Source organism: Argiope bruennichi, chromosome X2 (assembly GCF_947563725.1).
Source record: "Argiope bruennichi chromosome X2, qqArgBrue1.1, whole genome shotgun sequence".
NCBI lineage: Eukaryota > Metazoa > Arthropoda > Arachnida > Araneae > Araneidae > Argiope > Argiope bruennichi.
Window position 1 is genome coordinate 59,572,234 of NC_079163.1, and position 116,811 is coordinate 59,689,044.

Genomic DNA, 116,811 nt, shown 5'->3' on the forward strand with positions numbered 1-116,811 from the left:
ACAGAGTTTCATAAAATGCGTCAGTAACTCATAATTTCTCTTTAGTTGTTCGATGCAGAAGCTGCAGCGTTAGAAAAAGCAGTCACCGAACAAAAAAACAGTTTATTTTGGAGAGAGGAACATAATGGTTATCGAAACTCCGCGAGGTATAAAGCGTTAAAATGCATCTCCACTTTAAATTTTTAATTGTCCTTTTCATTCAAACAAGTGTTAAATCGGAAAAAAAAAGAGAAAGAAATCTTTAAAGGAAGCGATGTTTGCTCAACAAAATATTAAAGTCAGGGAAAATTTTGGCTGCCGAAATGCAGGAATTTCAAAGAAATTGGTGGTGTGGTGTGAAACTGGAAATTTTGTGGGATTCCGTTACGAATGCTTAGATAAAATATTTGTAAATTAAGCAAATAAATGAACAGTTGTGAACATTTTCAGAATTTTTCTAATTTAAGGATTATAGAGTCTTCAACAGAGAGCGAAATTAATCAATATAACTGTTTATAAGTTATATGTACGTGCGCAAGTTCAAGTCATAACTCGGTCCAGATTCCCCTCGATCGTGCTCAGATTCCTGCGTCTTTTGATCACTGGAAAATTCTCTAATACTTGATTAAATATGGTTCTTGGCTTCTTGCTAGAACTTGGAATAAATGGATCAAAAGCTGGTAATTGTAACAATGCATTGCAAATGTAAGGTAATCCCCCTCTCCCCCCCCCAAAAAAAAATCCAGGGACTTTTTTATATTATCCAAAACAAGTTTAATTTTTAGATCAATATGCTTGATTTTCCGTTATACATAAAAAGAAGTGTCAACGATTTTCATTAATTCTCTCTCTTAAAAGACTCCAAACATCAAGTTATCTTTTTTTTTTTTTTTTTTTTTTTTTTTTTAAGTTCAATAATTTATGCTACTTTGTTTGCGATCTTTTGTGAATGCTTTGTTTATATAATATTGTGTTTATATGATCTAATAAATAGGTTTACTATAGGTTAATAAATACTTTCGAATTTCTATATCTTCCAATAATTAAATATTATTATTTTCTTGATGAATCTCCACGTTCACAAAAAGGGGCAGAAAACAGAAAAAAATAGTTCGTAATCCAATGTTTTAGCAAAAAAAAAAAAAAAAAAAAAAAAAAAAGGAGGGTTTTTTTTTATTATTTAATTGACTGCTTATTGCAGACATCCTAGATCAATGAAAATTTGGGATCCTTCTGCGATTATAGAGGCCCAAAAGAAAAGGAAAAAAAAAAAAAAAAAAAAGAGAGAAAACACAATAAGAATGTTTCTGAAGCTTTTTTTCTCTGGATATTTTTATAACTATATTTTTTTATATATAATTCAGAAATAAATGCTATTTGATCTGCGTTTTTTGTAAATATTTTATTTATTTGATCTTGCATTTATGATATCTTGTACATACGTTTACCTTATTCACATATCTTGCAATAAATGATAACTAATTCTATTCGCAATAGAAAAGTAATCTTGTTTTTATCAGAAAAATAATTAGCGAAATTAAATTTATTTAAAGAGAAGTAAGATAAACGAAAATCTATATCCCCTTTTATTTACTAAAATTTGCATATTCTTCTTTCTCTAAATTAGTTTTTCAAAATCGCTATTATAAAAGGAAATGATAGTGTATTAAAAATTTGTAATTAAAAAAACGTGTAAAATCATTATTTTTTGCGTGTTAACGATTAATACGATAGCTATTATTTTTGTTTCTGGCTCTGATTTTGCTAGCATTCACCAAGTTACGGCAAACTCCGTGCAAGTTCTGCTAGTAATCTAAGTATATTAGTGGTTTGGAAGTTATTTTAAAATGCTTAAATAACGCTTTCAGAAAGATTTTCACGCATCGTTATTATTATATGAAAATTTCAATAGCAACATGACAACGAAGTAATGCTTTCAATCTATATTAGCATTTCTGTACCAATACATTTTGTTGATAATCTTTCCTCCTATTCGTGTATCTACATTGGTTACATTAGGATAATCAGAAAATAATTGTTTAATGGAAAAATGAAAAAATTAAAAGAAATACTCACAATGTCGATTCCAAGATTTTTTTTTAAAAAATAAATAAATAAATATATTAAAAGTATTAAAGCAAGATACAGATTAGACCGTTGAATCCAGAGTCACCAAACTCGGCACATATATTGTATATACATGCATATGCATTGAAGGGTGGAAATGCGCCCTTCCAAGTGATTTAAAAATGTTCATTTTAATTAATTAAAAATTAAGTGAAATTTTGTCGTTTTACTTGATAATTTCGGAAAATATTACAGCACAAAAAGTTTGTTACATCATTTTGAAATTCAAAGAATTATTTTATTAATAATTTCACTTTTTGCAGCATAATTTTTTCATATTTTTAATCTAATATTAAAAAATATTTTAAACGTATTTTACAACAATATATTTAATTGTTGAAATGAAATGCAATTCTCTTTCATTGTTGCTACCGATATTTCATCTTTGCTTTTTTTCTTTTGTTGAAGATGAAATTTGAAATTATGAAATTATTCTTTCATAATGAATAGATTTCTATATAAAAATATGCTTTTAATATGCTTTTTGAAACTTATACTTACAATTAAGATTTTTCATAAGTATGTAACAATGAAATTTTTATAAGGTGCATCCATTTTTAAATCCTGTTATTCTTTAATGTAATAAACTATTGGATACATAAGAATCAATATTAATGGAATTTATTAATATTAGATAAGAATATAAGCTGTAATACGCATAAGAAATGCTGAAAGATTCTCTATTTTCTGTTCTTTAAGAAAGTTTTTGTATTAGTTAAAGTTTAAACACTTTCGTTTTTCAAGTTCCCATTTTAGTGCAGATTACTGAAAATTAGAGATATGCATTGCACAAAATGCGGAATGGTATAAGTTTTTCAAATAGTAATGAATGTTGCATGTCTATCGAATTTAAATATACTCTTGTGAATAAGCAATCAAGAGCAAGATAAGTAAATTTTAGCATCATAAATCCAGATTAAAAAAATTAACTAAGTTGGTCACTGCTTTCATAAAGACGTTTTTTTTTTTATAGGATAGTGTTTTTCAATGGTATTAACATTTGCGTAACAAATTTTACAACTATTTTTCTTCCAATTCATGGTTATATAAGAGTAATCAGAATCTCTGTTTTGAACGAAGCAACATTCCTACCAAGTTATTTAATTGAATGTCGATAAACTTTAAAAAAAATTTTTAGTTACGTACAAATAAACAAAAATAGCTGATAAGCCTTCAGAAATGCAGAACTGTCTTGACTTATCCTGAATGTCAGAGAGAGAAAGGTTTGCCGTCAGTTTACTCTTTTCTTTGTTAAATATAAATGATCATATTATAAATATTGTAAAATATTGAAAAAGAATTTAATGGGAATTAGATTTAATTTTTAAAAAATGTAACTCCTTTTTATTATTTTCATATTATTTTTTTATATGTAAGTAAAAATTACTACAAATCTTAGATGAATTTTCAATCTGAAACATTTTAAAACTCTGATACGAAATATAAAATCCTGGCTAAGCAGATTAATGGTGGTATGACAAAATCTAATAAATAAATAAAACAAAATAAATTTAGAAATTACCTTTCAATTTATGGTTTAAAAATTTCAAAAACCAGGAGACTTTTATTCGAATATATGCATTTTACAATTTAATCCATAATCTTTTCTTCCAATTTATGCACATTATCATATTAAGTTGGCTATATATTCCATATTTAGAAAAGCCGAGGAATAGAATTAGTCCTAACATTATTTTCAAAATAACTATATTTATCTTTTCTTTTTAATGACATTTAATTTAAACTTAGGATGTTCGCTTTTTCGGGAAAATCAGGCAGAAATTAAGAACATGCCAGCTATACAGAAACATCAAGCCATTTTACACATATCAAATACGTAGCAAGAGTTGAAATATTCAACTTAATTTTGTTCGTTTTCTTTCTAAATTAAACCTATTATCCGAGGTCTTACAATTTCATAGGTACACAGACTTTACAGGATCATTTTGGATTGAAAAATTAATAAACGCTATTATTGTTAAAAATTAAAGTTGTGTCAAACAAAATACTATAAATACTAAATTATTAACGTACTCCTTCCGAATCACAGGTTTCTCTAATGTTAATCAACAGAATTATAAAGAGCAATTGAATGTCCAAAAATCGAAGTGCTTCAATAATTAATCAGTGATGAGTTCTATGTTCCAAGAGTCCATCTAACATTCACGCGGTGCTCAGTATGGTTTTCTGTGCAAGCAGAGAAAATCCAAAATATCTAACTCAAAGAGTATCTTTTCTAAACAAGTTAGGATTAAAGCCAGATCCTCCTGGATTGACAAATTAATAAGCTTAATTATTGTTAAAAATTAAAAGTTATGTCAAACAAAATACTATAAATACTGAATTATTTACTTACTCCTTCCGAATCACAGGATTCTCTAATGTTAATCAACAGAATTATAAAGAGTAATTAAATGTCCAAAAATCGAAGTGCATCAATAATTAATCAATGATGAGTTCTATGTTCTATGAGTCCATCTGACATTCACGCGGTGCTCAGTATGATTTTCTGTGCAAGCAGAGAAAATCTAAAATATCTAACTCAAAGAGTATCTTTTCTAAACAAGTTAGGATTACCCTCACCCCCTTCTCGTTATGTTCGAACTAACGACAGTGTAACTTACTCTTCAAAGAGTAAGGGTAAGTTTTATTTATTGGTTATATAGTTTCGGTTGTCCTTTCGAAGGTTGTCCTTGTTCCTCTCTCACAGCAATATCTTCGGGGGGCTAGGAGTTATTTTTTTGTTGGGTGTTATTCGGCTTGTCAATAAAACCTTTTAAGCCACTTCCTTCGATGATTTGGTCAACGCCTTAGAACTCACCAATCACTAGGAGACGCTTTCGTTGACATCGGGTTTTTTTTTCTCTGTAAATGGGGTTCTTAAAGGAATGAAGTGCAATGTCTCGGTATGTGACTTCACGGATGTTTACCTATATTGGGACTCATCCGTACTGACATTTTGGTACAGGTCACAAACGTCCAATAAATCATTCGTAGTTCATTGAAAAAAAAAGGGGGGTAAAGAGTAATGATTCTAGGTTTGCAAAAAACATATTAGCTGTTGGCAAGAATATTTGGAGAGAAAATGCATTGGTATTTTAACTGAATTTTGGTACTTAAACATTAGGAAAAAGCTTCTGTCTGTTTGTCTGTGCATGTATATGCTGTCTCTGTACAAACCAGACCGTTTGACATATACCTATCAAATTTGGCAAATATATAGTTTGGAGGGTTAAAAAAGTTCTTTTCAGAGCGAATTTTTGATTAAAATCTTAATTAATAAAAAATTAAGCAAAATTTGGCATTTATTCGCAATAACTTTCTAAAATTTTACGGTAGAAAAATAATTTTTACAACATCATAAAAGAAAAAAAATCTATTTTTATACCAACTTTTTTACAATGTAATTTTTCTTTCTATATTTAATAAATATGAAATATTTCAAACATATTTTGCATCAGTGTATTTCACCATTGAAAAGAAACTCAAAACCCTTCGCATTGTTGTTGCCAATGTTTCATCTTGGCTTTTTTTCTGTCGTTATGACCAAGATATGAGTATTAGGTTTATTTTTCCATGTCGAGTGGGTTTCAATATTAGGTATGTTTAAAGTAAATTTTTTGATATTTTTTTTTTGTATTTACAAATAAGATTTATCTTCAAAATCAAACAATATTGGAACATTTTTTAAAGTGCCTCCATTTTAAAATACGGCTGTTTTTCCTGTGATATAATTGTAAAAATAAATTTTATGCGTATAAAGTGCAAAGCACAATGAAAATAAAACACTGTAAGACTACTGTAATATATATATATATATATATATATATATATAAACCTAATATAGTTATAAAAATACAATAAATCTCATGCTTAAAAATCTAGCATTCACATTTATATTTATATATGAAAACTTTATTTTTTCATAAACGAATATAAATGGAAGATCTTGACTATAAAACGTATATGATATCTAAGATTTATACAGTATGATATCTAAGACCTTTTTTTGACAGTATAAAGACACGCATCTTAAAGACTGGTGAAACAATAAAATCAATTAAATTTTTTCTTGATAGTATGTTAATTTGCATTAGATATAACATTATTTTTGTGTGTTAATATTTTTGGATTGCACTGATTGCACATTTTTCTTCCCAATATATTTGTGCTAAATTTAGTAACTTTACGTACAATGATCTATTTTGCCATCAAAATCAATGAAGTTTCTGTGAAAAATTGTGGAAACAGAATTAGTTAAGAATTTTTTTTTTCCAAGTATGCCTGTTTCCAATATATCTAAGATTGCTGGAAAGGTCTTATTATAGTTAAAATAATATACACCTAAATACAATTTAAAATAATTTCTCAAATATATATCAAGCAAATTAAAATGTATTTGCTGATTAGCAATCAACATTAAACAAAAGATTATTTTATATTAAAAGAAATGCATTAAATACTAAATGATCTTTACGTGTAATTGCTTCTACATGTACTATAAACTGAGTTTATTTTGATTTGCTTCATTTTGTATTCTCACACAAAAATAAAAGAGGGAAATATTTCTTTACACAAATGATATTTAATATTAGTAATTTATTAATTTCATAATAAATGAACGCAGAACAATGATAACGGTATTTTTATACTTTAAGTATTTTGAACAATCTTTGTGAGAGGTTGCTTTTATAGTAATTTTAAAATAGAAATGTTATGTACAAAAATAATTTAACTTATTTTTTAAGGATAGTAACGTTTTGTTAAATATTACTTCAAATTTAATGCAAAGTCAGTAAAATTTTACCCTATGTTGAGAAAAATTACATAAGTATTTCAATACATTATTTTATTTAACAATCTTTTAATAGGAAATTATTCATTTCATGTTAATAAAACGATTACAAATATCTACAACGAAAATATACTGAAGATTTAATCAAGGTTTTATGTATTACGAATGAGAGTGTGTTACATAAAAAGAAGTTAATATTTATTCACATAATTATGAGAAGAGGAAATGTTTAAAAAAAATTTTCTTAATGCTACCGCAAGTGTTTCTTCTGCAATGCAATAACATAAGTCTGACTTTATTACTTTCAATAAAGAAACTAACGTTCTAAATTGCTCTTCTTGAAATTTTATATTGATCTCGATTGGAGTTCTGCAACCTGTGGGTTCATTTAGTAGCCAACTAGACATTTACCGTAGCAAAATGTCTGTAACAGCATTTACAGCATAACATTTACCGAAGCAAAATGTCTGTTTCACAAAAAAGAATTGCTAAAGAGCATCCGAATCAACGGACACATCGAAATGCGTCCGTAAATCCGTTTCTAATAAATATAATTAAATTCCTAAGAGTTTTGAATCTACAGTATGGGAGCTTTTATGTCACGAAGAAATTATTTAAATAATTCTAATGAAGAGGGAGAAAAGGTCCGATTTATTAAATAGGCAAAGTTGGCGATTACCAAGAGGCCCCTGAGCGCTCAAAAATTTTTATCGGTGTTTTGAAAATTATTTAATTTTATATTTTCATTTAATTATAGAGGCCGTGTAATCTAACTTATTCAAATCAAAATCAAATATTGTATAAATTAAATTTGGAACTTTATTCTAGAGATATTCCTAATTACCATTTCAAGTTATTTATTTCGCTATTTTATAACTCTAAAAAATTAGATGCTTTATAATTAAAAAAAATATATTCCCTGCTTTTATAATATTATTTAGAGTATGTTAAAACAACTTGTCTTTTTATTTACTATTTTGCTTAAAGTTACTTTCAGATTTTAGCTGCATCCTTTTTTTATACGTGAAATATTGAAATCGACATTTTAGAAAGGGACTTGCGATTACATTTTGTCAAAATTTGCTACATGAAACTTCTGAATAAAAATTAAATTAAAATCATTAAAAAATATTGGGTTTTAAAAATTTGAAGGGAAAAAGGGGCCAAGAGATTTGCATTGCCTGAGGGCCCCTGGAAGGTTTAATTAGGTCCTGAATTCTTCTGAAATTGGAAATAACCATTGTTTGAAATATGGAAAGCGAGTGATTAAATACAGGCTAAATTCCTCATATCTCTTGTTTTGTAAACCTTGTGGGAAAGAAAACATAGATTATGAACAAAAACTTTTAGTAAAAGTGTAGATATATGTTGTTGAAAAGTGCATTACTAAAGCTTCATTCATCACGAGTTTTGACAACTCATTTTACATTTACATGTTCTTACGAACGATCTTTAAAAAAATTTAAATAGTTTAGAAAACATAGAATTTAAATACTTAGAAAACATAGTTTATGAATAAAAACTTATAGTAAAAGTGTATATATAAGTTGTTGAAAAGTGCATTACTAAACCTTCATTCATCACGAGTTTTGACAACTCATTTTACATTTACATGTTCTTACGAACGATCTTTAAAAAAATTTAAATTGCTGAAGAATATATACTACATATATTAATGTATGAATTAATTTTTTTTATTCTGCTTTATTTTTAAGCACGAGATTTTGGTTATCGTTTAATAGTGCATTCAGAAGAAAATTAAATTTGAATTCAACTAACCTCTCTTATAGTAGCAAATGATCAGTTAGTGAAATATTGATATATTTCTGTGTCATTAGGCTCTCTCTTTTTATGCACTTTGTACTTACAATATTTCATATACAAAATAAAAAGTCATATAACGGAAAAATAATTTATCCTTATCAGAGTACATATTTAAAAAAAATGTCAGAACAATGAAATTAAATCTACGATGATAACCAGAAAGATTTAAATTTGTAATACCGCTTCTACTCTGGGCATTGATTTTTTGAAACTGATATAACACGCCATCTCATGGAAACCTAACATTCGTACTTGGATATTTTCTCACTTCTTATGGCATTTCAAGAATTGCTTTTGGAACTATTCTCTCCTTAGAAATCATTCTAATGCCAATTACCTCATTTAATTGTACTTCAAACGTAAGAAACAACTTTTTTTTAAGTGCCTCTATTTAAATAACATATAACTAAATAACATTGGAACTTGTTGAATTAAACAAACGAATCAAGACGAAATAAAGCAAAAACTGATTAAGCCAAAACTTTTTCGCTTAATGAAGATCGTTATATTTACGCAAAGTAAATTATTTTCTAAAATATAGAAGAAATGATTTTTGTTTCAAAGTAGATACAATAATTATATGAGAAGAAATATCAATGGTCCTTGATTTTTATCATACATTTTTGAATAAATTAATTGAAAAGCAATTTATCTTTCATAAAAGACAAATTGAAAAGTATTCGGAATGTATTAAAAAGCATGAAATTGTATTAAAGAACTTGTCATTAAGTATTTAAAATTGCATTAAACGTCATGTTAAATTTCGCCAAATCTGACACAGTTAGATAACGTTTAAAATGTTGTAACTTATTGTGGGACTGATTCTTAACTGTAAACAAGATCATTGATTGACAGCTTTAAGATCGGTACCGAAAAGACATGCAACCTTGTCTATCGGTGGTTGTGTCCGACCTACACTTCCAAAAGAAGGGATGTAAAGGAGGGAAAGAAGGGTGACCGCCGCAGACGGATGTTAAAAGCCAGAAGCAGACTTACAGCCTAAGGGTAGTAATTCTCCCATTTCCTATACGGCAACGTCGTGATGTTTCGGAGTTCCACGATGTGACAAAGTGGTCACGAGCACCTCCACATCATAATTTGGAATAAATACTTTAATTTGTTAATTTAGGGGAAAATTAGATTTAATTGAAACTAGTTTAGACGAGCGCAATAAAGCTCTAACGTCATGAAATTTGGTATTTAATTATTATTATTATTTATGATATAATTAATTGATTAAAAATAATATAAAGATTATTTATGGGGTAAAAAAGAACTTTAATGGATTTACGTTGCACGTGCCTTTTCTATGGGGGCTGGATTTAATTGGGCTGTTTAAAAAATTTCCAGAAAAATTTTTCGCGCGTGTAAAATTTTCGAAGAACTTAATTGACATTCTTTTGATAAATTCCGAAACAGGTTCAATTTTGAGGTCGTTATGGATTATTTTTCCTCTGACATTCCAGGGTGCGTCAACAATTTTCCTCAGTTGTCTGTTTTGAAAAACCAGCAACTTCTTAATGTTTCCGGCGGATGTGGCCCTACAAATTTAAGAGCCGTACATCAGAATTGGTCTTAAATAGCTTTGTAGAGCAGAAGCTTGAGCCTAATCGATAGCTTGCTCCACGGAGAAATTAAGCTATTGAGTTTAATACCTATTCTAGTAGCTTTGGAGAGGGCTGCTTTAATATGACTATTAAAGCTTAATTTTGCGTCTAAAACTAACCCTAGGTATTTATATTCTTTTACGAAGGGGACGGGTTGGCCGAAAATTTGGATGGGGGCTAGATCAGGCATTACCAATTTTTTAGAAAATAGGAGGCACGCGCATTTATTTGGGTTGACTTTTATTTTCCAGCTGATGAGCCAGCACTGTAAAGCGGTCATGTATTGTTGTATGTTTGCAATGATTGTGTGTGGATCCCTATGCTGTGTGAGAATGGTGGTATCGTCTGCAAAAATTGCTAAATGACAATTACTAGCTCTAGGTAGATCGTTAACATAAATGTTAAAACGAGTAGGAGAAAGTAAACTCCCTTGCGCACAGCCGCTCAGGATTGGTCTGGGGGATGAAATTACTTCGCTTACTCTTACCCGAAAATTACGAGAGAGTAGGTACGAGCGTAAACTTTTGACAAATTGCGCCGAAAATTCAAATCTCATGCATTTGAATAAAAGCCCTTTATGCCAAATTTTATCAAAGGCTTTGGCTACGTCCAGAAAAAGTGCAATTTTGGTTTGGGATTTCACAAAGCCGTTGTGAATCAATTCTGTAACACGAATTAGCTGATGATTCTTGATTTTCCGAAATCCAAATTGTTCGGAAATTATTATATTATTGTGGAATTGATTCAGGCGTTTGAGAATCACAGATTTGTACACTTTGCTCAAGCTACTGAGTAACGAGATGGGATGAAAATTTTGAGATAAAGTCAAATCAGAGTTTGGCTTTGGAATAGGGACAACCACAGCTGTTTTCCAGCAGTCAGGAAAATAACTAAGTTCCATTAGTTTGTTTATTAAAAAAGTTAAATATAAAATAAATCTAGGCGGAAGATTTTTAATCATGCGAATTGTAACTAGGTCCAATCCTGGCGATTTATTCGGCTTAACGTTTTTCATAAATTTTATGATCTCCGTCGGCTGAACGGGCTCGGGATTGTTTACATGTTCATGCGTCAAAAAATTCTCCAGTTGATCTGTGACGTATTTCGTCAGGGGAGGTTTTGACAGCCACGCTTCCGCGTGTGGCGCAAACTGGTCTTGTAGGCTGTCCGCTAAAACTTCCGCCTTTTCTATTGGAGCAAGGGGGGGGGATTGAAGAGAATGGTTTTCTGAGAAAGGAGGAGTGGCACCGAAGTCCGCGCGTGTCAAGGTTTTCTATATAACTGTTCAGCTCGCCGTTGCTCGAAGTGAGCTACTTTTAACCCTTTTATCTCATCCTGGGTTCTGCTAAGTTCCGTTCTCACTTGAGGGTCGCGAGAACGTTGCTAAAGTCTTCGCAGGTAATTTCGCAGCTTAATTTTGTTTTGGATTTCTAAAGGATGCTTCTCTGGAGATTTATTAAATTTTGGTTTTGAGGCTTCTGCGAGTGCCTCCGTTAGAGTTTTTCTTAGACTAGACTCCGTTAGAATTTTTCCTATAATTGAGGTTATAAAGGGATAGGAAGAAATCTATGAATAGGTTGAAAAGTGAACTGACCGGTTATTCTTAGAATTATAGAATCATTGAAATCCTTCGAAACCGCATATTACTGTGATTGGGGTTATTCATAGGAAATGTTTGTAAGTGAGAATTGCTGCTTGTTTGATAGTGACTTTACGACTTTCAAATATCGGTTACTTTGCATTTGACATTATCAGTTTCCCATAAAGATAATTTAATAGTAAGACTAATTGACTATAACGTGATTTTCTCTTGCCATTCATTCTCATAGCGTCATCTATTGGCAGAATATAGATATAAAGAGAAAATTTTAAAGAAATAATATTTTTTTCTTTATTTTAACTTTTGGAGAAAATACTTTATACCAATAAATAAATTAAATAAACAGTTTTGAAAAAATTAAATTAAAAATTTAGCTCAAATATATAAATTAAGTTAATCGCATTTTACTTAAATTAATAAATTAAGTATTAGTTACTATTATTACATTCTAGTACAATATACTCCCGAATATCCGGCCAAATGTGGCCGAAGGACAGGCCGGATAACAAAAAAACAAACAAAAACAACAACAACAACAACAAAAAAAAAAACGGATAGGGCCGGAGTTCTATGAAACCATTTCTTTGCCCGCCCATACCAGAAGACAAAGTTTTTACACCAAACGTATTACGTAATACGTTTTTTCTAGCTTCTTCTTTAGTACTAAGTCCTCCATTTATCTCAAACCACGTAGAATGTGAACACGGCCGTGGCCCGGTGAATGATAGAAGCAGCTGCCGGTAACGTGCCGAGTTAAAATAGAATTCTCTGTACTGGTGGTTTATATACTGCTGCACTGCACGTTTCAAGAATTTAATGGAGAAAAAGGAAGTTAAAGGATATAAAATATTCACATTTTAACATAAATTCCGTAATCTACACTATGTACACTCAAAAACATTAAGCATACCCCAAGAACAATTTACGAATACTGTGCGTACTGTGCAGTTATAATCATTGACAGTGGCAACAGTTGAAGTCCGTTACACACAGATGAAACAATGAACAACGAGCAGAACGCTGCTCTTTTTGTGTCACAACTTGTATTTTACGCACAACATGTAGGAGGATCGTAGCGGACGCCCTCTTCCAACGTCTTGGAAATGTTGCCTTACCTTCCTCATTTAATTACGATAAAAGAAAACAAGCCAGATAATAGTTAACCGGATACTCGGGAGTGTACTGTATTAATGATAATTAATAATTTTTAATTAAAAGTGTGATTGAAATAACAGTTATTTCGAAGTAATTTTTTAAAATAACAATAGCATAAATTTTTGTTATTCATAAAATCGTGGTTTATTCATCTCTAGAATGGACTGATCCACGGTTTGGGTTCGAGAATATAAAGAAAGCAGCTGTTTTAAATAGCGGGGATATTTTACGAACTGTTATTATATAACCAATATCAAAAAATCACAAATATCAGCGATCGAAACTATTTACGGAGATACCTGATTCAATCATTGATCGCTTAGTCAGCGATCAATGATTGAATCGATCAATATCGAATCGATTGAAGTAACAATCGATTCTATATGCTCATTTGTCCAATCCAGTTGAACCGATAACAAGAATTCATCCATGCATTGGGAAAGGACCTTACACACTGACGCAGTTCCAAGAAAAGACTACCAAAGCAGCTGTGACGAAACTTATTGATTGCATTCTGAGATCCTTCCATTTCTCAAACAGGTAGACAGAAGCTCCTCAGAAATCACCGTTTGATAATGATCATCGCTGGAAGCAATAAGCTATTAATTTCATCGTACGTAAACAAGATTTCTGTTGCTGTTGTTGTGACTTATGGCGCACAACATTATTATTATTCGATTGTCAGTCATGTGCACCCCCATGTGTAAACCCTACATATTATTTTATTTTTTCAGATAAATTTTCAACAAGAGAAACGTACACAGAGTGTATTAAAAGAATCATAAAATTCCATTTATTACAAAACATTTGTTAGCACAATAAGTGAATTTTCAAATTAGCATTTTTAAATGTTCAAATTAGTGTTACATTTTTTTTATTTCTGTTGTGAAGTACTTAGCCATGTTAGATAGAAAATTTTTAATAAATTGATATCGTATAGGGTATAGCTAAATGTAGTGTTTGCGGCTCTCAAAACTATATAGTTTTAGGAGTTAAAAAAACTTAACACAAAAGTTAATATATTGTTTCGATAATATAAATAATATTTATGTTTAATAGTAATAATTTCATATTTAAAAATAAATATTTAATTTCCAAATTTTGTTCAATAAATCATAAAGGGTTTTAAAGAAAGTAATATGGAATTGTACCCACCACCCCTTTAAATATTTTATCTTTTGACAAGTTAATTTAATAAAGATTCACATGTACACTCAGTACATTTAATAATTTGCGAAAAGATCTGTCTTCTATTGCTTAGCGTTTCAACTACATAATTTACAATTAAAAACACATTATGGTGGTACTTGTAAGAATTTTATGATTTATAGTTTATTTAATTCATTGGGGGAGGGGGGAATCTAGCTGAGCCTATGAGATGCTCTTATATAATCCGTATAGCACATAAAATTAATTTACCCGATGTTTTTAAAAATTTCATTATTATTATATAAGTTATATAATTTTGAGATTTGATTCTTGTATGATATTAAGAAAATTCCAATAAATCCGAGAACTTAAATGCAATAATAATGTCTATATTTGTTGTTACCATGCAAGTTATTAAAAATTGAAAGCCATTAAAAAACAATAAATCAGCTTTATTCCACTGAGAACATTTATCGAAGCATCCGAATCGCCTCAGACGTCAAACTGAGTCGAGGCACTGATACATTTTTATTATTGTTCTACCTTATGCAATAAAATTTGCTCGTTCTATCATTTTTTAAAATTTTATTTATAAGTTCCAATAAGAAATATGAATTTTCAAGCATATGAATTATTTCTGTTGCTCACATTGTTCATAAAAATGATTCTAAAAATAAAGAAAAATTTGAAATTCCTTATATACAGCACCGCATGAAAAAGCTTAGTAATTAATGGGAGATTTGAGAAATTTAAAACAAAACAATGGCTTTAACATTCTTTCATGCTAAGTTAGATTAATTGGATATTTGGAGATTATTTCCTGCAAATGAAATGTTTTGAAATGTTATATTCTGAATTTATAGACGGTAAAAATTTCTTAAAAATATTTCATAAAGGAAATACAATTTATAACGTAATGATTTAAAATGAGGCAATTTCTTACTGGCTTAAAAAAGTGTATACATGAAACACAATTAAGCAGCCAAGGGTAAATTTTTCTGAATATTTTTATTGAGAATTGAGTTTCTGAAAAAGAGAGGAAAAAAAGAAAACAAAGGGGAAAAAAAATGACTAATATCTTCCCAACATGGAATTGGTAATAATGGATGGTACTACTCTAAAAGAAGTAAAGGTCACCGATTTTGTTTATTCATAGATCTTGTGACTCCTACTTTTTTTCTTCATAAAAGTTTTAATATTTTTGAACTTTTCATAATTTATCTTAGAAATCTTTCAATATTAATTTGAGGCGTGTTAGAGGGAAAGTATTTTTTAAATACTTCTTCTGCTCCTAAAATTATTTACCAATTGTTAATTTAACAACGAAGAGATAAATTATAAGCAGATAAATGTTTTAACAACTAATTTAACGTTATTAATCTCACAATCAGATTAAGCTTATTGAAATGCCATGATTTTGAAAATGTGGATCGCTGAAAATATACAAGCTTTTTTTTCAAACTTGACAGCCACAATTTTTCAAAATTATTTTACATATTTTCTATCGTTGAGAATAACAAATTTCGAGTTAATGTGCAAATCAAGATAGGATCATGTTGTTGAATAAGGAAAAGTAACTGTAATTCAGTTTCAAATATTTGACTGAATTTCGTATATGCTTTATTTGTAATATTATCTTGGGAATAAACCAAATTTCTGTGTTAAGATGATTTATTGTGCAGTTGCATAGTTTTTGAAATTTGAAAGCAATCTAAAATCCCTCCCTCCCCCTTCCTAAAAAATATGCATTCGTAATTAGATTTCTATAATTCGCAAATGCTAATACCCATTGATAAACTTTTTTTCAATCCCATGCTAATTCTTTAACTATTTTATGCTTTGAAAGCTGTTTCAATCTAAGAGTTTGTTATTGAATGAGAATATTTGAAAAAAAAAAAAAAAGAATCAGATTTAGTGCAAAAAAAAAAAAAAAAAAAAAACTTTTTTTTAAAGTTTTTCAAGTATTAAAAAATATACATATGTGCAGAATTATTTTGTATTACTTTATACTATTTAATCTAAACGACCTTTAAAAAGTTGTTTAGCTTAAAACTTGCGTTTAGAAGAATGCCGTTCTATCTATCTATCTATCTATTTATATCTATATCTATCTATCTATCTATCTATATATATATATATATATATATATATATATATATATCAAATTACTAATCCAAAAACCTACTTTATAATGCTAATAATTTTGCGCTTTTATGCATGTGTGTGTAATTCTTAGCTTTATTATGTGTACAAACATTCTAGAGTTAAATTATTGTTTGGACATGAGAATTTTTCGGAGAAAAACTGAAATTACTTTCTAGATGGAAATTTCTTTTATTAGGAAGCAATTGTCATCTTATGGATTCAATATGGACAACTACACCTAAATACTTATAATTTACTATCTAAAATCGAATTTACGGCAATCCATAGCACAATTTACTTAACAGGGATAAATTAATTTCAGACAAATATATCATCCAATTTTTTTTTCTGTATAGTTTAGAGAAAACAACTATATCGTGTATTTTGTTATTTATTTCATAACGACGTCGAACTGGATTCATATAAACTATGTTTCTTCATTTGAAAATTATTGAAGCTCTTATACGTTATGTAATGGCATTTTATTTTATCGAGTTAAACGGGCTTATTATTTTTCATGCTTAATATGCTTGCTAACAATTTAATTAGCATTGCTTGAACCATAACAAAAATTTGGGCTACATTGTTATAGAATTCTACAGTCTCTGTGAATATGTTTTCCTGTTTCATTTGCCTCTAATCCTTCTTTTGTGCTTACTAAACTTTTATTAAAAATGTTACGGTTGTCAGAAATATAGGGACAAATAATGTTATCAAATAGCTGGGAAGAAATCCTTGAAATTTCACCAAGAAAGGCAATATAATTAAGCTTAAAAGATATTTTTTGTATAATCCTTGGCAACTCATAATGAGAGAAAATACCAAAGCACAAAAAATAAACTTCAAAGAAGTTTCAGCTTGAGTCAACCAAAAGGCCATTAATAAAATTATAGCAAAATATTTAAAATACGATTTTGTAATTAATGATTTTTTTGTTGATGTGATTTGTCCTCTAGATAGTGGAAAGCGAACTCTCTCTGGAGCAGTGAGAATTGCTTCTCTTGCTCCTTCCCATTTATGAGGACCTTCGAGTCTATACTGATATGGTAGAGATGGGCCAAAAATGAGTGCCCAAAATAATTTGGGATCAGTGACGAGTATTTTCCATATATTTGGCTTACAACGCATTTCGGTAGCTATTTCATCCATATATTCAATGTAATCGACTCTGATCGACATTTTATCTGACGGTGCATATCTCTGAAGGTTTCTTTCGTGGCGATTTTGAATGTCTTCTATCATCTTTTCCTTAGTCGGAAGTTTACATTTGCCACTGATCACTTGGGCAGCATAACGGCATTGCATTTCTCCAAGAGGAAAGCCTGGTCCAAATGGCAAAATGAATCCAAGGATAGCCAGCGTTGCATGCTTTAACTGGGGAGGAAATATGCATTTATATAAATGGATTACATTATTTTCGACAGCCAGTGTACCTTTCTCAAGAAATGGAAATTGCCACTGATATCCTGTGGCCATTATGACCGCATCTATCTCGGTGACATGCGTTTCGTTTTCAAAGATAACTCCCTTTTCGGTAAAGCATTTGATATCTTTACGTAAGACAACCGAACCTGATAATAGTTTCAATTGAATAATATCATTTATGGATGGATCTTTGGCTAAAGCTGGATAATGCGGGCGAAGATTATACAGAAAGTGACTAAATTTTTTGTTAATTTGACATGTTTCCAAATACCAGCTGAGCGCTTTGTAGCCAACCAAAGACCGAATGATACTGACGTATCTGCGAAGCACTGTGTAGTCGAATGGTAATCCGTATGATCCAATTCTTGGAAGAATCCAAGCTCCATTTCGTGTACTTAGATATACCTGAAATAAAAGGAATAATGTTTATTTCAAAATATCTAAACAAATCTCTTGAATATAAATGAAAAACTGTCTATTGAAAATACTCACATTTGTTGTAAAATAGTAAAACCACCATAATAAAGAGATATATCATCATTTTTGTATTTTGTTATTATTTTTCAAACAGATAAAATGATACCAATTTCTTTTATCTACTGACAAGTAAACTCTAATGCTTACCCTTCTGTATTTTTTTTGTAAAGAATAGCATCCTAAATTCATTTTCGCATTTAAAATACATGTGCACAATTTAATTCACATATTTCTCTGTATATTTTTAATATTATTGAGTGTCGTATTCTGAATCATTACTATTCATCTGCTATGCAAATTCTAGTTACTAATACATTTATAGTAATGGCCAAAGAAAACATTTCATCTCATAGTCTAAGACAGATTAATCTGACAATGCTAAAAAAACGGTGCGGCTACCTCATGCCAGAAAGACTAGTTCATGTTTCTACGTGTCTTATAATTACTCTCTATCTGATTTTGGCTATGATCAGCGGCAGATTTATTCTTTTAACTATGGACAAGTCAACTGATTTATATGATTTCGCTTTCAAAACAAAAAGGGGAAGTTGCTGGATGGAATAACTTTTTTTTTTTTTTTTTTTTGCATATTACATTTAAACCCAAATTCTTTCATTTTCAGTTTGATTATCAACCAAGTTTTCATTTTCGCTTTTAAATATACCCCCGGAGGGCACTTCAGACAAGAGGATGAAAAGCTTTTGGAATGGTTGTTGTTCTTCGCCCCCTCTGGTGGGTGCATAAATGGTGTGAGGTGGCTACATTCTTCCGATGTCTGGACGTGCCTCCTACAAAGGGGTTGTACCATGACCGGTGACCCTTAGGACTCAACCTTAGTTCCCGCCAATGTTGGTCCGATCCATCAGACTTTTCTGTGTACCTTCGGGCGGAGCGGAGTATTCAGCAATGATTTACTTTTTAAACTTGAAGAATACCGACTTAATCAAAAACGTGTTAAAATATTTAAATTTATAAATAAAAAGTAAAATGTGGAAAAAAAAAAAAGAATAATGAATTTATTACATCAATTATTTTTTCATATTGTTATATTGTGATCAAGAAAACGTGAAATTTCAATATTTAAAATTAATAATAATTAAAGTATCAACACTCAGTAATGATAAAATTTGAACTGTGTATATTATACACTAGCGTTAAATTACAATAAATATAGAAATGGACGATAAATTTAAAATTATGTATATAAAATTTTTCATTCACTATAGTCTTAAGTTGACCTATCTTGGAGTATAGTTTTTTCCTACACAATATATGAGGCTGACGTAGCTAGTTAAAGGATAACGCAATAGGAAAAGCGATGTTTCAATGATGTATTCCTTTTACAAACCGCTAAAAATAACCTTCTTTTCAAGCAATATTATATTTACAAAGTCATATTCATATGACGAATGTTTGTGATGCGGTTATAGTGGTCAATGTTGTTCTGTCAGATTACATAATTTATTGCTAGTTTGTACTATATCCTTTCAGGGTAAAATGTATCCTTTTCCAGAATTTTTTTTTTAAAAAAATTCTTATATAGTCTGATATTTATCATTACATTAATATTTCGGTTAAGAATAAAGGATTACTATTAGTATTTGCAGCTTACACTTCCAGGTTCATCTTCATTTACCATCATAATAAACACCATCTCTTTATCATCATCAAAATTTAACTTTAAAACTAATACAACTGTTTTAAATTCTCCAATTAAGAAAATCTAGCCTTTTCTATCGACTTTATTACCCTCCCCCGCGCCTACAATTATCTTTCAATCATTTTTGATTCTCTATCAGATGAATATAATAGAGTTTGATTTCCTTCTTTTACAGGGTGCGGCAGAAAAACTCGGACAAACAATTTTTAGTGTAACTTTATTAAATATATATATATATATATATATATATATATATATATATATATATATATAACAAATACTACTAATAATAGACTTTTACTAATAAATAAATTCAATCGGTATCAAAGTGGCCGCCTTTTGCAGCGATGCAGAGGCACAAACGCTTATTGAATTTATCAGCAATGGGCCGCAAGTCTTCTACCTTTTATCTACCCCATTCCTGTCGAAGCGATAGTTCTAGAGAGTCCAAACTTTTTTATGGTTTAATACAAGCCCTAGATTCCAAAATGGACCATACACGGTAAGTTCATAAGATTGAGATTCGACGAATTTTGTGCCAACTCCCCAGATGATATTACGTCCGAAAAATGCGCCTTGCACCACTCTTGTGTCTTTTTGGCCTTGTGAGCTGGTGCGGAATCTTGTAGAAACGTTCACTTTACTTTTCTGAAGAGCATTTTAGCTCTTGGAAGTACAAAAGCTTCTGGAATGTCCCACTGGTGCAATTTTTGATTTATTTGAAAGCCCTCATCCACAAAACCCCGAGGTATTTTGCCGCTTGCGCAAATTCGGCCCGATACAGTGAGCGGCTTAGGATGTCGGCGATGTTCAACAATTGCTGAAATGCTTGGAATGTCTACAGACCAGATCCAATCGTTTTGGGAGTTATGAGCTCTTTGAGCTATAAAGAGCTTCGCATTAATGAAGAATCTTCCCAGCTCTGACATGTGGCCGGCCTCGAAAAGTTTTCGGCATCGTTAGAGCTGCACGAGTTTATTTTCTTCAGTGAGAAGCTGAACTTTTTGGAACTTAGTCCAAGCTCTGTTTTTGCCTTTCGTCTCACTGATCGGTCACTTATTTCCATTTCACGAGCGATCTTTCTCAGGGAAACCATCGGATTTGCGTATACACATTAAGCAAACGAACGATCTCACTCTGTTGTTTTCATTGCTCTAAAATAGCAGATCTTTTGCTTGACATTGTAAAAAACCAAAAAATAATACGTAAACTAAAAGATACATTATAAAATATCTTGTAATTGAAGTGGCAGACAAAAAGAAATGAACACAAATTAGTTAACATCTATTCTATAACGCAATAACTTTGTCCGAGGGTTGTTTTTTTTTTTCCTCACCCTGTAACACCGAGGACATAGAATATTAAAAAAAATCACTTCATCTAAACTGGTTTATAATTTTTAGGGAATGGGTCCGAATGGGATGGATTAAGTTCAAATATTTCTTCTTTCACTCAAGAATCCATTTTCGTTAGAAAAATTTTCATCACTTGGAATATTTGAATAATAATGGGAATCACTGAACCATTAATAAAAAGGGAAATTCAAATGAAACTAGTCATTTGGAAAATTTTAATAAAATGCTTTTTGTCAAGAGTATTTTCTCAAATATTTTTGTACTAGTTGCCTTTGGCGACCAGCTGGTTAACCAGCTGTCTGAAATTTTTAGTTAAATATTTATGTACCTTAGTCTCTTAATTGTTTCTTCAGGAAAATATTTTTTAACTTCGAATTTTGATAGTCATATAATTCATATTATTATAGAAGCCTTACGATATTCACTGCATACTATTACTACATTGCATTACATATCTCTAATTTTCCGTTTGCTCCCGTAAGATTTAAATTTAAATTTGAAATGGAAGAGAAAAGGCTTCAATAAATGCGAAAACTTTTTATTTTTTTGTTCAAACCAAGCCTATTTTTGAAAGTATGACTACAGAAAATCGAATTCTTCAGCACTGTAATCTTATGTACACTACAGAAAATTTTTTAAATAATTTATGCAATATTTCCAATAATTTTCAATAAAAAAAATTTTCGGATTCATCATGAAGCTTAGTTTTACCTTCAAAAAGATTTAAATGCTGTAAATAATATTTTATTTTACTTCATTCAATAAATGTATTTCTAGAAACAATTATGAAGTCTAAATTTTATGCAGTCCTTCGATCCCATAAATCATATTCAGTGAAATTATCTTGATAGTCTAACGTTTCAGTCTTCTGAGATCAAGCCTGACTGAGTTATAAAGCTTTTAATATCATTATTTTAGGACAATCAACAATTACATAATTTTAGATAATCAGTATTGGGGTATGTCCAAGCGGAATGGAGCATTACCTTCAAAAGGTCGATGGAGGGGACTTATTTTTATGGAACAGAATTATTCAAAATTTCATAACTGCAATTTAATTGCAAAAAAGAGGAACTTCTTTCTTTATAATACTAATGTCTCAAGAATACTTTATTAAGTATGAATTACAGCAGAGGATCCCTATAGAAATTTAAAATTCGTTATTCATCAGAACTGATTCAATCTACCTAAAATATAATTATTTATTTCATTTAGGTCATGTTTATTAGATAATTTTAATTTTTAAAAATTTTAATTTGATGTAAAAATTATATTTGTGTGATAATATGTTCGGAAGTTATCGCGAAGGAACTCCGAAATTTCGCTTAATTTGTATTCAAATTATTTTTTAAAAATTAATTTTAATTAAAAAAAATCGTTCCTAGGAGCACATTCCCTGCCTCCGAGATATATGTGACAAATTTGGTAGCTGTAAATCAAAGAATCGGGCGGGTCAACACACACACACACATTTATTTTTATTATAAGCATTAGAAAGATAATTTATAAGTATTAGTCTATAGAAAGAAGGCACATTAAAATTTCGACCAGCCCCACCAGTGTTTAGCACCATTCTTTCATCCCGTCAATATCTTCAATGCAAGAAACTTCTTTAGAGGCCTGCACACCTTGTTATTTCTTTTGAACCATTATTTTGCACCTATCAAGAGTGGACAAAAATGCAGTGTTTACAGCGCGATATCGTTAGTTGCGCTTGCCAATGAAAATATTAATTAAATAATATTCTTTCTTAGTAAACAATGGGTGAGAGATCTCCGAATATCCACTTAAAAATGGTAAAAGAAAGTCGCAACAACCAGAAAATTATTTTTACATTGTTATTTACGTTGTTTATTACGTTACGGAAAATATTTTTACCTTGTTATTTTTTAGTTATCATATAGCTACACTTAATAGAATTTAAAGTAACTTTAAAATTATTACCTGTGAAGCAACATTGCTAATTTCCACAGCAGCATCCAACCCAGAACAGCCAATTCCAATGACTACTACCTTTTTGTCTTGGAATTTATCCACTCTCTTTAAACTATGAGAATGCATAATTGTTCCGCGAAACTTATCCATTCCAGGATAATGACCCATCTTAGGATAAGTTATATGACCGACGGCTAGCCAAACGACATCAAAAACTTCTTCCGTCACTTCTCCAGTTTCCGTATTTTTCACTGTAACTTCCCATCTCCCTGTTTCTTCGTAATCATTCGAGCGCTTCACTTGAGTGACTTCTCTGTTGAAAACCATGTGCTTCAAACAGTCGAATTTTTCTGCCATTTCTGTCATCAATTTGAGCAATTCATGATGCCTCAAGTAATTCGGATAATTTTTGTCAGGCACGTAGTTAGAGAGAGCCCCCATTTCTTTACTGTGATTTATGATTGTGGTTGGCATTATGGAAGGAATGCCCATTGGAGTTTCTTCTCTGTAATACCATGTGCCGCCAAAGTTGGAAGTTTTTTCATAGCATACGGGATCATACCCTTCTTCCTTCAAGCATTTTATAGAGCATAATCCACTGAAGCCTCCTCCAATAACGAGAATTTTCCTTTTGGATGCCATGTTCTTTACCTAAAAATATAAGTAAATGTTAAATGAAAGTTACATACATTTATGATTTGTCAAAACATCTTTCAAAATAGAAACAAAATATGCAGCTATTTATTTGGAAATGATGATATTGAATGGATTGAATAGTTTAATTACCATTCAAGAAATGATGTTCATTCCAAAGATATATCATAAACTGAATGATTGGACTGCCATGGAAAACATACTTCATTACGAACTTTCATCCAGGTTTTCTTCCAAAGAGGTAAATCCTATCGTCGGTAGCGGAGCTTTTAATCATAACGCCTCTATTACAGGGCCTTAAACAGAACCCAGAACCTGCTTAATTCAGCGATAACTTCTTTTCTTCGTTCTGGCTCAATGGTAATAAGGAAGATAATTTCCAGATGGTACGAAATATTATAGAAATTTTTAACTAAAGGAACATGCATATTTTACCAAATACCAAAATATCAAAATGAGCCCAAACACTTATATATTGCCTACATATTCTGGAATAAATTTAAAAAATTCACTTAAACTTCAAAATCGCGCCAAAGGAGTTGATTTACCCTTATACGCAGAAGAGAAAATTGGTATTTTAATGATTCATCTTATATTTCTCAACATAAAAGTTAACTAATTGATCACACGAGTTAAAAAATTACCGAGAATAAGAGTTATGAGATAATTACACTTAATTAATCGATTCTCATATTTCGATTTGAAGTGAAATATTTCAAACAGTTGTGTCACAGTTCGAAGTGAGCTGTGGTGTCAGTGTCGTTAAGTGTTTGTGAATCAGACTAGATACATTGAAATAATCAAGAAAAAGAGAAATTATAGGTAATTTAATATGGTTTGATTCAGAAGATAAGAATTATTAGTTAAGGGAAAGAGAAACAAAGGGAACTGTCGGTTTTGGATTAGATTAACTATGGATGTTTTTTTAATGCTAACACTGAATTATTTACTTTGAAATTATATTAAATATTAAGAGAAATGATCGGCAGCCTTTAAAACATTTTTCTAAATATAAATGTGTGCTATAAGGTAGTGAAAACGTGGTTTTTAATACTGTCTACTTTTCTGTATATTTTCGGAATATTGTTGGAATAATTAAAATTTTTTAATCATTCAATAAATGATATCGTAACAAAGATTAAGCATTTATCAACGCTTTATGAATATTAAGCTGAAATAGACATAACCAAATAAATTCACTTTATATTTTAAGAGATAATTTTCTGAGAAAGAAGGTTTTCTTTTACAAACATACTAATAAAGTTGGAAAGATAATGCCACTTAGGTTTAGCAGTACTTCTAACATAATCTTCAGTATTTGTTTATATATATCTCGCTGTTTGAAGTGATTATAATGAAAATTAAACTATTATTTATGTGGTGTTTAGAACTAATTTCATGGAAGATACTTTTACCTTTCTTTTTCAAATGGAAGTTAAAAAAATATATTTGCTGAGTCATAAAACTAGAAAACACAGACAATAATGACAGTCATTTTTTGGATAATATTTAGAAACGGAATCAAGATATTTTCAAAACATTGAATTATCATTTCTAAGAATGATATGGGAAAAAACGATAAATATGACGTAAAATATTATGAAAGTTTTATTTTCATGATGAGTGCGTTCCTGAAAAATAAGAGGCGTTATAGTTAACTTTATTTTTAATGCTTGTTCATTTTATTTAAGGGTTGATAGTTAAATTCATGTCCTCATTATTGGATCATTTTTAATTCAATAATTTGGAAAGAATTTCTCTTTAGATATAGTTTCTAGATCAAGAATATTATAAAAACGTGAACTTATTACCGAAGAGTTTTCTTTTTCTTTTATTGCCTGATTCAAAACAAGGCTAAGCCATATTTGATGCAAGCGCCTAAGGCTAGAAAATTATACTTGCGTTTTTATTCCAATAGTTCTTTACGAGATACCTAAATAAAGTGAATTTATTCAATTAGCTGTACATGAATTCATATTAATGTCGTGCAAATGATTCTAGTCGAATAGATGTGAATTTTCATTTTATTTAATACGCGTTTACACTAAATTGTGTATTTATTATAAATATATGGATATTTTAGCATGCCATAATTATGTTACAGAAATTCGAATATTTGAACTTATGATTGAATATAAAATTTTTTTAACGTAAAAAAAGAAAAAATCTGTCAGTGTAATGCTAGACTATTGGAAATTCTTTATGTTGTTAGAAAATCTATCTCACTTATTGCATTGAAATAACGGAAAACAATAAGTTTATAGGAACAAAAATGAAGTTTCGCTTATCAAAAATCTATTAATTATTATATTAATGATTACTGACTGACTTTTATTATATCTATTAATGACTGGCTTTTTGTGGTAGGTAAATGAAATCAAAGGCTATCTATTTTTTTTCTCATATATTTGTGTCTTTCAGAAAAAAAAAAAAAAAAATTTGAAAATCATATTTTCTTGCAAATGATAATACCGAACTTAGAATAGCAACTTTTAAAGGATTATTTGCAGGTATCGCGTACGAATTAATATGTTATTTGCAAGTACTATGAAATACAATATGTAAGAATTATAGAATTTATTTTTTGCACTTGAGGTTATAAAGTATAATATTCATTTACTAGATCTTAATCAGAAATTTTCGTTTCCATTTAATCTGATTTTTACGTTTCTCACTATTCTGATAAAAGCTAAGAATCGTCTAACAGACATCTTACTCAACACACAGGAATTTAACCATCTGCTTGCAGTGCTGTAGTCTTAAAATCAACAGTCTTCCTTTACAAATTTCAAACGTGCAATGAAAGCCTGTTGAATAAGTTGCCATTGGAATTTAAACCAACAATTGAGGTTAAGAATTTCCTTATATCTTTGTATGTAAGTGGCGTAATTGGCAAAGTGTCTATTTCTTTTGTACTCACAGGTTTGTAAAATATAACATTTTATTAGATTTTTATTTCATTTCTACGAGGCAAATTAGTTATTTTGAATAAACCTGATCCTAAAAATTCCCCTTGCAAGCCTCTAAAATAAAGAGGAAAATTACTTGTTTCGAGGACATTTAAGTTATTCCTATAAAAGAAATATTAGCTTAAACAGAATGCACAGTACTTATAAACATTTTTTTTTTCCATAGCTACAATATCATCAAACAACATTAGCCAGAAATAAAAATATCTTTATTGTTGACTAAAAACAAATGACAGATTTATTGAAGCTGTTTGAATTCAAGCAAAGTGATGAAAATTATGCTTAAAAAATCTTTTTTTATTTAAAAAAAATAGTGAGAAAATGTAAGACAGCTGAATTAGTCACTGTTCATCGGTAAATTATATTTTATTTGTAGTGTTTCAGTTGTAAATAAAGTTTTATTCGTAGTCTCAGTGCTTGCAAATAACATTATTCACTTTTAAAGTATGACATTTTTCACCGAGTAAACATTTTGCATTAATTGAATTTACAAAATTATCTACTTATATTATAAAGAATCTATGCTAAGCTTTATAAAGATGTTTTTTTTATAAAAGATTTTAAATAATTACAAAATATTATTTTTCATCCATGATGAAATTTCATAAAAATATATCATGAATTCCATTAAAGAAATGCAATGTTTGCGAAGTTTTATGATTTCTTTTATTGTATGACTTTAAGATCGAAACCATATTCTTAATTTTTTCATGAATCTCTTTTTGGAAGAATATTCCGATTAATAAAGAATATTCCGATTAATGAAGTAGAATATTCCTATTAATAAAATTCCGAAACCATATTCTCAATATTTTCATGAATCTCTTTTTGGAAGAATATTCCGATTAATAAAGAATATTCCGATTAATGAAGTAGGAAAATCGATTCGAGTACCTGTCTATCAAATAAACACATCTACTTGGCATTGAGTGATATGTTTGAGATCATCGATTCCATTCAATCTGGGTTTTGAGGGTCATTTTTCATGCGGTTTGGAAACTGGAGAATGGAATGCTAGTTCATGACCTGAGCACGATTCAAAATGAAGAGGGTTGTCCCCTTTATTGCATATTATATTAAGGAATTCAATTATAAATGGCATTCCTTTTGATCATCAAAAGCAATCAAACGCCAAAATGCCATTTTCTTAAAGTCATCTGTACTTCACTCGTCATAAATAATTAGGGAAACCGTCATACTTTGATTTCGAATTCCTCAAACACTGGAAGAAAATTTAAATGCAACTATAATTTCGACATTATCGATTGCATGAAAATAATAAAGTTTCAATTTTAACATACTTATTTATTTCTAAGATAATTTTAACATACTTATTTGCAACAGAACTTAAATATAGGAGCTCTGTGTATCAAACTGTCAACATCTCAGTTTAATGTTTGATTAACCTAAAAGTAAAATTTCTAGCATTTGTATGTTAGAATATAGTATTTTTAGACATTTTTCGCGACTGCAAATTTTAGTTAGCTGTTAGAAGGAAATCTAGACTGAAAAAAATTGACATACATAAATCTGTACTAATAATTAAAGATGATTGTGTGTGCGACTGTGTATGTGCTGGCGTTCTATAGGCCAGATTGTTTGACCTAGACATACCAAACTTGTTACATATATGCTTTGAAGGGTAACAATATGCACCTTGGAGTAACGTTTTGTAAATTTTAATTAATTAAATATTCAAAAAAATTTTGCGTTTTTTCGTGATAATTTCCCAAAATATTTCAGCACAAAAACATTTTTTATATCATCTAAAAATTCAAAAAATATCTTTTGTATGATACCAGTTTTATTACCATATATTTTTCAAATAATTTAAAAATAATTTAAGCATCTTTTGCGATAAAGTATATAATTGTAGAAGTGAAACTCAAATCGTTTTCATTGTTGCTACTAATATTTTATCCTTTTTTTTTCTATTATTTGTGATCCAGAAATAAAAATGTGGCTTATTTTTCCAAGCTGAGGAAGTTTGAAAGCATACTTTTAATAAAGTTTAGATGTTTTTACTGTTGAGGTTAAGCTTCATAATCAAGCAACGGTGAAAACATTTGAAAGTGCGCTTATTTTAAACACTTGGACACATTTTCTTGTGATATAATGTTTATTGGTTATATGTTTTTACTATTGAGGTTAAGCTTCATAATCAAGCAACGGTGAAAACATTTGAAAGTGCGCTTATTTTAAACACTTGGACACATTTTCTTGTGATATAATGTTTATTGGGTATATGTTTTTACTATTGAGGTTAAGCTTCATAATCAAGCAACGGTGAAAACATTTGAAAGTGCGCTTATTTTAAACATTTGGACAGATTTTCTTGTGATATAACTGGATGTATGGAAATGTGTAGCACAATGAAAAGAACGTTGTGTCTTCTAAGAGTACGAGTTATATGTCTATAAAAATTTGAATTAAAAAAAAACATTTTACTGAGGAAAACAGCAGGAATAAGTTACAAAAATATTTAATTGAACTTTATAACAACATTAATCTTAGAGAACTTATTAATCGTCAAAGGCAGCTAACAGTATTTCATGTTTCTAAAAAAAAAAGGAATGTTAAAAATTGATATAATAATTGCATTTTCTTTAGTCTTAACTTAATGGTGTGTTTGAAACAAAAGCTTTTATATGTCATATTTCAAAACCTTTTCATAATGAACTATGTGTATCAATAATAATAAAATGAAAAAAGCCAGTTGTTTGCTGAGCTATAACTTGTAAATCAATAGTTAAATAACTGGTGCACATTATTATTACTCCAATAAAAAATAAATAAAAAAAACTAGAAAGATATTAATAACAGCCTCATGGTTGCTGAAAAAATGAAAAATGTTTGAAAACAATAAAAAGATGAGACATAAACGATTTATGTAATTTATTTCGACACTTGGACATTAATTTTTAATTTGTTCCTTTATTTTAATATATGACAGCTATTACAGCAATCGATATTATTTGATGCCAATAAATTTCCAAACTATGAATACTTTGAAGCTGATTTTCCTTATGAATATGTACATTTTTAATAAGAAAAAATAAATATAAGAAATTTTCGACTCGCATAGAAATTTAAAACTAACAAAGGACAATAGGAAATCTGGTCAATGTCTTTGTTTTGGGAAACAGATTTATCCGGAAAAATATTTTATACGCTGAGCAAATTTTATTTTAATGTTTCCATTCTAAACACTTAGCATATCTTCTCTATTAGCATCATTCTTATACCGAGAAAAATATTATTTGAAGTGATACTTTCCAAAATTAAATCATGGTTATAAAGACTGCTGCCTTTATATAATATAAATAATTTTTAATAAAATAAAAATCATATCACAGCTTAAAAAGATTCAAATATGAAATTGTGTCGAATGTTTAGTTTCAGATGCTCCGAGAATCTTGCTATCAAATATTTTTCAGATAAATAATTATAAATTTCGAGCATCTCAAATTATATTTAAATTTCACCAAAAATTTTTATAAAATCTGCAAATGTTTTGGACCCAAAGAGTCCGAAAAAAGCGGGGAATTGACAAAATTTTATAAAAGATTTTTTTTTATTATTGAAATAGTTTCTCTTTGTATATATCATATACAAAAATAGTTAATCATAGTTTTATAGTTTTATATTTTAATACGCGGATTAATTTGAAGGTTTGCAATATTTTAATACATTTTATATACATCTTACCGAAAAGTGCAGAAATTACCAACAAACTTTTATTGCAATATGAAAAATAATATATTTAACTGCCAAACAAATTTTTAGTCTAATTACTGAGAAATTGAGAAATTTTATTTGAACGTACCATTAAACTATTAGATTTTAATAAGAACATTTTGCTGAATTTGTCGCTTCGATTTTCGTTGGTTTCGAGACACTGTCATTTTGAAAAAATGAGAATGAGAAAAAAAAAAAAAAAAAAAAAAAGAGTAAAGAATGAGAAAATTTGAAGGGGGGAAAAAAAAGAATGAGAGTTGAAATATGCAATTTTATTATATCTAAGACGTTTCGTCGCATTAAAATTAATGCTATATTTCAATATTTTTGTATGCTCATATACGACATTTTATAATTTCAAATTACTTACTTCTACATCATCAGATTTTACTGCAAATATTTAAAAATAATTCTTTATATATATATATAAAATTTGATAAAATTATGCTATTATTATTTTATTAATTTTCAGTATTATTATAATTTTGTGTTAATAATACTTTGTGTCTCTTATTTTATTACATTCGCGTGTTCTTACTGCTTGTATTTATTACTGCTTTGTGTTATAATTAAGATTTTACCTTTTTATTTATATATATATGCATGTATAAAGGAGTCGTAGTGAAAAAAAAAACTTTAGTTATTTTTGTTTTAATATATTACTGAAAACAGATTAAATTAAGAATTTCAAATCATGGTTAAAGTGATTATTTTTAAGAAATTCTAATTGAAACAGTAGTAATAGAGCTTCGAAAGTAAAATTACCCCAATTTTGATGAAACAGAAATCTTTTAGAGATATCAAAATTACTTGGTAAAAAAAAGGTGAAGGTAAAAGTTAACGATTAGATTTTGTGAGAGATTTTTTCGACATACAAGTTAAAATTGAAATGGGTTTATTTTAAGAAATTAATTGAAATAGCGATTTTTTTTGATAATAAAGCATTTAAAAAAAGCGTCAAAAAGGAAATAATGGGTTTATTCAGTATATTAAAAATCGTTTTTATTTATTTATTTGTGGTTATGCGCTACAGAAATTTTCGTTTATAGTGTCAAGTGACTCAAAATAACACAAATAAAAGAAAATAACAAGAAAAAAATGAATGAAATATGAATTAAATTAATCCAAAATATTACCAATAAGAGAAGTCACAAATCAAAGAGAAAGTATAAATTTTGTATCTTGGAAACGGTAAATTTTAAGCTCGCTTTGTTTCTTATATATTTCGAAATGTTAATTACTGTTAGAAACTAAAGATAAAGTTAAAGAATTAAATACAAGAAAAACTGTTATTAATATAGTTTGAGTGTTCATTCATTAATGCACTTTAAGTACTTACCGAAACAAAGTGAACCTTAAGAAAAGGAACAAGTGAACCTTAAGAAAAGGAATGAGCCAAGTGCAGTAGCAAGGAAAAAGTGAAGAGCATCGAAGTGATGCTTCTCATTTATATGAGGAAACTCTACCTACTATATCTTGTTCTCATTTTCACCCTCGAAGAAAACATGCTTCTCCGAAAATCTGATAGTGACATTTCATTTGAAGTTATTTTGGTGCGATTTCGTCATTTTGTCTAAACATAAAATAAGAAATTTCATAAAAATAATTATAAAAACTCATTTTTATTCTTGTACTCTTGATTTTTTTTAAAAAAATTGATTATTCGTTATTTCTGATACTTTATTTATAATTCATTTAAAAGAAAAGTTATGGAATCTAGATATTATTTTTTTTCTCAAATTCATTATGATAGTATCTCTGGAACATGTTCAAAATTTAATTAAATTATTTGATAATTAGATTCTGAAAATATTGGAATAGCGTATTCATATCGAGAATATACAAATGTGAAAAATTTCAAAATTCTAGGTCACTGAGAAATGAGTGGAAAATCAATTCATATTTCCCTCTTTAGAAACAAGAAACAAGCCAAATTAAATAAAAGAGAGTACCGAATAAATAAATCGAAGAAATTTCAATTTAGTTTTTTGCAAATATATTGAAAACTAGATGCTTGTTTACTTCTGTTCCTTACGTTCAATTGGATTTATAAAAATTACAAATTATCAATGGGAAAATTGAAAATTCATATTCTGTTATTTAACATGAGCATTTCATGAATTTCTTTGAAGAGGAAATTTAATAATCGACTGTTCACTCACGTTTTGATGTGTTTAAAATTTTAAATTTTGCATAATTGTTTGCTATCGATGATAACACACTGCTTTATTTTCAAAGTTTAATTATTAGTCAATTAATATAATTAAAAGAATTTAGATTTAATAACACCACCTGGTGGTGAAGTTGAAAAAAAATTGATTCCAAGGCTCTATTATATTTAAAACAATGAATTATAAATTCGAGATTAGAAAGTAGAAAAAAATTACTTTCTAGTAAACTAAAAAAGATAGGCTTTTGAAAATTTTTTTGGAATTCGTTATTCTCTTACTCTTTTTCGCTTTAACTTTTTTCTTGGTTTTACTTTCTTAGCGGTTTCATTTTGATATTTGAGTAAAGAAAATATTGCCGATTTGATATACATTATTTAATTTAATTCTTATTTTTTATTATGTATTAGATAAAGATAAATCATTATTCAATTCAAAAATACGTCTTTCTTAGGATGGGTTTTTAAATATCAAGGAATACTTTATCCTCATATAATGAAACACCGTGTTTTTTGTTCTTTCATATACAAAGTTTTGCAATTGCCAAAAATTTCAAACTCGAAATAACTATATTTTACACTTCCCTGAGTTTATTTTTATTATAATGTCTGCCTATTGGTTTTTGAACATGATAACAAGAAAATGAAATGAATTAGAAAGAGGAAATTAGTTATGCGACCTTTTCATTAAAATTGTAAATTCTAATCAAATTATGATCGGATTCCGTCAATGAGAAGACGGTCCTACCATTCCTAAAAGGGACCAGGGTACAAGAAATCTATGGTGACTTAAAATATTTTTATAGACAAAAGTAAAAGGATTCAAAATAAGAATTAAACAAATTTGATGCAAAATGTACTGATTTAAATATGCTTATTTCATATTGAATGTGACGTACAACTCTTGCAATAACTGTAGTGAGTAGCATCATAATTAGAAAAAATTAACAATGTATTGCTTTTAAAGCAATCGACCACGCGGCTTCAGAGGAAGATAGCTGTTTTCACACATGGCTCCGTTTTTTCTTATTGTATAATCCTTAAGAACTTTCAGTAGAAGCACAGTGGAATGGTAATTCAGCATGGTCATTTCCAAATGTGTGAAGAAAATGGTGGCTATTTTTCACGGGAATGAAAAATCAGGATCAGCATGCTAACCATTTGTGAAGTTCGTCCGGGGGCTTTACAATCATACTTTGGCGCATCCTCTTGCAATGACTATCTTACGTCCCTTTTACGTCCAGGAATTTCTCTCGTTAGTTTAGTTTATTATCGTCCCATTTTTAAAGCAACACTAGGACTATTTTGAGATAACCGAATTTGGGATTTTTAAGCTATTTTGGGATTTTGAACCACGGTCAGATGAGGAGGACGACGCTTGAGCTGGCATCCCTTTTCCAAACTTCCGAACCACATCAGCGGGAGGACTTAGGAGTTCGTTAAAAAACTTTTAGAAACATGGTTAAATAAACTAATTCTTGCATTTTTTTTTTTTAAACATATAAAAGGAAAAGTGAGTGTTTAATTTTTGATGACGATGGGAGGAGGGGGGGGGGCTCTTAGGTTGTGGGGACCGCGTGCGTTGCATTTATTGCATTTACCGAACTCCCCTCTCTACTCTCCTAAATGGCCGGTTCTGATAGGAAGTGTTTCTGTCTACTGATCTTTCGTGACTGCGGCAAGAGAAAAACAGAAGAAAGGAAGTAAAATAATGATATTTGGCATATAATTTTATCATCAAAATTACCAAAGAAATCTCTGTTAATGAATTGTGAACAAAATGGAAATTTAATTTTGTTCGGAAAATTATAAGTTTATAATAAATTTCGGACCCAATAAGCTCAAATAAGTACTTTTTTTTTTTTTTTTTTTTTTTGCAACAAAGTTTACAGAAAAAGTGTCATTTTGTGTACATATATGAGAAAGTTAAAGCACTGGCTTGAAAAGAAACTACATCTGAAATGGCTGTTATTTAATTTTCCTAAGATGCTTTGTTTCGTAATTGCAATAAATATTTAAAATCTTAAAAGGTGTTTATATTTTAGCTTTTGCAATTTTTATTCAACAAGAACATCAATGCTCAAATGATGAAAAGGAAAGTGTGAAGGTTATCAAACAATGCATCTGGTTTGAAATGACAAGAAATATGAAATTTCTTTGCAGTTGTGAATAGATGTGTTCCGAGATCATCAGATCACGAGAAGACCGGTATCTTTTGTCTGTGAATGAATCATATTTTTACTACTGACCTTGCTGCAAGGCAATTTCTGTTTCAGAAAATAAACAGAAATAAAAAATTTCCTCAGTCATTTGCCATTTCAGCTTCTTACCTTCTAAGATATCGATTGAAAATATGTAGATCAATTTTTTACGGCATATTGTAAGAAATTTCAAAATTAGTTCATTTGAATCCCACTTTTTGATGGACATGGAGTCTAGTTTTGAGAACACACTAAGAAATTTACTTGTGATTATTTAACAGCTGCTCTAACAATGACATCAGAAGTCAATGATTATAAAAACTTGAAAACTGATCAAGACACAAGGATGCGTAAATATTTCAATTAAGATAATTTCTGTGAATATCTGTCATTTCCAGTCCATTTTACTCACTAGCCATCTGTTTCATTTTATAACTTTTTGTTGCCAAATATTTTTTTTTATTTTCCCCAGTAAATTTATAGTTGCATTTGCCTATTTTTTGATTTTTTAGGAAATTCATTTGTTATTTCCTTCCAATTGCTTGCTGTCAATTTATTAAAAAGTTTTCTATTGATTCGGTACGTACATTTTATGCCTAATATTGACAAATTTTGAACGTTATTTGCAAATAAGGAACATTGCTGATGAAAATGCAAGTCAGTATCTTTACTAAATTAAAAGCATTATATTCGAATACATTCCCAAATTTATATGTATCCTATAATAAATTATTTCTTAATATCAGGGTAATGGAATGATAAAAAACAATAATTGTATCTCTAACTGATCTTTTTTCATTAAAAAATTCTTTAAAGAACACAGATATTTTTTCAACAAAGAAGAGATGAATTAATAATCTACGGGAGAAGTTTCTCTTCTAGTAATAAATATTACGTATACTTTTATATATAAAACATGATATCTAGTTCTAAGATTTGGTACAGCCTAGTTATATTTTGCTCTTGAGCCTTAACATTTAACAGTTCTAAGATATTATTTTCTTGACATTTGAATGTTAGAATTTCGTGATTGGATATTTATGAATTTGATTATGAAATAAAATTGTTCGGTGGAGAGAAAGATTTTATAATGTTTCTTTGGAATTTTATATAATGCCTTTTCAATACATGAAGCAATAATTTTTGAAGCACATTAAAAATCCATCGCAAGACAATTTTAAGCCTTTCTTTTCTTTACTTTCTGCGTAAGAAATGGTAAAATGAATAGATTATAAATTTCAGCTACAATAGTCTATAAAAGCAAAAGAACATCTCTAAATAAAAAATGAAAAATAAAAATTATCTCTTTAAGATGAATTTATTAACACTATTTTCTTTCTGAAAGTTTAAATAGTAAAATAGCCATGTGAGGTATTTTTAAGGCGGGATTATAACTCAGTAAGCAGCGCATGAGTAGAAAGGCTGAAAAATGCTGTTCAGCCATGCCAAGTACTTGTCCCAACTGGACAACAACACGCCGCTGTATTGTATTTCTTTCTTACTGCCCATGCGTTTGTAGAATTTGGTGGGTTTATTTTGACATTGAAGAAATTGATCACTTATCATAGATTTATTCCGGCATTTTTTGCTCTTTGTTTTTTCTGATGCAAGGTTGCGTTTAAAAAAATTTTATTTGCCATTTTTTTCTATAGTTTTCCAAATTTAAGTATGTTGACCTTTTTCTTATTATTTTATCATGTTTTTTTTGTGTGTAAATATCCTCTATTTCAATACGATACGCAGTAAAAAAGAAAAATACAGGGACGCCAAAACGGCAATTTATAGCCAAGCATCAGAATCTATCTTATGAAATTGTGGCAAACAAAAATCAGTTCCTTTCTACGCATGCTTACTGACCGTCTTATATCTGCCCGAGTCTAAACCCAACTTTATACTTGATATTTACTGTCCGAGTTCATTTTAGCATACCAGTTTTTATTCCCCGAGAGAAGCTTCTGCCTGTGTAGTGCCCCCATTTGAAGGCTTTTAGAGAGAAAATACAAAAAAAAAAAAAAAAAAAAAAAAAAAATCACCGAATTAACACTATTTGATCGAGAATCTAAATGACATCTTAGTTTCTAAAAATCAATTCATGCAGATTGCATTTGATTGGGGCTAGAAATGTCTTTTATTCTCCTTAGACTGTCGCTTCAATGGAAGGATCAAAAATTGATTCTTAGTCTTCTCTACGCTCATTGCCTTTTTTTGAATTGAGAAACCAAATGGAATGTTTCCTCTCGAGTTTCTCATATAGTGTGTTTTATGAAAAGCTTCGTAGTACAGTGAAGACAATAAAATATAAATTTGAACCACTCCCTTTTGGTTTCAAAATTTGACACGTATTTTCAAAATGGATGTCAAGACCATATAATCGAATTTCATTTATAAAAAGTTTTTCGTTTTTAATTTATCTCAGGGACAGTCACCCCTTAGGCAGATTTGATTAAAAATTTTATGCATAACATCAGTTAGGGGGATAAAATTATATACAAAATTTTGTCCATCTGGCTTGTGGCAGTTTTGAGTGACCGGTTTCATAAACAAGCCTACGAATAGAAACAGAATTTTTTTGGCAGATTTTTTCAAAAATGTAATGGAAATCTACAATTATAGTGTAGAGACCACATGCCTGATTTAATTGTTTTAGCTCGTATCACTTAACATCATTCTAAAAATAGTATTTTTGTATTCAGGGAAAATTAAAATGAAGAGATTCATCCTGAATTTTTGAATGATTTCAATACTATCTCTTTTTATACATCATGCACGAAAAAGTAAAAACAAAACAAAACAATATATTCTTTTTATATCCGTACAAAACAAAAAGATTAATGCATATCACTTATAATGCAGAGTGGCTGAGTAAGAAATACCAAGAGAATTCTCTTCTTTCTGATGTCTTCAGGTGATAATTTTCTTCAGTTTGCATTGATGTCATTTAAGGTTCAACTAAATTGTGCAGTTGTTAACAGCTGATTTTAGACTGATAAATGGGAAATAAAATTTTTAGAAGCAGACATGTTTAGCAGAACTGGAAAGCAGACACTCATTATGAATATTTAATTACATGTTTTAAATTCTGATTGTTATGAAATGACGATGAACACTTGAAGTAAAGGATTCAATTTGAGAAATGTATTCTTGCTTTCTATAAAATTAAATATCTAGGATTATGTAGATAATCCATAACAAATGTTGGTAGTTTTGGCCTTGATTTATTTTTTAAAAAAGTATGAACCATTTTGAATGGGAATTTTTATTCGTATACCATGAATGCAATTGTAACTCGAATAAAACTCATTTTATCAACATAATGAGATCAGATTTGAGTTGTTTGAAATATTTTATTCAAAAAATACAAATATTATTTATATACATATATGTTTCGTATTACATATATTTTAATCAAATCTGACATTTTATGAATACTCTCTTTATATTAGGACTAATTTTCTTTAAAAAATGTTCTGGATCAAATACCCAATTAGAATTACAAAAAGTGCAAGAAGAAATATTTTAAAAACCTTTATTGAATTTTCATAATATTCGTAATCCCCTCTCAAAGGTTTTACTATTCTTTTCTTCCAGTCCAATATAGCCTGCCTAGCCCCTGGCCAAGGATGTGGTCCCTGGAGCCTGTACTGGTAAGGCAATGATGGGCCAAAGAAAAGAGTCCAAAACAACACCGGATCCGTAAATAACATTTTGAAAAAATTTGGCTTGGCTCCGATAAGAGAATATATCTCATCCAAGTATGGAATATAATCAGCTTGAATGGTGTGGCGTTCTGAATGCGAATATCGCTTAGCGTTTTCTATTTTCTTCTTTTGTATATCAGCTTCCATCTCTTCCCTTGAAGGAAGACTAACTTTTCCATTCATAGCTAAAACGGCGAATCGAGCTTGAGCCTCCCCCGTAGGAAAACCAGCTCCGACCACTTGCACTAGGCCGCAAATGGCAAGTGTCGGATGTTTTAGGTGAGGTGGAAAAATATATTTATACAAATGGACGTGGTTATTTTTGACTGTTGTAAGACTATCATGAAGAAAAGGAAATTTTATTTTGTAACCTGTCGCAAAAACTACCGAATCACATTCAGTAACCTTTTCTTCCCCATCAAAGATCACACCGTTTTCGACAAATCCTTTGATATTTTTCCGAACTGCAACAGTTCCACTGAGAAGTTTAATGGGCAGAGAATCGCTGATAGTTGCATGTTGACTCCAGATTCTGTGTTTGGGCTTTAAATTGTACAATTTATGATCAAAACGCTGATTAGTTACTTGTTCGCAAAACCAGCAGACAAGAGTGTAAGGAAGAGTTTTAAACAAAATATCGAGAAACCTTCGTTGAAGCTGGATATCTATCGGAAAACCCCATGGTCCCACTCGAGGTAACACCCAAGCTCCTCGTCTTGTGCTTAAGTACACCTACAAAAAAACAAAAAAACAAAAAAAAAAAAAAAAACAGATTCAACAATTTTTCAATTATTGGTAAATTTAAAAAAAATAACCAAATTTTAAGATGATATTTCTAAAGAAAAATATTTATAAATGCTTCATTACGACGAATTTTTAAAGACACACGCTTTTCCACTTCTTTAAAAAAACTGGAAACCTTCGGCTTAGCTATCTCTCAAACCAAGAATATTATGAAATATTTTATAAGTAAAAAGGAGCAGAGAATGAATTAAGTAAAATTATCCGAAACATGATTTTTTGATTTTTGTTGAGAATAATCGGATATAGATTGTTTAAATTATCAAACCGATGGCAGCCAACAAAAGCATTTTTATTTGGCTATAGTTGTATCGATTTTCTCAGGTTGCTGCAGAGCAAGGATTTCTTTGAAGAAAGGAATTTGTTAAGATTTTCGTCCTCTCTTATCAAAAGATGCTTACTTCATCTTCAAAACAATTGGTGGCACTATGAAATCATAGCCTTAATTCACTTTCAAACTTCCTCTGTTGATAAGGATAAATCTAATGATTATTTATTTACTATCACAAGTTTTTTTTTTTTTTCAACTTCGCCTTTCTTGAAAAATAAATTAAATAATTTTATGGAAAACATAAAATTTAAAGAAATAGTTTAAAATATTGTATATAAAACTTAAAAACTTGTAACGGTATTCTTTATACTGGCATTTATTCATTTAAAATCAATTTTTATTTGCACGTTTCGCATGTTATCATATAATTTTTAAAAAAAGAAGTTTCAATATTTTTCTGCACAAGGAAAAGCAGAGAGGTTTTAAAAGATAGTATAACCCTTTAATGATTCTTATATCATTGGTCCGAGAGCAAATGTTTTAGTTTGAATGATCAAACATCGAAGGAATATCTGAGCCATTTTTATTATTTATTTGTAGGGATGTTCTTTGCATTAGAAACTCATTTAAGAATTAAAAATGGTAGAAAACATTTCTTAGCTGTGCTATAAATACTTCAATCGCTTCAAAAAATTGAATTGACAGTCATCTCAATTTTAAGACATGGATATGTTGGGATATTATTCTACGGATCCTATTTCATGGATACGAAAATAAAAACAACTGTTTACTTCAACGAAAGAGAAATAAGAGATAAATTAATTGCTTTATTTTTTTGCAATATGTTTATAATATTTTGTATGTTTTTTACGCAATTGCTTTGTTATTTATATTAGAATTTTTTAACCATAACATTAGCGTCACCATTTTTGACATTTTCAATTCATTAATATTTGATGAGTAATGTTCTTTTTTTATTATTTTACTTCTTTTCGTCTGATTTGAAGGACAAACAAATTTTAATTTACCAAAAGACTGATTTTCAATTACACTTATTTATATCGTTAAAAAATGTAAATCGTATTCGGTAGAGTTAATCTTCACTTATATTGATTTTTGTATCATTTCCTCATTGAGAGTATAATCCTTCACATTTTGAGAATACTTTTGATTCTTGAAGATATATTGTAACGAAGAACATAACAGAAAATCTGAGCATTTATTTTACCTACATTATTCGTATATAATGGTTTTAGTAGTTATTTGAAAGTAGAGTTATAACAAAAGCAGATATGTATTACAAATAGCAGAAACAGATTTATAAGGAAAACGTTTTTTTACTATTAAAGATTAATTTGAAATCTTTTCTTTAATTCATTCAAAAGGTGATGTGTTTCTATAAAATTGCTGAATCTTTTTCGGTCTTGCATTATTATAAAAAATTCACAAAATTAATTTCGGTAAATTCTTTATTAATTTGGCATGCAGTATATTAAAGGACTATGTTTAAATGCACGTGGTACACACACACAAAAAAAATAAAATAAAATAAATGGACATAAAAATGTAAATGGAAAGACCAGAAAAGTAAAAAAAAAAAAAAAAATTCTAAAACTGATTTTGGTATTTTTCAGCTTTTTAACACTAAATAAATTGTTGAAATGAGAAGCCTCTTTTCGCAAATTGCATAATAAATACAATTTACAATGTTTAATTTTAAAATGATAACCAACCTTATATTTTGGGTTTTTGATGGATTTCAAACTTTTCTTTATTGTGATGTTTAAATGCTTAAATATTGACATCCAATTTTTTTTAATTTCTACTTAATTAGTAATCAATCATGCAAATTAACGTGACTTTCTTCTACTTGATGTGACTTTGCAATAAAGAAGCATAACATTACTTGTTTGGCTACTGTACTGATTTCCACAGCTGCATCCATTCCTGAGTTGCCCACTCCTACAACCACAACAACTTGATCATCAAATGGATTGATTTTCTTTAAGCTGTGCGTATGTATAATCTTTCCCTTGAATTTTTCCATTCCCGGAAAAGAAGGCCAATTGGGATAGACATGATGGCCAATGCAAACCATAACACCATCAAAAATTTCCCGAGTCTCGATTCCAGTGATGGTATCTTTTGCGACGACAAATAAGCGTCCAGTTTCTTCATAATCATCCGCCATACCAACCTGAAAGTGATAAATACCATTTCATTTTATGCTTAAAAAGAATATTATTTTTTAAAAAAATTCACTAAAAATTCATAAAATTTTATTTTAAGTAACTTAAAGAGTTCCACAGTTCTAATTAATATACATTATTTCGTACTTTCTAAAATTTGAGATACTGGAAAATCTTGCAGGAAGAATTATATATATATGAAGATTTGGATACTTGTGATTTGTAACCAAACTAATATGTTTACCGAAAGCTAAATATTCAATTCAATTATTCTAGTATTCTAATATTATTCTATAATTATTCTAATATTCAATTATTCTAGTTTTCTCGAAGTATGACAGAATTATGAAAAATCAATTAATGTAACTAAATTAGCATACTGTTGTCCAAGCAAAAATATCTTACAAATCTTCTTTAAACATGGCCGCTGTTGACTCCAAATAAATTGAAGCAGAAAATATGAGAAAAACTTATGCTAAAATTTAAAAATAATAAAAATGCGATGCTATTATAGTAATGGTTGATTATTAGTTATCGATTATTAGTAGAAATCAGAAGAATAAAGCGAAGCTCTAAATACAGCTTATGTAATTAATTCTTGTAAATAATTTTAATTCTAATTTATAAAAATTAGAATTAAAATTATTTGAGATCTATGGGTTTATTGGAAAATATAATGTGTCAAATAATTCCTTGTAGCATTTTTTTTCCCTAAATCTCCAAAAGTTGGTTAATGATTTCATTTGGAATTTAAATTGATAATATTCTTCTTTTGAACCAGAATGAAGTAATATGTGAGAAAATAGGTGCCCTTTTAGGTATTTAAGAATGCATGAATTACTATTATTATTAATTTTACATTTAATTCTTTAACATAGTAGTAGAACAAATGATGAATCAAGATATATATAAAAAACAATTCCTTGAGATATAGAATTTTACCTCAATTATTTCTTTGTTAAGTTGAATATGCCTTTCAAGATCAAAAGCTTTTGCGTAATTGGTGATGTAATCATTCACTTGTTTATTATGCATGTAATTTGGATAGTCCTCCTTAGGTGGGAAGTCGCTCATTGCACCCATTTCTTTACTATTATTTATAACTGTAGATTTCATAACTGATGCCAATCCATCGATGTCATCATCATGGTACCTCCACAGACCGCCAATATGACTGGTTTTTTCGAAACATACTGGTTCCATTCCTTCTTCTTTTAGGCATTTAATAGATCCAATGCCCATAGGTCCTGCACCTATTACAGCGTATCTTTTTTTAGCCATTTTTTTTCTGCAAGAAATAATTACATCTCATATTCGAATCATAAAAATAAACATGATATGTAAAATGTATACACATTTACAAGGTGTACCTAAATGAATAGGAGATTTTTTTCGATAGTGGCATTGTGTCTAATCAGTGGGTTAATACGTTTTACCAATAAAGCTTGGAGGGGAGACATTCCGGTTGCTGATGTAAAAAAGCGACCCTTCTGTCAAGAGGTCAAAGAAGAGCTGTTCAGTTTTTTTTTTCGATGAAAAAGGATCTCTATAGATCGCCTGGCTTAAACAGGGATGAAATAGCTAAAGCTGAACAAGCTTTAGCAACTTGTTGCAGTACTGTTCAGTACTGCAACAACTTGCTAAAACCTGAATTAGCCACCAAAAATAAGAGCGCTAAACTGCAGTTAGTCAAGAAGAATCCTCATTTGCAAATAAAATTATGACTGGTAAACCTCAAACATCACATCCTCCATACTCCATATGAGGCTTCCACATCTAGGCCCTTTAAAAGATCATTGAGAAGTCAGCAGCTCATCTGTTACTATAAATGCAGTATATCGTGGAGTCTGTCAATAACTATGAGTTTTCTACATATGCCAGTAACAAGTATATTTGGCGTCATGTTACACATGAAAGATAATTCAAATATTTTTAATTGAAATTTTTAAAAATATAATTCGAGACTCCTTTCCATTCGGACGCATCTTTCTATTTTCCAGGGAAGATCTGATACCACAATACTTTTTAAAAATGCGATCCTGGCTGCATTCAAAAGATTTTATCTCATTTAGACGCTTTTTCAAAATAATTGATAAAAAATAAATATATTTTAGGAAATGAAAAGAAATTTGATATTAGAACGGAATAAATTTCTGCTGTATTTTAAACAATAGCAGGATTCTGTTTACTTTGAGTAACTAAACGGAACAAGAAGAAAAAATACTTTAATTTCCATAATATAATGTCACTTAAATTATTGAGATTAATACCGAAACATTTTTTCCAAATCAGTGAAAAATTATAAATACAGAATGCTACAAATGACAATTTAATATTTATGTGAAATTTTTTTTATTTCTTTTTGTTTAATTACCTCCAGATCGAATTCTGCGGGCAATCCATACTAAATTGCATTGCGAATGCAGTTAGATACTTTTTCGTCCTATTTGCGGAATAGTATGTGTCAATGGTCTCAGTTACGTATTGAAAATGCTGCAGGATTGAAATGCGTGTTATGAAAAAATTAGAGAAAGACCTTTTCCAATTGAAAGAAGAAAAATAATATTTCAGCATTTTGATCTCTTCCAGTATCTGTTTTTATGAGAAAGTATAGTAATTGTCAAAGCTTCGAACTCCAGATTCTGGCGCTTCAGATCTTCCCGAGTTCGAGAAACACATTTTTGGTATTATGTCTGTCTGTGAACACAATAACTAAAAAATGCTTTGAGCTGGAAGGATGAAATTTAATATATTTTTTGACCAAATATGTAGATTCTTATTAAATTTTGAACAAAATCCATTTACAGGAATTCTTTTTCATTTACAGGAAAAGATTCGTTATTGACTTCTGGATTGTAGTGAAAGAAGAGTGTTAAAAAAAAAAAACCTCAGTGTTAAAGCAATAAAATATTTTATATCACTTACAAACACAGAGCTTGTAGGAAGAGTATTCAGGTCTTATGCGTTAAGAAACAAACATCACAAAAAATTTGGAGCAGTTCCAGTCATGAGATTATATTTGTGCCTTCATTTGATCGTAACTTCATAACAATAAGCTTTATAAAAAAAAGGTTAAGCATTGCATAACTTTCGACTCTACTTGAATAGCTGATTACCACGATGAGTAATTGCCGGATTTCATCTTTCGATAATGCAAAATTATTTCAGTGTTGCTTTCACTTGTTTTGAATTTGAACTACTACTATTGCAAAAAATAGAATAAATGTATAATGAAAAAATAAATCTACAGATGTCATTAAGTTATTTAGAATTGTTCAAAGCTTAAGTTAACATAAACAGTTAACATAATTGATAAAAAATTAGTCTTGACTGATGGCTAGAGGGCGATTGTCAATAGAGAGTACTCAAAAAAAAAAAAAAAAAAAAAAAAAACTAATAAAGGGATATGGGAGAAAAAGAATAGAGACTTACAGTATTGGAGAAGAAATGCAAAACATAATGAACAAAACTGAGTGAAAATTTTGAAATAATATAAATTATAACTTTATCACAATTTGAAGCTTAAAAATATTTTGCAACAGAAAAAAAAAATGAAATTTTAGCAAATATTAATCCCTTCGAACCAACTGGTCGTTAATGGTGGCTGTGATTAAATAAAATCAACTTTTATATTTCTGAATGATATTTCTATAGGAGGGAAATGCATACATTAAAAACAAATTTTTCAATTACATTAATAAAATATTATATATTATTAAAACACAAAGAGCTTGTCCCTTCACAAGTTTTCCTATAGATTTAATAATATTTTGGCACTATTTTATAACATTATAACATTTATTTAATAATTCTATAAGAAGATAATTCTTAAAGATATTGTAGTTAAAGATAATTTTCTTGAGTGTATTTAAAGATACTAATTATGTTAAACGAAGGACTTAGCATGCATATGTATGTTCGATAGTAAAAATGACAGCGTCAATGTAACGTTCCCCATCTAGAAAATTAACGAATATCTTGATCCCTCCGTCGCATAAGTACTTTGTTTTTGTTTGTCTTTTATAACACTAGAGTAAAAACATGAGTGGATAACATTTAATACTATAAGATAATATTTTATAAAAAGTCGGACAATTAAAAAGCAATGAGACAAAACTATTTAATTAACAAATAAATTGTGTTTGGAATGCCCAAAACGTTGCTGCTTCTAAAAATATCAATTAGGAGAAAGAAACAACAACGCTAGTTATAAAAAATCCGGCCATGAGATTTCGTCAAGGCCGACAGGTACTCATAAAGTGACTATTTCCGTGAGAAACCAGAATTATGTCTAAAGATTCAATCCGTCGCAACTCAAAAATCCCGTGAAATTTAATGTCTTGGAAAAATTAGTAAATATATGCACAAAATTTATGTTATTAAGTACATATTAGATAAAATGGACTAACAAGGTATATTAAGAAAAATCCTCGAAAAGGCTTTTACAATAATGTAAAAAGAATGAGAAAACATACCCTAGATTGCAGAAGACAAAAAAATCTCACGAAGTAACACCTGCAAAAAGTAAATAAACGCTATTTAGATGAACATCGCGATTGAAATTATTACCGCTCCTTAACTGCAAAAAGCACGTCCTTACTGCGCAACTTCCTTTTGCATTCTCAAGCTATCTATTAATTCAAACAAAAACAAAAAAGCATAGAAGAAGAAATAAACGTGTTTCTTATGGCTAACGGGCATTTCTTATGTTAATGTCAGTTAAATAGTCTTACTTTGGGCAAGTGTTATTTCATTTGGTTTCACTACTTTCTGCAAACTGGCGTAAATTTCACTTTCCTTACATATTCTGTTTGAGGATTGCACATATCTGTTTGTGGATTTTATGGATATGAGCTTATCGGTTCGTTTCTTCTAATATGTACTTAATGACATGCATTTTGTACTATGCTTATTAATTTTTTGAAGCCTTCAATTTCGCTGAATTTTTGAGTCACGTGAGGTCATTTATTAAGCTTAAGTCTGACATTTCACACACACACACACACACACACACACACACACACACACACACACACACACGCGCACACTAATTAAAACTATGATAATAACTTGAAAAAAACCCAGATAAAGTAGTAGTAGACTCTTCATACACTATTGTGAGAGTAACCTGAAAAATAAGCAAAAATAACAGTTTCTGTGACGCCTTGTTACACATCTATGACGCATTGTCCTCCCTGTTCCTCCTTGGAAAAAAAAGGACTCTCCAATTTGCAATCGTTTAACTATTCTGTAAACACACTTTTAAGAAGAATGCCAGAAATTCAGATGATTCAGATATGTGATTAGCAAATTTCATGATGATTGGACGATGAAAGTTTAAGATAAGTTAAGATAAGAAAATTTAAGTTAAGTCATAGATGTGTAACAAGGCGTCACAGAAACTGTAATTTTTGCTCATTTTTCAAGTTACTCTCACAATTGTGTATGAAGAGTCAGTTCAGAATTCAACATTCTAAAACCGGTAGTGTAGAGAATAACACAATAGCTAGCATCCATGCAATATTTGTGGAGTCCGTCAACTGATATAACAGTTACATGGACAATTACATGATCCACATCTAGAATTATACAATAGGTAAAATCAAATCCTTCTTTTCCGAAAAATGCAATTTCGACGGACAAAACTTTCTTTAATGATATGACAAATATTTGCACATGGAAATTTTTCTGTATTTAATATTTCATCTAAATTTGTGATCTGTCCTTCTAAATTTAAAAATAAACATATCCATGCAAAGGTCATAGAAAGAAAAGTGAAACTTTGTGCATGCACTGATGAATATAAGATAAACATTTTACTGATTGATAGTTTTACACTATGGGGCACTTATAAAAATGTAATTTTTTAAACTTTTTACCATCAGTCTTCACAGAAGCCTAAGAATTTTTATACAATTTTTATCTTATTTAATGAAACGTTTTAATTGGAAGTATATGCACTGGTGCAATATTTAGGGAAATAAAAGATTGTTCCAACTTTTTTGTGATACTTTGTACAGAAGATAACAATAAAACATGTGAAAATCACGATGAATCTAATTCTTAATCTAAACAATTAGTCAAGTAAAAATACATAAAGTTACATCTTATAAACTAGAATTAATAGCACTAAAATAAAAATACTTACGCACTATCTAAAAGTTATAAAAGATTCAAATAAGAACAAAGTAAAATAAATAGAAAAAGTCAAAATATAACTCTTAATTCACGCATATACACAAGAAAGAACACATAAATTTGCATCATAAGAACTCAAATTAAGAGCCCAAAATATAATAAAGTAACGTAAATATTATTTTAAAGTGTCAATAAATCTAAATAAAGAACATATTAATCTGGTGTTTACAAATTAACATAAAATTTAATTTTAAAACATACTTCGAAAGTTACATTTGCATATCTCTTCAATTTTTGATTTTCTATCGATTCATTTTTACACCCATTTATAAACAGAACAAATCTCTTGAAGTTCTGAAGTGTTTTGAAATAAATATTCTATGGATTATAGATAATCTCTGACGAGTTGGTGATAAACCTTGGAGCCAGATAGACAATAATATTTCCTTAAAAGGGAGTAAAGTTAAAAATAGAGATAGGATCGAATGTAAAACAATAGAATTGTAGTAAATATGATTAGCATTCAATGAGGATTTTGGAAACTAATTTTTAAAATTTTTAATTTTGTGTTTTTTTAATCTATGTTGGTTTGATACTTCTTTAATCCAATTTCAATAAAAATGGCTCCTTTAGGAACAATTTTTGTTATGTCTTTAAAAAGAAAAAAACCATGTTGTAAGGATTGCAATATCGTTAATTACATAAGAAAATATTTTAATTTTGACGTTAGTACAGCCGATCTATGCTCCGGCTACATTTACCCTCTCTACGTCACTAATTCATTAGAGTTAATGATTTAGACCTTGATATTAAACTATTAAAAGGCTGTTAGGCGTAGTCACTCTAAAAATTTGATTTTTGATGAAGATAAACTGTTATTTTAAAATCACATAATTCTAATTTAAATGAAGGTATTATTCTATTCCAAAACCCATTTTTGATCGGAAATTACAACTTCTTTTCAGTGATTTATCTAAAAACGTGTCCTTTTAACTTTTCAAAACCGTTTTTATTTTATGTCTACAATAATTAGAAAGGAAATTAAAGACATTTTAATAGTACAAAACAAAAAATCTAATTTTTTTGAAATATTTAAAAAATAATTAAATTATAAAAATTTATACAATTTATTAAATTTTTGCATAAATACCATATGAAAAAAGAAACACCTTACTTCAACTATCATTATTTAAAGAAAGCCTCCGAACATAGATGGATACCTTAAAATAATTACATATTATTTATTTAATTACATGTTTATATTGAAAAACAAATTACTCTCCAAATCTATGTACTTGAAACAATTACCATTTTCTAATGAAACGTACAGCTATAAATATATAACAACCATGAAAACCAACTGAATCATTCATTCACATTCAAAAGGTTTTCGAATATCATATATAATTCATGATATACTCATTCTAAGAAACACAGAATGTTCTTTAACATTAGCAAACTGAAAAATTAAAAAAAAAAAAAAATCTCCACCAGAAAGTACAAAGATATAACAACGCTTATGTAACTTCTAAAGTCACGTCTAACTGTAATGTTATTCAGTAATTGCATTATTTAGGTGATTAAAAAGCACATATTGAAATTAATTATAGCACAGAAAAGAAGATAATTTAATGGATATAAACGGTTTTATTCTAAACTTAAGGAAAATTACTTTGATTTTATTTTCTTACGAAATGCGTAACTTAATAAATATGTTTATTAGAAGTTTTGGCAACCACCGAAATAATACATATACACACAAAGTCAACCACACGATGAGTCTAATCCAAAAATAAAAGTTATATGCTTAAGATCTTCCACACAGAAAAATAAAAAAATAACATCTAATAATAATAGAAATATTCACTACTTTTAACAGTTTAAGCACAGATTGTATTAACAAAAAATAACAAATTGTATTAAAAAAATAAACTTGGGCAGTGCAAGGTTTGAGGGCCGCTTTAAAAATCATAACTTGAGAAATTGAAATTTAACATATTTATGTTTAATATTTATCTAAATGTTTCTTTGAAGTTTTAGATATTGCTACAAATTAAAAAAACAAAGCATGTAATTCCGGGTTACTTTCAAGATAGTCAGTTTCAATACCTTACATATCAAAGCAATTTTAATTTATATTTAATATTAAATACAATGGAACAAAAATAACAACACTTTTTAACATAATCTAAATACTATAATAATTCCATACCTGTTGATTTACGAGTCACGCAACCAACTGCGAATAGGGGAAAAAGGGAATAAAATAATCTGCAACAGAACATGAAGACATGAAAAAAAAATCTTAGAAAAATACTCTGAAATTTAAACGATATTTGGATTTAATTTCAATAAATTCAAATTTATGAATGACCCTAACAAATGAAATGGAAGCACAAATTTAAATTGTTCTGAAATTCCTACTATTTATTCTTAAGTAACTACGTAATTTTTCAATTTGATGATTTGGTTTTGCTTAAGAGTACGTTTATCATTAGTAAAGAGTGATGTTAATTTAAAAATCACAACGAAAACTTTTATGAACTTCATAAACATTTGCAAATGCTGTCAGCGTTTTATTGAGTTAGGAATAATAAGTATTTATCGAAACGCTAATAAGATGTTTCGTACTATTTTTCTCATAAAATGTTATTTTCAGAGAAAATTTTCTGATAATCTCTCAAATTCATTAAAATAAAAATTTATGATCTAAATTGTGATGTTATACATATTATTTTGCAAAGAATTTGCGATTTCTAATTTCCTTCATTATTAGAAAATTAAATGTCATTCAAAAGTAAGTTAAAAAGAAGTCGCCAACTAATATTTCCTACTGAATGCTTTTTTTAAAGAAAAAATTTCAAATAAAATTTTAGCATTTAAAAACCATATCACTCTCACCACCCCGAAAATCTACCTGTTATAGCTTTTGAGGAAAGGTGAATTTTGTTACGAAATTAATGAACAATTTAATTTACGAATTACGTTGTTAGAAAATTTAGTGTTATGAAAGAGCAAAACGCAATTACGAAAAAGCAAAATGCAACTAGATCTGGCACATTTTAATTCACGGCTGTCTCCTAATTTATCAAAATAGACAGTTCAGATTTCAAGTAGTTCTCACGTACCAACGCCAATTCCTGAGAGCCGGGATATATTAGTTTTATATAAAAAATAATGCATGGACAAAGTACAAATAAATTTATCAAAGTATTTTTCTTTAAAATTACCAAAATATCCTTTCAGAAGAAATCAGCAAACTAAAACTCATAGTTACCAAAAGTATTTTCATTCATACCGTGAACATAACACTATTTAATATCTGGATACTATCCCTTAACATACTTATTTGAAACTAATAAAAATAAACTATAGATTTTACAATATTATTTTTGATTTCAAGAATTAAGATATTTTTCACATATTTATTTAAAACTAATGAAAATAAACTATAGATTTTACAATATTATTTTTGATTTCAAGAATTATTATTTTACCTGAATTATATGAAAAAAATGCGTTTATAATTTATTTATTTACTGGTAAGTAATATTTTTTGAAATACTACAAAACGCCAAAATGCTCATTGCTTTCTGATTTTTAAAATGCATATCAACATCATAAATAAATAATTTATATCAAACGCAGTTTTACAGTTTTGCTGCAATACATTCAATTACATGAAAAACTACAACCTTTACCAGATTATCAAATACAAATTAGCTTATTTATATAATTTACAGACATAATTTATCTCTGTTAAATTATGCCAATATAAACATATCAGCAAAATTTCTCTCTTTTTCCTAAAAATTTGATGCGCATGATGCATTTTAAAAATATGTTTGAAATACTCATAATATTTATGTTTAAAAGTATAAAAGTATGTGTATAACTTTAAAACATACTTAAGGAACCTGATTTACTAAATTTTTATTGATTAAATTTTGTTAAAAATTCCTTTTGTGCTATATCTCTTAAAAAATATCAAAACAGAATTGAGACAGATATCAATAAAATTTTCACCTTTTCCGAGAACATTGTTAGTAAATCATTGTGAAGTTGCCTAAGCTAAAATTCTGGAACAAATTTTTAAATAATGAAAATTCCTTTTAAATACTGAAAGCGGATTTGCTAAAATATTCCATCTAAAGAATAATATTCCATTAAGACCAACGATGATTTTAATTTTGTGACTAAAACAGTACGTTTAATAAAGAATGTTTTTCCATCAAACTTTATACTAGGGAATGAATCAATCAAACATAATTTTTTAAGTTAAAAAAACTTCCTCAAGCGATAAAAAATAATCATTTTTACCGTTTCACGTTGTTTTGAAGTCAGCAATCGCTTCAATATTCATTTTCATTGTGAGCCTCACAAGGATAAATCATAAAGAATTCGGAGGTTTTTAGGGAAGTTTCTCGCTCTTTCGTAAATGACTTTGTTTGTACCATTTCGTGATTAGTTTTTGATTATCTTTTTTATTAACTGATAAGTTACTTAGAATTGTGCTCGTATTTAAATAAGATAAATCATAATCGCAACTTTTCTTCATGGCCCACATGATGATTAGTAACATACTTTGCACCTTTTTTTCTTCACCAAACTGCTCAAAACACTGGAGGTGAAAAGTCCATAATAGAAAGAAATAGAAATTCAATTAACAAAAACATCACGTTGTCAAGTGATGTTTCACTTCTATCTAAAAGTTCAAAGACCTGTAAATTGTAGGTGCGCTTTCTTGCAAATATGTGCTGAAGAACATGAGAATCTCGAGGTTACATTAAGAAAGATGAATGAAATTTTGTTATGCATTCTCAGAATACAGAATATTTCTAGGAAATTCAAAACAGAACAGTTTTTTAGGAAAGCAATTTGTCAACTTTCAATAATTGTTCTAGAGAGTTAGCTTCGGATCGAGATTTTTGTAGTCATTTAATATATGTAATCATTGGCTCAATTTGCAATCAAATTCTCTAAATTTCATTTTATTTCTTTCAGGATAACTCTTCAAAGGCTCATTTAATGCCAAGTTAAAATTTAATTTGGGCTGAAACAGCATGAATAGACTTGATTGATCTCAATTCTGATAGACGATTATTTCGGGTGTTCTGCAGTCGTCTGGGTGATGTTTTTATTTATTTTAATGCCCCAATTCAAATCTATACTTTACTTTTTATGTCAGGAAGGCACATTTTAACTTCGAGCAGAGGACAAGTAAAAATACAAAAATTTTCACGAACTTGGGGACATTTGATCTTGAACACCCTATCAGATTCCTACAAACGGCGGACCTACGGTGGAATTATTTTTCTCTGCACCTGAATAAGGAAGGATCATGAAAGCAGAGAACCTTATGTTCGTGATAATTTTGAAAGACTCGATAAATTTCTCAGGTTACTTGAATTACGTTCTCATGGCAACTAGAAACACAAGATTTTTTTTGAAACCTGTTTGTCATCAATCTTTTATTCTTAGGCTTGAAAAAACAGCTCCATTCGGCATTTTTGCATAATCTACAATTGTGTCAAAATTTTATTCTGTAAAACTTTGTCTTTTCACTTATATGTACAACCTTCGATTATCTGTTATAAATATTTATTAAATCATTTGCTAATCCCATATTGCAACTTTCGCAATCCCATATTGCAATTTTCGCCTTTGATAAATTCGCAATGAAAATCAGTGACATTTGTGATAGATCCGATCAGTTGAAATCTCTATTAAATACCTTTTATGATCGCAACAAATTGACATTTAAATTGAAGGACGTAGATGTTTCTATCCCTCAAACGGAGTAGTTGGTGAATTAAACCCTTCTTTTCTACTTGAGCAACCGACGTGTTTGGTTACTGATACATTAAGGAAAGCATTTCATTGCTCTGGATCTCTATTATCCATTTCTGGTTGATAATACGGTGTTAATAGAGAAAATGGTAAACTTATCTTCAAATAGTAAATATAATATAAAACTAGCAAACATTATTAAGAACACAGTTAAAATATTTTTAATTACTCTATAGTTTTCTATGCATGTTTTTTTTATAATTTTTTAAATTAAGATCCGCAGTCTTCTTGATTAAAGATTACATATGATTCGAAATTTTTAAAATGTAAACAAAGTAGATATAAAAATGTTTTATTTTATTTTGCCATGTTACTAGAGTATTTGTTGCATACACGAGGTGGTAGAGTTAAAAAGAAATGGCAAGCACATTATAGACGTTTGTAAAGGTAGCTTTCGTAGTAAGAAGTATTTGAGTTAGAGCTATTACACTTATAGATGAGCAATTTTTGAAACTTGAAATGGAATCCCAGAAGAGCCGAAGATTATTTTCTTTTTCTAGTAGATTTTTAAAAATACAATTACAGAAAACATGTTACTCTAAAAAATCTAAGTATTTTAGATGAAATAATGCACAGGAAAAACAAAACAAAGCGACGAGGAAACTCATTATAAACCAATTACTTATGTTAAAATATTCCTATATGGAAGGGGAAAAAATACATCTCGAAGATATAAGAATGAGAAACAAACGGAAAAAAGTTTAAGTAACAACTAAGCAAAACAAGTTTATTGCTGGCACGGATCATTGGAAGTTTTATTTTTTCAACCTTTCATGTAATAGCTTTAAAATTACAGAAAAATTTTGAAAAAAAAAATTAACTGAGACATTTAATCATAAAATAATATCTGGTGAATAAAATATGATCACTGAAACCCATATTTCAAGCAAAAGTTTGTGTTTTATATAATTTTAAGGTTGAAAGAAGAGAATTTGTTCATTTTCATTGAATTAAACAAGTAAAAAAATATGCTTTCTATTATTAAATCTTAATGAATCAGCATTTTACTTATTAATTACTAAACCTGAATCGAAAATAAATATCACTTACATTCTTGTCGGAATTCGGGCCTACCAGGGACTGAAATTTTTATGTAGCTTTCGAATGTGTTTCATCATAAAACAGGCCGAGAAAAGCAGTTGGAAGGGCGAGATCTTGAAGCAGTAGAACAGAAGAGTAATTACCGAAATTGATATGTAGAAATTTTTAGCATTCTTAAGTTCTAGAAATATTGACTAAATGCAAGCAAACCTTCACTAGATCATAACTTACGTACTAAAAATAAACATTATAACAAGTAGAAGCAAATAACAGTTACGTTGAATATGTAATTTTTGGAGGGCATTAATTATGTACAACAAAAATAGCACCAAGACAACAATGTCATTTCCTTCCTATTAATAACTCTAAATTTTTAAAGTTCTTTACTTTTTGACGCAAGTCATTTTTTTTATCTTGGTTCAATTATTACTTAATTATAATGTCTGAGTATTAATCCCCGTTCCGACAGGAAAATTCTGGACACAAGTCTAGAGGCAGGCACATTTTACTTTCTTTCCCCTCTCTTGTGATTTTACGGGGTTCTTTGACGCCTGTTCCTTTTATCGACAATTTGCGGGAAGCTCCGGACCGATGTCCACAGACGGGGGTGGTCCAACAGTGGGTCAGTTAACACATTTATGACCAAATCCGTAAGGCCACGTGTCGTCGAAACACGGCTTTAGAGATATGAACTTCCCTTCAAATGGTAGATAAGGTTTGTCAGTTTCACATGCATTGTTTTCTTCTACAACGTTCATATCAAACAATTAGCATTAGACAATTCTGTTGTTCTGATGCCGAGAAAATGATAGCGCGTGTTTCTATTGACTTTCTGTAAAGTTCGAAGCATTAACAAATTTTCAAAATCTTTACTGGTTTTCATGCCTTCCTATTTCAAATACATTCATGGACATAATTTTGAATCCCTTTTGGAATATGAATATGGTTCCGTAATTGCATTATGAATTATCGAAGGTTTTACTTTTTACTTTATACGGCCAAAAACTCAAAAAGGCAATGAGCTTGAAAAATTAAATTAGATATATAGTCTTTTTATATAAATTACAGATATCAGTCAAATTTTGTCAGTCAAATCTCCGATTTCATAGGAATTCGACAGATAAAAATAATTTTGGCAAATTAAACTCTATGACATCAATTTTTAGATGCTCATCGCAGTACTCGTGTAACAGTATACAGCGCTTCTTGTACAAAGGAAGGGGACATTATGGAAATAAAGGTATAACTTATTATCTACTGAAAAAGTTTCTGAATTTGGTACAGAATTTTTAAAGTTTTTCCTTATTTCAGCTCAAAGATTCCAAGATTCTATATAGATCTCTTGAAACTGATGAATTTTATAATTAAATTGAATAATTAAGAATCAAATCGAGTAAATAATCTAAATGAAATGTTTAGTTTAGTTTAGCTATGTTAACGTCCCGTTTGAAGCAACACTAGGGCTATTTTAGGACGGACCTCGTAATTTTGAACCGCGGTCAGATGACGACACCTGAGCTGGCACTCCCCTCTCCACACGACACCACACCAGCGGGAGGACGTTTGGTCATGACGGATTTAACGTGCAACAGACCCCCTTACACGACGGTTCTTCGGTGGAGTCGGGTCACGAACCTGAAACCCTCCGGTTCCGAAGCCGAGACCTTACCACCAGGCCACCGCGGCCCTATATGAAATGATAAATTTTCTTTTTGTAAAACAGTGTCAAATCTTTAAAAAATTCCATTCAAATTCAAAGATTTAGATCTATTTTCAACTGTGTTTATCCTTTAGTTAAAAAAACAAAAAACACTCAGCCGACAGCTGACATTTTAGGATTTTAACAGAGACGAACAAAGATTATTTTGAAACAATGTTAAATTTTTAATATGCCTATGGTATTTAGAATCATGTATAAGTGCATTCTATGAAAAAAGAAACACTGTGTTCATTAATAAATTTGTCATTGAAATTTAATCTGCAATATTCTCACCAACTTTTTTTCGATAATGAAACCATGACATTAATAAAAAAGTGCTATCAATACTTCATCTGTAATCTTGTTAATCAAAACAATAGCTTCTCTTGCAACTTTAGATTCCCATTTCCTATATTTGTCACGAGGAAAAAACCCGAGCTGTTAAAGGAGCATTTTTAAACAAGATAATATTTGCATAGAGGTATTGAAATATATATGTGTATATTTTGTAACCGTATTCATAATTATGAATAAAAAATAAATTTTTCTTAGTTACATTTAATATTGCTATTATCTTGACATGTTACAATTGCTAATATCACTTTCTGTTCATAAATAACACGAATAGAAATCATATTTTCAAGACAAGCAAGCCTTTTGACTAATCTTGTATCTTCATTCTTGACTAGCAAAAGTTACTGCTATTTTGTTATATCCTGGCACTATGATCAATCAAACTTATATATAGCTCACTGCGAGACGAAATTTAAATGTTAAAGCAAAAGAAAAGGGTTATTTCATTTTAAATGGGTATTCTATGGTACTCTATGGTACTTGGGCGAAACTGAATTACAGAAAATTCGATGAAAAACCGTTTTCTACAAAGCAACACCTCATTTAAAAACAAAGGATCAAAGAAATGTAACCTTTTAATTTGCAATGGAAGCTCAGTAGAAATTCAAAGTTACTTTTTAGGGTAAATAATTTTTAAAGTAACACATTTACTGCGAGAAATATATTTTATTAAGCAATTAGCAAATCTGATACTCAAATTTTGTTTTAATTGCCACTGGAAAACTCTCAGACATAACTAAATTCAATTGCAAGTATGGATTTTATATGTGTTCATATACAGTTTGAAGTATATATATATATATATATATATATATATATATATATATATATATATATATATATATATATATATATAAGTATAAATATTATCTTTTGATATTAAAGCTTTTAAATAAGTAACTTACCAATTATACTTTAAAGTTACATAGCAGATGGCTAGTTTAAATATGAGGTACGTCACTTTGGGGTGCAGCAAAGAGCTCATAAAGTGGTCAAACTAGTATATGAAATTCTTTTATGAAAATTCTAACTTTTTATTATGTAGCCGTTGTGATGAGGAAACTCAGTCAAATTTCCTTCATTTGTAATTGAGAATAAAATCCGAATAACACGTAAATGATTGATATTTAGACGAAATTTCTTTTATTCGGAAAAGGACATGAATATAAATTGAGATACTCATGATAAAGAAGATTATAATCATTTTTTATAGGAATTTCCTTCTGGGTTTGCAGATTTCGTACACATATCCGCTATTCGCCATCCAGAAAGAAAGCAGCGTTTGTAATTATAAAGCTGAATTTGGCCTTTGATCCTATGCTCATAAATGTTGATAGTTCTTTCAAAGACAATAAGAAATTGAATTCGATTTGAACATATTTCATGTTCAGTATAACTAAATTAAACTATAGCAATATAACAGAATAATAGAAAAAAAAAAAACTTATAAATTCCTTGAAAACATTTACTTACAGACATCTGTCTATATGCACTATTACAGTTCAAACAGGCGAATTAATTAACAAGGCGATTCTAATATCGATCTAACGCAATGAAGTCCCCTAAGTTCTGATACTTGCTCGGCGATGCTCACTCTCTACAGAGGGGCCACGGTGGCCTGGTGGTAAGATCTGGGCTTCGGAACCGGAGGATTTCAGGTTCGTGACCCGATTCCACCGAAGAACCGTCGTGTAAGGGGGTCTGTTGCACGTTAAATCCGTCATGACCAAACGTCCTCCCGCTGGTGTGGTGTCGTGTGGAGAGAGGAGTGCCAGCTCAGGTGTCGTCCTCGTCATCTGACCGTGATTCAAAATTATGAGGTCCGTCCCAAAATAGCCCTAGTGTTGTTTCAAACGGGACGTTAATATAACCAAACCAAACCGAACTCTCTCCAGAGAGTGCGAAGAAAGTGCAAGGTTATCGGGAATAAGTTGCTACACTTAAGGGAGATCTCATTTTGAATGGATTACAGCGAGGAGAATTTCCTTACTTTCTATTTTTGTTTATTATTCCTTTATTATTTTTGCTTATTTTATCTTACGTTTTAATACAATAAAAATGTCATTGTGTTGCAAAAAATTTATACACTATTTTTTGAAGTCCACGAATTATACTATCGAAAACGTTGTAAAAGTCAGTTAACTTTTAGACACGCAGAAGTGTAGGAACTAAGTATCAGTTCTTAGAAGCTATTGAAACATTTGGTGTGTTTATCAGACAGATGTAAGAAAATTATTGAGAAACCATTTTCTATGGAATTTGCAGGCTAAGACGGTCCAAACTCAAGGAGAGACTACAAATTTCAGTTAAGACTGTCCAACAAGGATGAATTTCTCAAAGACAAATTGGAGATGCATAATCTTTTAACGACCCACTTATCGGATTCGGTGTAAGGCCCATAGTGGGCCAATAGGGAAATCAAATGTAAAAAGTAGTATGCGCATGCGTCACCCAAAACTAGAGCGGACACAGCAAAAATTACAATTATAAAATTCACTAAACTGTGAAAAATGCAAATATTCACTCAAACGCTCAAGAGCAAATATTTAAAATAAAAAAAAGACAGTTACAAAAAAGAGCCAAGAAATAACATAAAAAACAGGAAACACATAACTAACAATAAATAATTTTTGAAGCAAACATTTACAAATGCTATACCGAAAGTGACAGTTTTAGGCATAATACCAAACTCGCACCACTAAAAACGCAAAAAAACCGAAGGGTTTCTCAAAATCATTTAAAACCTTAGAACATTGAAAACTATCAATTACTCAACCACCCAGGTGCTAAAGACCATGACATTCCAAAAACCATACCACCTGGAGTCTGCAGAACCCAAGTAGCTCGTGAAAACTCAGCCTGTGAGACACACCAGCATTTTTAATTGATCGACTTTTGTGAATTTACAGATTTATATTTTTATAATCAAGTAAAGCGTATAAAATTTATAAAATGCAGAATGCACGAAATATAAAGTATGTAAAATGTATTAAATATAAATGTAATATAAATATATACCAACCCATCTACGATACAATAAAATTGATTTCATATAAAAACAAATTCAAAATGACAGCGGATATAAAATATCATAATATATGCCTAAATACAAGGTGGTCAAAATTAAAACACCCCTACTTTGAGCTCTTTATACAGCGAACTATTCAATGTAAAGGCTCCAAAATTGTTGAACATACTATTCAAGACATAGGGAGACGGATTACGCTCCCCCCCAAATAGTTCCAGAAGCACCGATCGATAGCGCTGTACAACAGAAAACATGCTAAAAAGTCACATAAACCCCACACAAAAAACATGTGGTATGGAATTTTTCCTTTCTAATTTCTGTTGCTCATATGAAAAAAAGAAGTTCAAAAAGTGAAGAAACTGAAACTGTAATTGTAACTGCGATTTCGCGCTGTAAGCACAAACATTTTCACTAACCCTTGTTTGCTGCTGCTGTTCTAGCCATAAAAGGGATAAAGCTGGGAAAATGTCATTCTTATCAGCGATGGCTTTGTGCTTTGCTTGTGAAGTTGTTATATGAAAACAAAGGAAATGCTACAGCTGCACTTCGAGAGTTTCGTCGACTTGAGAATTTACGCAAAGGACCAGGAGGTACCAAAACAAGTTGAAAATTTTGTTGTACCCCAAATGCAACAGCTCCAATGTCTTGATACAATTATTTTTATGCAAGATGATGCGCCTCCACACATTGGACTCTTGTGTGCAGCAGTTTCTTCGACAACATTTTACTAATGATAGAGTATTTAGTCGTGTGTTTCCGGCAACCCAACCATTTCGTTCTACACACCCCTGTGATTTTTGACCTTGGGGATTCTTAAAAAATTTTGTTTATCGAGGACGTCGGGTAACCTTGGCAGATTTGAAAGACAGTATCACTCTGTACGTGAGAAGCATCTCAATCGACTAATTACGATTCACAGTTGAACAAGATGTCCACAGAATGCAGATTTTGCAGTAGTTTCCCTTGCATCGATAAAGTTCTTGTGATGTTTGTGACATGTAAAATGTGTTACAAATGTGTATTTTTATTTTCAGCATTTTTTTTTGGTTGTACAGCGTCATCTATGTCTTCCCATGTCTTGAATAGTATGTTCAACAATTTTAAAGTCTTTACACTTAGTAGTTTGCTGTATAGAGAACTCAGAGTAGAGGTATTTTAAATTTGGCCATCTTGTATATAAAAAGAATAAAAGAGCAGCCACACCGTAGAGGATATTTAACAAGACCAGTAAACTTAAAACAACCAATGCGAGAAGAAACGCCTGCTAAATCCCTCAAACAATAAAATCCCTTAAAAAGAGTTAAAAAGCATGATTCATCCAACAAAAATATAGCGCCTTATATCTGGTTCAGTTGGTTACATAGACCCTTACAAAACTACAATTATTTCTATACATTTTAGATACACAATATTTTTCTGCAAGTTTTTAAATCAAAGGAACCGATGTTATACTGCAGGCTCTTTCAAATGAAACTCTGTACAAATGGGGATATAGGAATGGAATCTTAATACACATTAGATGATAACAAAACTGCTCGTTCTCCATGTCAAGTTTTTAAGTTAATGGATCCATACCTCATGTTTACTCGTCTGAAGTTACAGATTATTTCTGGCTGATGTTTTGTCAAAACTACTAAACGAAAAGTAAATTCTCTGATGCTATGATGATATCACTATAGATCTAATATTGACCTGATGGACGTTAAATTTGAATAACGACTGATAAATTTGTACGTGAGTTAAATGTTCTCCTGCTGGAGGTCATATGGAAGTTTCAAGTTTCAAGATGTTCTGTCTTCGTCATTTGATCATGATTGAAAAGTATACGATCCGCCAAAAATTAGTTCACTTTAACGTCTAAAACAGACGTTAACACAATTAACTAAGCTAATGCTGTCCCAATGAGTGATTGCAACAGGATGAGGTTCCACTCATTTTCTGTATAATATTCAAAAACCGAGTGAGACGATCAGTTTAGCGACTGACAAAATCATGAGACAAAATGCCTCTTTTTTTTTTTTTTTTTTTTTTTTTCGTTCGGAATTACACTGAAAAATTGATGTACGACAAACACGTGTAAATAATGGGGGTTTATTACCCCGAATCTTCGCTACTACTTAGCAATTCCTATGCACGAGAAGATTTTCCCGAAATGTATTTGCTCATATGCTTTAACTGTTGCCAGGTTCATACTTTTTTAAAAATTTGAATCGTGAAATATGTTGAAATCATTCAAAAATGTTTCCTTAAAGATATTATTTTAACGAATATGATCATTTAACATTTTTTTTTTCATTCTCCACCTAAAAGTTAGTTTTCCTACGGAAGTTTTTATCATTAAAAATTATACAGTATGTTGATAATTAGAAAAAATAATAGTAAAAAATAACAAACTATAAAACAATAGGAAAACTGAGCATCATGTCTAAGCCAATTTACATGTCTTTTTCCAAAACTTCCTTGGTGCAAAGATTTTATGAGGCCTTGGATGTTTGTTTGAAATTTAAGAATTGAATATGATTGTTGAATGAACAAGAACAAATGTTTTAGATTGTAAGATATACATTTTTCATTTGCAATTTATTTATTATATAAATCATCATTATATAAATCATATTTTCCTCAATCATTGAAAACTGCCATCTTTAGGAAAAAGAGTAGCTATATACATAATTATGTTTGTTTTCGTAGTTTTGTAGTTCCATAATAGTTTCGGTAATTTGATCATATGTGATATTATTTTAAAACTAGTTATTCTTCTCACTTAATCGAAAGCTGATTAATAGTTTTTTTCTCAAAAAAAAAAAAAAAAGGATATGTAATTGGTATTTTTAATTGCATAGGACCTACTTAATTAATTACCATTTTAAATTAATATTTTAGAAATCTATTGATCTTATGTCAGTTGCTTATGAAAATAAATATAAAATTACTGAGGAGGTAGGCAGAGATCTTTATTTTATCCTGGAACTATATTAATTAAATAGTAAACCGTTCAACAAAAGCAAAATTATTTCATTTCTAAAGCATTATGCTTTTTTGTATCGAATGGATCTAGTTTGTTATTTTAAATTTTGTTAACATGAAATTTACAATCTTTCGAATAATTATGCTCATTTTTGTCTTGATTTAATGCCAATTATCTTGTTTGGGAATAAACGAAAACAAATGTGGAAAAAAATCTGTCTTTTTGGTAAAAGTTTCCTATTTGCTTACAATAGTAAGATTTTTTATTCAATTCTTTAATTTCTCGAACGGAATAATCTAAACTTAAAATTCCAAGTGAGTCAATTTTTTGCTTTAAAGAAATACTTTATATCCAATGCTAAATTTCTCAACTTTCACAATTACGTTCATTTGTATTTCAGAGATGATGATTTAGAGTCATCAGAATTTTCATTTAAGATCAAGTAGAATCAACGTAAATTCCTTAAAAAAATTTAAAAATAATTTTTTGCTTATAGTTTGACATAAGAACTTGGTTTTCCAGTTTCAGGAATCTCGTTGTATTATTTCAAATACTGAGTCAGATCATTCCAAAATGTGGCTTCAAATCCTTTCAGAATAAACTTTCAATAAAAATTACCATTCTGATAAGAAGATAAACCTTTTGGAATGACGAATTGAAATCCCGATGAAATAAAGTTATTGTCTAGTAAGATAACATGAAAATTTATCAATAAAATAAAATAATATTAATGGGTACAGGGGTAAAACTTTATGAATGGAACGGAAAATTTATTTAAAATTATTTCTTGATTTTAAAAGTTTCCAAATCTTTTGATCAGAATATATTGACAAATAGCACCCAACATTTGAAATTGAGTTTTATTGAGGATATGGGATTAATAGTGATAGTACACAAGCTTTTATCTCTTGTTCCCCACCCAGACTGTCAAAATCGTACTTATGTAGGTTGGTACAGTATGGGTTATATTTTCCTAATGTTACAGAAAAGGATTTTATGTTTATTGAATCTTCTGTCTACCTCCGGTTCTAGAATGGAATCTTCTTACGTTCTTTTTATTATACTGTCGAGATCAAAGTAGATATTTTCTTTATTTGGTAGTATTTGCAGTATGCAGGTTATATTTATAAATTTTACAGGGAAGACGATAAATTTTGCTCAGTCAGTTACTTTTAACTCTCTAAACTCATTGAATAGGGAGACTGAGTGTGTCGGCTTGGCTTGTTGAATGAGATTAATATCCTATTGGTGGAAAGCAGCGGTTTTATTTTTACACCCGGAGACCCAGATGAAAAGTTTTTTCTTGTTTGAAATATTCAGATTTTTCGGCTTGTTCCCAGGGTCTTTTTCCGGCAAAAAAAAAAAAGACCCATGTTACTCTTTGATTTAGAGACCAATATGCTTTTTGTTCTTTCTTTCATGGGCACATTTGTTTCAAGACTGATGCGCTTCACGATCCCGTGGAATTCTAGTGATCGGGTATCTTTTCATGCTTGCCTACCCTGTAGTTTCTGCTTTCCTTCGTCCCTATTTGGACGGCAAGCGAAAGGCTCTTCAAGAGAAGCTGCAGCTGTTTTATTTGCTTTTTGCTTCTAATGAAATCGGCTGTGTATGACTACCCATAAGATAAATGGAGCTCTTTGAATCCCAGCATATCACTTCGGCTGGTAGCTAGCCACCTATATGGTTAATTGGCAAGAGATAAAACAATATAGGCATTTTTCAGATGTTGTGGTGTTAAAAATGCTCGCTCTTTATCCTGGTAATGGCTAGCATTATGGTAATATGGGTTTTGGCAAACTTTATGGTTAGTGCCGAGATTTGTAATGCCCAGAGTTGGTAACTGTCGTTCTTTGTTGATATTCGTGGTGATGTCAGGCTCAAACCTTTCTCATTATTCCATAGGCAATCACGATAATCAATTCAGTAATAATTATACCAAATTTTTGGTTTTAATTCAGAGTAAAATAGTCTAAAAATCCCGCATTTTCCGCATTTTAATTCACAAAACTATCAGTACTATGGCTGAAGAGGAAAGCTCTTAATAGTGGAACCTACTCATTGAATTTATGAATGCGAAACAATATGAGAATCGAATAAAACTGGGAAATAAATAAGTTATCGAAGTCACACTGCATCTTATTTCTCTATCATTCTATAGGTATAATATATGTATACGAGTTACAGAGATATACAGTGGCTCCCAAAATTGAGTATACACTATACTCTTTCTTCATTAATTTTATTCTTTTCCAACTTAACATTCCTATTTATGGCTAATATTTATAAGAACGACAAAATATACATTAGAAAAAGTATAAGGCTAAAAAACAAAACGGAGGAATCAATAATATTTTTGTTACAGTAATTTTTATGTCAAAGTTGCAAATTCTAAAGTCACAAAATTGAGTATACATCTAGCAAAATCTGTCAACAAAAAGAGAAAAAGATAAATTAATATTTTGTTGCATATCCTTTAGCATTTAGAACAGCTTTGTAAACGGTGTGGCATTGAGTTGACAAGAGTTTGAGTTGTTTGGCCGGATATTTTCGACCATTTTCCTTCTAATACTCTTTTTAAGTGTTCCTTGCCCATAATATCGTGTTTTTGAACTGATTTTCCTAATTGCGCCCAGAAATTTTCAATCACATTGAGATCTGGAGATTGAGGAGGGGTGTGCAATTGCATTTTATAATTATACAACAACCATAACTTAACTATTTTAACTGTATATTTTAGGTCATTATTTTGTTGAAACAGAAAACTTGACCCTAAACCCAAATTCTGGGCACTTTGTTTTAAATTGTTCTTCAACATATCCAAATATTTAATTTTGTCCATCATTCCATCAATGAAAATTAAATTTCCCACTCCTTTTGCAGACATACAGCCCCATACAAGAAGTGAACTACCTCCAGGCTTGACAGAAGGATTGGTGTTTTTAGGAAGAAGTTCAGAATTGGGCTTTCTCCAAACATAACATCGACCATCACTACCAAAAACATTGAACTGACTTTCGTCACTGAATATTACTTGATTCCAGAAGTCAGGGGGCTTTGAAATATGACTTTTAGTAAATGAAATTTTTCTCTCTCGATTTACTTTGGAAATGAATGGTTTTGTTTTGGCTACGCGACCATTATAATTTGCTTTTTGGATTACTCTTCGAATTGTTTCTGCAGAAACACACTTTCCTATTGTTCTTGAAGTAGATGTAGCAATTTTTGTGGCACTCACCTTAGGATTGTTTGTTACCTCTCGAATAATTCTTCTCTTGGTCGTGGCACTGCGGATTTCTTTTCTTCCACTTCCAAGTTTATTAGCAATTTGTCCATACATTTTATACATCTGGATAATTTTTTGAACGCATCCGTGACTGCGTTGAATTTCCCTTGCAATTTCTCATAGATATGTACCATCTTCAGACAATCGAATAACAAGTTTCCGAATTTCAACATTTGTTTCATTTCTGGAGCTCATTATGATAACCAAAATGTTTGTTTTCGTTTGGAAATCAATGACTGTCAATTAAAGTAACAAAACTATTTTGCTTATTCATTTGAAAATAAATAATGGTAGTCAAGTCATATATTTTATAAGGTGTATACTCAATTTTGTGACTTTGGAATTTGCAACTTTGACATGAAAATTACTGTAATAAAAATATTATTGATTTCTCCGTTTTTTTTTTAGCCTAATACTTTTATTAATGTATATTTTGTCGTTCTTATAAATATTAGCCATAAATAGGAATGTTAAGATCAAAAAGAATAAAATTAAAGAAGAAAGAGTATAGTATATACTCAATTTTGGGAGCCACTGTATATAGATACAAAGGTTGTTTAAATGAAAAGGTACGAAACGTCGTAACAACGTAACCGTTAACATATTTGCTTATGCCGTTATGGGAAAACGTGGCGAGACATCTAAGGATGCGATTGGAGTCTCCGGCGTAGATCGGAGCATGCGCGGGTGCCCGCATGCGCAGGAGAGAGCAGAGGCTGTTATAAAAAGGGCCGTCCAATTGATGATACTTGTTGAATTCCTCGAGCACAGAAGAACCATTAACTCCGATATATACTGTGAGACACTCCAAAGATTACGCAGGTCCATCAAGAACAAAAGACCGGGGCTACTCATGGAGGTTGTGGTTCTGCTCCATGATAACGCGCATCCACATGTTTCCAAGGTCCTACAAGCAGGAACTGACCAAGTTCAAGTGGGAGCAGCTCGACCATCCGCTCTAAAGCCCGGACATGTCGCCCTGCGATTTTCATATGCTTGGTCCCCTGAAAAAACATCTGAAAGGGAAACGCTTCAACTCGGATGGCGAACTCAAGGACGCTGTGAAGGACTGAGTCTCGTCACGGTCACAGGAATTCTGGGAACAAGGAATCCTTCGGCTCGTTAATCAATGGGATCGTTGTGCTCAGGCACATGGTGTATACCATGGGTTCCCAAAGTGGTTCAGGTGGACCCCCAGGGGTTCATAGGAGACCACACGGGGGTCCACGTAGACGTGAAAAGAAAAAAGGGGTTCAAGTGGGGGTCCACGGAAAATTTTCTGGTTTTCATAATAAAGAACAAAAATTTTGGCTTGGATTTACCTATCAACGGTGACAGGTAGCATCATTCACTAGGTAGGTACTCAAAAATATTCGAGACTCAGTTCAAACACAGAATTGAATAGAACAATAGATAATAGTACAAGTGTACATCACATGTCGAGACTTGCAAAGTGCCGCCCGTGCGCCCGCTCGTCCGTGATGCTTGTTTAGACCTGCAAAGGGATGAAATGCGACTTGCGCTGTGCTTGCAATCTACATTAGTATAATGCCAAGAACAAAACGTTACTCATTTGTTTCCGGGATTTTGAACATAAAAGTGTGACTGTGAGTGAATCGATGTCAGTGTTTGCAGTGCCGGAAAAAGTAAGTATCTGCCTATTTGTTATACACATTTTTATTGTATATTGTAATTTATCAATCATATTATATTTGTTTTACTATTTGAGTGTAGTAGGTAGTTATGTAGTAAAAATTGAATACTAGAGATTATTCAAAACTTCGATAAAAGAACAAAAAGCCAGGGAAGATTAAACTTTAGGTACCTAGGTACTTTTTTGTTTAAAAATATTTATTTACGCGACTACGGCGATGAATTAAAAAAGCGGTGTTTCCGCGGGCATTTTTTATTGCAATAATTCTATTCTGTTGTGTTATAATAGCCATATTCTGGTAAAATCGCCTCAAAAAAAAAAGAAGCAATGCTTTGAATACCCGTTTATTTGCACTATTGTGCGATGAAAATGAAGATTTCCAACAACTGCTCTTGCATACTGAAGTACGCTGGTTGTCGAAAGGTGCATGCTTATCGAGATTTTACTCACTTTTCGAATCAGTGACAGAGTGTCTGGAAACATAAAGCACCAGATTTAAAAGAAAACCTGATCAAATATAAAGCGGACATTGCGTACTTATCAGATTTGTTCATAAAATTCATTGACGTTAACTTGCAGTTACAAGGGGACAGCCTTAATTTAATAAAAACAAAGGGTGTAATTTCGGCTTTTCTTGGTAAATTGAAATTAATGAAGCAAAATATTAGTCGGCACGAATTCTCCCAGTTTCCTCATTTGTCACAGATAGAATGTCTTGATGAGGATATTCAGACATTCGCTCAACATTTAAATACCCTGAGTGATGACTTCAAAAATAGATTTGAAGATATTCTGACGATGGAAATACCACCATGGATCATAACCCCATTTGATGAAACGGAAGAGGCGAATGTGGTATTACAAGAGGAGCTACTTGAGCTCAGCACCAACGAGGAACTGAAGGTGAAATTTAAAAAAGGCTATCAAACATTTTGGATGCAGGCAGAAATCCCCGAAAAATATCCTGGGGTGTGAGAAATTGCGAAAAAATTTTTGATAGCGTTTCCCTCGTTATATCTTGTCGAAAGAAGTTTTAGTGCCGTTACCAACCTGTTAACAAAAAAAAGGAGCAGATTGAACATAACAGAACGGGGAGATTTGAGATTACTTCTTACAAAACTGAAGCCAAATATTGATAATTTGCTGTCAATTCATCAAGTATATCTGTCTCATTAAAAGTATGACTATTTTTTATTGTTGATTTACACTTCAGAGTTCATTTGTGATTGTTTTTAATAATAAATGTTTATAATTTTGTATAACCACAAGTATTATTTTAATAAATAGGACACAAGAAAATGTGCTACTTTTTTTTTCTTCTTAACACCCCCAATTTAGGGTGATATTTTTTAGGAGTTTTGGGAATACAGTAGAAATGTAGCAGCAGGGGGTCTACCGAAAATAGTAAAACTTTAAAAGTGGTCCATGAGCAAAAAAAGTTTGGGAACCTCTGGTGTATACTTTGAATAAAATCTTCATTTATTTTACAAAACATTTTCAGTTATGATCAGGAACTTTGCGTTCCATTTACAATTTGTTTTCCATTTCTCTTGCCTTTCTTAACTTTGATTGTTGGCACAGCTGAAAATGACCAATTTCCTTAAATTTTAATGGACAATAAATCCTAAATCACGCAACAGTATTAGAAATATTATAATTGAAGCAGCATATAATTTCATTACAAAAACACATGGAATTAAGAAGGATTAAGAATAAAACTTCGTGAGATGCCGATTGCTAAGGAGGTTATAAAAGATAACTTAGTATGTGCTTCGCAAATGAATAAATAAATGGATTGTGACAGAGAAGACAAAATAAAATCCAGTAATGCAGTTGAAGAGTTTCGTTAGGAAGTATTTGTTTCCAGCATTATCTTTGAAATATCTAGCCATCAGCTATGGAAAAAAATAATTGAAAATCTTTAGGTGTTCTCATTACAATAAGTTTTCTTTTTTAATTGATAAAGGAAAAACAATATTATCCTTACAGGGCATTACACAACTTCAATTTTTAGTCACAATTCTAGTAAACAAAATTCTTCCCTTCAGATTGTGAATTTGGGGGAGGGGGGAGAGAAAATGCAGAAAAGCAAAAGGTGAATTTTTATCCTCAAACTAACTGATTCTACAACTGCTGTTTTATGTTGTAGGAACTGCAGTATGTCTTCTAATATTCAATGTTTTTCTCTCGGTTCAGACAATATCAGCTACATCATGACCGAACAGTAACTGAACAACCGCAAGAAAATTTATTATATTAGCCGTGTGTGGCAAGAACATTACTTTTACAGCTATTTTGCAACATATAATGATTTTACTGCTGAAAACTCTCGCGAATTCAACAAACCCCTCAATCTGCAGCCCTACTGCCTCGAACTGTTGACTACGTAAATTACTTGAAAGAATGAGGAATCACAGACTAATTTATTATATGGTTGCAAATAGTTTTCTTCACCTATTCCATTGTAGATTTCTGTGAGGTTGGGGCACAACTGATAACGAAACCGATTCTTACTCACGAAACAGATATTCGCCAGGTATAGCAGATTGCAAAGGAAGCACTTAGTTGCTATCTTTTCGACTTAGAAAAAGTGTATGATCAGACTTGGAGGTATAGGATTTTAAAAGACCTGAATAATCTTGCATTAAAAGGAAACCTTTCAGTTTTTATATGAAACCTTTTAAAGCTTAGGAAATTCAAGGCCAAACCGAATCAACTTCTAAATTTTCTCGACTCGAAGAAAGATGTTTCTCGAAATAGCGATTTAAGTGAGATTCATTCTATGTTAAAAATTAGCATTGTTTTACAACAAATTTCACCTCCTGTAAAGTGTTTCTTATATGTTTACGATCTGTATATCTTTTGTATAGGGATATATATGAATTTTATACAATTATGATTGCAGTCAATAGCATTAATAGTCTTAAACGAATGGCTTTATCATATCTACATCGAAATACATATTTACGAAATATATCTACATTCATTTGAATCCCGAACTGAAATTTAATGACAAAATAATGCCACTGTGAAGGAAATTTGGTTTTTGAGCCTTAACTTTCATAAAAAAATCCTTTACCCTTCATTTAAAACTCTTACAGAACAGAGTAAGAAATTTTTAAATATTTAAAAAATTTTATTGACTATTTTATTGGCCCAGGAAGCTGTTCGAAGTTCTGCGCTTAAAATATAAAAAGCTATTGTACTTTTTAATATGGATTATAGTTTTGTTATTTATTAAAGCAAAAATAATAAACATTATTTTTGAGACAGGACATTGCCTTATTCCTAGACTTAATATCACTTCCTATCATATGATAAATTATCCAAAATGCATAAAAATTTAGGTTTTTATTGCATGAAAAGACTGTAGCTCGAGATGAAAATTGTTGGGGGTATTTAATAACCCTATTCTCTTTCCCAGAAGAAAATCTAAAAATAAAAATTGCATTTTATTCGTAACCGTTATATCCTAGAGCTACAAGAAATATATAACATAAGAAATATATATGTTTTTGTCTGGTAGCTTAAATGCGAAATTATTTAGGGTTTTAGATGAATTCTGGTTTCGTGAGGGCGCTTTTTAAAATTTAACCTTTTATATCCCGACGATACTTAAAAGCACCCACGACGATACTTAAAAATCATGCCTTTATCTTCGAATATGATTATTTTTTCTGATGGTATTCAAAAGATCATGAAGTGTGTAGCACAAACAGTAAGCAGTAAATATCAGTTTAAGGTAGAAATTAAAATTTTTTGGTCATTAATTACATTAGTTAAATTATTTTAATTAATTTCAATTTTTTTTCCCTCTTCCCTGCTCTTATTCTGCACTAAATTTATCTAATGATGAAAAATAAAATTGATAAATTGATAATAAAATAATTAGGTGAATAAAATTTTGAAAAAAAAAAGCATGAGAAAAAAGACATATCTGCAAGATATTCAAGACAGAAAATGAAAAATATTTTTTTGATGCCAATTAATTAAAGTTAAACTCCGGTATTATATAATCACATGTGCTGAGAATCCGGTAAAAGTGAGACAAGCATTCATTTCCCTCTTATATATTGCACTTAGATATATATATATCTACACTTATAAACTTTTATTAAATAAGATATGAAAATTGTATGAAGAAAATTTCGCTTTTGTTAGATTGATAATCTAATATATAAAAATGAATTTTTGTTTGTTCGTACTTTATGCGCTGCTGTACCGTTCAACCGATTGCGATGAAACTTGTTCAACTTATTGCTTGCATCTGCACGAAGATTATATTTTAAAATCGACAATTGGCAGAAGACAAACAGTAAACGGAAACGGCACATGTCATTCGGAATTAATCCAACAAATATATCAAACAAACAAAATTTTTATGACTGATTCTAATCAATGTGAGTGTAATGAAACGGAAAATATTTAGTGCAAACGCTAATATTTTTCTTCTCATTAATGAATAGTCATCTATACAGGATGTTGTCATTCAGCGTGCACGATATTTTGGCTGCGGCGAACCGCACATATTATTCAGAGTTTATCTCACACATACAAAATAGAATTATTATTATCGATACCGATCAAGTTAAGTTATATATAATGGAAATTTTCTAGTACAAACAGTAATTTTTCTATTTATTCAGTGTATCGACAAACGATATTTCGGTAACGTTCAGTGGGTAAAAAAAGTTTCCGTACGGAAGATTAAATAAAAATAAACTAGCATAATTTCTAATCTTTGCTTTTTATCTTTATAAACTACTTATATATTGTTAATAAGAGTCTTTAAAAGGGAGTTTCATAATAAATTTCTCTTTTTTACAAAATTCAGCAAGTCCGTTTGCAATTTTTAAGATAAATGACGAAGTATCATGCAAAAAAAGTTTCCGTACGCAATATGCAAATTTCTCCTGACGTGCTCTACAACTTATCCGCAGTAAATATTCGAAGTTTGATGGTTTGTCAGAGGGAAGAATTCGACACCTAGGTACACCTTCAAGATTTGTCAAGAGTAATGTATCTTTCATGTTAAAAAACAGCTTCATAGTCCTCCCCAGTCTCCCGATTTAATCCTTATAGGACATTTATTGGAAGAAATCGGTCGTGAACTAAAAAAAATATGACATAAAGAACAAAGTTGAACTCAAAAGGGTCATTCAAGACATTTGGAGTAGTATTTCTCCAGAACCAAAAAAAAAAAAAAAAACTGATGGTTAAGAACTCCGAAGTTAAATAGCATAATGATGATCTTGCATTTGATCGGTAGGCTAAAGGAAGGCCTACCGATCATTAAATGCAAGTTGGTCAGCATGAAAAAGGTTTTTCATGTACTATATAAAAACCGTACGGAAACTTTTTTGTTCCTTATTAGTGGCATTTTTTTTATTCTTTCAATTTAAGTATTTAATTTTTTTCATATTTTTTTCCTTTATAATATTCATAAATAATAAATGAAATTGTGTTAAACCAATTTTAAAATTTTCATTTTCATAACAAAATATTTTGTGCCAAAATTTAAATTTTTATTAACAGTTATAGCTGTGTACGGAAACTTTTTTTACCCACTGTATATCCGTTGATTGCTTTGACAAAAAATATGTCCCCAAACGTACGTCACTTAATAGATCTACCAGCGTAGCACGTAGAAACAAGCCGATTCAAGCTTCTCAAACAAACAAGGCACAACAAGCCAGCAATAAAGCAGATAGTTTACGAATTGCAAATTCACGTGCTTCAGAATCAAAACACCAATAAGCGGCAAGAAGCGAGGCAACTATTTTTAACCTAAAGTTGATTGGAGATCAACTTGTATTCTCGATGACCTTCAACAAGACGCAATATCAATCACTTTGAACCAAAAAAATCTACGTTTTTTTCACATGGCCAGTTGTGTGCTGGATGCTTAAGAGTCGGACAGCCAAGAAATTTATTTTTTTATTTTATTTATTTATTTGCTGAAGATAGAAAAACAAAAAATATTGTTTTCCCTAAAGCACTTGAAAAATAAAGTAAAAAAATAGATTAAATATTATTTGTACTTCTCCTTTATATATCATTCAATTTCAATGAATGTATTCATTGCCGATAAGAAAATAAATAATATTCTTTCTATCATTCCTAGTTAAACAAGACAGCTATTTTAAATTTCAAACGATATTTCTAAAATTATTTCTTCTGCGGCAGCAGCGCGCCCGGTACCAGCTAGTAATAATAATAATAATAACTAAATTTTTGCACAGGCTTCATAATAAAAAAATTAATACCAGAGAAATGTTCATCTTATAACTCAACAATAAATGCACCAAGTTTTGCTTTTCAATCCGAGAAACATCACAAAAGTATTGAAAGACAAATATATTAACTTAGATCACTTATTCATACCACGGAGTGGTATTTGATCTGTTCTTTCGATGTATAAATTTAACTAAAATATATGTATCACGCAAAGTTATTAAAAGGAATTCATCTAAAGATAAAAATACATTTATTACCCTCTATTAAATTAGAAAATTGTCAATTATTACATTAATTGAGATATTTACAAAAACTGTTCAAAATGTGCACGTTTGACATTTACTCTTTGTACGGAAAGTTACTGTTAAAATATATGTTTTCTCAAAATGGAAAGGCATACAGGCACGAATAACAAATATTTTTGTTCAAATCATATGCGCCATGCATTAAACGAAATATTTAGAAAAATAACAATTTATATTTCAATTATATAACAAAATGGAAATATTAGATGTCCCGAAAGTTAATAGAATATATGGCATTTCAGCAAAAAATGCTCACTAAATTTTTTAATAGTTTAGTCTTTCCATTCTTTAGTACGACTTCGTATATTTTTGTAGGATTTGTAACATTTCAGATTCCAAGTTGTATCATGCACTTCAGTGGCTGTTATACATAGAAGAACGTAAGCAACCTCATAAACAAAAGTGAACAGGAGACATGAGGTGATATAGGAGGAAATTCAACTGGTCCTTATATACGAATTCACTCCTCAGTGAATTTCCCATTCTACCGTCATTTATATTTGATGTGTGGCAAATCGAATGCCAGCTAATTGCGAAGCTATATGAAGAAATACTACCAAAGGCAATTTATCTATTAGTTTAAACACAATGCCACTCAAAACTAACGTAATAAATCAGTCACTTTTAAGCATATTGCTATATAGATTGGGACAAACGAGTGAGTTCCGGTAAATGTTACATCAAGCATTATAAAAAACTGCTGTTGACAATGAGGCTCAATGAGACAATGATATAATGGATTTATATCAATTCAAACATCATTTTTTTTTGAAGACTCATGTTTCCATCTCAATTAAAGCTGCATTTGTCTGTTCAAATAACATTTCTCCGTAGATTCTACCTGAATTAGGGCTCAATATAAAAACTCTACACGCTGGCTTTGATCGCACTTGTCTATAATGTTTACAAATGCTGTATGAATGTCATATTGTTTTAAATATTGCCCAGACTGTCATTTATGGAATGATGAGTTTTGAGCTGACTGTTCATGTATTTACTAGAATGGGAGTAACTTGTAAAATAATATGTTAATAAAATAAGATGTTTCTGTATCACTTATTTAACACCTTATCATTTTCAGTCATCTCAGGAAAATAAAAGATTTGTGCTTCCCACGCATTGACCCATTTTTCTTAATACACTTTTTTCGAGAATATTCTTTTAGATTCTTCTGCAAATAGACAAACACCGCTATTACACGTAGCACAGATCATGATTAATCTGAGACGGTATTATTTAGTGAAATAAGGTATTTCTGTTAAGTCTAATATCACGCAAGAATCTTGCTGGATTGACGGAAAGCTCTTACGTAATAAAGGTAATGCAAGACAACAAAAATCTGAACTTTTCCGACTAGTAATGAATAATCCTAATTGAGAAAAAATCATAACACTCAATGAAAATTTAGAAAATTGTTTTTAGGAGGTCTAAATGGACTGGTCAAAGGTTAATAACAACACACACACACTGTTTTTCATACGCGTTTTCAGATAGCAAAAACATTTCAAGAAAACTACTATAATTTAAATTGATATAACAATTTAAACAGAGCTTGCCTCGCGTTATGCCCTGGATCAATCAGCAAACTTATAAAAAACTTTCACTGATATTCTGTCTTGAATCGAGTTTTTACAAAATGTTCCCACTAAACTTTTCAAAGTTTAGTGCACTTTTCAAAGTTTAGTTCGATTTCGCACTAAACTTTGAAAAGGGCATTAACAATGGGAGAGGAATAGTCTATTTATCATGGGACTATGCTACTCTTGCCCGTTGCTACAAAAAAATTGCTACATTTCCTGGCAAAATAATAATAATAATGTCCCTCCCTGCACTCTTTCTTAAAGTATAAAATTAAAGAATTTAACTATTAGATGGATTTTGAAGTAGAATCCCATGTAAATCTTTCATTTGATCCTCAGTCTGCTTGATAATTTGACTGTTGATCCTCAATTAATTATTGCTAATTAGCTGTCTTTGGTTTGATGGAATTAATGATTTCTAAAAATTTTAATGAAATATACTGTATAACTTAGTCTGAATGTCTTCTTCAGCAAAACAGTTTTGACTTCGAATTTTGATAGACATATAACACATACTATTTTAAAAGCTTACATCATTCTTTTCATTGTGCTATGCGTTTTCTAATTTTCTGTCCATATCTTTATACATCCAATTATATCACAGGAAAGAACAGCAGTATTTACAAATGGGCATACTTCAAAAAAGCATCAGCAACGATTGATTCTGAAGTGAACTTTTAATTGTAATCACAACAAAATTACAGACATTTTATTAAAAGCGTATCTAATAATGAAACCTACCTATCTATGTACTGATGGAACAATAAGCCGAACGTTTTTATCCTGCTCATCGATAATGGCAAAGAAGCCAGGATGAAATATTAGTAGCTACAACGAAAACAATTTGAGTTTTATTTCAGCAGTGAAATATATTGCTGTAAAATATGTTTAAATATTTTTTTTAAAAAAAGTTATTAAAAACAGAAAAAAAAATTATACGGCAAAATAATAGGTATCATTGACAAGATAACTTTTTGAATTTTGAGATGAATTAAAAATCCTTTTTTGTACTGTCATTAAGAGAAAACTGCCAAAATTCCGCTTGCCTTTTAATTATTTAAAATTCTAATTAAATTTTCAAAAAAAAAATCGTTCCAATGTGCACATTTTCTTTCTCCAAAAAAATATACAGGGTGTCTCAAAAACCTTGACCGCTGCTTTTATTCCTGAAATATTGATCGTAGACATATACTGAAAATTACAAAGTCACTTAAAAAAAAAAGGTGCAAATTGCTATGAAATCAATTAAAGTTTCCAGGGGATTAAACTTTAAAAAATACAAAATTTAAATTTTTATACGGACCCCGTACAAAAAAATTTCCAGTCAGTAAAATGTGCCGCATCCTCTAATAAGGTCGTGTACGAAATTTCAGCATTTTAGCACAAAAATACTCAAAGATATGAGACTGCATAAATTCTGACTTAAACCACTTTTCGATGCCTGGATATGAGTTCGCAAAGAGAAAAAAATTATGTCGGATGTTCGTGTTTTATGGGTAATGATTGAAATGGATTATTAGAAATGAATGAAAGTAATGATTGAATAAATAAATAATAATTTTACTATTTATTGATTCAAAAGTATTAAAAATGTGTAGAAATAATAACTTAAAGGAAAGATTACATAAAGGAAAGATTACATGAGGAAAGATTACTTTAATGAAAGATTACATAATATTTTTTACAACGTCACTGACAATGCTATTTTTAAGTTATATTCTGTAATTCATGATATAAAATTTTAAAGTATTTTTCAGGAAGCATAGATTTTAAAATTTGTATTTAAAACTAAAAATATGAAGCATATTTAATTTTCTTATGATGCATTCCTGCGTTGCGTCCTCTGCACTGAAGCTGTAAACATTTGCATTTTAATTTGTGATTGATCCTTCTCCAACTTTGTTTTAACATATCTTTGAGAATTTTCATGATAAAATTCTGAAATCTTGTACATGACCTTATTAGAGGATGGGGCACATTTTATGAAACTGAAAATTTTTTTTATACGGGGTCCATATAAAAATTTAAATTTTGTATTTTTTAAAGTTTAATCCCTTGAAAATTTTAATCGATTTCATAACATTTTGCCCCTTTTTTCTGCAACTTTGTAATTTACAGTATATGTCTACGATCAATATTTAACCCTTATGTTCATTTTCTATAGTATACCATACATACAACTTTATAAAAATATAATACCACTATAAAATAATTTTTAACTTAGTTTTATTAAACACATGACATTTCTAGACGTTTATTTATTCTTCAAAAATAAAAATAGTAGTTTATCTGTCATAATTATATATATATATATATATATATATATATATATATATATATATATTTGCTTTTCTTCACAAAAGCAATCTTGCCACGATAAGGGTTAAGGAATAAAACCCGCCGTCAAGGTTTTTGAGACACCCTGTATATGACTATATTTGGAGCTCTAAGTTATAGATCGCTAACGCACACTTGGGCCGATAGAGACACGTGACATATGCCATATTTATTATTCATAGAAACATATATATATATATATTCAAGTCTGTAATCTATTTATTTCATAATTATATTATTTCAAATTATCCAGCGCTCTAAATTGGAAATAAGGTTTCTTAAACGATTTAAACTACTAAGTTTTTAACTGTATTTTTACAAGAGAATTTCTTTTAAGCAGCTTAAAATTTTAGTTAACTATAAAAACTAACTTATGAAAATGAATTTCTAGATACATCTGAGGTAAGCTTTCTGAGTGATGGAAATTTTTCGGAACTTTCATAGCTTTATTTTTTTTTCTCATTTGTGGAAATTTTGAATTCTAAATGTTTCCTTATAAATAATCCTGAAGTGATTGAGCTAATTCACTAGAAATGTAAATGATTCGTTCTTACATAAATGATTGTTTCTTATTCTCTAATGTGTATTCGATAGAACATTCTTTTTTTCGAAGGGCAAATTTCACTTCAATTTAAAATCGATCCTTGTGTTCATTGTTGCCATTTTTGTTTGAAGGTTTTAGTCTTTTTGATTTGAAGTGGAAGGATCGTGCTCTTTCTATATGCGGCGAAACTAATACTGCACTTCAATTCTCACTTCAAAGTAGAAATAACAAATAAGCAACTTTAATGAGTAACATCAAATAATTTAAAACTAATTAAAAAATGCCGACCTTCGAAGGAGGAAAACGTTTAGTAGGATGCAGAAATACTTGTAGATGATTCAGATTCATATCTGATAAAATTATGCATATTCTGATAAACAAAATATGAGTACAATATATGTTCTAGCCTCCAGTAATCAGAATGAAAAAAGAACGAAGTTTAAAGCTTTAATAGGGATGATTAGATTGTGATTGAATGCTAAAATAATAAATAATACAACGGGAACGTTTGTCTTCTGAGATTTAGGTTTGATTCGTGACATTCAAAGATAAACTTGTGATTGGAGAGGTGTGAAAAACTCCAAAACATATTCGAAGAATATGGAGTGCAGTGAATAGGAGCTAATTTTTTTGTTTATGCTTTTTGGCTAAACTAAAACCCATGCAGACATAATTTATTTCTAAAAGGATGTTAATTCTATTAATTCTTCTTATTAAAAGTCGATCAGTTCCTCAGGTTGTATTATTAAGAACCTTTAGAAAATTTAAAGTCCTCCCACAGTTTTTATGTGAAAGAGATAGATGGAAATGTTCTTTTCTTGTTGAAAATATTTCCTAAAAAAATGAATGAATGGATATGCGTGATCAGCTAAAGTTATTTCGAAGTCTAGAAAAAGATTTCTTTACTTACCGTTACTTTGATTGTTGAGAGAAGGAAACTATTTATAATTGATCGTTGTTTGAATTTGTTTACTGCAGTTGTCTCTCTATGAAACAAGTATGGTTACTGTATCTGATATGATATTGTACATGGTTACTGTACAAGTCACCGATCTAAAAATGTCTTTTACAATCCATTTTAAAATAATGCTAATTTTATAAATTGAAAGGGGGACTATAAAACAGCTATAGCATTTGGGATATCTTCTTCTTGGTTTATAAAACCCCCGAAAAATCTTAATCTGTATTGTCACTATCGCGAAAAACTTCGTATGCCGGTTATCTCTTGGTTCGTTGGCCGGTTATCTCTTTGATTAAGATTAGGCTTATCTTTAGAAATACCATATTTCCACGTGCTGTAACGAGCTTTCGAGATAGCAGAAAAGATGGTTGTTAAGTTCTCTCTCTATAAAAATGCAAAATCTCTTTACAGTGCTAAAGGATTAAATGAAATTCTTATCTTCTTTCTGAATGCACTTTGGAATGAAAGAGATCATTTTTATCTTCAAAAACTATAAATAATTCATTGATTAATCATTTTTATAAGAATGGATTTACAATTTTTTAAAACAATCGGGTGTTTGCAAATATTTTATAAATATGTGCTAAAATAAACCGAAGTTCTTGAAATGTAAAATTGATATAACAATGTAAATCAGAGAGGGATGCGAAATTCAATTTCCCATCGTAGATTTCTTCTTATGATTTAAAATACGCGTTTTATAATCCTGGTTAGAATACATATTTACTAGTGTAAAAGATATTTTTTTTTAAAGTTTCTGCCACACTTCTTTAATAGAAATGGAAGAAGTTAAGGTTTAAATAAATTTTTGCCACAACACTTTACAACAGCACAGTTGAATACGCCGCGATTCTTCTTTGGCTCTTTTGCATGTAATTAAATTTTTGCTTTGTTACTTAACCTAGACTCTGTTCTTTCATGGGAGCCTCTTGGCAGTAACAATTTCATCACTCTTCACTTTGCTTCCTCCATGTAAATTTTGTCAAAATTATGGAAGCATTAGCATTATCAGCTATTTTTTAGATGGTGAGATTTACTGCTTCATCAGTCGAATTATTTTTGACTACATCTTTACTTATTGTTGAAAGAGCCGCGGATATATTCCAGTCAACAGTTGTGAATATATGTTTGGACGGCTGATAGAAATTATGTTGTTTATATCTATATTCAAATATAATCAACGGAAAACTGTCAAAACGTTGTCAAGTATTGCCTAATGCCAAATTAATTAAAAGATGAAACTAATGGAGAATTTAAAACAAGATCAAATGCATTTAAGGATTGTGTGTGAGTGAAAACAGATTTGTTCATCATTAGTTAGAAGGCATACATTTTGATCTTCGAACGATTATTGGAGTTGTAAACCTTTTGTACTGGTGTTGTAATTTCTACCAATTGGCTATGAACATTAAGATCTCCAATAATAGAGAAAAACGGTAATTGGGAGCTGTTGGATTAAATAATTTAAATCTATTTGACTGATGTATTCATCAAGCGGTATATATAACCTGAAGATTGATATCTAGAAATATTTATGTATTTGTATAGCAATAGCCTGAAAGATTAGTATATAAAATCAGCAAGTGCATGGAATATTGTTAGCAACTAGTATGTAACTCTATCTGAAGGTTTATCATTGATATAATTTTCGTAAGAATAACGCAATTTTGGTGCTTGAAATTCTTCGCTTGGTTTCAAATGGATTTCCTGTGAAAGGATACAAAAAGGCTCATATATATATCGATGGTGGTATTTCAGATCAGAAATTTTATTGTTTAAACTATGGCGATTCCTAGATACCAAAAAGACCATTTCAGAACAACAACAAAAAAGGGGAGGGGGAGAAAAAGTATTTTATAACTTCTTTGAAAAAGATATCGTTTATTCTGACTGATCTAGAGAAATGTCATCCGAAGAAGAATTAAGATTAAAAAAACAATCACTGTTAAACGTTTTTTTTTTTTTTTTTTTTTTTTCCTTTTAGGAATCGTAATTTATTGAAAATCGTTTGGGGAATTATGGCAGAGGATTTTTGGTCTCTACGTTTAGCAGCTTTAGATTCTTAAGTATCTGTCATTAAAAATTTTTTTAATCTTTTTAATATTTTAATAATTCTGCCTGGTATTGAACTTGGGGTTTTAAAGACTCAGTGGACATAGACACGTTTTTTTGTGAAAAACAATTAACAGAGGTCGATTTTAATTTAGCTAGCAGAGGGCAAACTATTTTCGTAATCCTTTATCACTCTGATTACTTTCAGAATTAATTCATTTTTCTGCGTTGATATAAGAAAAACATGTTCAGTTCAAGAATCAATTTTTTAGTTTACGAATTTAATATGTTTTTCTTTATTTTAAGTTCTTAGATTTTCTTTTTCAATTTCCATTAAGGCCGGCTATGTACGTGGGTCTGATGTGGCTGTTTGTATTTTAAGCAGATTACAGCTATTGGCAAAATAATTAACAAACAATCGCACACTCAATGCAAGTTTGTATTCCTCTACATTCTTCTTTGGAATAGTCGAAACGTTGGCATTTATAACACCTATCGAAATTCGGAATATCAAGACGTACTTTAAGTATCCTACTTTGATACTAGATGATGATTTTTGTTATATTAAATGTTGAGATAATATTATTTATGACAACAAGAGCATTACTTTTACTTATGTTCATAAATAAAAGACACTGTAATGACATCTTGGTAAACAAAGTATTCAAATAATATGTTTTTAGTAGATCTCAGCAACTCCTACTCAGATTACAATACCATAGGAGAAGTTGAGTGTTCGAAAGAGAGTTACTGAAACGGGATACATTAAAAATATAATTATTTAGTTTAATTAAATATTTAGTTTGCAAAGCAGAGTCTATTTTAATTCGTAAATTGTACGATAAGTGAGATTTTTTTAATGTTTTGGCCTACCGCCAATACCTTTCAATGCCATTGGAATTGCAAGGAAATATATTTCAATAAGTTTTCTGTCAAGAACAGAGAGAATAACAAAAAGAGCAGAATCAGAGAAAGGTTCGAATTACCGATGACACTACCCACTATGAAGTCTAACAAGGGTTGGAAGGCATAAGCAAACTGAATTTCTAGCTTCGCTGCTCATCATATTGCTAGCCAGAACTTATATGCTCAACGCCTCTTCCACTTGACATCCTAACCAAGTTACAGATAGTTACTACTTTCACCTGAACTTCAGCAGGGTAGCCACTTAAATGACTACGCTACCAGACGAAATGATATACCAAGGACCTTGTACAGCTCCTTCGATAGATCACCGTTCTCGGTCAACACATGGGGCTTTTGGCTGTTCATGAGAAACAAGAAGTAAGTAGAGTGGTAACAGTTTCTAATGGAGAGGTCCCTAGCATGTTGTCAAGGGATGGAAGTAGTCAGCAGGAAGCAGAAGATGTTACGGAAGGTAGATTTGAACAGAAATCAGATTCCTAGGCACCTCGAGATTAGGACATCTGCTTTCATCTAAGGAAGTTGTATGTTTCCCCGTTTGAGGAACCAGACAGAAAAAATATGACTGATTGCTATTTGTTATTTCAATGATGTCAAATGATGATTTTAATTTTTTTTTTTTTTAATAAATTCGACCGAAATTGGTAATTTCATTAAAATGCATTTTCTGTTATATGTCAATTAGATGCTAAAAGTAAATTTATTTTCAATTTGTTTTGACTTTCTGATATAATTTGGTTTAGACCGTAACATTACATTCGTTAATGAAATGACGTAAGGAAGAAAGTCATAAAATGATAGCATTAAATAATTAGCAACTTTCGAAACGAAAAACACTTTACAATCTTGGTAAACAATGGATTATTCGTATTGATAAGAAATATGTTGCGTATTTTTCGTTAGGGTTCTTTCTATCCATATAAAAAAGCGAAGTGTCATTCTTTCAATAAGCTGTTGATATTTTTGAAAACAAACAAGTTTAACCCAGCCTAAGTGAATATTTCTTAAAGTTTCACCTGAGTCAGTTATTCTCTCATATGATGTAGCAGACGTAAGCAACATTATATAATTTTGTGTTATTTCATTGACGCTCATTTTGAAGTAATTTGAAGCTATTTCATTGTGAAGTTTATTTTCTTTTCGTCAATTTAATCAAGTTTATCTTATGATAATTGGGGGAAAAATTCCTCAAAATTTGAGGAACTGCTCAAAAATGCTGATTAAAATTCTACAAGTTTTGAGCTGATAGTTAAAAGAAAAGAATAAACTGATATTAAAAAAATCTTTATCCTACTGAAAATGATGACGATTGAATCGTTTGCATTAAATTATTTAAATTACAAAACAATGATATGAATTTATTTCCTTATTATCGAAATGAATTGCAAGAATTCTGATCCTTTTGCGTTTCTTTTCGTGACGGTGCTATTAAAAGTAAGTTATTTTTGTATTGGTTATTACTTAATCATTTTGCAATACTTATTATAATTTAAACTTACGTACTCTACTATTGTAATTTAAACTTATGCACTCTATAAATGCATTTAGGTAAAAAAGTAGAAAGCTTTTTGTGTGCATAAATAAGTCATGACAAAATACTGAATGTGACTTTTATATCTCCATTTACCCTAATTATTATCACAGATATAAAGTTTTGGGTTTGACTTTATATGAGACAATCGAAATATTTTCTTTTTTCACTATTTATCTGTCTCAGCTGGATTAGCTTCTCAAACTATACTGCAGCCGGAAATATTTTATAACAAGAATGAAATGGGTCATACGATCTTCTCAAATAAATATTTATTTGAGACAACGAATATAGGTCATTTAAGGTAATTGGGAAAAAATTTTGCAAACGTTGTCATTTTTCTCGATTTAAAATGATCATAAGAGAAGGAAAATAGGCTTTTAATCATTTCTGGGAGGGTCATTAAACATCTTTTTTCTAAATTAATAATTTAGTTAATCAATCTCAGTTATAGCAACGTTCATAATTAACCCTAGCATATTATCAATTATCTCTATTCTAATCATTTGCAAACTATTGTGTAATTGGAAACACGTGTTTTGGATTCTGATCACAACAAGGAACTGATTTGAAAAGAATATATTTGAAATGATAAGAAACTACAGATTATTTTCTCAGAATTTACTTTACCTACCTTTCCCAAGTACCCCAAATTGCTACATTTTTACCATTTTTCAATAAAAATACTAAGCCACGAATTCCTGATCTTCATTTGTCACTGCGATATATTTTTAGATATTAAACTCGTGCTTTGACATGTATTTAAATTTGTGGAGCTTTAATTGTCAATTAAGAATTTAGTCGGATCCTGCCATTTGGCTGACTGGTTCGCCATTTCACAATAAACTAAATTCCTTGCTTTCAAGTCATTTTGACGTCTGTGAAATAGTATTCTTTGCCTCGAATGGTCAAAATTCCTGTTTTGTTATCTTGAAGACGTGTCCTTCGATAAAGAGTTCCATATTTGTTGCAACAAAATCGTCAAAAAAAATGCCTTAATAATTACTTTTTATGTAGTGCTATTGATGAAGAAATATTCTTGGTATAAATTGCTATACATTTCTGTTCCTTCAATTTTTTCCTTACCTTATGGTACTGAAGTTTCTAGAAATTATTTTAGATAAAATGTTTTGTGCTTTTCTCTAATATATAACTTTCACTTATATCCTTAAATCTGCTTATGAAGTAAGTTTAATATATTGAGAATGTTTGTTATTATTTTATTTTTAAAGCGAAATTTGGACGAAATAACTATTTTGTCCATAAAATATAAGAGCTTAAAAGAAAATCTCATCCAATTTTTAAAATTTTTTTATTTAAGAATTCTGTTAACGGGCTTACTATTCTCTGTTATTAGGTGCTTGCATGTACGTATTTTAATCAGCGACATCTGTTGATAAACAGGTGAAGTATCTATATAAACGGCAAGGGTTTTGGTTTTTACCACTTTACTATTACTTTATTGTTCTCATTTCGAAAGTTTTCCATTTAGTATTATTGAGTTATTCAGTGTATAAAGACCCCAATCATGGAAGGTTCCAAATTGTATTTTGGGCATTCATGCTTTTTTTGTTTGATTTGAAGAAATCTGCTGCCGAAGCCATCAGACACTTTTAGAAGCTTATGATAATGTTACCCTGTCATATCCCAATTGTCGGTTTTGGTTTCAACTATTTAAGAGTGGTGGTTTCGATGTCAATGTCAAAGAAAGGCCTGGAGGACCAATAAAATTCGATGACAATCACTTGCAAGTCTTATTGAACAAAAATGGGAAAATGTTGTAGAAAACGATGGTAAATATTTTGATTCATATATATTACACCAATTTTTGTCAATAAATACCTTTTTTAGAGTGAAATCATGATTAAAATGCATGCAAGTACCTAATATTTGATATACTTGAATTTCTTATTTTTTAAAAAATTTGTATGCTAGTTTATATTCAAGCTGAGAGCATATTTCTCATTTTAATCCAACTTGTTACGTCTAAATAAGCTGTTACTGCTGTGTTAGTCACTATTTTTTTTCTCCTTCTCTTTAAATGAGCGAAAAGCGAAAATTCTTCGTGAATCATTTGCCTTTCAATATCATACTTTTCTAACGATGGAAGATAAAAGAGAGAAAGGAAGCTAAGTAAATTTGTTTGGCATGACTTTATCATTTTTTTTCTTTGTAATATATATTAGTGTATTTTCTTAATTAATAAATATAAATCGGCTATATTTAGAATACTTTGATTTAATGACCCCATGTTATGTAAATTTACCTTTTGAATAGCACATAAAAAGTTTATTGGTAGATTTGCATGGATAATTATAGAGATTCTTAGAAAATAATATTTTTCATGATGGAACAAATCTGTTTTGATAATTATTGCACTTTTAATGTTTTACATTAAGTTTCAAAATAAAATACTATATCATTATGTTACCATATTACATGATTAATTTTTAAAGTTCTCATTATAGTATTTAAGTCATAGCGAAAGAAATAGGATAATTTTGCAAATAAAATATGTATACATTTTAAACTACTCAGAATGTCTTGTTAGGAAAATACCGAAGGAAGAGATAAAAACTTTATATGAAGGTTTTTAACTAGAGTCATATCTTAAAACAAAGATAATAAGAATGCTTTTCTTAAATGTGATGGCTATGAAAATAATTGTTGAACACATCTCTTTTAGTAAAACGTAGTTTCATACAATATTACTGCGATAAAGGAGAATCAAGAGGATTTAAAGAGAAAAAAATGTTTAGAATTGAAGAATTTATAAAATGTAGCTTAAAATGAGTACATTAAAATTCAGGTTAAGAACGGGAATATAGCTAATTAAGCATTAATAAATTGAAAGCAAATTTTTTTCAATACCAAAGAAGGCAATAGTGTATATTTAGTTCTTTTCGAGTCTGAGAAAAGACAGAAATATATCTGAAAGTCTATGGGTTTAAAAAGCAAATAATACTAAAGGAAAATTTGAAATAAAATTTTCAAGACAACATACGGAAAATTTTGAAAAAGATTGGTTTTCATAGCCATGTAATTCGTAGAAAGCCTTACATATCACCTTTCAATAAGGAAAAGCTTTTAGTAATTTCAAATGAGTACGTTTATAAGCTTTCAAAATGTTGGAAAAATTTCTTTCTCTGATGAGAGCATGTTTAATAGCTTTTGCATTAAAGGCCATAAGACGATGCAGAGAAAACAAAGCACGACTTTTGAGAAGCAGAATATTGCACCTACAATCAAGAACGGTGGTTCTGTAATGATTGGAGTTTGTGGCCGTCAGAGGGGTAGATCGTTTAACTTGTAGACTCAGCATTATGTTATTGTATATATAAAAATTTAAAACAGTTCACGACATTTGAGCCTTGATGATGACCTTTGGTTCAGGGCTCGAAAATGCTCTAAACAAACATTTTTTCAAGCTCTGAATGCTATACAGTATCAAAAATCAATTGCATTCTCTTTCGCAATCGCCGGACGCAGCATTTATCGAACATTTATGGAATTTATTGGGGTACATGATTCGCCAATATGACATTATCTCAAAAGACATGAAATAGCAGCTTCTATTAAATGTATTATCTTAATATATGTACAAAATACATATTGGCTATTTTTGTAAAATACATAATTAATGCAAATATTAATAGTATTCAAATGATACAAAGTGGACACTTGTCGTGTTTTTCATTTGCGTTAGAAAAAAATCAATGATAGGATACAAAGATTGATTACAAGAAGAACTATGGGAAAATTCGAAGACAATTTTATCAGGCATGGAACAAAGAACATCTGAAGAATTTAAGTTGAAAATATAGACAACAAGAAAAAGAAGAATATTCATAAATATGAAATTAATTATTCAGTAACAATAAAAATAAAACATAGTGATGTGTTTCAGAAGTCGAGATCTAACGGATTTACTGAAGTCACCCTCAGAGATAGATACGACATTGAAAAAAACTGTTTATCATGGAGGCCCTTATTACTATTACGACTGATATAACTAATGGAATTCTAGCTACTGAAAGTCACTGAATATTAAAATTAATAAACCACAGTAATGAACTCCTCAATGTTCCCTCACACTTGAGTTTTTAAAAATAACTTCACTTGCTAGACCTTATATATTCAGCAGACTTTCTAACCCCCAATTCTGCACATAAGAAAGAAAGAAAACCATCATTTTTTTAAAAAATTACTCTTTATTGATTAAAATTGTATAAAAATAAGACATATCAAAAATATATAGTATATAATAATAGAAAATAAATGACGAAAGCTTTAAAGTTATGATCCAAAATTCAAATACTGATCAAAAATTATTTGTTAGAATATATTAAGTAGCGATCAAGTTTAATATCAATTTTATATTTCGCCTCCATTTTTCAAATGCTTATACATTCTTTCTTTGTAATTTAATATTGCATCTCGAGCTCCATCCCATTTGTGTGGGCCATTTAACCGATACTGGTACGGCAGACAAGGGCCAAAGAAACAAGCTTTAAACAGTTTTGGATCTTTCAAAAGCAATCCAGCCAAGCTCGGCTTCACTCCAAATATTCCAGCTAAATCGTCCATGTATGCTATATAAGGGGCTTCTACTGAATGTCTAGAGGACTGAACATAATTCCGAGCTCGGAAACCTTCGGTGGCTCTGACGCATTCCAGCATTTTCTCTGTGGATGGGAGGTGGCATTTCCCAGTCATGAGGGCGGCAAAGCATCTGGATTGAAGTTCGGCGACTGGGAAAAGGGATCCATTAGGTTGTATCAGACCAATAACAGCTAGAAGAGCAAAATACAATTATTTATTATAAAAGTAATTCAATACAATAAATCATACTCATCTTTCAACAATTGCAAAAACTTTGTCCACCTATTTGTTACGGAATAAGAGATAGCTTTAATTAGAGAAAATTGTATTAACTGCTTCATTATACAAATGTGCACAGCTGTATGAGCAAAGAATAATGATTGAGAGTAAAGAATGTTAAAAAAATTCTTTTGATAAGCAACGAGTGATTAAACTTTATTTAAAATTTCTATTATTAATAAAATAGTCAGTAAATCCAAAAACTAATAATATCAAATTTCATCATAAGATATTTTTGGTAAGGATATCACCAAGCGAAATTAGGCATTTCAAAATGAAACATATTATATGAAGCGTTCTTAGTCTATACACTATGGTATTTTAGAAATTGATATTCTGTCATAGTTCATACTGTAAGGAAAAATTTAATGCGCATGCCCCTCAAAAGCAATGAATGTTTTCTTTTCACACCCAGATTAAGACATATTCAACATCTTAAACATGCTTTACACAGCAATTAACAATGATATATTATGAAATATAAAAGAACATAATATAAATTAATGTCCGAATAAATGTGAAGTTTTATGTAAATAATTTTTCGGAGATATTCTAGTAAGGGGGGAAATTTTTGTCCCCAGAATAACAATCAAATTCTGCTAGATGCAAACGATCAACCATTTTAAGAAATTATATTTTATATAATTTGACACCAATTATCAATTCTAAAATTCACTTAAGGCTCAAAATATAACTGCAATATGTTTTATCGGAACTTCTTAAATTCTCTTCAGTATTTTTCAGAGATTAATAAATCAATCTACCATATTCATACATAATTATTTTCTAAACTTATTGTTATTTCCTCATTATTATACGTAAGTGGAAGAAAAATTCTATGACCATAATAACCATTTTAAAACAGGAAATTCAACAAAAATTATATTTCAACAATCCTTCTTTCGATTTGACATTAAGGAGGGAAGGAAGATATTTAATATTCTTTGTGAAAGAAGATTATATGAGATGTAATTAACTTCATTCAAATTTTAATTTATTTTAAGAAAAGGGCAAATTATGAAAACAAAAGCTGATGGAAAGTTTTAACAAACATTCAAAAAGAAATTTGAGTAAAACCCTTTTAAATCTCACAGATAATAAATATTTGAATGAATTTCGAAAAATGATATTTTTTTAATTAGTTGCTTTATTTTATAATATAGGGAAATTATTCATTCCACTTTTTTTAAGATTTTTATTTCAACATATATCCTGTTAACTGAGAGGAAAACTACCGATTGATTCCAGTTCAAGAAGGAGCCATGATTCACTCTAATATAAGCACAGATTTCATTACATAGTTACGTTTGGCAACTGAGTTCTATGACTAATAAATCAAAGGAAAATATTTTTGATGAAATAAAATTCATAAAAATGCAAACGTATTTAAATAAATGCAAAATAATACTATAAAAGCGAACATTCACGGTTTTGATGAGTTATATTTTTCATGATTATATGAATACATGTATTATTTACTGATTATTAGTGTTTAACAGGATTATTTTCAATAGATTATTTATTGCACCCAAGAGCTCAATTTCTGCAATAAAAGAAAAGGCGAAGAAACGGAATGCACATGAAGTTTATAGGTACTGATAATTACACTAATACCCACATTTATTTTCTAGTTGGGACCAGTTAAAAAAAAAAGGAAGAAAATTTTCATTTGCAAAAAACGACTCTTTCTTTGATTTCTTATGGAACGACGAAATAAAAAAAGAACAGCATTCTTTTTTTTTAATTTTAGATACACTGAATAAAAACTCTACACAAAAAGAAAGAACTTGTCATATTAATGCATCGAATTATTCCAAACTGGCTACAACTTTTCTACATAGGCAGTAATGTAGACAAAATCGAGGATCAACTAAATATGTCTAATGACAACAGCATAATAATTAGGCAAAGATAGAAGGAGAGTATGTTTTAAAAATACCAACATCTTGCAATAAGCTTTGCCCTACAAATTTTTTATTAGAAAAATATTAATTCGTAGAATTTCGAACAATTACCATCGAAATTATTTTTTCTCTTATTTTTACACATACACACATTTAAAATACTATGAAGGTTTTTTTTTTTTTTTTACTTTGCTTTCAATAATTAATATTTTTGAGGTTTCCTATAGTCTTCTCATGTTTTTATCTCTCTTCACCTTCTTCTCTAAGAAGTCGTACTCCACAACCTTAAAATTACTGTTATTAGCAAAACAAAAAGAAGGAGACAGTTTCAGAAATTATGTTACTTGCATCTTAAATGTAAAAGAAAATTAAGAAATATTGCAATCCTCTGTTACGTTCATTTTAGTAATTGATTCGTAATCTTAATAGTGAAAACATGTTTAAGTTTCTAGCGCAGTGCTTCCTCGTTTATTGGAGCCTCAACCGCGTGCAATTTTTCAACTTTTCTACTAAACATTCAAAAGGTTCGACGCAATAGGAAGCTACATATCTTTTTAATTACAAATTATCATCTCAGTTTGAGAACAAAAACTCAAAATGATTCAACAGAATCTTAAAAAATGGATAAGGAAAAGAAAATAAATAAATAAAGGAAAGAATGACATTTGTTCTCCTTATAACAATAAATAGTGGGAATGTCATAATATAAATGTTGGAAAGAAATATTTTAATTTTAAATACATATCCTTTCGATCATTAATTGACATTCCGCTTACTAATTTTCTATCGTACATTCAGCTTACTAATTTTCTATCATGCTATCTTAAATTATTTTTTCATTCTGCTTTTGACGATTTTTATGCATGGAATTTCATCACCATCTCCTTTCCTCTCATGTTATTCGGCTAAATCATTATTATTCGGAAACAATAAATAAAATACATGTAAAACTTCATTTACTACATTGTAGAAAGTCCTATGCTACAAAATAATTTTGGTACTACTTTGGCCTCAGAATATTTTAAAAATAAATACCAGATTGAACAGATTGCGTTAAACAAAACTTGCAGAAGCAACAAAAACAATAATAATAAAAAATGACATAAATAATAAATGCACTTCTTTTTGGATGTGTTTAACTCATTCTCAAACAAACTGTTTTTTCTTGCTTCGAAAGTGATGAGAAACTATGTTTAATCTAAATTCTTATTCACAATATTCTAAGAATTAACTAAGAATAGAAATATTATGATCCGTGTTACTTAGTTTGCAATTAAATTGAATTTTATGTTACATACCTGTTTATAAATCATATAACGACAATAAAAAGAAAAAGCTTACTTATTTCGCTATTGCTTGTTAGCAAGCATTTCGAGATTTTCTTTTTTAAAAAAAAAATATTTTTAAATAAGTATGGATTTAAATTTTAAGAAATTACTCAGTGAAATTCCCCCTCATCTATTTTTAAAATGTTGAAGAAAGTGTATTCTTATTCATCTGAGTTAAACATAGTATATATACTGATTTAAATTTCATATATATTATTATTATTATAAGAATAATGAAAAACTGATTAAGAATTGCAGTCAGGCATCAAAGAGTAGTAATAAGAAAATATATTTCCTGGCTAGAAATCTAAGCATATAGTAGAAATTTAGCTTATTCAACTCCTTCATGTCTGTGTATATTAATCACATTATAATTAAATTTATACGAAAGAAAGCATATGAAGTTACCTAATGAGTGATTTTTCAGTTGTGGAGGGAACATATTCTTGTACAGTAGAACTTTATTATTTTTCCCAACACGCAGTATATCATCAGTCAAGAATGGAAATTTGATGCAGAAACCAGTTGCAAATACAACAGCATCAATATCTGTCGTTTCTTCTTCCCCATCAAATAATACACCATTCTGGAAAAATTCTTTCACATCTTTTTTCGCAGTGACCGCACCTGTTAAAAGCTTGTACTGAATTTCGTCGTTGATTGTAGGATGTTGACTTGTTACAGGATGATATGGTTTTATTCCAAATCGTTTATGGTCCATTTTCTTATTAAGAGTCTTTTCCACTTTCTTTGCAAAATAAGAAGCGGGCAATACCATATTGCTACGCCGAGTTAAAGAGACATCCATTGGTTTTCCTTTCTCGAATAACCGAGGATATATCCATGCTCCCCTTCGAGTGCTTAAATAAACCTGGAAGTAAACAGAGGGTTATTATAAATGCACAAACAAATGAAAGATTATAAAATTTATTCATCAATATGTTTTAGAATTAAATCACCTTTTTTATTTATTTTACTTAAGTAACAGAAGGTTCACAGTAACTCCGAACTGCAATAATACCTATCTCACGTTTTGTTTAAAACTATGGAAGAAATTCGAGGCAACAGGGTGAATTTTAGAACCCAACTTTAGACACTATGGCAATCACTTCTTAAACTTGGCATTAAGGGTGGTGGGGTAAGGATGGAGGGTTACTGTCACCAAGGTATAGTTCTGGCTAACACCAAAGCTTCACCAATAAAATATGAAATAGGTCTCTGCAAAATGCTGGTTATCCATAGTATCTCTTGATAGTTTGCCTAAACATAAAAATAGGGAGAGAGTTTAGTAATTCCCGTACTATATAACAGAATAAACAGAATGATTTAAGGCTTGGATTAATTTTTTAATCCGCTTTCATTGTCGCGAGACGCCTTAAATATCTATAATATGATTGCAGAACAGATAATCAAATCCAGTCTTTAATAATTATTTTTAAAATCCAAACATTCTTACATTTTTAAGGAAAAAGAAGCAACATTTCGAAATCAGAATGAAAAGACTTTTTAAGATTGAATTTATTCTTGGTATCAACAAACGGCAGGATGTCATACATTAAAATTAAAATAATATAATTTCGTCGTTTACCGTTGTTGATAATCTGAAGTTCGTACTGATTTGCGTTGATAAACATAGAATTTGTAATAGCGTATTGATTGCATTGTATAGCATGAAATAATATTCAGTATCTAGGAGAATAATTGTCTCAGTGGAGTTTTTTTTAGAATAATTACACAATTCAAGTGATAGTCTGAATCACAATTACTACTTCTTTGTTAAACTTTACTTTTATAAAATATTTAAAAATTTAGAATCACGAACACATTGTTATATATCGTACATGTTTTGAAACAGTATTTAATATTCAAAATATACAATTATTATATTTCTATCCTATTGAGTGCTTTGAAAAATTCTGCGTTTACTCTGTTGAGACAATTGATTTCCTTTTTCCGATTACTTTTCATGATGTTTTTGGTAATAGGAATTACTCGTTTTCAAACATTGTTTGATTTTATATAAGTTCTTTTAATATTAACCTCAAATGTTTTAGAATTCCAACGGTTTTATATTAAGCCTTGTGCCTGTATATCCAACATATGTTGGGTGCAATATAACCAAATACATCAAAGAACTCCAACTTCCTATTCTATTCAATCTTACTTTTACTTGATTATTACAGCATTTACAAACAATTGATTACATAGTATTGTGTGCAAACGTGGATGTCGCACAGTCATGAGTCATAATATAAATAAATAAAATAATATATACACTTCCACAGTCACTAAAATAAAAAATAACTCAAAATATTGATTAAAAAAAGTTTTAAATAAGTGAAATTAAATTGACAATTTTATTAAATCAAGAGGTCTCATAATATACACTGTTTGAAATCCCAAAATGTCTAAATCTATCACTGTTCTGAAAAGCATGGATTAAAACCATACCTTTGCAGTTACATCTTGCCCTTGTTCAAGTGACCTTAAACTTACGGTTACTTTCGCCAAAACTACTTTGGTTCCACATTTGTTGTATTCTGTTAAATATATATAACACTGCTGTATATATATAACACTGTTAAATATATATAACACTGCTGTAATTATAAATTATAGAGAGCAGTAAATTATACTGCTCTCTATAATTTATAATTATTTTCAAAATGAAATCTCAATTTTCTTTTGACAATTGACAATTTTTATTTTGACTTCCATATTTTTGATAAAAAATTATTTTTACTTTTTAACACATTGATAAAAGTTTTTTATATTTATTATTTCCAAGTTTTTAATCTTAAAAGTATTTATTAAATAATAATCACCAAAGTGACGCTTCTTTACGAGGCATCTGAGAGCAGTAGTCGCAATTTTAATCTTATAAAACACTCAAGCCTTATCCAAAAATTGAACTCTGCCACTTTTGTGTTATTACAAAGACATGTGAAAATCACTTACCCAATTGTGGCTTTTTAAAATTTCTCATACATATTTTAAAAAATTATATGCAATTTCATCTAGATGAAAATTGACTCTTATCTTTATTCTGGTTTCTAAGAATAAATGTTTCAAAACGTATATTATCCGTATCTTTATTATCATAATAGAAATTTCTAATAATATTCTTCCTCCGTAAATTAATCTTTTTTGTAACATTCATGATTTCTTACCTAAACCTTTTTTAATCAAAAATGTGTTTGGCAAATCAAACCCTTAAAAGCCTGCGATTCTGATAGAAAAACACTAAATAAATCGGAATTTTCATTATATTTATAATATATGTTTAAATTGTTAACGAATACTCAGGAATTTATTATATTCATTTGCGTCTTAATTTCTTTATAATATTGATAGATTTTTATTGAAAACGTCATTTGCATTTCTATTACATTAATAAAATTGTTTTTAAAAACTTTTTATTTTTGTTATTACTGTCCACTTTTTAGCCTTTATGTAGTATTTCATAATACATGATTATAAATACCATAGTAACTAAAAATCAATATTTCTCAAAAAGAATATTAGGTACCGCCAGCTAAATGAAATCAATATTTAGTTAAATTAGTAAATTAACTGATAATTAAGAGTTCTATTATTATTTAAAAAATTCTATTATCAGTTGAAAAAACAACCGCACAACACTAGCACATTAAGTAGTAGGGGAAGAATTGATTACAAAATTCTATATGTGCAAAATAGGAAACATATCAAGTTAAGTAAAAGCGTTTAACAAAATAACTTTCATTTGACATTTGGAAACCTGAAATGCAAATTTTCTTCTTTCCTCACCTGCTTCAATGAAATGACAAAGTTTTATATGTACCTCAGCCACTTTAATTTTTTTGAATTTTCATTTTAAACTGGACAGTATTATTAGAAAAATTGATTTGAGGGAGTTGAATTTTGTTATGAAAGCCACCCTTGGGATAAACAAAAACTGTATACAATTGAAGAAACTGCCTTTGCAAGACGATAAAAATGTTTGGCTTCAATTCATGAGTAATGAGGAGCGGTCGTATACTTTTCTTGATGGGCTGTACAATGAAATACCTTCACACAAATGAAATGAAGTTCGTAAAATTTGAATTGGTACTTTTCATTATTCTCGGTACTTAAGAGTAAAAAATGGAAAGCTCTTTCTTTAAATAAGCGACAGTAAATCCCTTTTGCCCCCATTAAATGTCTTCAATTTCAAATTGGACTCTGGGTTTTCCTAGTAACCTCCCCGATGCATCTTCTTGCTCGCCTAATTTTAACTTTGGAAAAGATCTGGATCCTTTCTAGCCGTATAAAATCTTTTGCAATTAAAAAACATAGCAAAAACACATGGGGGCGTATTCAGTTCATTATAGGAATTAAATGTTAAAAGCATAATTTATTGATTGTAAAACAAAGTTAAAAGGAATGAAACTCGAAATATTTCCCTATTATTAAAATACATATATAAATTCAGTAAAATAATCAATAATTGTTTTAAGGGGATCGAAAAAAATAGATTATGATGATATTTGATCAGTTGCTTGCTTTGAGCACTTTCCAAGATAATCATTCGAAGTCATATGTTTTAACTCTTCTTTCCATGATTTTTTTGTGAAATAAATCAGGGTGATATAATTCATGCTCTAGATTAAAGGAAAAGGGCTTACAAAATCCTAGTATAAATATATAATACAAAACAATTAAAAAACAGTATGATGGAAATATCCATCATCATGCAAATTTACATGTTAAGCTCGGTACAAAATCTTCACTGTCCCTATTTTCTAAATTTGTCCACTCATTATCGCTTTTATTAGCAAAAAAATCTCAGATTAATTATAAAAAGTATTCAAGAAATGGCACACTTCTTTCAACCACAACAAACAGCGGAATGACAAGTTCAAACCCTCTATAATGATTGTGGCATTTGATTTTTTCGACAGCTACTTTCCTTGTTACGCAATAGTCATGAAAAAAGTTATCAGCAACAACCAATTTACATTACACCTGTTTTGAATACAATTTTTTGTTCACTAAATGTTGTAAGGATAATTTCCATCATCATGCAAAGAAGGGTTAAGTATAAGTAAACCAATGACCTATATGACGAAAATAAATCAAATATATATTTAGGAACAAATTATAAATTTTTTACATAAAATAAGTCCATAAAAATAAAATAATACGTTAAACTTTCATGGAGTTATTAAAAAATATTTACATCTGCTTAAGCATGATAATAAATAAGAAGAGAACATGCAAAATCTTTCATCAATGAGAAATGAAACATTGTAAAAGTGAATAATTTAATAACTAGAAGATAGAAATTACAGGAAAATTGGTTTGATTCATCTGGCGCTGAGTAATGTAATGTTCAGGTAAAGAATCAGTGTTCAGTATATGCATACAAATTATAAAGTAAAATCTTTGCTCAGTGTGTACAATATTCAATCAGTACGTACTATGTGAAGTTTTGATACAATGTTTAATCAGTATGTACAATGTAAAGTTTTGATAAAACAAGGAAAAAAAAGTTGTGAAATAATGATTTATTTTTAATAAACTGAAGTGTTCAGAAATTGAAAAAGCTTTAATAAATTTAGCACTGACAAAAATAAATTAATTAAACATGAGAATAGAAATTATAACGGATACGATAAAAGAGAATAGTAGAATAAAACTCAGGCGAAATGAATGAAAAAGATGTATAATTACTTTTTTTGCTACATTTGCCAGTTCAGCAGCAATATCACAACCAGAATTTCCAGCCCCAACGACAAGGACACGAAGATTTTCCATTCCAGAAGTCGATTTGTAATTTGAGCTATGTAAAATTTGACCAGTGAATAAATCCAGATTCGGATAAGATGGTGTATAAGGATATCCATGATGACCAGTGCAAACCATGACCCCATCAAATATTTCTTCTCGAGTTTCATCTGAACGTAGATTTCTCACTTTGACTAGCCATTTGCCAGTTGTACCATAATCTTCGGAAGGAATAATCTGCTGTACCTAAAAACAAGAACACTTTTAGATTCAATCAAGGAAATTAAAAGATTTCAAACGGTAAAGAATAATATTAGAATATTTAGAATTACAGAATAAAACATTTTGGGAACACATCCGCAATAAGAAGTGTGTAAAATTAGAAAGATAGCATAGATATGTCTCAAGATTTAACCACTTGTGGTGGAAACACGTGCCACGCATTCGAGATTCTTTTGTCACAGAATCACCACACACCAGCTGGTACTTGTCACAGAAGTAAAAATGAAGTTCGCGACACGTCGACTGATATTGTTTGCCGGAATTCAATTTACAAGAGAGTCTTAAGTTGAAAATTAATTAATTTGAAAGATAGAAATCTTTCACCAATTTCTATAAAATATTGGTTACTTTGTTTTGCAACATTGCGAGTAACAGTGGAACTGTGAATTTCTTAGTATAGCAATTGGTTAAAATACATACATTTCGATAAACCATATAAAAAGTGGCATACAAGGCAAAATTATTACTTTCTTTGCAAAATATTAAGAAATTTTACGTTTAAAAATTACTATTTGCCTGAACCATTGATTCATAACAAAATACGAAGGCAACATTAAAAAAAATATGAATTAAACGTTTTTTCATACGCGTACTACAGCGTGATACGTTTTTAAATATAAAGCCAAGAAAGCAATTTATATAAGGAAAAGTTAGAAAAAGAGTCGATGGCAGAATGACAGTCCTTTGCTGTATGCTAATTTACAATGATTTTCTAACTTTCAGACAGTTTAAACTTCGTTGCTTACTTTAATTTGCTTTTTTCCGTTTAGTTCTATAAAATGATTATCATTTTTTTTTTTTTTTTTTTTTTTTGCTCAAATTAAGGTTTTAGGATGGAAATGACTTATTAGATGGTTTTGATTTCGATCAGAATATTAAATTCTCAGTGAAGACTCATTTGCTTTATTTGAAGCTGCGAAGTGAGTCTCTAGTTCATGACATTTATTATTCATGATATGCTTAAAATATCATGAAAAATATGCATATAGGCATTCTGTGACAGCAACTCTTAAAATGATTCTAAGCATTTTATTTTCAGAAAATTCAAACCAATTCTTTATTTATTAGCAAATAAATGAAGCAAAATATTAAAAATAAATCAGGCTGTTAGCTCTTTGAATTACTTTTGGGTTCAGTACTAATTAATTCCGAAACTATTGGCATAAGTTAGAAATCTAACTAAAATGTTTAGATTCTTAAGCATTCAGAACTATTAGAAAGAGTGCGCGAAAACCAAAGCTCAAATATTCAATCCATATTACCTGAACGCTTCTAACAGCTTTAATTACATGCTTCTTAACGTTTCTCATTTGTTACCGTATATAGAAAAAAAAATGCTTTCGGAAACCCAAACTTAAGTAAATATAATACCAGTATATATTATTAAATTAAACAAAAAAGTTCAGTAACAAAAAGTTTACGCTAATAAAAAAAGACTTTTATGAAGATGGAAATACTTAATTTATAAATCTTTTTTTTTTTTCTATTAAAGGAGTGGGACATTTAAAAAATCATTTTGTTTCCTTTCACTTAAGCATTTCTTAAGGACAATTATATTGGTAAAAGATTTTCCAATGTTTATATTGGACAGTTTCTTATCTTTGGATACTCTTTTTTATACACAAAAAAAAATTTAAATAAAAGGAAATTCTTGGTTTTTCGTGATAGGTTGGAATTTTACATTTTAAAGCGTCTCGATATTACTTTGCTGTAACGAAAATCAATGTTTAGCGTTCTTTAGACACACCTCCTGATAGTACGAAATACTTCCGAGTAAATCGAAATGCTCAGCATACATTTCTAAATATTTCAAACACATGGCGTGATGTAAGTAAGTTGGAAATTCGGCAGGAGGAGGGAAATCACTGAAGGCACTCATTTCCTTGCTTGTGTTACTGATCGTGTTCTTCATGACGGAGGCATATTCATCCTTGTTACTTTCATGGTAACGCCACAAGCCACCGAATTCGCTGGATTTTTCATAACATATCACATCAATGTTTTCCTCTTTGCACGCTTTGATTGCAGTAAGACCGGCCATACCGGCTCCTACGACCAAAATATGTTGCTTGATGGTACCCATTTTCTGAAAAAATAAGAAAATAATTAGTTATTTACAAATACTCATAATATATGAAGGTTATCAGTTATTATTTACTTAACAGAAAATGTCAATGAGTTTTTGAAGATAAACATCTAAAGTGAACGCTAAGAAAGAGAAAATGTTAAAACAGATTTCAGTTCCTTTACAATTATGATAAATCCGAGATTACCATGATGACACCGACTATGATGAGAAGACCAAAATTCATTTCAGAACAATTTCAAATGATTTCCAAATTCTGTAGAATTTTAGAACGGGTTTTATATTCATTGCTGTTTTCACGTTATGATACGTCCGGGTGATTAAAAGAAGAGCAACAAAGAATAAAGATGGACTAGTATACATCAAGCCAAGCAAGTTTCCTGATAATCTACTGCATCGACGATGAAAACAGAACTGTGGTAGAGAGAACATAAGGAAATGGGTACTAATGAAAATAGCGTTACCCCCATTCTTGTTTATCTGTTCTAGAAGAAATCAACGTTTGTAAGTGTACCGAGAAAAGAAGAATTAGAGGCATACAAATGTTTGAATTTATAAAAGTTAGCTATTTTCAGCAGTAATCCCTTACATGGAATTGCAGATGGATTTACAAACAAGGAAAAGGCCGTTATGCCCTACATGAATGGAGCTACCGGTAGGAAAGGCAGACAGGCAATGAATGCACAGGGAATCTTAAAAGGTTCAAACTACTGCGTTTTAAGCTTAGGAAAGTGGAAATCATTCCTGTGAGCAGGTCTGATGCTAGTAAAGCATAAACGGCCAGTGTGGATGAGGTCATTTCGAATAAGTAGCAGTTTGGCAAAGCATTGGCAAAAGAGCCGCGATCCATGCTCAGGGTATTCAGCAATCCAAGATAAGATTATTAGCTTGGGTAAATCAATACACATCATTCATCTACTGGAATCTACACACTGTCTGCAATCCATTATCCACAAGGCATATAGTTCGCTTATTCATTTCAGGGACAATGTGGAGCACAGCTTCTTTGGGCGACTCTGCTTCAAATGGATGAAGACAACTTCGAAAAGGATGGTATATTTAATATCCACAAGAAAAATAATTTTTTATTATTTAGTTAAAAAATAATTTACTATCTGACACATTAACCGTAACTCCTTTAATTTATTCGACTTATTTTTAGCTGCAGAAGGGGGATAATGCAAGAAAATAGGGAAGAAGGTTATTTCAGGTAAAAAAATGTCTAGTATCGATTGCAAAATTTGTCTTACAGTTCTAGAGCTTTTTTTCAATTTAAAAAAAAATACCAACAGAAAAGGAGCTTCAGTAATGGATGATGTAAGTAAAATATTCGATTTCAATTTTATTTTCGAGAGATGGCCACTCCGTTTTTTCCATAGGCAATTCTTTCATTCGTTACAGTTCCTTGTGAACATTTTACTGTTATAGAGGTTCTGTGTTTGGTTTTTGCAGTAGGTCTGAAAGACAAAATTTTACCTACTTGATGTTCTATCAGAGTCACACTTTGAGGCTCTCATAGAACAAATTGAGCCAAAAAATTTTCGAAGTGCAATATATTAAGAAAAAATTTATCCAATCCAACAGAATATACAATATGCATGGCAAAAAAAAAAAAAAAAAAAAATCATTCAGAGTGTAAATTAAAAATCAGACGATAAGAAGAGTTTTAATTCAATATCGCAGAAGAAAAATGTTGCAAAATATTGTTTGAAATTTATAAAATAAGAAATATTGTTTACTTCGTTACTATCGTTTATCGTTATTTTATGATGTAATGCTTTTTTTTTTAAAGTAGAGAAAAAAATAATACCTAATTGCAAAGTTCACTAATTTTTTTTTCTTATTATAAGACAAACAAAGCAAATTTCAATATTGAATATCATTCTTCCGAAAATTTTTAATTAGTATTTTATAATTTGATATTTTTTGGTGAAAAACGAATAAAATAACTATCAATAATAGCAACATTGATCATTCTTTTAATAGTAAAACGAACTTATTCGAGTAAGAAACATCACCATTCAGATTTTTCATCTTTGAGTTCATAATTTTGTCCAGATTTAATTTAATGTTAAAATCTTAAAGTTACGCATTTTCTAAATAAAATTAATTATCTTTATTTTATTTATGAGCCATTCTAAATTAAGAATATTTTTTCTAGATACCTATCTTTACTTTATAAAAGTAATTAAGCTCAATAAAATTATGGTTAAAACAAAATAAAAAAATTTTGATTGCATAATTTCTCCCAACAATGTGCTATAGAAATCGGCAACTCATCGTTAAAAGCAAAACATAATTTTTTCATATACCGCAAGGCAATTTTTCCATATACAGTGTTCGTATATTTCTCATTTATGCGTCGCTTTGGCACAAACCCGATTCATTTATAACCATTCTAAGGATACAGTATTTAGTTTATATGACGCAAAGCTTTGATTACATTTTATTTCTCACCTTTCAAAAATTCGTAAATTTTCTGTTTATTATTATTTCTCTGTATCTATTAACGAGGAAGCTTTTCCTAAAAAAACAGGGAGATAATGTTATTTTTTTTTCGCTCTCATTTTCAGATATACTACGCAGGAAGGGTAAAACATCTGAAAACCTCCCACAGATGTAGGGTAGGGGGATGTTAATGGGGGCTCAGTTTTTCGGACGAGACTGTCTAATAAGCAAACCATTAATAAATTCCTATAACTTTCATTGAAAAATAAAACTGAAATTTTAAAAAAATTGGCAAGACGACACGATTAATAAAAACAGAAGAGGCAAAACAATTGGATATTCCAGTCTCAAGTCTGAAAACCAAAGTTTATGAGAGTAAAAAAATTGAGGACAGGTTATCAGCTTGTAGAAATTCAGTTCTAAAGAAATTGAGTGCAAAAGAAGAACAATTACCTGAAGTAAAGGATATCTTGATTAAGTTTTTAACGCAATGCCATTATCAAATATTTTTGTGAGTAGGCCCATTCTTATAGAATAAAGCGAAAGGGATTACGTTGAAATTGACTGTAAAAGATTCATTTTCTCATACGGATGGCTTCGTAAATTCAAAATGTGAGAATCTAAAGACGTGCCAGCTGTAAAAGAGGACAAATTGTTCATAAATTTGCTAAACAAAATTGATAGTATCTAGTTAAAGGACATTTATATTGCTGATGAAAGCGGCTTCTTTTATCATTTCAAATTTCTGATCTGAAAGCGACAATTGCTAAGGTGGAAAGAATCCCCCAAATCATCTCAAAACACTCATAGATGACTCTTGAAACAATTGGGAAGTCATAAAAGTCAAGACGTTTTAAAAACTTTAAAATACGGCCAAAAAGTTATGAAGAAAATAGAAAAAGACTGGAGGATAGTTAGTTAACTTTCTTTGCAACTAAAATAATTATGAAAAAATAAAATTTCAAAATTTTACTTTTTATGGATATCATGCCCATCACTGCCATTTTGCAAATTGAGAAAGTGGTTTTCTTTCCATCGATGTGCGAGAAAATAACTTTTAGATCTGGAGATAATATTAAAGAAAAACAACCCTTAATATGTGCTACAGAATAAGTTTATTACAGCATACATTTCAGAGTATCATAACAGGAAATACCCACAAAAGGATAAACGTACTTTAAAAGATAAATATTAGTATAGTATTATCTCACAGCATGGAATGAATTCAAATCTGAAATAATAAAGAACTGTTTCAATAAAGAAGGGTTTTTAGATCCCAAACTAGACGAATGCGATATCAAAAATAAATATTATGTTGAAGAAAGTGTTGATGAAACTGTATTCAAGGATGAAGAAGGCTAAAATTTCCCAAGAGAATAAATCTCTTTCGAAAAGTATGTGAAATGTTATGCCGATATCATGACTTCGGAATTATGATTATTTGATGAATATGAATCAATTGACTATGACAGAATAATTATCTGTGTTTACTCATAATTTAACCGATGATGAAGAGAAGCATGAAGAAGTTATACGACCTTCCTTTAAAGATATAATGGGCTCCATTGAAAAATTCATATTTATTTTGTCTTTCAAACACTAATGAAGAAGCAATCAATGAACAACTTAATTCGCTTTATAATATTGTACTTAATACTCACATACAATAAGCATATCAGATGATGATTAAAAATTTATTTAATTAAATGTATACATTTAAATCGCATCAAAAAATAAATTATGACTCGTACACAAGATATACAATAAAGGTCTGATTTTTCTCACTTTTATGATAAGTATTTAATTTTAAAATTAAATTATTGTTTTCAATATTGTGCAGCAATACAAAAGTGCGATCTTCAAAAATTTAAAATAATTACATTTAAATGAATTTGAATTAGCAGTATTAAATTTGTAATAGTGATAATTGTTAAAAAAAATTCGATTATAAGTCTTTTCATTTATGTATATTTTTACGTCAGTCTTTTGGAAGATTTATAAACGATGCTTTACAATAAAACTAACTTTCCAAGGTTAATTTGTGTCAGTTAGAACCATCCCACACCTACTCACCTTAAAAAAACTGATTTAATTATTTTTGCGTAACCATTCTTGCCTCTTCTCATAACAACTTGTTTACCTGAAGGTTACGACACAATATTTTTCTCAATAATGAAGTTATTCCTTATCAGTTTTTTACTTCCTGTTTACGCCCGTTGCGACAGCAACTAAGAAAGAAAATGATGGTGAGTCATCCATTCTCATTAGGAAATGTTCAGAATGGAGTTCCTTCATCACTATAAATCACGATGAAACGCAGGAAATGAAAAATCATTCTTTCTGAGTAATGATGCTGAACGAATTTTTCTGCTGCTTCATATTACATCACCAACTGCAATGGATTTTTTTTTTTTTTCGTTTTTTTTTGTAGTTTGCCATATTGGCTAGCCAGTATAGAAACCAAACAACCGTTTCAACAATTTTTCTTCTGGTAATGAAACATGTACACTAACATATTGAGTAACAGTCCATATCTTCAGCACTAAGGACTGATAAAATATCCACATATTCGCTGAATAAAATGAAGACCAATAAATGCATATATAATATACACATGCGTAATAATTTCAATCAACAGAACATTGTTCAATTTTCTCAGAGCATTGTTGAATGCAAATCTTTGAATTTACATATTCAAAGATTTGCACTCTGAGCACTGATGTACATATTCAGTACATAAATTATTTTCATAGATGAACTTGCTTGCCCCTCATCCTAATACGTACAATATGCTAAAGAATAGTGCGATTTAACTGCATCTGTTCGTGTCTGTCATTAACGTTTAACACTTTGGATTTGTCTGTTTCTAATGCTCATATCGGATAAGTAGGCTTGAATTTTATTTATAATTATATAGACATTTTCGGATCGTTATATATATAGAGAGAAGAAGATAAGGAAAGATAAATAAAAGCGGTCAACCCTTAATTACTCATCAGGGAATAGAATCAATGTGGACTGCAAAAGGGATTATAGCCTTTTCTACAAACAATATCCAACAAGTGAAAAAGTATTGTCTACATCCCAAATGTCATAACAGACAAATTTGGGAAAGATTGAAAATACGATGCGAAACTGAGTTACAATATAAATAATTTTTTTAAAAAGGCGCCTAATAGATCAAGTTAAATGAAATATGGATACAAACTGAAGATTAACTATGAAGAAATTAAAGAAAATGTATAGCACAGAAGATAAAAGTACAGTACAAAGGTCATACCTCTTTACGCGTTGGGGGGAAGTGTTTATTGAATGTTTACAGTATATCAAGTTACAAGACTTTGGTGCCTGTTTTCTTCCCTTTTTATTCATATGTTCCTATCTTTAAGCACTTTTCTTCCTAAATCCTATTCATTTTTGGTGTTTTATATTTAAATTTTTGTTGCACTTTTACTTGAATATTCCCTCTTATTTGTGTATATATATATATATATATATATATATATATATATATATATATATATATATATATATATATATATATATATATATATATATATATATATATATATATATATATATATATATATATATATATATATATATATATTACTCATCACACTTTAATTCTGAATTGCGCAAATTTCTCACACTTTGTCTTAAACTGCTGCCCAAGCAATTCTTTAGTTTTGGTTCCAGCATCACCTAATCGCTGGTGTGGTGTGGAAGTTTGTAGAGGAGGTGCCAGCTCAGATATTGGCCTCGTCATCTGACCGCGATTCAAAATTACGAGGTCTGTCCCAATAGCCTTAGTGTTGCTTTAAAACGGAACGTTAATATAACTAAGCCAAACTAAACCAACGTCACTCAAGATAACGGACGGGAAGACCTATTTCTGAACCGTTCAAACGTCCCTAAATCTAATTGGCAGCACATTGTTCTTTCTTGCATAATACGGCACGTTTTTTAATAAAGTGAAGAAAATCAAGAATGTATCTTATAGTTCTTCGCTTTGACCAACTACATCCAAAATTTGATCCAAACCTGCAATTAGTATCAGACCACGAACCGAATTTCATTTATGTAACTTATTGCACTACAGATGAATTTCTTGTTGGCGTATTTCGTCCAAAATTTAAGATTTTTACATATTTGATATAAATTTCATACTAAGGTTCACTTGCTTTTTAGCTATATTGTTCACTGACAGAAATAATTTTAAAAAATTGTTTTTTCAGACTCATGGGACCTAAAATATGAAGATTTTTTAGTAACTAGACGTGGAAAGGAACTTTTTAGCAATCTCAACTCATTGTATATTTCGTTTCAGAACAGGTATTGAAAAATAGCAATTTTTTAACCTCATTCTTTCAAAACACATGTGCATTATCAGACTTTGCTTTCTAATTTGTGTAGGTTTTGGGAAGAAACAGGTCAGAATGAGTCAAAGCAATGTTATTCGTTGGGTGTGAGAGAATTGCCTCCTTGGCATCAAATAGGAGATTTCGAAAGGTGAAATTTAACAGATGAAGAGATTAGAGATAGATCAAGGTGCTTGAGGATATTGGGTGTACATTAACATCAACTGTACCGATGTATTTGATACAATTATATACTTTTAAATTGATTTTTCTAGCAATATTCCTAATTATATTTGGAAACATTGTATTTAGAAATACCAATTTAAGTTCTGAATTAAAACGTTTTACGACTGCATTGCTTCGTTCGCCTAATATATAAAAAGGAATTTTCGTATTTTATGCGCTGCCGTACCGTTGATCCGATTATGTTAAAACTTCGCCAACTTATTGCTTGCACTTCCGAGAAGGTTACAGGCATAATACAATTATTATATCTAATATATAAAAATGAATTTTTTTTGTCCGTATTTTATGAGCTGCCGTATTGTTTGTTCATCCGATAGCGAAAAAACTTTACCAACTTATTGCTTTGAACCTATAAAATCCATGTTTATCACATAACCAGTTGTATGTTGGACAGCCACGAAATTTATTTGTTTTGGTTGAAGACGGAAAAACAAAAAAATATTGTCTATCCTGAAGTATACTTGAATAATAAAGTAAAAATAAAAAATAAAATGGAATAAATATTATTTACACTCCTTCTTTATATGTTATTCAATTTCAATGAATTTATTCACTGTCGACAAGAAAATAAATATTATTTACACTCTTCCTTTATATGTTATTCAATTTCAATGAATTTATTCACTGTCGACGAGAAAATAAATATCATTTTTTCTATCATTCCTAATTAAAGAAGATATCTATTTCAAATTTCAACGATATTTCCAAATTTATTTCTTCTGTGGCAGTAACGCGCCGGTTATCAGCTAATACTTAATAAATATTTATCCGAACTGCGTAATATTAAGTAAAATTAACTTAACTTATCGTGATCACACTCATTTTCATATTAAATAGAAAATGATTAAGGCTTTAGTGAATATTTTTATTATTAGTTCAAATCATCATTTTTTAAAAAATTTCTATTCATTTTTCCACTAACTAAGTTTTGAGCATGGTCATTTGAACAGAAAGGAAAACCAAATTACTCTGGATTTGAATTGGATCACCTATGATGAGTTATGAAATTTATAGAACGAAAGGCCTCTTTAAAATGTTAATACTCCAACCTTTTTTATTAAATAAATTTTTAAAATTTAAACAGTAATTTGTTGCTTACATTTAAATTATTAGCTCCAGAGAACCATCTGACCTTTTTCTGTTCACCTGAACCTCATAATATATCTTGTCAGTATTATATATATATATATATACAGATTGCAACGTTTCCTTTTGACTTAAGAAATTACTAGAAATTGATTAGTTCTTTGTCACCTTAGAGAACTATTAATCCTTTTTTGCAAGTGAATCATATTTAACTAAATGGGAGAGAAAAAACATTTTATACATTTCTCGCAAACAATAATACATTAAAAATACAAATTAACATTTTGCCTTCATAAAAACATTATGAGAAAGCATTTCCATATTATGATTTTAAAAAAAAATTCTTTTTAAATCCTTTATTCAATTGTGCATCAGATTTACTGAAATTATTGATGTAAAAAAAAATTAATTAACGGTCTAACTTTTCTGTGGTTGTTTAATGAAAAATGAGAAATTTTAATTAGATAAATTGAAGTCGAAATTCAAGATAAATGCTACTATATTTTCTTTCGGTTTATCCATCATTTTGTAGGCGTTAATTTAGCCCTGTATATCCAATCTTTTTGCTCTATAGAGCCAGAGAAGATATCATGCAAAATTCGTAATAAATAATTTACTTCCCCGTAATTTTTTTTATCGATAAGTATTTGAATAAATTATCTTCTACATTTAGGAAGTTACAGAAACTTATTATTAAATTTTAAGAATTTTTCATGATTTAGGATTTTCATGATAAATATGATCATTTACCTATTTCGTTATTTGAATTATAGCTCAAAATGAAGCTTTAATCATTCAGTTATCAGTCTAACAAATGCAATAAAATCTTCAACGTCAATTGAAACAGCAGCATTTAAAAAATAGTTACTTTCTAACAATATAATTGTAACAGATTTAAACAAAATGTCAAAATAAAATGCAGCAAAATATTCTGCTCAAAAAATTTCACAATTTTGCCTGTGGTTATCTTCAGTCTGATAAAGATAACAACAGAAAAATGATTAAGAGTTCTTCTATAACGGAAGAAACAAGACTTATTTCTAAAGATAGAAATCATTCCAATATTCCTTTCATACATTCTAGAATTAATTGATACCAAATTATTATTTGTATCGCCGCACATTGAAATAAACCACAAAGAAAATAATTCTTTACTTCGAAAATATTAGAATACAAAAACAAATTTGCTTAAATTCTAAGAAACTTTCAATTTTCGGATCATCTAAGAAAGTTAAAAAAAAAAAAAAAAAGAATAATGCGACGGTTTTGTTATTTTTAGACCGAAGTACATTTTTCTGGAACAATTAACAAAACGAATTTGAGTTAATCGAATGCAGAAATATACAAGAAATATTTAAACAATACTTAAAATAATAAGTGATTTTAATATAAAATAATTAATTATGCTAATCCATTTGAAAAAATTTCTGGGTTTCCAACGAAGTTTATAAAAAAAAAAAAAAAAAAAAAAAAAAAAAAAAAACATTTTAGTTTCTTCTAAAGGCAAAAAATGACTTCTAATTTCAAATTCTTCATAAAAAGACGGTTCACGATCAGAAAGGAAATATCTACGAAGCGTGGGAACAACTGCTATTATTCCCATATAAAACCAAAAAAAAAAAAAAAAAAAAGACGCATTTGTTGTCAAACAAAAATAAAATCGAGAAAATCTGAGAGTACTTACGAAAACGCTTCAGCAACTTAACGTTTTGTGATTGGCAGACTTGACTATGCTTGATTAGTGAAGGGAAAAAACTTGTTAGGCAACTGGAAAAACCAGAGTTTCACATTCCCGCATTTATGACATCTTCTACTGTATTAAGAAAAATTATATAGTTTTAAGAAGATTTCTTTTGTTCAAAACGATTAGAGTAGGATCTCGCAGATATTTTTAACAGCACTAATGATTAAATTTTAAGAAATGAATTCTGACAACGTATCTTCAAGTAGGAATAGCAAGAAACTAGTTTTTCATAGATGCACCTGCTGCCATCTATTGTTGAAAGGCTCAAATAAGAATAATTCTTAATAACACGCCACGGAAAAAACTATTAACGAAAAGTACAAACAATTTTAATTCAACCAAAACAAACTAAATTAGAAATAAATTCTTCCTGCTTACGGAGATATTCAAATAATATAGAAGTCTGTATTTAAAAGGTAGCAATATATTTCTGTATTTGTTAAAATATAACAAAAGTTATTTGAGACATCTCGACATTACTTATTTTCAGTAAAAATAAATAAAGAAATGAAAATATAAAACTTACTGCTGGTTTGAAATAATTCGTTTAACCTCTGCACTGTAATGACGTGTCTGAAATGTGCATCGAATCATTGAATTTTTAATATTTGTATCTGCAATTAAGGGAAAATATTAAGTAATTAAAAATGCAAATATCACTTTGAAAAATTTCAATATCTCAAGTATCCTTTCTGATATTATAAGGAGTAAAATAGCTATAAATGAACCAAATAGGATGTATCATCTAATTAGGATTAAATAAATTCACAGCTCAAGAGGTTGACTTCTACCTCCTGTCGTTTATTATAAACAGATGGAAAGTACACATTTGCAGTTCTTACCTGATTAAAAATATATTTAAAAAAAATTGTGATTTTTATTACTTTACAAAATTTCCTTAGCTTAAAATACAAAATGTAATTAGTACTGCGAAACAATTCTATACCAAAGACATCATAAAGACACATTTCCTCAAGCAATTCTTTATTAAGTGGTATGTATATATTTATATTTTACGGTTAATCGGTTATTATTAATAGTAAGAGTCGATTAAACATAGTGATCATTTTACATACACATACAGTGGCAGACTGGATTTTTCGATATTTTTAAAGAATACTTTTCACGGTCGAGGATTAGCAACTCAAAAGTACATTACATGCGGTTCACTATTTTAAGACGTCAACAAACCTTTTAACACTCTAGACGATTGCGCAAATCTATCCATCGTTGTTTCTGCATCCAAATAATTCCAATACATAAAATTTCCAGTTCTCGTCTGGAAATGAATTTCTTAATCTATTCTGAATGACCTTATGTTATGAAAATGTTCTTTCACTGTGGTCTTGAGTGACTGCTAGTTTGTTGATGAGTTGTAAAGTTCCTTTAATGCTGTCCAATGCTTCATAATGTAGCTTGTTTGATGCTAAATCTTTAATATGCATGCTGTACAAGCGCTGCAATTTTTAAAGTTATTGCAATTAGGATCCATCAAGTTCTCATCAACTTTTCAAATGGTATCAGAACAGAACTTTCTATCTGTTCTCATCAGTATTTCAAATTTAGTTGTTATGGAGTTTTGCTCTTATTTTTGACAGTTTTTTTTTTTTTTAATGTTTTATACATAAGTTTCAACAATGCGTTGCAATATCGAATTGAAAATCAAATAAATTTCATTTTTCTATCAAATCGGTAATTCTGATATTGCTCTTTTGTTAAAAACACGAAGGCAAAATATATTTTAATTTTTATGATGTAAAACTTTCTTTTTCTGTAATAAACTGCATTCCGCGTTTATTTCTTCATTATCTTTCATAGACCAACTTTTTTCTTTCTACAAATAAATTTATTTTTTAGGTAATTTAATTATGTTATTTTGATAGATTTATTTTTAGACATAGTTTTAATTTTAGTTTCACCTTCCGTCAAGATAATCGTCTCTAGTGATTGCGTTATTCATTTATTTGCTAATAGTGAGCTATGGCGACTAGTAAGCTGCGTTTAGTTATATTAACATACCGTTTCAAAGTAACGCTAGGACTGTTTTGGGAAGGACCTTGTAATTTTGAACCACTGTCAGATTACAAGCATAACACCTGAGTTGGCACTCCTTTCTTCAAACTTCCACGCCACACCAGCGGGAAGGCGTTTGGCCCCGACTAAGTTAACTTGCACCAGGGTCTCTTACGCGACGGTTCTTAGTGGAATCAGGTCTTGAACCTAAAACCCTCCGGTTCCAAAGGCCGAGATCTTACCAACAAGCCTCACTAGCATGTTGGGATTAAAGGTTTCTAAAAATTCAAATTTTGATGGGCATTGTACTATTTTAGAAACGCTATATCGTTCTGTTTATTATACAATGCAGCTTCCTAATTTTCTATAATCTTACATAAAATTTGAACAAACTCCGACTAATTCAAAAATTTCTATGCAGAAGCTATTTAAAAATGGCGCACTTTACTATAAAAGTTTTTCTAATGGCTTAAAACTAAACTCTAAAAGTTTTTCATTATTGCTTCAAGTTAAACTTTATTGTATGCATATGAAAATGTCAAAAAAGTGTTTTAAAACATACTTCCAACAGAAACCAACTCATGATGGAAAAAACAAAACGTATCTTTTTCATCAACAATGAAAGAAAAGTCATGAAAAAAATAATTTTAGCAATAATGAAAACCATTAGAGTTTCTTTACAACAGTGAAATATTTTGTAACAAAATAAATTTTAGTTTTATAAACTAATTAAAAAAAAGACAAATAACTGTGCTGCAATTAAATTTCTATTGTTGAAAAAATAATTTCCTGAAGTTCAAGATGGCATAAAATTATTTTTTGTTTTATAAGGATTATCAGTGATTTTGGGAGAAAAACGCCAACATTTCATTTAATTTTTTTATTAATTAATTTCTAATTAAAATTTCAAAAAATAGTTCTAAAGTGTACATTTTCACTTTCCAGTGTATCACCAGCAAGAAGACAATGGGACAAGACTTTAGAAAAGGTTAAATGTTTGCACCAAAACGTAATTTCTTTTCATTTTGTTTACTTAGTTTTTAAAGGAAAAGGAGACAAATTCTCAACTAAAGCATGTTCCCTTTCTCTCTCTCGGTCTATTCCAAACTCCATCCTTGGGGCCCATATTGTTTTAAGTGTAAGGAGGCCCACTTTCCATCGGGCTAGATAACAATCTGGCTAGTCTGCCATTGCACATATATCAGCAGGGAGAGAGCAATATATATGTGTGCGTGCGTGTTTTGCTGTAACTTAAACGGTCTTTAACTAATTGATAAGCAATTCTTTCGTTTTTAGTTCCAACTTCTCTTCCAAAATGGGAAATTTCCTTACTGTGGCTGCTAAAAGATCTTCCAATTTCCTCTTTCACCCGCTGATCGCTTTGGAATTCTTCCCGACGTCGCTTCTCACTCCAATACTCGTAACTTAGACACACTAATATTTGAGTAGTAAATTTAAATTTATCTGTAATTCTTATAAGTTTCGAGATTAAATAAATTGAATTATGGTTTTCATCGCAGCAGAACTTTCTTCAATGTGAGATGACATGAAAGAACATTGTTTATATATAATATTCTTTAGAAAAAACTGAAGGAGAGGACTATCTCTTTAAATCAAACTTTATTCTTTTTCTTCATTACTAAGCAAAAAGTTCATTTTTTTTTTTTTTGAGGAGATCTTTTGAAACCGTAAAAATTATTAAACCAGCGACATGCTCACAACAGCAAGGAAAAAGTCAAGCAGAAGACTGTGGAACGCTTTCAATTTTTATACACTTTTGAACAAGGGGAATTTATCGAAATCTGTTTGAGACGGCATTTATTTTAACCGAATGATTTTCACATTATTTTGCAGCTTCACGCTGGAGAGTCAAAGCAACAAAAATTACACCCGGTGAAGCGTAGGAAACATCAAAGCTTGCACAGCTCAGAAGGTAAAGTGAACTCAATTAGAAAATAATCAATTTTGAAATTCGCGGATAAAATGAATTTATTACACATATATTTATATATTAAGACTTCAAGGATGTAGATCGTAAGTTTACGGATAATTTCAATTTCGTAGCTTCTAGAAATGGAGTCCAGATTATGTGTCCTGCTTAACTAGAACCAATGAAATTAGTGAACAGTAGATAGTTTTCTGGCTCAATTTGGAGCATTAGGTCTAATAACTGAAAAGCGGCCCTGTTTGCTATGCAAATACAAAATTTGTTCAAATAATGCTTTAAAAATTCTTATGATTCAGAAGTTTTTCGAATTAAAAATGGGCTTTTCTTCAAACAATAATCTAAAAGTACACTTTATATAGTAGAATGAATATTTGGGCTGCATCATTTCATATGGAATTATCTATTTGTATTAAGATTTTGCTCGAACCTGCAGCACATTTTTGATACAAGAACTTATCCACTCTGAGAAAGCAAATAGAATCACTCTTATCAGAATTTCAAAGTCAGCTGTCTCACAGGCATGGACTTTTGCACTTTTATCTTTCATGAGAGTTAACATTTATCGAAACAATTCCTTAAATACATAAAGAAATCTTTATATCAGATGTCCTTTACACATTTCAATCTTTTCTTCAATGTCAGTGACTCCGAATGTTATCGATTCCAAAAGTTTTCTTACCTATCGTCAGCATTGTTTTACTTCTTTTATGTCAGCATTGTTTTACTTCTTGGCGAGATTGTGGCGATTTAGAGTGTCTATTTAAAATAAAAATACATTTATTGCATTCATTAATGCATCGACTGACCTCATACATCTACAATTCCAAATCAAATTTGGAGTAGAAGGCAAAATTTTTCAATTATCTGCATTTAGAAAAATCTCTTTTATAAAAATAAGCACTCTCTTTTAACTTTTTAAATCTACAATAAAAAAAGCAAAAGAAACTTACAAATTTCTTTTAGCAGGGAAAAAAATAAAACACGCTCGTCGTATATCCATGCTAGACATTTTGCAGAGCATACCCGTTACTCTAAAACTAGGACATCGTATCGGAAAACAAAGCTCTACATCAGATTTGCGAAGGGGGAAACAAGCATTAGATGCAAGGCTAATTTATCAAGAAGAACACAGAATTTAATATTTTTTTAGGTTTGCTACGGATGAAAAAAACAACAACCTAAGATTAAGATTTGCGTATATAAGAGAACAAACTCAAAAGTATTTTTGGACATTAAATATATAAAATTTGCAGAACAGAAGAGGGTGCGACCTAAATCCCACAAGAGAAAACTTCAAGAGTGAGACAAAAATAGAAAAAAAAAACAGCAGCAGAAAATAGAGCATTCATTTCAAATAGGACATTTAATTTCCAATACAGATAATTTTTCATTGAAATTCAGGCTGCCTAAAAGCATCACAACCTCCCTTTCTTATTGTGAAAAATCAAAAATCATCATCTTTAGACTCTTCCACCAATATCATATTTATTTTCGTCGGGGTCAATTTTCTTTTTTCTTTTGATATTTTTCGACGTCAAAAAATATTCACTTCTCTTTTATTCGTAAAAGATAAGATGCGTTATAGATCACATAACAAATTCCTTAAAAATTATAGTCGTTAATTTGATCTAAAATAATGAACCTTATTTCGGTGAGAGACGCTACCACATTCAAATCTATAATATCATTTACAGACTGATTATGAATTTGTTTTGAAAATAGTTGCCTTGAATCTCACTTTGGTAAAATTAACGAATACGTTATTCAAGCTTGTATTACTTTTAATAAACAGAAAATAAATATTTAAAACTTAAAATAAATATTTTAAAATGATTTTTTTAAATTTTATTTGTATAAGAACAATTAAAAAATTTGCATATAATCTTTGTCAGTTCTAGCACTTGTTTTCTGAGTTGTATCTATTGATATTTTAAGGGCATAAATTTTCTAAGCAAACTAAGAATTAATATTAACATAAGAGGTCAAACCGAAAATGATACATATTACTCATAGAATACATTAGATAGAACCAACTCAGTATGGCCTTCATCGAATTCAATACACTGGAAACAACGCGAATTTCTTCCCTTTTCATTCTAATTTATTTTGTTCAAAAGGAATTATATGAATGAAAATTATTTTAACGACAAATGATTTTCGCGGATATCCTAAGGTTTCTTTAATTTATTGAAGCATCCAAAATTCAGATGTATGCAAAACTTCAATATCTAAAAGTTACGGAAAAAAATATTAAAATCACAAAAGTAGTCATAGCCTGCAATAATTAAATCACAGAAGTAGTTAAAAAAGATAGCATCATTTAAAT

The 116,811-nt window shown here is 29.7% G+C and overlaps 3 protein-coding genes across 10 annotated transcripts; all 3 read right to left on the minus strand.

Moving 5' to 3' along the window:
• Positions 1–16,406: 16,406 nt before the first annotated feature.
• LOC129959919 (flavin-containing monooxygenase 5-like) lies at positions 16,407–32,054 on the minus strand. Its single transcript, XM_056072821.1, has 3 exons — positions 31,934–32,054; positions 23,243–23,884; positions 16,407–18,211 (listed from the first exon to the last, which is right to left on the minus strand). The coding sequence occupies exons 2-3, from the start codon at positions 23,873–23,875 to the stop codon at positions 17,039–17,041; spliced, it is 1,806 nt and encodes a 601-aa protein (XP_055928796.1). The 5' UTR covers positions 23,876–23,884; positions 31,934–32,054; the 3' UTR covers positions 16,407–17,038.
• Positions 32,055–38,292: 6,238 nt separating this feature from the next.
• LOC129960910 (flavin-containing monooxygenase 5-like) lies at positions 38,293–80,086 on the minus strand. Of its 8 annotated transcripts, none has more exons than XM_056074634.1 (5): positions 79,853–80,086; positions 50,272–50,330; positions 42,864–43,209; positions 41,639–41,929; positions 38,293–39,392 (listed from the first exon to the last, which is right to left on the minus strand). In XM_056074634.1, the coding sequence occupies exons 3-5, from the start codon at positions 43,200–43,202 to the stop codon at positions 38,418–38,420; spliced, it is 1,605 nt and encodes a 534-aa protein (XP_055930609.1). In that variant the 5' UTR covers positions 43,203–43,209; positions 50,272–50,330; positions 79,853–80,086; the 3' UTR covers positions 38,293–38,417. The 8 variants fall into 8 exon arrangements, with proteins under 8 accessions (XP_055930609.1, XP_055930606.1, XP_055930610.1 ...); XM_056074631.1 differs by lacking the exon at positions 79,853–80,086 and adding an exon at positions 52,380–52,521; XM_056074635.1 differs by lacking the exon at positions 79,853–80,086 and adding an exon at positions 52,086–52,231.
• An 8,514-nt stretch (positions 80,087–88,600) lies between these two features.
• On the minus strand, positions 88,601–110,730 carry LOC129960912 (flavin-containing monooxygenase 5-like). The gene is made up of 5 exons (XM_056074638.1): positions 110,465–110,730; positions 100,301–100,639; positions 98,218–98,517; positions 92,932–93,394; positions 88,601–89,203 (listed from the first exon to the last, which is right to left on the minus strand). Exons 2-5 carry the CDS (start codon positions 100,634–100,636, stop codon positions 88,785–88,787), a joined length of 1,518 nt encoding a protein of 505 aa, XP_055930613.1. The 5' UTR covers positions 100,637–100,639; positions 110,465–110,730; the 3' UTR covers positions 88,601–88,784.
• Between the last annotated feature and the right edge of the window lie 6,081 nt (positions 110,731–116,811).

What these genes read in the sequence shown, in the direction of transcription:
- LOC129959919 (XM_056072821.1), bottom strand. Translation starts at nt 23,875, where the DNA reads ATGGCATCCAAAAGGAAAATTCTCGTTATTGGAGGAGGCTTCAGTGGA. An exon ending in TTAGCAATGTTGCTTCACAG is followed by an intron (nt 18,212 to 23,242) that starts GTAATAATTTTA and finishes CTTTTATTTCAG; the next exon opens with GTATATCTAAGTACACGAAA.
- LOC129960910 (XM_056074630.1), bottom strand. Translation starts at nt 47,097, where the DNA reads ATGTGTAACAAGGCGTCACAGAAACTGTTATTTTTGCTTATTTTTCAG. An exon ending in CAGGTTACTCTCACAATAGT is followed by an intron (nt 43,210 to 47,032) that starts GTATGAAGAGTC and finishes TATTTCTTGCAG; the next exon opens with AAAAAAAATGGCTAAAAAAA. An exon ending in TCAGTACAGTAGCCAAACAA is followed by an intron (nt 39,393 to 41,638) that starts GTAATGTTATGC and finishes GTTTTTTTGTAG; the next exon opens with GTGTACTTAAGCACAAGACG.
- LOC129960912 (XM_056074638.1), bottom strand. Translation starts at nt 100,636, where the DNA reads ATGGGTACCATCAAGCAACATATTTTGGTCGTAGGAGCCGGTATGGCC. An exon ending in GTATTTCGTACTATCAGGAG is followed by an intron (nt 98,518 to 100,300) that starts GTGTGTCTAAAG and finishes TCTTGTTTTTAG; the next exon opens with GTACAGCAGATTATTCCTTC. An exon ending in ACTGAAAAATCACTCATTAG is followed by an intron (nt 89,204 to 92,931) that starts GTAACTTCATAT and finishes TTGCTCTTCTAG; the next exon opens with CTGTTATTGGTCTGATACAA.